This window comes from Neofelis nebulosa, chromosome 6 (genome assembly GCF_028018385.1).
Source record: "Neofelis nebulosa isolate mNeoNeb1 chromosome 6, mNeoNeb1.pri, whole genome shotgun sequence".
NCBI classification, from domain to species: domain Eukaryota; kingdom Metazoa; phylum Chordata; class Mammalia; order Carnivora; family Felidae; genus Neofelis; species Neofelis nebulosa.
Window position 1 is genome coordinate 118,167,967 of NC_080787.1, and position 144,179 is coordinate 118,312,145.

General features: G+C 37.7%; 1 protein-coding gene and 1 pseudogene across 2 annotated transcripts; one reads left to right on the forward strand and one right to left on the reverse strand.

The window, feature by feature from the left end:
• Positions 1–1,415: 1,415 nt before the first annotated feature.
• On the reverse strand, positions 1,416–2,169 carry LOC131513503 (large ribosomal subunit protein uL15-like; annotated as a pseudogene).
• Positions 2,170–30,520: 28,351 nt separating this feature from the next.
• RSPO3 (R-spondin 3) lies at positions 30,521–118,335 on the forward strand. 2 transcript variants are annotated; one of them, XM_058735184.1, is made up of 6 exons: positions 30,521–31,150; positions 63,364–63,555; positions 65,379–65,525; positions 70,879–71,076; positions 116,422–116,591; positions 117,980–118,335. In XM_058735184.1, exons 1-6 carry the CDS (start codon positions 31,054–31,056, stop codon positions 118,013–118,015), a joined length of 840 nt encoding a protein of 279 aa, XP_058591167.1. In that variant the 5' UTR covers positions 30,521–31,053; the 3' UTR covers positions 118,016–118,335. The 2 variants fall into 2 exon arrangements, with proteins under 2 accessions (XP_058591167.1, XP_058591169.1); XM_058735186.1 differs by lacking the exon at positions 117,980–118,335 and having other exon boundaries at positions 30,522–31,150; positions 116,422–117,628.
• The last annotated feature ends 25,844 nt before the right edge of the window (positions 118,336–144,179 follow it).

Here is a 144,179-nt window from a genome sequence, read left to right on the forward strand (position 1 = left end):
AACCTTCAAATTCCTCAAAGAGAAAGCAGGCAAAACCTCTTTGACCTTGGCTGCAGCAGCTTCTTACTCAACACATCTCTGGAGGCAAGGGAAACAAAAGCAAAAATGAACTATTGGCTCCTCATCAAAATAAAAAGCTTCTGCACAGTGAAGGAAACAATCAGCAAAACTAAAAGGCAACCGACAGAACGGGAGAAGATATTTGCAAACGACATATCAGATAAAGGGTTAGTATCCAAAAGCTATAAAGAACTTATGAAACTCAACACCCAAAAAACAAACAATCCAGTGAAGAAACGGGCAAAAGACATGAATAGACACTTCTCCAAAGAAGAAATCCAGATGGCCAACCAACATGAAAAAATGCTCAACATTACTCATCATCAGGGAAATACAAATCAAAACCACAATGAGATACCACCTTACACCTGTCAGAATGGCTAACATTAACAACTCAGGCTACAACAGATGTTGGCGAGGATGCAGAGAAAGAGGATCTCTTTTGTATTGCTGGTGGGAATGCAAGCTGGTGCAGCCACTCTGGAAAACAGCATGGAAGTCCCTCAAAAAATTAAAAATATATAGAACTACCCTACGACCCAGCGATTGCAATACTAGGTATTTATCCATGGGATACAGGTATGCTGTTTTGAAGGGACACATGCACCCCCATGTTTATAGCAGCACTATCAACAATAGCCAAAGTATGGAAAGAGCCCAAATGTCCATCGATGGATGAATGGATAAAAAAGATGTGGTGTATATATATATATGTGTATGTATATATATGTGTGTATATATATCTATATATGTATATGTGTATATGTATATATGTACATATACATATATACATATATACATATACATATATATACATATATGTATGTGTATATGTGTATATGTATATATGTACATATACATGTATACATATACATATACACATATATATATATACATATATGTATATACACACACACACAATGGAGTATTACTCGGCTTCGAAAAAATGAAATCTTGCCGTTTGCAACTACGTGGATAGAACTAGATCGTATTATGCTAAGCAAAATTAGTCAGAAAAAGACAAATATCATATGACTTCACTCATATGAGGACTTTAAGACAGAGAACAGATGAACACAAGGGAAGGGAAGCAAAAATAATATAAAAACAGGGAGGGGGACAAAACATAAGAGACTCTTAAATATGGAGAACGAACAGAGGGTTACTGGAGGGGTTGTGGGAGGGGGGATGGGCTAAATGGGTAAGGGGCAATAAGGAATCTACTCTTGAAATCATTGTTGCACTATATGCTAACTAATTTGGATGTTAATTTAAAAAATAAAATTAATAATAAAGAAAAAAATACTGAGATGGTTTAAAAAAAAAAAAGAAATCCTATGAATTTTCCCCTTTGACTCTGAGTTTCAAAGGATAACCTCAGTTATCCTTGATTTCTACTCCAATTTGCAGTTCATTTTTATTTATGTACTCAAGATGTTCATTTGCTAGGTTCAAATAGTAATAATTTATAATTGTATTATATCAACCTATTGTTTTTCAGTTGTCATATCTACATTTGTCTAGATCAGGATTGTAAGCCTTTTGTTAAAAACTCTGGGAATTATGAACCATATCTACATGGTGCTTTTTATGAGGTCCCTTGGAACTTTTTTAATCCATTTACTTTTTTGAAAAGCACTTGTTAGAATTTAATGAAACTCCCTCCATGTGGCTTCAAGCCAACACACAGGCATCCTTAATCTTCTCCTTGGCTCTTCTACTGACGAATTTGGCCTTCATGATGACAGGCCATTTTGATAGCTTTCCCTTTCCCAAAACTTTATAGTAGCCTGATCGCACCACATCAATGATAAGAGCAGCTCCATTCTTGTTTTTGACAGCATTTACCCTTGTCTGCTCACTGACCAAGGTTCACAGTTCATCAAGGATGTCAGTTGGGCGGAAGTTCTGGTTCTTCCTTAAGTCGTAATGCCTCATGCCAACTTCTCCAAAGTAACCTGGGTGATATTTGCCAACGTTGATCCTGTGGTGATGCATGCCACCAGGATTACCTCAGCCTCTGGGGTGATTCCAGGGCTTGCCAATTTGGCTGTGGCCGTGTTTCACGTGGCCCCAAAGTTTCTGGGTCTTTCCCAGTCTGGATGGCATGTCAGCAGCCCAGACAAAAGAGTTTAATTCATTTTTTTAATGTTATCAGCATTATATCTAGATTGGGGTAGCCACCCTGGAATATAGTTTGAGAAAGATGCAAATGGAGAGATGAAAGGTCATAATATGTAAATATAAAAGAAACAACAAAATGAAGGGATTTAAGTCAAATGTCAGACAAATAGGCAAAAAGGGCAGTAAATTCCAGAGAAATCCAGAAGGAGCAAAAGTGACAGGACAGGTCGTGGCCTGAGGCAGGCATACTAGTATATCCCAAATTTAGATTATTGTGTCTTATCACTTTAATGTCCCAAACAACTCGATCAATACAAATGCACCACCCTATTCACTTGAGGGAAATTTTGCCAAAACTCAGTAAGTTTCAATTTAAACACATTGCACATATGTTTACATTCAGTAGAGAAATTTGAGAATTTTCATCAGGATATACAAAAATTGAGTCTGGAAGTTTGTGGTCTAACAAGTCCTCCTACTCAAAAACAAAGGCATTATCGCCAAAAAGGCTGTTCCGAGCTCAGAGGAAAGGACTAAGGTTTGAGAGACAATGGGAAATAGTGTGCCTATCCCAACTAATCCCTGTTAAGAGTCAAGCTATCTTCCTGGCCACACCAAAATTGGCCAAGACCAGATTTTTGTGCTTACTTATTAACTTGGTGTCACAAAAAAGATGAAATGTTTATTTCAATAATTACATATTAGAATTCACAGTTTTCATTTCTTCAAGACTGCATGATAGGGTCCTGGGTAAGAAGCAGGATTCTCATTTCTATCAATGGAAGTGTTCCCCTAGAATTTACATTTGAAACTAATTTCCTTTTAGTTTATAATTGTTTACTCTCTTCTATTCGTGCAATAAAAGTCATTGATCACCTACTATATTTAAAGCACTTTTCTTACCACAGAGTACCAAATGATGAATAAAACAAAATCCCTGCCCTAAAGGAACTTAAAGTAGGCAGTTATCTTTGGAAACAGACCATCAGAGAAGCACACTCAAATTGCCACTCCAACAAAAATATTTAGGTTGTTAGTTGGTTTAACTTGCTACATTTATTAAGTTATCTGACCTATAAAAATTTTTTTAATGTTTATAAATATTATATCTATATAAAATATATTTACATACACATGTTACTGTACTTTTTGCAAAGTTGAAAGTAAAGCAAAATTACAAGTGGCTAGACTCATTCTTATAATTCATTTTTATTAAATTGTAAGGCACTAGGAATATAAAAACTAGCCTATATTAAAACTAATAGCAATAATAATTTGTGGTTTTGCTGTAACCACTATAATCCTCATCCTCCAGTCATGCACGCAGCACTTTGACTTGGTCACTCTTTTCTGCCTGTGTAAAGGTGCTGCTAAGTGAATTCACCTTGTGAATTCACTGCCATCATGAGGTTTCTATTTCTGAGAAAGTGAATCCAAGGAAAGTATTCCAAGGAAAGTTTCAGATAGCATAGCCAAGGTAAACAGATAATAAAGATGTTGAAGTGTCTTCCTTCAGCCATCAAACAGTGTCAGGCAGTCATCTGACTTATTTATTGTTGGGGTTCATCCTTGTGACAGCCACCTCTATTATTACACACAGGATAATTATTACACGGATATATCAGGCCATTGCCAAACTGCAACTAAGAACTCTGCATAGATCTATATAGGTGATGCTAGGCCACATGAACAAAAATGGAAAGATCACATCCTAGAATGTACCACTATCCTATTATTCTTTGCTTCAGACAGTAAAGCCACCTTTTGTTCATTCATATATGGTCTGAACTTGATATCCAGCATTGCCCTAGATGGAAAGAAACTGAGTAAATGAAATCTAAATACAAACATCTCATTTTTACCATTCATTGCAACTTACCTCCTCTGAACTTCTTTTACAAAAACGAAGACATGCGATCTTCAACCAAATTAAGGTCTCTGTTGCCTTTACCTCTCACTTTTCTCTCCTAGAATATTAACTATGTACCCTCCATCTCCAACATACATTGCTTTAGTTGCTTCTCTACACAACCTACACCCCTATAGCCTCATATTTTTAATGTGTTTTTCCCAGTACATGGTCCTTGGTCGTTTTGTAGCACCTGTCCAGAAAACCTGCAAACTTTTAACAGTGCAACAATCTACCTTCTTCCTTGTTAACCAGGAAACAAGATGAAAATCACTTATTGGGAAAAACTGTGACCCCCCCCCCTACAAATTTCTGGTTTCTGGACTCTTTGGGGCTTGTAATGTTTCATTTGCCCCTGGTCTTTATCCCTGCCTCCTATTCGCTCCTGTTGGACATTCCAAATTTTCACTTCTTTCCTTAGGCTCAGTGCTCCATTACACTTGCTGCAGCCCAAACAGATGATTTCTTCCAGTTACGTAGTTAACTTCCCTACCTTGTTTTTAAGCCTACATTCAAAGTAGGCTTCCTGAAAGTTGAATCTTACCTCTATTTACTTTATCATACTTTATTTTTTTTTTCAACGTTTTTTCTTTATTTATTTATTTTTGGGACAGAGAGAGACAGAGCATGAACGGGGGAGGGGCAGAGAGAGAGGGAGACACAGAATCGGAAACAGGCTCCAGGCTCCGAGCCATCAGCCCAGAGCCTGACGCGGGGCTCGAACTCACGGACCGCGAGATCGTGACCTGGCTGAAGTCGGACGCTTAACCGACTGCGCCACCCAGGCGCCCCATCTATTTACTTTATTACCGTTCTGGAGAAATCAGTGATAATTTCTTTCCTAGACTACTGAACATTCTAACTGATCTCCTTGCCTACAGTCCTGATTTTCCCTATCATCTGCCCCCTTGCAAACAACATTTATTCACTCTAATCCTATTTACATATGCTGGTAATTCCCAAACCCATAGCTCCTATTCTAACGGATCTCCTAAACCACAGATCCATAGTTACAACTACCTTCTGAATATCTTCAAATGCACATTCAGCAGACTCCACATGCTTAACATGTCAAAAATTAAATTTTTAAGTTTCTTGCCCTGCAAGCTACCCACCCGCCACACTAAATTATTGAATCAATAGTGTAATTTACAATCTGTTAGCCACTGTTGGCGCCTTTTTCTTATTCATCAATCTCCCGGACGTGACAAATAACTGATGGGTGAGCATTGTCATTATACCACCAAATCTCTCTTCAATCTTTCTTCTATTTAGTCCTCTTACTAATGTTCAAGTCGTTTTCATTAGGATTAAAATCATGAATGTAGCCTACTAACTATTCTTGTTTCCTCAACCTTATTCCCTATCTGATACCCGAGCATTATTTCTAAAACGTACATATATAATTCAGTATGAAAAGGCTGGAAAGCATCTGATAAATCTCACTATTCACCATCTAAAGGAAATGAAAAGATAACGTTACACTAGAAACTAAGACTGACAGTAAACTAACACCAGGATTTAAGAAGCATTTGGGAAGAATCCTCACTAAATACAAAGTCAGTGGCATTGCCCACCATAATGAAGAAGGAATATACATTTGTAGCTACATGTATCACGTTATGCAGTAGATGCTTAGGTAAGAAACTAATTCATCACAACTCATTGGATCAGAAGTGTACTCTCCAGAAGGAATACCTATACATCCCTAGTTCTAAGTGCAGGTTTTCAAAGCAGGTGGAGGGCTTCTTCCCACTCCACATCCCAACCCACCATTTGGACTTCGTTTTCTACAACTAGTCCAATCCTGCACTAGAAACTAGAAACTGGAAACTGGATAGAGAATAGAGTGTGGGCCAATAGTAATGACACATTTATTTCTAGAAAGTATACTTCTTACAAGTGATTCATGACAAGTATAGGTAGAGACAAGATTTGTGGAAGCAGGGAATATTGAAGATTGTGGTTTTTTTTTTTTTTTAATTTTTTTTTTCAACGTTTTTTATTTATTTTTGGGACAGAGAGAGACATAGCATGAACGGGGGAGGGGCAGAGAGAGAGGGAGACACAGAATCGGAAACAGGCTCCAGGCTCTGAGCCATCAGCCCAGAGCCTGACGCGGGGCTCGAACTCACTGACCGCGAGATCGTGACCTGGCTGAAGTCGGACGCTTAACCGACTGCGCCACCCAGGCGCCCCGAAGATTGTGGTTTTTAATGTGCATATGTGCTCAAAATGTCATAGAAAGCAGTGGAATGAAAAGGTAAATCACATCTTAGATAGCGACACTAGATAAACAGTTGCAAAAAGTAAAAACTAAGAACAAATTCTGGCCATTACAACCATAAGTCTGGGAAGTGGACTTAACCATCACTAAAGTAAACAGGCTCTGGAGACCAAAGGGCAAGGCACATACCCGGTGTGTTGCCAAATACCAAGAGTGAATAAATCAAAAAAGAAAAAGAGAAACAAAAACAAAAAGAAATGATAGCTGACTTCTGGAAAGGTTACACCAAATGTAAGCTCCAATGGAAGAAAGAGAATTTTGATAATTTAGTAATTATTAGATTTAACTTAATATATATATTAAGTTAATATAAGATATAGGTTAGGTAAGAAAGGATTGTTTCCTCAAGCTAAAATGCAGTAACAGATTTAAAATCTACACTGAAAGACACAAGTGATGATATTAACACTGTGAGAAATGAAACAAGTGATACAGTGGGTGTGCTTGAAATATCCCAGAATACTGTGGAAAAAGAAAAAAACTTAAATGATGGATATGTAGGCAAAATTAAAAAAAAAATCTAAGAATGCAACAATAGTTAACACAGAGCATCCTTTAAAGAACTTTACAAGCATTCTACCCACTTAATTATCTCAATACTCCATCCTCATCATATTTATAGATATAGAAACTGCAGGAAAAATTATTAGTCCAAGGTCATGAAGCTAGTAGGGAGAGAATAACAACCAAGGCCATCTGACATCAGAGTCTGCTGTTAGCCACTACGCTATAAACTCTCTCAAATATATATGTATATTTACACACATTTACACATATATATATACACACACACACACATATACAAACATATATATACACATATATATGTATATATATACACACACACATACATACAAATATATATATATACATATGTATATATATATATATATATATATATATATGAGAAAAGAAACAGTCAAGTAACAAAAAAGAAATTTAACTGATAAAAGATTTGATAAGTTACATTATGGATTTGTTATCCATAAATGTAAAAATAGTGTAGACAAAAATTTTACATGATGGCTATAAAGAAAAAGAATAGCTTGGGGTGCCTAGGTGGCTCAGTCGGTTAAGCATCCAATTCTTGATTTCGGCTCAGATCATGATCTCATGGTTCATGAGATCAAGCCCCATGTCAGGCTCTGCTCTGAGTATGGGAAGCCTGCTTGGGATTCTCTCTCTCTTCCTCTCTCCCTCTCTGCCCCTCTCCCATGTGCTCACACGAATTCTCTCTCTCTCTCTCTCTCTCTCTCTCTCTCTCTCTCTCAAAATAAACATTAAAAAGAAAAGAAAAAGAATAGCTGACACAGCTCTTTTTTTTCCTATAATAATTGGCAAAAAGAGTTGAGAGAAAACTTTCTGTCCCAATTGTTTAATATTGAGCCAAGTTATTCATCTCTAAAGGCAAAACTGAAGATGTTCTAATGTTCAGAAGTATCCCTCCCTTGGAAGGGAAAAAACAAAGAGGTTAGAGTGGGAGACAGCCAAAGCATAAGAGACTCTTAAAAACTGAGAACAAACTGAGGGTTGATGGGGGGTGGGAGGGAGGGGAGGGTGGGTGATAGGTATTGAGGAGGGCACCTTTTGGGATGAGCACTGGGTGTTGTATGGAAACCAATTTGACAATAAATTTCATATATTGAAAAAAAAAAGAAGTATCCCTCCCTTGCAAGACTTGTGAAAAAAACAGATATACTCAAGAAATGTTTGCTTACACAGCTAAGTGGGAAAAGCAGGCTATAAAACAATAGGTATTATGTAAACCATTTTTTGAAAAAATGTGCATCTTTGCAAATATATTCATAGAAAATGTCTAAAAAGTTTTATGGCAAGATTTTAACATGTATGAAGGTGTTTTTTTTTTCTAATTTCCACTTTTGTAGTATGCAATTGCTTGTGCCATAACAAAATAATGAAAGTTAAAATAAAAAAAATGTTTTTGGAAACAGAGATTAATAAGGAACTTTATAGGCAATCACATTAAAAATGATGGTTAAGTGTTGAACTCTATGAGGCATAAAGTCAAACAGAAATATTTACTTGATACTAAAACCTAGTGAGAACCCACAAAAAATAATTATTTGCTAATAATAATCTTGTATAAAAGTCAATTTAAAAAAAATCAGTACCTCAGTAGCAAGAAGGGCTCAAAAGAGTCAAAAATTCCCATAGAACTCATCATACATGTGGGCCCTAAAGATAGCATGATGGAAGAATAAGAACAGACTTTCTTAGAAGAACTTTTAGGGACTAGGAAATATGAAAAGCTGTTTGTCCTCCTAATTAAGGAAATATAAATTAAAATAACAACGAAATGTTCTTTCATGTATGGGCATGGCATAAGTAGAGGTTTATTATCCAGTGCTATTGAGTTTGAAAAATCAGTGAAATTGATCACAGTAAAAATATATACAGATGATGAGAGATGTAGGAGTTAAGAGTGGCTGGTAAAATGTATAATGTGCATAACACTCATGTCCAACAATCTTACATATTTCTCTATTCCAGACAAGCATTTCCAAAAAACTTATTGCAGCATTATTTGTAACACCAAAAATTCAGAAACATGTACATGTGAGTTAAAAATGGAATGGGTTAAATCAATATGGTACATCCATGCTACGGAATACTGTTTTAAAAAATGAGAAAGAACACTATACGCTGGCATAGAACAATGTCCAAAAGTCATCATTTTATGAAGAAATCGACTCAGGAAAATACATACAAGATTATTCCATTTATATGAAAAAACTCCACAAAGCAAAAAGATACATATTATTATCTGCCTTAAATATATTAAAGTGTCTATCCAAAATCTGGAAAAATGGAAAAAGAATGGGAATTATTTGTTTTACTCCTATATCTTAAAAATCTCTATGGGATTTATTTTAAAAAATATATCTGTCAAAACCCAGGTTTCCCAAAACACAGTGATTAAGGTAAAGCTTGGATCTTAATGCCTGACTGAGGGGAAGAGTATAGTCAATGGGCTGCAGGAGTGAGAAAAACCAGAAAATGAGGCAGGGAAGTAAGGAAAGCAAAAACAACATGGGGCAGGAAGGAGCTGGCACGGCTTCATGGGAAAGCATAGCTGGGGACATGTCCTGGCAGGCCAAATGGAACATCTGCACTGTGAAACAGTTGGGGGTGGGCTGGGGAGTGGACTAGAGAATCAGCTCACTCTCATCTCCTATTCCTCAGTGGTCAACTTTTTCCTCATAAGTTAACTTCCCTGTGCTTCTGGGTCATGTTACTCGTTGCATCTGAAGAATCTTTGGGAAAGACAGATCTTATGTGCAATACTCAGTGCTCATCTGAATGCAGATCCAGTGGGAAGAGACGGAACTGTCATGTATTTAGTTGAGTTCAGCCTAGTTTAGATGGTGCTGCAGATCTCCCCTCATCAGGTGCAATAATGCCTGACTTCCTGCCAGGGAAACCAGAAGCAGCAAGTGGTATTTGGGAATGAGGTGACTTCACAGGGTGATGGAGATCTCCACTGATCAAGTGTCCAAGACCCCAGGAAGCAGATGGGGCCAAGTGAACGGGGGAAGGCACATGAATGTTTAATTCCACTGTCAGTGTATTAAATTATGTTAATACACTAATTATCGAATTTAAAACAAACAACTGAACAAATAAAGTTAATACATCTTTACATTCTGTAATAAGGGGAATGAAGATGGGGCATGTGGGTGGCTCAGGCAGTTAAGCATCTGGCTCTTGATTTCGGCTCAGGCCATGATTTCACGGTTTGTGAGTCTGAGCCCCACATCAGGCTCTTCGCTAAGAGTGCCAAGCCTGCTTTGGATTCTGTCTCTCCCTCTCTCGGCCCCCCATCCCAGGCTTCCTCTCTCTCTGTCTCTCAAAAAATAAGTAGATGGGAAAAAGGGGGAAATAAAGAAACTAAAGAAGAAAGAAGAAAGAAAAAACGATGATGACACAATATAAACTGAAATACTAACAGTAGGTCAATTCCATGATAAAATTTATGTCTACTCTATTAATATTGGCCATATATATATATACTTTCTCACCACTTATATCTGTATCAATAGCATAAGGAGCCAGCCTGAAGTTGAAGTAGTTCAGAAATCAAGAGAAAAGAATGATACCAACCATGCCATAAGAGTAGACAGCTGGCTGCTTTTTAGTAGTGTCACACTGGTTTTAGTACTCAAACATTCGTCTACATTAAAGGCACACCTCAAATTGTTAAAGGAATTGTCAAAGATCAGAAACTAAGACTCCAAAATCATGGATGATGCTAATTACCTCTATTAGGAAATTCTACTCAAAGTTTTATTGTAAAAACGAAAGAAGTTTTGTTTTCTTTCATATTGGCACTTTGATTTTATATGGAAACATCTCCATTCTACAATAAAGACATAGAAATTAAGCTGGAATATTACTACAAATTGTCTGCAGTCTATGTTTCTGTTAGATACTGCACAGTCCACCCTACTCAGTTCAATGGAACGCCAGAAAAAGCAGTTGAATGGAACATAAATCCCAGGGACAGAACTGAAATCCAGGCTTCCAAAAACCCCTGCCAGAGCTGATCCTTGCAGGACATCTATCCCCTCTTTAACTCTTGTATTTCTCTTTGACTTTTAACATTAGCTTGTTTGACACTTCCAACTCTGTGATCGGTCAATGATCCTACTCTATAACCACTAACATAAGATACAATTTTCAGGTATATTTTTGGATAGGGATAAAGCCTTCTTACCCCAGTCATCACAGCAGTCCAGAGAGGCACAAAGGGATAAGCAGAAGAAAAATTAAGTAACCTGGATACAGCTCTGCCTCTAGCCCTACGCTGAGCTGAGCTGAGCTGTGAGGTGAGAAAGCTACAATGAAGTCGAAAAGATTCAATATCAGTAGAAGGAAGAACATTCTGCCCATAGCCACTGGTAAAGCCATCGATGTTCATAGGATGATATGAAGGACATGACGATGCACAAGGCCTTCCTGCTCAAAAATCTCAATCCCACCCCTTAATATTTTATCATCAGGGAGTTATGCCTTCCTAATTACCAAGGGGAAGCAGATCCCACAGTGAAAGCTAATACCTGAAAGGAACAGAATGGCAGCCACTTGAAAAAGAAATACAGAAAAACTAAATACAGAATGAAAAGTTGGTAATGAAAAAGGCCACTGAGAGTGGAGGTATCTGTAAGGAAAAAAAAAAAAGGACAAATAGTCCACATATGTCACTCATTTCCCTGAATTTTCCATACCCTCGTTAAGCAAAAGGAACAGTGAGAATCAAAGCAAAATAAAGTATGTATTGGACACCTAGTATACAATGCCTTGCTGTAGCTGTGGGCTATAAGGAAAAAACAAAATGTAGAAATGAAAGTAGGAAGATAGCAAAAAGGCATAAAAACAGAAATCAAAGTTACAACAATAAGAAAATGTGAAGCAAAATCCTAAAACACATCTTGTGCTAAATTTAAGAATTTCTAATTCCATGTCCATCTCTATTTGGAGATTTGATCCTATTGAAATATGGAAATAAATTGGTACCTTATGAGAAAAATGCTGACTACTCCTCAACTCTGAGGGCTACACCTACAGGAGATTGTGTGAAAATGTGCAAATCTGAAAAACATTCACTCAAAATCTGCTTCTTTTGAGTAAATATCAAATTAGAGTTGCCACAGACCAGAACTGAAGCTGTTGACTTCTTAGAAATAATTATGTAAAGTACAAAAGAAAAAGAAATATAAAATATTTCCCCCCTTAATTCCTAGAAAGCAAATGCCATAAACCTAATTTCCTCATAAACACAGAAGCTGTGTCACCATTCAAGTATGAAGCCTGAGGAACTGTAATTAGTGACAGCAAAATAGACTCCATATCTTCTTAAATAAGTTTTCACAAAAGGTGTTCTTTTTCAATAGCTTTCTTTTATTCATTCTGTCAGCACATTTTTGTTGAGCATATCCTATAGGCAAGCCATGTTGCTTAAAATGAAGAATGTAAAGTTTAGATCACTGGATCCCTACACTTAAGGAGCTTGAAGCCTTGTTGAAGAGGTAAGATGCATCCAGAAAAAAAACTATAATGCAAAGCAGAAGATGTCAAAAGAAAAATTAAAAATTAAAGCAAATGCCAGGAAAGCTCAGAGGAAGCAGAAATCATAGAGGCAAGACATTTTTCTTGGAGCACATACCAGCTGAGTAGAACCCTGAAGAACATGTACCATTTCTATAATTATGGAGAAAAACTGAAAGAATTGCAAGTGAAAGAAATATTGTAATAAAAGAAGCAAACATGAAAAAGTCCAAGATGTACTGGGGGCGGGGGGGGAGAACATATAGTCTAGTTGTGTATATTTAGTATATATGTTCAGGATATTAAGAACAAAATGCTAGACTTCTATGATTTTTCTAGGAGCTGCTGGCTTATATTCAGATTTTCAAGGCATGCTTTTAGACAAACCATAAATTATCTTCTGTTGAAATGATATCATTACATTTACATATGAAACCTTCTGGCTCAACCTTTTATTTTAGCAGAATTGAAAATTGAACTTCAAAGAGGATAAATGGTATTTGCAAGTTCGTATAGCTAATTAATGGCAGTGTTGAGACTCACAGTGTGGGTTTATTATTCCAGTCCAGGAGGAAGGATTTTCCCTGGGCCATAAATGCTCTCTTGCTCCACATCTACCTCTCACTCTCTCTCCATTCATGCCAAAATATGCATTGGTTCACAGGCTGACTCATGCAGTCTATGACCAAGGAAGAGGGTATTTTCTAGGTAAGATGCTAATTGGTTCTTTTAGGGAGTTAGTCTCTACCATGGCCTTGTTAGTTCCCAGGTTCTAACTAACTTCTAGACTAGACCTTAACTAAGAAGGTCAAAACAATGTTGCCACCAAGAAATTTTCTAAAAAGAACCAATAGCAGTTGAAATGTATTAAACATAACTTTCTTAGATTTGACTCCCTCTAGAGTATGTTGGAGGAAAAGACTTGATCCAGTAAATTCCTTTTCAATACACAGTTTAAAACAAGGAAAGTTCTTGATACAATACTCTCCCTCTCCTGAAAAATCTATAAGTTTTCTTAAAAAAAAAAAAAGCAAAAACAATTCAGTTTTTCTTAATGGATAGAGCTAAAATGTTTCTGTTGAGTAAACTACTGATTTATACCTCTAATTCATTCACCTACTGGTACCAGGACCAGAGATCTCTAAAGTACATCATTAAATACTGGCTCTTTATTTTAAAGTATTAAAATTCCAAATTCATAGTAATGCCTTTAGTATGAGGGAGGTTATGTTTTTTTAATGAGCTAGCATTTAATAAATGCTACCAAATTAAATAAACCTATTGTGAAGCACTTATGTTCTACAATTTCTATGAAAGTTCATTAACCCAATTCAATGAGATTCAGCTTTTCATACATATAATAAACATTATTCATTTGTAAGTGTGAAAATGTCATAAGTTATTTTATGGCAGGATACGCATGTATTCATTCTATATTGCAAAAAAGAAAATCAAATAACTTGTTTAATGCTCCTAGAATCCTAATCTTTGAACACATTTAGGAGATTTCTTTCATGTGTTTTGCATTCTCAGTCTAAGGTAGACTTATTCAACATAAATTTTTTCTCAATTTCACTGAAGCATTAAGTACCATACATCAATAATTAGAGAAGTATTTGTGAAATCCCTCAGAGGAATAATATCCATGCTAGAATAATCAAATTACATCCAATCTTTTTTGTCCTTTCTCATTCTAGTGAGGAACATACATAAAGCATATACAGTATGTGTGCATATTTATAAACATATAGATAGAGGTGATACAGATATGGATTTCCATGTATATTAGTGAGCTCTGTTAAATGAGCTTCTGTTAGCCTATGTTGGTAGACCCTATTACAGTGTTATTTCACTACCTGTCACCCCCAAATTTAGTGTACTTAAAGAAACTTGGATATAACATGGTAGAAAAAACCATAAAACTTTAATTTGAAAATACCTTAACACTCATCCCAATGGATGCAGAAATTCCACTCTGCAGGAAAACACATTCCATTTTAGGCAGCTCTCATAGTCCAAAATTAACCCTTATGTCATTCTCTCTCAGTAATGTTCCTCCCAGTACAGAAAGCTCTCATTAGGCCTTGGGTCCCCAGCTATTAGTTGATTACTAAAGTGCTTTGGCTTGTCTACTAATATTAATAATTAACTTGATTGATTAATATACATTAAAGGGGCAGGGGAAAGTCATGCTGGTGGGAACCTGTAACAGATTGGTTATTTATTTGAACACTATGGGGCATTAAGAGTTCATTTTGGCTTCCTTGAATACCGCAAAGCAGATAATTGCTCACTTTCCTTAGGATTAAGAAAAAAATTACAGTTTTTTCACAAGTTGCAAAATGTAGTGACTAATCCTTATTACGTTGTATTACACAGTTGTATGATGACTCCTCATGTCAAGAGACCATTTCCCATTCCACAGACTAGACTTACTTGACTTTCTGTTTATTTTAGTGACACTCTTGTTTGAAATTCTGGGGGCTTCTTATCCCTTTGAGTCACACACTGCGTCTAGGAGCCTCTGCTCTGGCACTTTTAGCACCTCATTAATTACTGACTGTAGCAAAGTCCTGCTGTTTTGCAACCCCTCTGCCTTTGTCGGGAAATCACAACCCCTTGCTAGAATGAGAAGGCAGGACAATAGTTATCTGCCAAATGTCCAGTTTGCAAGCATATTACAAAGGCTAATTATCTTAGTGTCTAGTAATTTCCCTAGATATTCAAACTTGATAAGATAACTCATTGTTTCTCTGAAGTACCTTTAAGTTTAGCACCAGGGGAAATCCAGGAAGAATTTGCATTCAGCTAACTGATATTCAGAGAAGTTAAATAATTGTTAAAGTTAAAAATGAGAACAGGTGATGAAACAATATACCCTCCCAGTTAACATAGCCATCTTTTAGAGGGAGAGCCCAAGGCACAATACCCACAGGCAGGCGTAACAGCACCCTCAACTTCTTTTGCACATGCTGTCTGAATCTCTCATTGGTTTTCAATATATGCTCTGCTCCACTGTTTTTTTTTTATTTTTTGTGCATCCTAGTTCTGATACCAATCCCTCCTACCCACGCCAACAAATTTTAAGTGCTTCAGAGGTACGAGCCATATCCTCTAATATTTTTACCTGTAACACCTATAAGAATGCTCCACACATTTCAATATATAAATAGTTAAAATGCAGGCTATTTTCCTATTACACAATATAAATAATTCTCAGAATCAATGCAAGATCTTGCATGACAGCTAAGAATCTTATGAAGAAATAACCTGTCAAATCAACCTGATGTTCTATATCAAGATGGCAGATGTGTTGAATATAAGTGTTATCCACACCAGTATTAGAAATGTATTATTTGGGGCTCCTGGGTGGCTCAGTCGGTTAAGCGTCCGACTTCAGCTCAGGTCACGATCTCACACTCCATGAGTTCGAGCCCCGCGTCGGGCTCTGGGCCGATGGCTCGGAGCCTGGAGCCTGTTTCCGATTCTGTGTCTCCCTCTCTCTCTGCCCCTCCCCCGTTCATGCTCTGTCTCTGTCTCAAAAATAAATAAGTGTTAAAAAAAATTTTTTTTAAATGTATTATTTCCCTTTGTGTCACATTTATCAATAAAGAGACTACCCATTCTTGAAATCAATATTCCTCAATCTGGGGTTTAAATATAAGTAAAAGGAATCCAAAGGACAGCTTTTCCCAGTACTGAAGAGTCCCTACCCCTTCTGTTCATAGTAAATCCTAAGACTCAGAGTCAAGTTAACCATTCTGATTTGCTCTCTCTCTTCCCCTGGAAACTATGGTTATCTTGTCTGAAATGTTCCCTTTCAGCACCAGCCCTTTCCCAAACAAAGAGACTTAGAGGTGTTGAGAATCAGTCACTTATCTAGGAGTAGCAATGGCTCTTGATAAAGATAAAGGGATGCCTCACTTGAGTCCTACCTCCACCTCTGCTCCCACCCTATTAGATATTTTGGATTCTCATCCCACATTCTCTCTTTTCCATGCTGACCTCCCCCTCCCTGCTTTGTGAGTCCATCCCCTCCTGTCACTTAGTGAAAGGACAGAGAGGCTCTGAGACAAAAATGGTCTCCCACAAGATTACCAGGTAAAAGGAATGAACACCATAAGATCCCCAGTGTTTCCTGGGCTTCCTTGTTAATAAATGGCTTGTTCAATAAACTGAAAATTCTGATTTCTGACTCAGTAGGTCCCAGACCTACTGTTTTGTAGGAATCTGGAATCTGTTTTGTCAATAAGAGCTGTAGGTGATTCTTATCTTTAGGCATATTTGGGAAAGAGTAAAGCAATGTGCTTCACTCTGTTGGCACACTAGAAACTCTGGGAAGTATTTAAATCATGCAGATACCCCAGTCAGCGGATTTTGATTTAATTGCATTGAAATAGATCCCATTCATCAGTATGTTTAAAAGCTCCCCCAAAGCAGCTTCTCAAGCTTTAATGTGCATACAAATCACCTGGGAAATGGTTAAAATGAGTCAGTAGATTGTTATTCAGCAAGTCTAGGGTGGGGCCTGAGATTCTGCATTCTAACAAGGTGATGTCTGTGGTGCTGGTCTGTGGACCACATGTGAGTACCTAAGACTATTAAGTGATATCTTTGGGACTGGAGCCAGAGCTAGAGGTAGCACTCACTCACTCACTTTCCCTTTCCCTCTCCCTCTCCCACACACATTATTTATATATTTTAGATTCCAGTAGTGAGTAAAATGAATAGCATGGAAGGGAAGATTGAGAGTAACCTGCTGACCTGCCTAGATGGGAGAACTACTAGGTGAACAAAGGTGACAACATGCCATAGGTGCCTCACGTAAAGCCTGAAATGTGAGTTCTCAGAAACTGGCCCTGAATGTGAATCTGAACACGGTGAGGGGGCATATGCACAGAGTGGGTCATTCAGTTGGTCTCAAAAGAGAGAGGAGGAGAATTTGAGCCTAAGTCTTTCCTTTGAACAGGAATAACTGTAACACCTGAACTGCCCTTTCCCTACATCTCCCTGAGATTTGCTTCAAAATCTGGATTAACGCTCAAGTCTTCAAAGACTGGCACCTTGACTGAACTGCTCATCTGTAGGCTAAAGAGCAATCTTTTTCTAGGGATGAGAAAGTATATGTAACATAAAATTTTCATTGTTTCTATATTTCTTTATATCTTCTTCTTGACTAAATTATGACCTCCTGGAGACCTGTGCCCTTTATTTCTTTTGTGGCACTCTCACAACATTTAATAAACTTGAATTTATTGCCCACACCATAGACACTCAGCACTCTCACCAATTGGCAGTGTGGAAGCCGAGTCCAAGTGATTTTTGTATATGGCAGGAAGTTGAAAATAAATGGATACATTTCAACAGTATTAGTTAGTTTAACACATGGAATAAACACATTGCCTTATTTATTTGGGCAGGTTATAATTTTTTTCCTTAAGTATGACTAAAAAATAAAAACAGGGCCACTTTACAACAAATTTATGTTGAAGTTCTCTATCATAAAAACAAATATGGGCTTCATTTCTAAAAGTAAATGCAGAAATATTAGAACTTCCTTCTATTATATTCAGAATTCACCTGACCCTAGACTTTAAAAATGCAAGTATATCAATATCAATAAAGAATTATTAAAAGAACCAAAATTAAAGTGTTTAACTCAAGGATATGAGTAAATTCATTATTATTTTAAACTCTATGAAGAATTCTTCATTGAAAAATGATAATGAGAAATTGAGGATAATGCCCAAAGACGATACTAAAGAATTACTACATAAATGTAAGTGAATGAATTAATAAACTAGTGAATGAATGAGCTGTTCTCAAATTCCATTGATATGAAACAAAAGGATACAAATTTTTAAAGCAGCATGAGTGATGAAACAGCATTCAGAATCCTGGTGTGATCAAAAGTATCCTACTCATGAAAGGGAGTGCATTTTATTCTCAGCACTGACCATAGGGCCTTGGGCAAGCCATTTAAGCTTCTGGGTCTCAGTTTCTTCATATACAAAATAAAATAATATATACTAGATGATCTCTAAGAGTTCTTACAGTTCTCAAATTTTACAAATTTTGCAAGCCAAATTAAGCTAAAACATTCATTAAAAATCAGAAGTTTTACCAGTTTCTAGGCAAAGATTCTAGTTTCCTTTTGAAATTTCAACACAGAAACCAGATGTTGGCATAGCTTGCATTGATGAGAAATGAAATTTGTTCTAAATCTTTAAAAGCCTACATAGAAGATTGGAAACTCCCCCAAGGTCTTTAAGAACAGTATATACACTTTCCTCTCTCCGAGATGCTTTAAATATTCTCCTACCGCAGGTTCAACTGGCAAGCAGGTTTCCCTATTGTACTCCAGCCCCCACTGATTGACAGTCACAACACATAGCCCTGTATGTAAAGGATCCTAAAAGCCCTTAGCACTTGGGGGTTCAGAGTGCCATGATCACATCAATACTGTACACTTCTGAGGAAGGGAGTTGTGGCTCCGGACTGAACATTTGCCAAGAGTGAAAGATTAAATTAACTGTCAAACCCCTCAAGTTCTCCAAAATACATGTATTTCAACTTGGTATTAAAAGTAATCACTCTTTGGGGTGCCTGGGTGGCTCAGTTGGTAAGTGTCCAGCTCTTGGTTTCAACTCAGGTCATGATCTCACAGTTTCCTGGGTTCAAGCCTTACATCAGGCTCTGTGCTCACAGCATGGAGCCCTCTTGGGATTCTCTCTCTCCCTCTCTCTCTTCCCCACCCCCACTCATGCTGTCTCTGTCTCTCTCAAAAATAAATAAAAAAAATTTTTTAAGGTGATCATTCTTTAACAATGGACATAAAATAAAAGAATCCATTCAATTAATCCAACAACAGAAAATATATTTATTCCAGGGGATCCAGATGTTCCATTTTTCAGCCAGTCTTGCCCATTATCTGTAAGGACCTATTGAATCTTATTCTGTAAATGATCCATGACTTCCCTCTTTGTTATCTTAATACAAACTGCCTACTTTAATTCCCTCATTTACTACCCTTCTGCATACTCATTTTGGTTTGCTTATGCTAGGCTCTATGCTGATGGAAGGAATCAGAATCTGACTTAAGGGAAACCTCAGAACCCAATAACTGCAAAGTATATTTCTCATTCATGCAATATGTCCAGCATAGTCAGCAGGGGCTAGGGAGTGAGAGGGCTATTCACCATAGTCCCACAGTGAGTTAATCTGATGAAGGCTTAATTTTGTCAAGTGCTTCCATGGTCATCAATTACAATGTTAAAAAAGAGAATGTGGTAAGCCAACTTTGACTCTTAAAACTTTTATCTTCAAGTGACTTAGTGTCACTTCTGCTCTCATGTATACATTCTCCACTTAACTTTGCTGAACAGCCCCATAGCTACCACAGAAGGCCATGTCGGGGCCAGCAATATAGAGAAACCTCTTTGGGTCATTTTTTTACCCATGCTTGAATGCTGTACAAGATGTCTTTGGCCCCCAAGTAAATTTGCTCTTGAACTATTATTATATTAGGTCCCACCAGCATAGAGAGGAATTTTGTTCCTCTTCTGACCTTTGATTATAAGGTCCTCATGGACATTTTGGTTCCAGAAAGGCTCCACTCCCACTTCCTTCTGATAAGGAAATCTTTTAAGTGCTGATTTCTCACGATGACTTTTAGTGAAACTATATACTTAGACCTCCACACAAACTTATTACAATATTATTGACTATATTCCCTATGCTATACTTTTCATTTCCATAACTTACATATTTTATAACTGAAAGCTTATACCTGTTCAACCCCTTCACCTATTTCGCCCATCCCTCCCCAACCTCTTCTTTGGCGACCACCAGTTTGTTATCTGTATTTAAGAGTCTGTTTGTTTCTTTTTGTTTGTCTATTCACTTTTTTTGTTTCTTAGATTTCACATTTAAGTGAAATCATATGGTATTTGTCTTTCTTTGTGTTACTTATTTCACTTAATATAATACCCTCTAGGTGCATCCATGTAATCACAAATCACACATCCTTTTCTTATGGCTGAGTAATAGTCTATTTTATACACACACACACACACACACACACACACATCTCACATCTTCATCCATTCATGTGTCAATGGACATATTTGTGTTCTTTCTATATCTTGGTTATTGAAGTAATACTGTAATAAACATAGGGGTACATGTATCTTTTCAAATTAGTGTTTTCGTTTCCTTTGGGCAAACTCCCAGTAGTGGAATTATTGGATCATATGGTATTTCCTTTTTGAACTTTTTTTTATTTAAATTTTTTTTAACGTTTATTTATTTTTGAGACAGGGAGAGACAGAGCATGAACAGGGGAGGGTCAGAGAGAGGGAGACACAGAATCTGAAACAGGCTCCACGCTCTGAGCTGTCAGCACAGAGCCCGACACGGGGCCCGAACTCACGGACCGCAAGATCATGACCTGAGCCGAAGCTGGCCGCTTAACCGACTGAGCCACCCAGGCACCCCCTTTTTGAACTTTTTAAGAAAGCTATTTTTCATAGTGGTCGTTGCACTAATTTACATTCCCACCAACAGTGCAGGAAGGTTCCCTTTCTTCATATCCTTGCAAACACTTGTTATTGCTTGTCTTTTGATACTAGCCATTCTGACTGCTTTGAGGTGATAACTCATTATGGTTCTGATTTGCATTTGTACTCTACTTTTAATCTTCAGTGCACGTTTTGGATAATTTTCCTGTGTCATAGAACATGCCTACTCAGATGAGTCGTGTCAGGGAATTTTAATTTTTTTTAGAACAACCCATTTTATAATCTTTAATGCAATCTCTTCCTACACTAAGGAGATTGCAACAGAGTGTCTAAATTAAATTTTTATTAATGCTTTATTGGGCGATCCCTAGAAAACTAGGTTCATCCTTAAAACACACCTCCCCTCTGCTGCTGCTTTTTCTTGCAGTTTTGGTTTCTGCCCTCATTTTTCACCTCCCATAATCACTAACCATCCTTATTAGATGAAAATCTCCTAAATACTCACATTCCATAATGCCCTGCACAGGTTGGACCTTCTCCCTTTGCCAAATGTCAGAGATCTGTTACAAAGAAAACAATCTAATTAATATAATCCACCAGTTCTTCACTTTCTTGAGAGTATTTGTACTTAAAATAAATTTCTAGTTGCGATGATTTCAAGCAGGACATACATAATTTAATCAATAAGAATAGATGAAAATATGCATACACATTCACACACAGAGGAAAGCAAGCTATACATATCAGTATCATTATTTAGGGGAAACGTCCTCAAGTTATTATCTATTAGAAGTTAGTCTGGCCTTGAATTTCTAGCTATTATACTATGCATCTTTAACAAAATCATGAATGACCATATTTTATGTAATTTGTAACGTTACAAAAAAATATTGATTCTTATGACCACAAATAATGAAAATTCACCATAAAGTCATGCAACATCAATTATCATTCTTAAGTTAGAGAATCAATTAACAGCCAAGGAATAAATCCATTAGTTTACTTGCCTCCTCCCCTAAACCCTGGTAAATCTATTTTGTAGGGCAAAATCAGTGTATCTATTTCATTAAATCTTAGAATTATGGAATTTAATAAGATAGTAGTTTCATGTTCTTATGCACTAAAATGACAAGTCTTTCAGTCAATTTTAGTAAACAAAAGAAAGGCCTCCCAGCAAGAAGGCATGTACACAGTGGTTCTTTTTAATGAAGAGACTTGTAGATTGTATTCACAAATTTTTAGTAATGCTATCTTAGCTCTTGAGACCAAAAAGAAAGGAAGGGAAACAGGCTGAAGTTACCTCTATATAAAGAAAGTCCTTATGACTTCTCCCACAATCAGAATGCTCCAGCAATTTTTTCTCGGTGAGTTGCAAACCATAACACCTCTCTATTAATGGACTTAATGCCAAAACATCATTGCAAAAGTAGTCTGTACTAATTTGATATTCTGAGGTCTCAAAACTGGAATTTAAACTCAATCCAAAGAAAGAACTAATCTAGAACCAGAATACTCTTTACAGATAGAGTATATGGTAAGTCTCATTTTGCTTTCTTATTTCAATTTGGTATCAGTTTTCTGACCTCCCAAAGGGTTTGAAAGCTTGACTTTATACAGAGATCAATAACCTTTTCATTACCTTTGTGATGGGTTAAAAACAGCCAGTAATTCTCATATTAAAAGATGGCATCTACTGGGTAAACTTTGGAGTCTGGGCCAGCCCTGTAACCTGCTTTCACCATCAGAATGTAGTGGAAATGACACTAGAGAGCTTCAAAAGGGCTTTTCAGTCTCCCCAAAGAGCCCATGCTCAGAGGGTGAAAAACCACCTGAGGAGAGAGGCCTGCCTTCTCTGTGGTCTCAGATGAGCCCACTCAATGACCTACCAGCTGAATAGCATATGAATGAAGCATATAAGCCTAGGCAGAGAGACCAGCAAGAGAACCAGTCAACCCACAAAACTGTGAGAAGCCATGAATAGTCAACAATTTCAGGCACTAAATTTTAGGGGTGGTTACCGCAATTTGTAACAGGATTCAAGCTCCCTGGGAGGAAAATCCTTTGTTTCCCTTCATTTTCTTACAGAATACTTCTCACTGAGGCAATAGGAAAACAAGGCAAATAGGCTAGCATGCAAATGTCAGAGGCACCAGCCAATGAGAACCTTTTCTATTCCTCTTAATGGCTTATAACTCCCTACATCTGTGGCATACCCCACGGGACAACATAAAATTAAAATGGGTTCCTAGAAAGAAAAGAAGAGAGAGGGCAGAACTAAGCTAACTCTTAATCACTACTACGTGACCTAGGGCTAGGTTTCAGAGTAGAAATCTGCTAATGTGGAGAAGTCTAGACAGCCAAAGGGATAAGGTTCAGCAGGGAAATTCTGTGTAAGGTTGGGGGCATAAAACACTGTTTGGGGAGAACAAGTTGCAAAGGAATTCTAGAAGGTATGGGGAATGGTGGAACATGAGGCTGGGGCAAGAGAATGAGAGCAGCTGGACACCTAGGAAGGCTGATCCTCGTTTCTTTGTCGGTTACTCTAAATACACTCAAACACTTGTAGGAAATAGGAGAAATGAAGAGTCATTTTTCTCACATGAGAGGAATCTACCCACAGTGTATCTACAATAAGCTGGTCAAATCATTAACCTACAAAGACCCCCCCCCCCCCAACACACACAGGTATCAGCCATTAACAACTCTCCCACACGGTCAATATTGAGCCACCTTGAATTGCTGAAGGAGGAGGAGTCCTGATACTACTCCAGACTATGGCTGCCTCCCTAGCAAGCAGGCAGCTGACTGGAACCACTGACCTCCAGAAAACAAGATAGAAGACCTTACACCTCCACCTCTGAAATCAGCACCAGTCTAAAGCAAAGGAAAAAGTCTTTCCTTATCTACAGTAAGACTCACCATCAAGTCCTTTAAATGCTGGTACATTTTAGACACAGAGTTTATCTCTACGCCCCATCCCCACGCATTCTCTTTCCTCTTCCCACAACATATCATGTAGACTTTATCACACAGCATTTATTTCATGAAAGCTTCAATGGTTTATACACCTGCCTCCCTCAATGAGGGTTTTCTACTTGAGGGCAGGGCTATGTGAACTACTGTTCATAGTCTCGTATCTCTAGAAACTAGCATGGTGTAGAATAAGAGTAACCAGCTGACCAAAATTTGTTACCCAAACACATCAGTAGTAACAAATGTAAACCATAAATGATAGCTAATTACATAGATGGGGAAAGGGTTTTATTTTTTAATATAGGTCCTTTATTTTTTTAATGTTTATTTATTGATTTGAGAGAGAGCATGCTTGCATGAGTGGAGGAGGGTCAGGAAGAGAGGGAGAGAGAGAATCCCAAGCGGACTCTGCACTGTCAGCTCAGAACCCCACGCATGATCTCACAAACTGTGAGATCATGGCCTGAGCCAAAATCAAGAGTCGTACACTTAACTGACTGAGCCACCCAGGTGCCCCTAACAGAGGAGCTTTAAAGAGATTTTTCCTAAAGCCTGCTGTTGAGCATACCCATATGTGCTTCTACACTCCATTTTATTTGCTATAAACTATAACATTGCTTTTAACCAGAAGATCAACACGAACTATAAAGTCATCTCTTCAATATTCTTGTCTTAAGGGCCATAAATAAAACTTCTGTTTGTCTAGCCTGGAATCACCCATAGCAGGCAGCCTTAACAAACATTTGTGGGATGAATGGATGACCAATTTACCTTAGCTACCACACTTTACTACCCTTTCCAACAAGGCACCCTTACTTACCTATGAATTGTTCAAGATGAGTTTTAGATCTAGCAGAAATTAATTAATGTTTAAAAAGTGACTTAGTCAAAACAGCCTTAAAATCAATGTCATCTGCTGCTGCTGCTGTGTCCTGCCTTGCTCCTTCTCTTCCTCGTTATCATGTTGTTTCTAATGCCAGGCTACAATTTCGAACATGAACTTTGGTCTGCTCCTTGACATTCTGATTCTAGTTATTCGCTCTGGCTTAGCCCACAACCTTACTCTGATATTGGGTGCCCATGGCCTTCCTTGATAAGCCTTTCTGGCTTGTAACCCTCCAGTCTCCCTTGATCCCCTCCTCTTTATCCAACTCTGTTTTAATCAGAGTGCATTCTCTGGAAAGGCCAGATGACATGAGAAAAAATAAAAATCACTGGCTTTAAACCAGGCAAGCTGGTTTCAAGTCCCAGCTGATACTTATGGTCACTTAAGAACCCAGCAAGAAATTTTGGAAGGTACTTTTACAAGAGGACTATGATAGTGCAGAGTTAAGGGATACAACAGGAGATGTTGAGGAGCCCAGGGACTAGGAACAATGGGAAGCCATTTCCACTCCTAGGCCTCAAGAGGCAGGAAGAGTAGAGGGTGTTATTAAAACCTGGGAGAGATAAAGCCATGGAAAAGGCCTGCTTGACAAAGGCCCTCAGTCACCCTGAGGGATACACTGATTTCCAGAATGATGCCAAAGCAGGGAGGGAGCAGAATCACTCTTTCCTTGCATGCTCCCACTGGTGTCCCCGTTGACTGAACTAAACCAGAAAGCAGAAGAGGAAAGCTCTGATGACTAGTCCACAGAAGTCAACATCCTGGTATCATGGAGGACAGAGAAAATAGATGTCAGGGTAATATAAAATAACCAGAATAGTTCCATGTAAATTTAGGCAAGTGACTTTACCTTGCCGACTTCAGTTATCTCCTCTATGAAACAACTGTTTTGAGGCTGTTTTGAGATAACACATGCAAAAACAAGTATAAAAACATGCTCATTAGGGGTGCCTGGGTGGATGAGTCTACTAAATGTCTGACTTCGGCTCAGGTCATGATCTAATGGTTCATGGGTTCGAGCCCCATGCCGGGCTCTGTGCTGACAGCTCAGAGCCTGAAGCCTGCTTCTGATGCTCTGTCTCCCTTTCTCTCTTCCCCTGCCCTGCTCACGCTCTGTCTCTCTCTCTCTCTCAAAACTAAATAAAAACATTAAAAATTTAAAAATAAATGCTCATGAAAATGATCTTTCCCCTAACCTTGCACTCTCCATTTCATAGTACTTTTATGTCTTTGATAGTAAGCCCTCAACCTAAAGCTGCAACCACAGCCACTTAAACTTCACTGTTGACTTTCTGAGAGTTTCTTGAGGCAAAAGAGACATGGATATAAATCCTCATCCAAAGATTTAGATAGGAAAAAGAAAGGAATAGCATGAAATAAAAGGGAAAGTCCTCATTCAATGAAATCCCTGTTCCTTCCTCATCTATAGATTTTTGAAAACAGGAACTGAGATTGAGTGGTTATCTCCAGGAGGTTCAAAAGTATTTTTCCTTAACCACTCCAAGCATCTGCCCACAATCTGAAGCTTAAAATTTGTTCTTCCTTGTCCCAAAGTCTAGAGACATCTAGAAAGAGTAAACTAGTTCTGGACATATTTTGCTAGGCCAGAGTCATCTAGGATTCTTGTAATGGGTTAAGCGTTTCCAGAAAATCAACAAGTTTACAAGCAGGTTTCTAAATCTGGGCCTATTGAATTAAACACAATTCTGTAAGTGAAAGCTGTGATGTCACATAACTAGAAATAGCATTGACATTTGCAATTACAAGACTGCCTTTCTTTTTTGGATATATTGTCATTATTTTCAGAGCTAAAAGGCACTTTGGAGATCATTTAACTGAATTCTCTCATTCTTCAGATGAAGAAACCTGAAACCTAATGATAAATGCAGAACAAGAACTTCACCTTGATCCCTAGATTGCTAGTCTAGTGCCCTTCTTACTGCAACACATAGCCTTTTTATATTAAAGCTCTACAATCAAAAATTTCTGAGGTATTAAATTCTTTATATTAAATACTACTGGATATTCGCTTTTAAATGAGCCCAGCAATTAGCTTATTTGTGAAAGAAAGAAGTTTTTAAAAATAAGGACACTAGACAGTGCTCACCAGTTTTGTAAGTGTCCTATAACTTCATCTGGGAGGAAGAACATTCCTTCTTGTTGACAGAAAGTAATCCATCATGCGTCTTGACTTTCTCATTTTCTTAATGCTATATAACCATTTAATCATTTTTTTTAAATTGCTATAATAATCCTGTCTTCTTTATTTCTTGCTCTAAGAATAGTAGCTGTCCTTCATCTGCTAATTTCAATGGCTTTTAAATGCTGCCGTCTGCTCTACATTTCAGGGATGACCTCTAGCTGCGTCAGTTACCCCACCAGTAATACCCTGTTTTCACTTATTCAGATGTCTCCAGATCTGAGTAACTGGAGAGCTGAGCATTTTCAGGATCTGCATGTTAGCTCTGTGGTATAATGACTGATGTCAGCCTGAACTTTGCCAAACATCTCTCATCACTACTAGCTATATCCCATTCCAAACAATTGGGCTTACTCTCTTTCTGGAGCACACCCCCTTTCACATATTTGAGTATGGATTCAACAATATGACAATCATTTTCTTTCCTTAAAATGCCACTCCTGCCATGGACAAAAATAACTTGTTACTGTTGTCACTGCCTGCTAGGGGAGGTGGTAAAGGGGAGATGAGAAGTTGTAGTAACTAGTCTGGATGTGTTTAGTCCCCCATCTTTATCCAAAACTATTCTATTCTCCTGGCTGACTCTCTTAACTCCTGGTTATCCAAACTCCTTGGGACTTGAATGTTTTCTGGAGAAAAATTACAAGCAAACGTTGACTTCTGTGCTGAGCCTATGGCTTGTAACTTGCTTTAGGCCTGGGCCCTGGAATACATTGGCAGCCACAGACTTCTATGAGTGTCATTTTATTGATTTATAAAAAAAAAGGGGGGGGGGTACTATGTTGCACAAAATAGGCCATGGCATGCTTTCCATAAGCTGCTAGGACAGTTGAGGGAACGGACGACTCAGCCAGGCAAGTAAACACACGTTTAATAGTATGGTAACATGGATCAAGAAAAAGTTATTCTAAAGCATAGCGTCAAGAGAGAAAGAATACACTCTCCATTTATTTAATGTTTTCCTTATGTTTCCTCAGAACAGTGCTTATTCCTTGACAAGCTTTCCCTGCACACAGCATCTAGTACTTCTTTCCTGGGATAGCCCAAGAACTGCAGCCTGTCTCTGTGCTTGTTTATTTATTTACACTGCCATTTATATTCTCATCCAAACTAACATATGTCTGCAAAATACAGAGTGAAAAGTACATGTCTTTCTTCGTGTTTATTTCCCTGAAGTTGTTCACCAAATTGCTTTTTTTTACATCCCTTTTGCAATCTCATCCCATCCGGCTCAAGTATCCCGGATTAGAAAGGCCGTCTCTGGAGTCCTTTTCAAAGGGAGCCTCCCACAGCCTTTAAATCCCCCACATTTTATGGTGCAGATATTCAGGATCTGAGGTATTAAGTAAGAAGGAAAGCAAAGCTGACTGGGACGGTCACAGAAAAATAGAGTAGCTTCTTGTTTGGATAATCATTATTGGAAGTGTCCTATTATCTGTAACCTTTCTGGTTCAAAGTGATAAACTCAGTCATTTGCAACTGGACATCATGCAACAGATAAAAAAGGGTAGTATGTGTGTGTGTGTGTGTGTGCGCGCGCGCACGCACATGCACACACACACACACACACACACGCGTGCATGCAATGTACAGAAAATACAGTTCCACCAGAGAAAGAAATGTTGCAAATGGCAATTCTTAAAAATAAGTCAAAAATAATCTTGAGGCGGTTGTTGTCTTCCCCATAATATGAAATCTAAAGAAAACTACATCTAACTTCAAAATTCCACTACAGGTATAAAAGTAATTAATATTTAATTAAGGAATTAGCCGGTAAAAGCCAGCCTCTCAGATTCTACTTTTTAGCTTCTTAACAAGAATGTATTTTATGTTCCTTTCCGTTTGCTTCTGGGCCACTTCATCTCCTCAGTCCTCTCCTCTGGGATGTATAACAACTACACCATTGACGACTTCAGAGACATACAATTTGAAGCAATGCAAGCTTGCAAAATGGGATGGGTAGGAGCAATGACCTTTTTATCCCTCTCATTTATAAACACATAAATAGAAGACAATCCAGTCTAGGGATTATAAATGGAGGAAAAAGAGAGAAATACAAATCTTACTTGCTTCCCAGAAAGGCTTTGTCTATATTCCAAACCTAAATTATTTGAGCATAACAGTTAGCAAGGTGTATATGAATCGGGGACTTTTTCAAAGTGACCCCTCAGGGGCTGTGTAAACTGTAAGGTTATAAAGTATTGTCTTTAGGATATTATTAAATACAACTACCTACTAGTTTATATTAAAATCACTTTGAGGGCTTGTGACTTTAAATCCTTCTTCAGTAACTTCTGGAAGCTCATCGACTTGTGCTACTGGAGAAAAAAGGTGGGAAGCTTACCACTGACTAATAACAGCCAGAGTGCATACCGCTCAGAAACGCCGGCCCTCGGTTCTCCCATCCCTGGGTGGACCAGCGAACCTTATTTTCCAGATGCCATGCGGCCCTTACCTGCGCTGGGAACAGAAGGAAGTAGTGGATCCTCCCCTCCTCCCCCAAGACTGGAAAAAGTCTTTCCAAATATCATTCCCTGCCCTCCAGATGAGAAACTACACTGCACAACAGATCCTCTCAAGATTGAGAGACGGAGGGTGAGGCAGAGAGCACGCGCCAAGCGAGGGCAATCAGACTGAGGAGAGAACTGCCTAAGGGGTGGAGGAATCTTCCAAAGCAGCAGCAAAGGCTCAGTTTGGAAGAAAGCCTCAACACAATTGAATGTCCAAAGGGACGGTCCCGAACGCACACACCGCTGGTTCCTACCCACTCCGGGCAGGTAACCCGAGGGCGAAGTGACCGCCAGCGCCCAGTGAGCTCCTCCGGACCAGCCTCCTGGCACCCAAGTGCAGCTGCCTTTATTGAAAGGAAGAAAGAAAGGGAGCAAAGCTACAGAGAGGGTCTTCAAGAAAACTGGAAAGGAGTCCGCAGATAGAAACCCTCCGGCGATCTGCCTAGGTGGCGAGGTTAGAACTGCCTTGGGGCCAGTCGTTGAGCGCCAGTGCTGGGGGCGGAGGCGCGAGGGAGCTGGGGAGCTGTGCCCGGGAGAGCGGGGTGCGCCCAGCCTGGGGCCGCGGAGAGTAGCGGGCTCAGAAGCGGGGGGCGGGGGTCTGGCGCCCGCCGGACCTTCGGCCCCAACACTCCCAGCACGAACGCGCACACCTCTCCCCGCGAGAGCTGCCTTCTGAGAGGGCTCTCCTCACCACGCTGTGCCTCCCCCACTCCCCCCGGCTCGCGTTCTCCGCCTTCTTTGCAGTGTCCAGAGATGCTCCGTCGCAGACCCGGGACCCCTTAGGCGCCTCTTCCCGTCCCTCTGCCAAATCGCAACGCCTGTACTTTTCCAGCTCCCTCTTTCCCTCTTGAAATTGAAAGTTATTGAGGTCGCTCAGGGTTGTTGCTCCAGCAGTTTCCTTCCCCGCCCCCGAGCTCCCCCCGCCCCCCGCAGCCATCCCCCTCTTCCCCCTCCCTCGTCCCGTCCTTCCCTCCCTCCCTCCCTCCACCACTGGAGCGGCTCCTACTCGCGAACAGCAGAAGCAGCTCGGGGTCTCTCCGCCGCCCCTTGGCCATGGCCGCGGTGCCGACGGCGCCCGCTCCCCTAGGATCCCCGGGCCCCCGCCGTTGCCGCCGCAGCCACCGCAACCTCTGAGCCCAGTGGGCCGCCGCCGCCGCCGCCGCCGCCGCCCCCCGCCCGCCCGGATCCCACCCGCCGCCGCCGCTCACCATGCTACCTGCGGCCGTCCCGGCGAGGCCGCTCGCTGCTCGTGGAACCTTCGCTCGCGGTGTTGACAGCCACCGTTGCGGAGCCGCCGGGGTCCAGGGCTCGGACAATTTGAAAGTACAATAGTTGGTGTCCCTGCACCCGACCCGCTTCGTTTGCCATCCCAGCACGCCTATCGGATCTGCGGGGAGAAGTTGTCCGCTGCTTGCGTTCTCCCTCTCTGTACGCCCAACACCTACCTATATTTCTAAAACATTTAATATAATTAACGGAAGAAAAAGGAGAAAAGGAAGGGAAACATTACTGGGTTACTATGCACTTGCGACTGATTTCTTGGTTTTTTATCATTTTGAACTTTATGGAATACATCGGCAGCCAGAACGCCTCCCGGGGAAGGCGGCAGCGAAGAAGTAAGTTCAGTGTTTTTTGTTTTTGTTGTTTTTTACGCGTTTGCTCCCTCCCGCTGCTTTCACCTGTCGGGTCTTCTAGCCTGTCCAGAGTCAGCTCCCAGCTGCAGCGGTCCTCCCGCCCAGCACCCCACGCCTCCGGGAGAAGGCGGTAGTCCAGGCTCCAGTATTGACGGCGTCTCTCACGGCTTCTCGCTACGCGCCCCTGTCTTCCTCCGCATCCTCGCGGGTGCCAAAGCGGGCGGACCGGGCGCTAACGTGGCTCCCGCCCCCTCGTGACTTAAAGTTCGCGGAAAAGTTCTGTCTTTCGTTAGACTAGCTCTAGGTATTTGTGCTTTCCTTCCGTGACTCGGGCGGGGGCCCGAAGCCCCAAGCATCCTAGACGCCCGACCTGCGAGTTGCCCCTGGCCACTGAATAAGCGCCGGGGGAGGCGCGGCCGCGGCGCCCGCTCACCTCACGCAGACGCCTCGGACAGGGAGAACTAGCTCGGGTTGCGAAGAGCTCGCGGGGCCGGCCTGGGAGCCAGCGAGCAAGCGCCTGCGCGGCCGCTATGCGCAACCGCGCACGGAGAGACCAGAAAGGCACGCGGGATGCTCGGGGTTCGCGTGTCTGCGCGCTTGCTGAGCCATTCGCGATTCCACTCCGCCGGCGGGGTGGAGGGTGGGGGGGTGAGTAGGCACTGCGGAACCCGCCGCTGGGAGCCAGAGGTGCAGGGTTTCCAGTTACGATCTTGCCCGTCACGCGTGAGCGCTTTTACCGTCTCAGGCTCTTTCAAGGGTCCCCTGGGGCAGACGGGGCCAGTGAGGGTGGGGTTCCCCCCAAAGACTTAGGCTCGCCTCCTAGCTGCCCCTTATCCTGACTCCTGTTCCTTGGACGGTTATTTTGTGAAGGCGTCTTAAAACAGTGCTCTGGCTTGAATTAAACAGGTATCCCCAGGGCACCCTCAACACGGGCTGGTCTGTCTGAAAGGTGGCGTCTTCCAGAAACTAGGAGACAGGCGCGAGAATGGCACGTCTCCCTGCGCCCGGGTAGCCTGGGTAGCCCGGCGCGCTGGCGTCTGTGCCGCCGTGGGGAGTCTGTTCGCAAATAGCAGGGCCGGGGGCGACCCTGGCTCCAGCGTGGGGGGGCGCTGGTAGGGTCAGGGAGGGAGAAACCTTCCCGGAGCTCGCCGGGGGCAGAGAGCGGCGCTACTGCGGTGGCCCCTCGGACCTCCGCCGCGGGGGAGCCAGTGACGCTTGGCTGCAACGCGTCCGGCGCGCGGACCCTTCTCGGAGCGCCGACCCGCGAAGCGTCTCGCGGCGGGCGCGGGCGCAGCGCAGAGGACACAGCACAGGCTTGTGTGAGATGGAGATTTAGTAATCGCTTCTCTGCGCTGTCTCTGCCCTGCCCCTGGACGTGAGGGTCCCCTGAAAGCTCCCTTTGTGCCACTCGCCTCGGGCAGACAAGGTCTGATTCACCTGAAAATTGCCTTTAAAAAACGTAGCTGGGCCCAAGCGCCAGGGGATCCGGCTCGGTCTCACCCGCCTCTGAGATCGCGTAGCAAGGGGCAGGAGGGCCCAAGCTAAACATGTCAGGGCACCCGATTTATTATTCTTGGCCTCTGAATGGTTTGTGTTCTTCGTAACTCCTCCATCCACCCTTTCAGTCAAGACGTGCGGCCGCCTCACAGAAGGAACGGCCTGGGGCTCGAGCCTTGCCCTTGCGCCCTGGTGGTCCCTGCCTCCTTTCCTCCTCGGGATGGGGCAATCTCGTCTCTGGTCGGTTGGGAGACGGATGCCGGGCCTAAAGGCAGCCTCTTGCTTTACACTGCTCTTACCCACTACTTCCATCACCCCACCAAGGACCCCAGGGGCAGGAGCTGCACAAATTCTGGGGCGGGACAGGGTCCCGAGCGTCAGTGCAGAGGTGCCTCTGATTGCTGTTTAAGGACCCCTGTTAATGAAGGAAGACACAGGGGGAAAAAACTGGCCATCCATTCGTTCCTACCTCTCCCAGCTGACCCTCCCACCTGCCCCCCCCCCCCCAGGACAACTGTGCGGGAAGCTGCCCTGTGATGCAGCCCCAAAGCTGCGGAGAGCAAGGGATGACGCACCTCTAGGCTCATACTAGGCAGAAATCACAGAGTCAAAGGGGGAACTGCTTTCCGACTTGCCTTAACCATCTCAAGGCCAAGTCAGAGGCGCCCTCTGGTTGTGTAGCGGGGATGAGAGAAGGAGTGGGTGGCATTGGGTTGAAATTCCAATTATTCTGTGGGAGTGGTGCTGGGAGAGAGCTCCCATAACAAGGGACGCTCCTTGCTTCTTAGCCCTGGAGTCGGCCTTGGCGGCTGGGTTTGCTGGTGCAACGCTGGGAGAGGGGCGACCCCTTGCGTCCTCTGAGGAGACAGACGAGGCTCCTGGCAGGTGCAGTATGATTTTTTTGGAGAATCTGGAAGGAGTGGAGGGTAAGGAGAGATCTTTGTTAAATGTCCATTGAAACTCAAGGCCAAATTGCGTGTACATGTACTCGTTTCTTTGGAAATTTGGGAAGGAAATGTGTAAAACTTTTTTCTTCAATTACGGTCTAGGGGAAAAACTTTTACGAAAGATAAGGTAGTAGTCAAAGGTATTTTAGGAAAAATATAAAAAAGTGGTCCTTACTATTTTTCCTAAGAGACAGCTAATGTGAACATTTAAGAGTATCCTTTTTGGCCTGTAGTTAAATAGCTTCACTTTTCTACACTTTTAAAATCTTAACTAAGGATACAAGAGATAGAAAATTAAGGTGTAAGAACTGTTTTTTCAAAGTTTTTTAAGTGATCTCTTGAATGTTTTAGTAGAAAAGTTTCTTGCCAAAAAAAAAAAAAAAGACATTTGTTTGCAGTGTTAAGTATTGTGAAGTGTAAGGGACCATGGTTAATCCTCAGATGTAGCAGATGAAGTCACGTTAGTATTCTCCTGTTTTCCTGACACAACTGCTGTACCATTTGTCTGTACTTTGTGAAAACTAGTGATCTTTAAACATGAATTGTGTACTTTAAAAATATATGTGGAGTTATGGGTGCAACAGATACACAATAACCTTTTTTTTAAATCTATTTGGATTCATATACAGCTTCTAGAGATGACTAACTTTAATTTATTTAAGATAAGAATGAAATGCAACTCTTACTTAAAACTCCCCAACCAGCAATGTTTTCAAAGGCAAGGCTTGGCTTTAAGTACAGTGCTAAATCAAGAACCCAAATCCAGTTCTTAACTCATTTCCAGCTCAGCCTTTGCAACTTAGTACAGTCAGCTTCTGAGTTTCAGATTATATGCTAATAAAATTAAAGGTCATATTTACCATAATGATAATAACCACAATACCTTACTGGCACATTGAACTTTCACTTGAATTATTCATTCAGACCCCTAAGTAGTAATGTGAAGTGCGGGCATTAATATTCCCATTTTACAGAGAAAGAATCTGAAAAACAGACTAAGTAATTTATACAAAGCCATACAACTAGTAGGTAGAATTTGTCTCCTGCTAGTTACACTACCTGCTGATCCATGTCAGAGAGAAAATGTCAGTTATGTTAAGTAATACATCTGATGGTCTCCAGACCATCATTTATCCACTTTGAGGAATAAGCTGTTCTGGTTGACTGAAGATTTTTGGACTGATACTTACATTAGCAACCAACGTCAAAAAATTAATTATTTAGTAATAACAGTAATAACGTATACTAGTAGTGAAGCTTGCTAAATATAATAACATTATTTGGTTATTTAGAAGACATTGTAGGATCATATTATTCCAGAAGATTATTGTTAGAAACATCATTTGCCTTTGTAGTATACATCTATTAATTGGATTTTAATTGTCTGGATTCTAGGTACACACAAGTTGTGAAAAGCCATTGCGTGCATAATAATTACAAAGCTTCCATTGCACAATCTGCGAAACTTCCAAAAATATTTCATAAATATATCTGAAATAAAGGAGTAAGAATACAGGACAAATAATTTTAATGGTAAAAAAATAAAAGCCATCTTATTAGAATACTCTGGTCATTGTTCATGACATTGTTTTGGATGTGGAGCCATTCTTTGGGATTCTGATACACTCTTGGTAATTACACTGCTAATTCTAGTAAATAACAACTTATAGGATAGAAAAAATATTTCATTCTACTTTGCATTTGTAGTATTAATTTTGAATGGAAACATGTTTTGGATATTGGCTACAATGCGTTTTCCTATCTGTCTACCTTTGTTACCAGTCTACTTTGTTTTTGAGAGAAACATTGTTTAATAGATGGGAGACATGAGTAAAATTTGCTGGAGAAAATATATTCTGCAACCTATCATGTGATATCTATGAATCAAAGCAACAAATTTAAACTCGTAGGCAGTAATGGCAGTATCTAAAGACACTCAAAAGACATTTATTTTTGTAAATTCTGATATAGTCACTATTATACTATCAGAGTTATTTCTTAAAATATCTTTTTGTTAACTATTTTAATTCCTTGTTTATTACTTTAATAGAAGGATTTTACTTAGAACATTAAGAATGATTATTTTTTAAATAATGTGTTTTTAATCCCGAGCTATTCCATGAAAAGTAATTAAGAATGTAAGAATGAGTGTGAAATTGACTTAATATAATTTCATTGTTCCTCTAAGCATGAAATATGAACAGTATTCCAACTTATAAGTAGAAAAATTTTGCTAAATCATTTCTCCACTAAATATTTTACACATAATTTAATATTCTACAAATTAGGTCCCCAGAAAGCAATGAATGGAAATTAAAACATGTACTTACATTTGATTTTCAAGTTATTATGGGGAAACCATACATGCCACGATACTGCAAAACAAATTTATTAGTCATTTGATCATTTTAGACTATTTCAATCTGGACAGAGATCTCTAGATTGCTACTAAATATCTAAAAATATTTTCCCATTAATATTTTAATGCAGTCATTCTTTTAAATTCTATGTATATACTGTGTACAGTTGTCAGAACCTTAAATGGAATTAAAGACCAAATGGTCCCTTTGAAATTATAAGAATGAAGTGTCAAAAAAATAAAACTATTCTACATATAGTTATTTCTTAAATCATCTTTTCCTGCTTTATCTCCATCTAAATGTTTCATTTTGGATGTTGTCCTAACCTTTCTTCCTATTTTCCCACTGTCCACTCATCCCACCTCCCAAAAATCCTTTTCCAAGTAGTGAATTCTTGAAATGCCATCAGAGTGGGTATTATATTTCATGAAATGTAAGATTCAACTTTGGTTACCATTAGGAAAACATCATTCAGTTCTGAGAGCATGGTAAGGATCATGCAAGACAGTGTGTTGAAATTACATGTTTTACTTGGTTAGAGCTATTTCTTCTCTGAACAGTGCATTTTACATTGGCATGCTTTTGAGAATGATCATTTGAAAAGTGTTGCATCATAAATTATATAGACTTTTTTAGCTTGCTTTTTGATTTTGAGGGAAAATGTGGATTGCTTTCTTAATTGTGGATTTTTTTCTTCAGGTTTAAAATGATTGGATTATCTTAAATTTACCATCTGTTGGACAACCTAGTAAGTTTGAAATGCTTTGCAAAACATGAAGTGTGAAATGTACATCTGTAAAATTTACTGCCCATTTTTTCTATTTATTTAATCCCACCCATCAGATATTTCCATTCAGGAATATACTAGCATTCTGCTTAAAGTACTGACCCAGCAATACCAAAAAGAATGGAATGTTCCATTCTCAAGGATTGTGGGGGTGCTGAGAATGTTTAATGTCCAAGTGCCATTGAGTACCATGAAATCCCATTTTCTGCTCCAAAGACTTTGCAACAATATGAAACTTTTGAGCAAAATACCTACATTTTCACATTTGAAAAGTTTAAATAATTTCAAAAATTCATTTTAAAAATACAGTTACAGGTGCCTCTTATCTGATAAGAGCATTTCCACTTTCTTTGTTATCTTGGCAAAGGACCTAGTTGCCATCGGCTGTCACTAAAATTCTTCTGGAAGTTTTATAGAGAAAATTCAGTGGTACTACAGAGTATGATTGCCCAGTTAAATATGTATTTAATAGCTTTTAGCTGTCGTTAAGCCTTATGCAAAAATCTAGTCCAGTCTTCGAAACACTACCTGATTGGCATTCCATCTGACATTTAAGAATTTGATGAATAGCAAGCATCATAAATTCATGGTAGAGACTGGGACCTAAGATGCAAATGAGGGAGGGGCGCCTGGGTGGCTCAGTCAGTTGAGCCTCTGGCTTCGGCTCAGGTCATGATCTCGCAGTTTGTGAGTTCGAGCCCTGTGTGGAACCTGCTTCAGAGTCTGTGTCTCCCTCACTCTCTGCCCCTACCCCATTCATGCTTTGCCTCCTTCTCTGTCAGGAATAAAAAAACGTTAAAAAAAAAATTTTTTTTAAGATGCCAATGTGGGAGAATCCCCAGGGTGTGGTGGAGAAAAGTAGACTGGGAAGTAGAACTGGGTTCTAGATCCAGCATAGCTACTAATATTTGGACGACCCAGGCAAGTCCCTTCACCACACTAGGTTGTAAGTCCTCATCTGTGAAATAGGGTGGTTGATTGAAAATTTGTAAGTGATTCCTACAGTCTCTTCAACTTACCATCTTTTGGCTTGAGAACGTAAATCAGGCTAGGGAGTTAAACAGTTCTTCTAAACTTAGTTGTCCTTTTCAACTAAGTTTAGTGGATGAAGATTGAGAATGCAAACAACTATAAGTATTCATTTATTATAAGGAAATGCATATAAAGATTCATTTGTAAGTACCTTATCAAAGTACAGACTGAATTAATTATGATATTTCTCATTCTTCACAATTTCTAGTGCCCCAAAACTGTAGCCATAGCACCAGTCAGCATACTCAGTCTTCAGCAGGCCTATCTTGTCCTTGAGTCTTGGGGTGCCTGGGGAGCTGGTTTGGAATGCACTAGAGAGATCCTGCAGAGCTCCCCTACCATGGCAGGCTTTCAGAAGTGGCCTGTGCTGGAATGGAAGAAGCAATTACAGTGGCCCAGGTTTAAGATAATAAGGCCCTGTGTTATGATAGTGACTGATTGAGCAAGGGTGTGTATACAGCACATATTTTCTATTGATTGAATGTATAGGTCTTGGCAACTAATTGGATATGAAGGGAAAAGACATGGACACATTTGGCAGTAAACTTTGTAGTATAAGGACTCAGAATCGGATGAATGGAAAAGTCATGGAGATAAACAAAAAGATGGGAAAGTGAGAGAAGCAGACTGAGTAGGAAACTTATTTTTCTTTTGAGCTATCTTTTGTTTGAGGGCCAGTAGAGCATCCAGTAGCTCAGAATCAAAGTTTCAGAGTGTCAGGGCTGAAGATAAGTATTTTGCAGTCACATAAAGGAGATAGTTGAATGCATGAAATAAAATCTAGTGGTGCCGTATTTATTATTAAAAGGGTTTGCATAGCTGACACTGAGACTCACTCTTATTGGTAGTATCAAAATAAGATTAAGGTACTTTCTGTATTTTAAAGAATCTAATATATCATTCTTAGCTGCAGCTTCTCATTTTTATAAGAGAATGGTCACTGAGCTGCATTTTTAAAAATTATTTTAGAAAGAGAACACAAGTTAGGGAGAGGGGCGGAGGGAGAGAATCTTAAGCAGGCTCCATATTCAGCGTGAAGCTAGACTTGGGACTAGATCCCACAACCCTGGGATCATGACCTGAGCTGAAATCAAGAGTCAGATGCTCCACCGACTGAGCCACCCTGGTGCCCGTGAACTGCAATTTTAAGTTGCCAAATCATGCAACTGGACATCATACTTGGAAATCTTATCACCTGTGGAACTGTCTTACCTAGCCACAGATCACAGGAGACTTAAGAAACTTTATGATAATGAAAGATATGTTCCCATAAGGTGTAAAAAATGCTTTTTAAAAAATCATTCCATTGGGATCTCCTCATAACAGCATCTCCTCATAACAGTGGCCTTCTCATTTCAAGCAGATTTCTCTCCAAAGTGTGCTCTCTTATAATCAGTGGTTCTGAGGATGGGGCGGAACTTAAAGGAGCCGAGTCCCTCTGGACAGTGTGTGGATTCCCTCTGCAACATCTCTTCTGTGTAGTTACTCAGCCCTAGTAACAGCTAGGACCCCACCCTCTTTCTCCTCCTATTCAATTTTGACCTTCTATATCAGAAACAGGTAGTGTTTTCCAGTGTGTCTATTCTTCTAGTTCTCTTCTGAGCACTTGGCTTGGGCATAGGATTCAATTAAGTTATGTTAAAACATCTTTCTAAAATGAATACACAATAATGCAATGCACTATATTCACTCCTAAAAACTGTCCTCAGAAAACTAGCTGGTAAGCATATTTATAATTATACCCCAATACAAAGCACATTCCTGAAAGCAAGTGGTAAAGCAGCCCCCATTTTATAACCACATAATACAAACCACCACCACACAATATAAAATAACAGAATTTGTGAGATGCTTATTTTAGAACACTGTTTTTTTAACATATGCTTGATAAGTTGGTAAGAAAAAGAGCAGCTATTTTCTCATTGTTATGTTCTTTTCTAATTCAAAAGGACGTCACAGGTATGAACACAGTCATCTTGATAAAGGCTTTCACAGAAGGAAAGGCGTATTGGTCACATTTTACTGATACGAAAGAGACAAAAATGTCACACCAAAGTGAGTGTAAATGCCTTGTGGCAAACTAGTTTCGTAGTCCTCAGACCACTGTTATATTCATATATTTGTTATTTTACTATACATTTATACTTATTAACATGAGTGTTGAGATACTGATTATTATCTACATAGCTGCCATGTTTTGAGGCACCTGAGTGGTTCAGTTGGTTAAGCTTTCGGCTCTTGACATTGGCTCAGGTCATGATCTCATGGTTTATGGGTTGGAGCCCTGCGTCGGGATCTGTGCTGACAGTGTGGAGCCTGCTTAAGATTGTCATTCTCTCCCTCTCTTTTTGCCCCTCCACAGCTCACTCTCTCTGTCTCTCTCTCTCTCTCTCTCTCAAAATAAATAAACTTAAAAAAAAAATAGCTGCCATGTTTTAATCACCTGTGAGTGCCAGATCCTGTACTTGATGTTTTTGCAAATGTTATCTCATTTAGTGTTCACACTTACCCTGTAAGGAAGGTACCAATAGTCTCATGTTAGTTGCCTAACAGCACTCAACAAAAATGTGGTGGACCTGGGATTTCAGCCCAGGTTTGGCTCCAAAGCCCATGTCCTTCCCTGATTTCTTCACATCTCCTCGACTCCTGGGATTATTACTTGGGCGGTAATAGGTGTATTTTCTCAAACCTCAGCTCACCTTTTCTTTCCCTTACTCTCTCTTTGCTCATTTTTTTTTCTTCCTCCTTTAATAAACCACAGCTGCTTCCCCAACATTTACTATAGAGGTCATTTCTGGTGTTTTAGTACTTTCTTCCACTTCTCTTTCTTTATTTCTACCCCTTTGCTCCCTTTCCTTAAATTTGCCCTACTGATGGTTTTTAAAAATAAAAAGTTGTTGATTTTTTCATTAGAAGCAATAGAGTAGCGCATCTTATATGAAATACTTTGAAATTATTCTTCTCATGTACCGTGTGCATATCCAGGAGAAGATTAACTTAGGCATGAGGATGTGGGAAAGTCTATAATTTTGCAGTTAAATATCAAAAACCTTTTATGTAATTTACACCCACAATAGATATTTCACTGGCTAGTTTTTGTTTTCCAGAAAAGTTATCTTTACGGTGTTTCATAAAATCTGCTATTTATATTACTTTTACCATGAGTATTAACAGTAACCTCCACTCCAAATTCTTGCTTTATGGGCCTTGGTACAGTGGTTTTCAACCCTGATTTCAAATTAGAATCACCTGGGGAATCTTTAAAACAAAACAAAACAAAAAACTAATGCCAGACTCCACCCTGGGCCAAATGAAGCAATCTCTGGGGATGGGCCTGGACATCTGTATTTTCAAAAGTAGCCCTGGTGATTCTAATTTGCACCCAAGACTGAGAACTACTGTTGAAACCTTAATTCAAGAGTAACTATTACAGGGGCACCTGGGTGGCTTAGGTTGGTTAAGCTTCCCGACTCCTGATCGTGGCTCAGCTCATGATCTCATGGTTCGTGGGTTCGAGCCCTGAGTCGGTCTCTGTGCTGACCCTGCAGAGTCTGCTTGGGATATATTCTCTCTCTCTCTCTCTCTCTCTCTCTCTCTCTCTCTCTCTCTCTCTCTCTCTCTCCCTTCCCCACTCTCAGGCTCTCTCTCTCAAAAATAAATAAGTAAACATTTAAAAACAAGAATAACTATTACAGCCAAGCAGCTGTTAAAAACAATGCCAGTTTCATGGGGGTCAGACAGAAAAATGCACTTGTGTGAGGTGTGGCAAGAGATGAGATATATGTCCTCTGAGCAGGTAGTAGTTTAAAATATAAAGTAGTCTGATAGCCCCATATTGTTTATCAATAGAGTATTGTTAATTAAACCTGTGGCACTGACCAGAACACACCAGACTATCTGACAGAGAATTGTTTCAGCTGAAGAGTCTAAGAAAAGAGAGCAAAGTGCACACAGTAGGACACGATAGTGTGTTTAACACTGACTTCGCAGGGCAAGAACATTGCTGCTGGGCGACGTGCACCCAGAGGAGAGCCTGCTTGCTGCTGAACTCCTCCGTGGGTGAGTGAGGCAGTAAATGGATAGACGATGGGGTATCAGCCATACCAAAATTTTTTTTTCAAAGCTTCTTAATAATAAACAACTGTTTTCATGTCTTACCAAGTGATTGGTAATGTGCCCTCGAGCCCTTTTTGTTTTTAGAACACACGTAATGGTTAGAAAACTGCCTAAAAGAAATAAACATTCCTTTCTTTTATAGTTTCAACAATTGCTGACTAACTTTAGATTGACTACTGTTGGTGAGTAAAATTACTATAAATAGCGTACTTTAACTCCATGTTAATGGGTTAAGTTTTGTGGTAGGTTGTTTACTTATGAACTTACTGCTTTTTACTTCTGTACTAATGTGCTCTTCTGTGGGTGGTTATCTTCATTACATCTCATCTATTATTCTTTTCCAGTCAATGAAGGATTTTCAAACCTTGTCATAAACCAGGGAAATCTCCATGTAAAAGTGAAGTGGAAGTCTGGGCTTCCTGTCAGACTTAATTCGGCTTGTTAAGGGGGCTCCTTGGGAGAATTTGGGTTCTAGTGAGTCACCAGGCCAAATCCCAATAACCACAATTGCCAAAAGTAATTAGACTGAGGAAAGCCAGACTTCTTGGGAGGAGGGTCATCACAGCACACTTGAGCCATTGCTCCGTGGTCAGACCTAGTTACTTGTCCCTAAGGATTGGGAGCAATCATGAGTTACAGAGAGCAGGAAATCCACCAGAAAACAGTGCTTTTCCACCACTTTTTTTTTTCTTCAATAGATTATTCACCCTAAGCATGCAAGAGATGAAACTGTGCCCGTGGCATACACGGTATAAACTGCAGTTCATGTCACCATCAACTTGACAACCACTTTGTCTGCCTGCAGGGGTGCATTTGCACACACAAGGAGCTCCTGCTGCTCTGCAAGTACTCTCCTTCCCATCCTCGGTAGATGAGAAGAACCTAAAAAGCTTACTCTGAGGCTTTGTAGAAGAGGTGTCTGGTTAGGATGGGAAGGGAAGAGATCCTTGTAAACATCCTGAGTTCAATTTAGATATAATATTACTGAAGTAACATTTGGAAATAAGAAAATCATAGTACATTTCCAGGACAGGGGTTCTAAAACCTCCAGAGCTAGGAAAGGGCCAAGAGTGCACTTACGATTTCTTGTACTGAAAAGAATACCACTTAGAAACATGATGCCATAGTAGCTAAGGAGAAGTTATCAATAAGTTGTGCTCTAATTTTAAACTTGTAATATGTTAGAAGTTAGAAGATTGCTAAACATTTCTGTAGGAAAATATTCACGTAACACAAAGATATCTGTGCTTAATAACCTAAGTGAAAGTTCACCTTTGAAATTATTGGCAATTGCCTCAAACATCCAAAAAGGATACTCTGTCACTCTATGTGATGGATCTTTAATTGTACAAAGACACAGAGTTCCCACTGTTCACTGTCCTTAAATGGGGGGAAGTTTCACATTCTTTTATGATTCAAGAATAATTTCAGATTATTTCAATACTTGTGTGACTTTGGATCACTAGCTCTTTTTGTTTAAACATGTGGCTGGGAGATATTGCTTACTTTAAATCCGTAGAAAGGCAGGCAGTCAGATTCTTTTTCTGGCCAGCATTCTCTGGCAAGTGGCAATGCCCAGGTAACATTTGGCAAGTAAACCTTGGCCTCATGCACTGTGCACCTTGAAGAGATGCAATGACCTCTAGACAATATGATATTACCAATTTGGTAGCACTGTATATTTGATTTTCTTTGGTCTTGAATTTGACTATGAGATAATCTAAGAATAGAAAATTTTAATTTTTGGAAATTTAGCAGCAGAACTGTGACCTCTATTTACTTGTGTCACTACCTTTGGATGGCATGTCATTTCTGCCATGAAATACAAAAGATAGAGACAAATGCTGCTTGTCCACAAGCTATATGAGCACATACTGAGCTGCTGAGTATTTGTTTCTTACAAAATTCAGTCTTGTCTTTCTAATTTATGACCAATTTGTTGACCTAAGTCCAAAAGGGCCTTCATTACTATTTGGTAACAAGAAACCCCACAGGTGGCATCTTTAGCCACCCTGACCTCTATTCACCCACTCACTTCATGCCATCCTCAGAATAACTCTTGAGGTATCTCTTAGCCTCTTCCATAAAGAGGAGGCAGTCTCTCTTTCCTATAGCACATTTCTGAGACATCCACCCAGCTTTCCAGTTCTATCCAGGGCTTGATGTAGACCCAAGCTTTTAACATAGATCAGTGGGATTTCCTAGGAAGCCAGTTAGACTTACAGGATCTTGTCGATGCATACTTGGCCCTGGTATCAATAATCAATAGCATGTGCCATTCTACCCACTACTGAGGTTCCAGGGCCCAGCCCTGATTCATATCTGTTTTCAGACTTGTGAGCATTATGAGCCCATACGTCAAGGTTTAATTTCTGACAAATCAAAGGACAGTTCCAGGAAAAGAAATTCCCAACCATTTCAGGCTACCACTGCCATTTTCAGCATCCATGTGCACATCTCACTGAAATTCCGGAAATTCATTAAAAACTGCCTCTGAACTTAATATATTATCCATACTATAAATGGAGAATGTACAATCCCAGAAACCTTTATGTAATAATTTTTAACCAAATTACTAAATTAATAGGCTGAGGGGCAAAAGTACTATTGTTCTTCAGGTAAGAACACATTTTAAATGAAAATTGGCAGGATTTTCCAACGTAGGATATTTTCTCTACCCTACCCTAGCCCCAAATCACTTCCTCAAACACTCTTAAAATTCTAAACCACTACGAAGATGAGTTGAACAGTCTTAATTTTAGAATCTTCCAAAGAAAAAACAAACATACAGACAGCCGAGTTAATTTATAAAACACTGCTGCATTTATCTTGGCAGATTTCAGTTCTCTCCTGTCTAACTCTTGCATGCTAACTCACACTCAGCAATTCATGGAACCAACAAGTCATTTCTATGTATTAAGCACATTGGGAACCATTGCACAGAATAAGTCTGGTGCTTCTTCTCACTTCTTGTACAAGTTTCTCTTCTCCTATACAATTCATTTACTGGGTCTCTGAAACCTAAATAATCCCTTTACTTTAAACCTGAAGCAAATGGAGAGTCATTTTTACAAGAGCAATAAATGAAAGTGGCTGTTGAGATACTTTACTTGAATTGGTCTGCACACTGAAGTACCTTTTTGTTAATACAAACCCTTCATATTCTAGCAAGCAGCTCCCTGAAATTCTAGGGCTGCTTAAAATTATACGACCAGAGACCAGGAATCTCCCCTCCCCCACCAGTTCCCTGCTCCTGGGAGTATGCCAGCAATTTTGCAGGATTCATTCTGACAACTGTTCTGGTGTAAATATTTAGAGAAATCCTTTCCATTAGAGATTAAACAAAGTGTAAGTAACTGCTCCTAAATGATAGATCTTATTAATGTTTGGAACAGCAGGCCTTATGCTATCTGATGCACAGATTCCAATACACTGGAAAAGACTAAGGGAAAAAGAATCAAGACAGGAATTACATGTAACTGTATGTAATGTGAACTGAAAAATATTGTCTTAAGTTGCTGTTGTAGAGACATGGTTTAATTTGCACAGAATGTAGGAGAAATGAGTTAATTTAAATTGAAAAGAATAAAAGTTTGCTACTGGTGTTTTAATGGTTTATAAAAGATGGGGGGGGCGGTAATTACAGATCTCTTTATCAGCAGGTTCAAATGCAGTTCTTAGCTATTTCTCCCTTTCCCTCCAAAACAAAGTAATAATAGATCTGAGATCCTATCTGATATAACCTCTGGTTTATATATTGTTAAAGATTATTAAAAGGGATAACAGCTGGGCTCTAGTGCTTATACAAATACCACTTGTTAAAATAGGGTGGTACCCTACCTCGGGGTAGAAGCACACTCATGTTCCACTTCTGTGCCTTCCTGTTTGCATGGCATTTGGAAGTATTTATTATGTGCTAAGGGATAACACAGCTAAGTAATTTAAAGCATCAGAGCCTTCACTGACTGAATTTAAAACTAATTCTACACTATTGATGATTACTATCATACTTGACTAGAAAAGGTATACATCCTGTAGACTAGTTATTGTTTCTCCTTGCCTTTGATGATTTAAGGCCTCCACTATAATCTAAAAACCTTTAATTTTAATTCATTTCCTTCACTGGTATCACTATCTAAGATTTCTCATTAATATACTCAGTTTGCCTTCTTTATAGGAGTAGGATTTTTTTAAATGCTTATTTAATGTTTATTTATTTTGAGGGAAAGAGAGACAGAGTGTGAGAGAGGGAGGGGCAGAGGGAGAGGAAGACACAGAATCTGAAGCAGGCTCCAGGCTCTGACCTGTCAGCACAGAGCCCAACACGGGGCTCAAACTCACGAATGGAACTGTGAGATCATGACCTGAGCCAAAGTTGGACGCTTAACCGGCTGAGTCACCCAGGAGCCCTGGATTTTTTCCCCCCTGTGGAAAAGCACTATGATGCTATGTAAATAAAAAGATGTAAAATAAAAAGATGCTATGTAAATAATGTTAAAATATCTGCAGTGGGGTTTTACTTTTCCTTGTTTTGCTTCAATCATGTCATAACAATCATTCACTGCTGAGTCTTTAGTTGAATGCCACTTGAATCCTACATTCATCCAAATTTAGCAGAGAAATTAATAAAAAGATACATACTTTTTAATTTTTTTAAATGTTTATTTATTTTTGAAAGAGAGACAGCACGAGTCAGGGAGGGGCAGAGAGAGAGGGAGATACAGAATCTGAAGCAGGCTCCAGGATCTGAACTGTCAGCACAGAGCCCTATGTGGGGCTCGAACTCACAAGCCATGAGATCATGACCTGAGCCGAAGTCAGACGCTCAACCAACTGAGCCACCCAGGCACCCCAATAAAAAGATATTTAAGGGAGAAGAAATGGAAACTTCATAACCTTCATTGCAGAAAAATAACATCTTTCTAATTGCCGTTTTTAGACCTAGATATTCTTGAGTTTGGACTATAGTTCAAGAAATCCCAGATCAGGGGGCAGGTAGATTGTTTTCTAATAATATTCTGCTGTATAATTTAGAGAAAACATTTATTTAGTCTACGATTCCATTGCACACACTATAAAATGAGACTCATAATCTTTCACTTATCTGAAAGCAGGAGATGTAATGTGAACTGCAAAATATTTCCTCCAACAGGAAAATCAAAGAACTCTGCCTTTTCCTTCTTGTAGCATGCTGTTCCCTTAGGTAGATAGTTGTCTGTCACAATTTCAGTATGGACTTAGGGCTTCAATTCAAAGGCATGAGTTTCTCCTCATACTTTCATGGAGTTTTTTAGACCATAAGTTTTTAAAGCTAACCAGTGAAAAAGAAATTCTATTGGGGAAAAAAATAAGAGGAAAAATTGAGATTAAACTTAGTCCTCATTGAAACAGCATAAATTCATTCATTCAACAGCAATTTATTAAACATTTAGGATGTTCTGACATTACAAAAGTGAGCAAAGCACACATACAACCTGCCTTTGTGGCATGTCACAGTGGTTAAGGAAAGAAAATATAAAACTCGAATTAAACATTATTCAGCTGAAGATAAATCAGAGCTGTTAGACACTCTTTCCAAGCTGTATAGCATTTCTTCTTAAGGCTTGTTTAAACAGAATTGGAAATTAATGAGATCATTCATAAATGAGCCAACGCACATTCAGATTTTTCTCTGAGAAATAAGGGTACCAGATAGCATGTGAAGAGTGAGGACGAAGCAGGAAGGTGGAAGGAAGATCAACTGAAAACACTGGAATTTATTGGGCCTCCCAGTATTATCTTGTCTGAAAATTTATGACCAATGAATAAGAGCCATCGTTTAGCATGACATTTGTGACAATCATAGGAAGTATGCTATGCGTACTGTAAACGCAGTTGGCATTGTTAGGTAAAGCTTGTAATGGAGTGGCATAGTTTAGCTGAGCAAATTTCCATTTTCGGCACATTGACTAATTTCTATAGTTGAACTTTCCCACTAGTTCCCTAACTGGAATTACTCTTACCAAACAAATATTAAAATATTGTATGTTTAAAAATAGTGCATTTTTGTCCATCTCACAGAGGCATTTTTCAAACCTTTTATGGTAACCCCTTGACCACTACATGGAACGTATAATCTGATCTGCTTAAAGCACCAGTTTGGTAAACTCATATCAACATGTTATTTGGATTTCTTATGTAAGTCTGCAGATGACCTTTCCTAACATCAATTGATAGCTTTAAAGATGTTAGTTGCCAGAATTCAGAGCCTTGAAAATAGCATGATCCAATTCTTTTCTGTGTGTTATTGCTAACTTGTGAAAGCTTTTGAGTAAAGAAAGGTAAATATCCAGGTGTTTTTATATGTATTATCTCTTATAAACCTCACAACAATCTCACGATATAGTTTATTTTATAAGTGAAGAAACTGAGGCTCAAAACCATTAAGGAACTGACCAAAGTGACAGCCAACACTGGTACAAGTAAGAGTATACCCAGATCTTCTGACTTAAAGCACAGCTTTCCCGTTACACTCTGCTTTTCATCAAGAAGAGAAAGCCAGAGAAGTGTTAAATGGAGAGTTCTCTCTACAGCTGAGATGGTACCACAAATGGCTACTCAGACAAGAAATGAACTTGAGAGAGAGTAAATTGCGTGGTCAGCAGTGGTTGCTTGAGGAGAGCAATGAGAAGGCTTTAAGTTGTTTTTAAAGCAGGGGCCTGATAAGATCAGAACTATTGTTCTTAAAAGATCACTCCAGGGGCGCCTGGGTGGCTCAGTGGGTTAAGCATCCAACTTTGGTTCAGGTCATGATCTCACAGTTCATGAGTTCAAGCCCCGCGTGGGGGCTCTGTGCTGACAGCTCAGAGCTGGGAGCCTGCTTCAGACTCTGTGTCTCCCTCTCTCTCTGCCCTTCCCCTGCTCGCACACTGTCTCTGTCTCCGTCTCTCTCTCAAATGTAAATACAAATTTTTTAAATATATATATATATATATATATATATATATATATATCACTCTAATTGCTAAATGGTAGCAGTAGTGGTGGTGGGAAATGGAAACATATGAGCTGTCTTGGTTAAGGATATAGAATCCATAGGGAAGAGTGTGTAGAGATGGGGTTCCTAGACTCCTGGCTTTAGCAACTGGATTGGTGCCATTTCAATAGAAAATACTAGAGAAGGAGCACATGTGGATTTGATATACAGCATGTTTCCATAGGTAGGAAGATTTCGGGAAGCAGTATATGCAGCATAATCCCCTCATATTACTTAAGAAGAAAAAGAGAGTCCAGAGAAGTAAGTCAGCTGGCTGAAGTCACTTTGTAGTGGACCAGGGAGTAGAAACAACTCCTGTGGCTTGCTGTTCTGTAACACAAAATGACACACAGAGTTCCAAGGCTGGCCTTCCAAAGAAGTGTTCTGTGGATCTTCTGGCAATCTGATTCTTATTTGTATAATTAATGGTAATTTCAAAGAGAATTATCTGCTCGCTGGATCAACACTTATTTCACAATCTCTTTATTTCTGTACTCCATGAGATCCAAATCTAAAAAGTTACTATAACCTGTTGCCTTAGTCTAACATGACTCATGATGGGGCACAATTTAAAACAACAAACAAATTACACATACTATCATCAAATATAGCTGTCAATTTTCTCATCAAATGTATTCTTATTCTCTTCTTGGGAATGGTTAGATTCAAATCTGGCCCTGAGTTGGTAGAGTATCATTTATGCCCACTATTAACTATAACATATCAATATAATTTTGTACAGCTTATAAACATTGTCTTATTTGACTTTTTCAATACCCTTGTGAAATGGGCAGAGCAGGGTTTTACCATTCTCATTCTACAGATGAAACTCAAAAGATGTTAAGTGATTTGTATAGTATCACAAAGCTAGTAAATTTGAGCAGAACTCAATCTCAAATTTCCAATAGGGGCATATTTGTTTTGTTTTACAACAAGTCCACAGCCTTTCCTGCATGGCCACGATCCCCATTTATCTTCTGTGAAGTTCCTCCTATTAGTATGATGTCTTTGGATTTCACAATAATGGCATATAAATTGGGGAAAATCTTTTTCACAAATTAGATTATTCTTAATGGCTGACAAGGTGAATTGGTGGATCATTAAGGTTCTTTCCCTTTAAGTACTCATGTGTGAGCCCATCCAGGGGGAAAGAGATGCTGTGGGGAAAGACTGCTAAATAAGCTATTTTAAAGACTGACCAACAATGCTTTCAAATCTAAAAATAAAACTCTAAGCCCATGGCTCACCTAATAGCCTTTATAAACTAAAAGAAACTAAAAGTAGAGACTCTTTGTAATATACAGTTGTCCCTCCTTATCTGCAGGGGACACATCAAGACTCCCCGGTGGATGCTTGAAACCAGGAATAGTACTAAACCCTATATATACTGGTTTTTTCCTACACATACAGACTTATGATAAAGTTTAATTTCTGAATTAGGCACAGCAAGAAATTAACAATAACAACTAATAATAGAACAATATTAGAACAATTAGAACATCATACTGTAATAAAAGTTATGTAAATGTGCTCTCTCTCTCTCTCTCTCTCTCTCTCTCAAAATGTCTTATTGTACTCTACTCCCCTTCTTCTTGTGATGCTGTGAGATGACCAAATGCCTACGTGATGAGATGAAGTGAGGCGAATGACATAAGCATCAGGCTACTACTGACCTTCTGACTCTGTGTCAGAAGAAGGATCATCTGCTCCCAAAACATGGTTTCCACAGACAACTGAAACAGTGGACAGCAAAACCGTGGATAAGGGGGGGCTACTGTAATACTCTGTGAAATGGTTTTTTAAAAAAGACCGTTTCCATTTTGTTATTCACTGTCTATAATTAGTATTTTTGTTAGATATAGAGTAATGAATTTGGATTCTGAAATTAGCTCCCTCTAAAAGTTGATTAGCGTGCCTTCTCATGATAGTGTACAATCCAACATGCCTGGTGGAGATAGGATGCAAAGTGAGCCAGGTTGTATCTCTTTTTTGTAAAAAAAAGATTTTGGCTCTGTAGTCTCAATGTAGAGTGATTATTTCTAATGGACCACAGGAAAATGTGTCTTATCCAGTGAGGAAGGTGGAAAATCAGAGGAATTTTGGTGTCTTTGCTCCTACTCTGGGCAGTGTTCATGACTAACTTTCTAGTCTCCACAGTGACTACTCACCAGCACTGAATATCAGGGAATGATCTCAAACTCTGGAAAATGTGATCGGATATTGATGCCATAAGAAACTAAGGTTAACTCCAGCATTTTAGCTGTCTGGCTTTGGAAAACTCTTGGCTTTCATACCTAAATTCATGCATGCTCAGGTGTGATGGCTGAAATGCTGTATTAGAAGAATCTCCTCAACTTTGTTTTCTGAACTCCTAGAACACATGAATTTTTTTTCTTCTTTTTTAATATTTTCATTTATTTTTGAGACAGAGAGAGACAGAGCATGAGCAGGGGAGGGGCAGAGAGAGAAGGAGACATAGAATCCGAAGCAGGCTCCAGGCTCTGAGCTGTCAGCACAGAGCCTGACGCGGGGCTCGAACTCACGGACTGTGAGATCATGACCTGAGCCGAAATCGGACAATCAACCGACTGAGCCACCCAGGCGCCCCAACACATGAATTTTTCGTCAGATTCCATAACTTTTCAAATCCATGACGGTTCTTTGTTTATCTTCACGTAAACTCCTTAGCCTCTTATTCATCTCCTCATGTTTGGTCTTAATTTTTTCTCCCTTTAGTTCTCTCCATAAATTTTACATTTTAGTGAAATCAAAAAACCTCTGAAGAGTGCCACTAAGGCTAGGGGATCCTTCCTTGTGAAGTCACCAAAATTTCCTAAGTCTCAGTTCTTGATTTGGGGGAGGGGATTATTTTTTATAAAATGAAGGGGTTTATTTGTTCTTTATGGTTTATTATGAGCCCATTTATATGCCTAGTCCTGGGCTATGAGTTTGGGATACAAAGCAACAATAAGACAAGTCCAATCCCCTAGGACCTCAATATAATCATTTGTACTTTTCTCCTTCCTTCAGTCACTTGTCCTTCTAGTTTGATATTTCTTTTTCCTTTTATCACCATTAATTACATCATTTTGTTCCTGATCTCCCCAGTTAGAAACCCCCAAATCAATATTATTCTTTCGCTTACCCATTTATAGATTTTTTTTCATTTACCCATGTAAAATTGATTGTTAAATCCTGTCAACCTTGCCCATTCTTCTTTGGAAATAATTTTAAAATCCTGCCCTCTTTTTTCCATTTTCCCATTAATGCTATTCTAATTTAGCTAATAGCAGTGCCAGGTAAGAATATAATATCTTAATAACTCAACTTTTAGTGTCTCCTCCTCAGAAATTATTCTCTTTGTCATCAGAGTATTTGCTTAAAACAAATTAAATCATGTCACTGATTTGTCTATAAACGGTTCCCTCAAGTTATATATAAGATTAAATTGAAACCCCTAGCCAGTTTCCTCATGTTTCTCAAAATCCAGCCTGGATGTCAGGTTTCCCAAGTAGGTGGTTCCAGATGGTTAGTTGTCTCCTTTCTGCCAACGACTTGTACATAATATTTACCACCCTGGCTGTACTTTGTTTATGGTCTCTCACTGTACTTCAGACTCCTAGGTCTTATCCACCTTTCCATCCAAAACACCAATCTTTGTTTGACAAACAATCTTAAGGAAAAAGGAGAAAATGTGTTGGGTGTGTTCTGTGGTACCAGAACTTCCTGAAAGACAGGCAGGTTAATGGGGAGAGGCTTTAAGATGTTCAATGTGTAGAGATGCTGTAAAATAAATATATTGGCTGCCCCCAAATATCATAAGATTTGTTTTACTAGACGTAATTAAATGGACTGTTCTGGGGAAGCTGTTTGAACTAAATCCCTCTAAACTTTCAAAGGTTTCTGATTCTGTCAGCTAGAAGCTAATTAATTATGTGGACCACAGTGTTCTCATCTGAAAGTTAAGAGGGAAGGAAGAACTGTAAAATCCTCTTAAATTCCCCAGTTATATTCACCATTCTCCCAAATCTTCTTTATGTGTTCATACATAACACTCTTGCTCATAACATTCTCTTCCCCCCTTCCCATTTGTCTAAGGTCTTCTTTTCCTTCAAGTCTCATAACTATTCCGAACTGCAGGCTGGCACCTTCAGATACCTCAACCATCAGTAATTGTTCTTGCCTTGTAATTTCTGTTGCACTAAGTTTCTGGTATGTATATGTATGGGCCTTAAAATATGAAAAGACTGTTATACTAACTATATCTTAGGCTTCTTGAGTTAGAGACCATGTTTTGTCTTCAGTCCTAGAAGAGTAATCACTGAATAAGTACTTATTTGTGAAAACAGCAGTGATGTGATACTAGAAGTATCTGTATCACCGGTGTTGCATTCACCTGGGGTGCTGCATATAGATGCAACTACCCGGGCTCACCTTTTCATTCCTGAATCAGAATCTTTTGGAATGAAGTCTATGCATTCACATTATTAAAAAGTACCTCAGCTCAATTTTACACACGGTACAGTCTTAGAACTTAACTGGCATAGACCTTCAGGATCTCTACACCATTCTGATATCATTTCTGTGGTATACCTTACCTCTTTCCGCCTGTTTAAGCAGGCCCTTGTTTTCAGTGGGTTGCTAGAGTCCCAGAGAACTTGTTGCCCAGAATGTTGTGTGAGACTACCATATCTGATACTCATTAAAAGCCGTGTCTGTGGTCCTTAAAAAGTAGCCCCTTCCTGTGACTGTTAATGAGTTCCAGGCTCCCTGAGTTTCCCCAAATCACCTGTGTTAGAAAGAAGCATCAGCATTCTGCCCTCTCTCCAATTTTCTTACTTGAAGGGTTTTGAGAGAGTCAGTATTGAGTAAAGCTTCACAGCTGTCTTGAGTAAGAGCGGAACTAGTACAAGGTTATAGTTAGTACTTCTTGGGTAAAACGAAATGCTTTCTACATACTGACTTGTAATGAGTGCCTATAAGAGTGCTAGGTGCTTACATGGGATCTCACTTAATTCAAATAGAAATTCCCCTGTTACAGATGAGAAATCCTAGGTTCAAAAAGCTTACTCAACTTTTGTCTAAATAACCAGGCTGTGAACTCCTTGACACAGATTATTGGTTTTATTCAACTTTGGATGCTCACTAACTAGAAGCATGTAGATGTTGGACAGTTTAATTGTCAAAATGAGTAGCTGGATGAAGAGATCAATTTTGGTTATTCAGCTAGTAAATGTCAGAACTGTGTATGAACCCAAAGCCAGTTCTCTACCTCCCAGTCCCTGTGCTGCTCTGGAAAGTGTGCAGGCCCATATCTGAATGAGGTAGTGATGCAGTGAACCATGCACAAAATGTATCATATGCACAAAGGTGGATATCTAGCACCTTCTGTTCTGCCAGCAATTTTGTGAATCTACGAGAAAAAACCGCTTATTTTTTCTGCTCAGGATTTTAGATGTGACCCATAAAGCTGGATTTGTTTAATGATATGCCCTCTATTTGCACATCTTCTTGTGCCTGTTAAAATACCACAAGTCTTTCGCCTGCTGTTTGCTTACACTAAGACTTCAGCCATCAGATATGCTGCTCTAGCATGCTATGTGGCAAGAAGATCCAAGTTTATTCAGAATATAACAAAGTAGAGTTTGTTTTTAGCACAAACTGAAGTTTGTTTCTTTCAAGAATGCAAACTTAGTAGTTATGGAATCACACCCATGCCGATTCATTACCATTAAACTATCACATTTTCTGTTTATGTTGATTTCTAATTAATTCTCTACGTTAAAAAAAAAAAAAAAAAAGGAATGGAACTCTCAGCCAGACCAGAGTACATAATGATTCCCACTGTTGGATGAACACTGTTGGATCTGTCTCATGAAAAAATGCTGTTATTACCACCCACTAACTCATCAACAGGTCCTGGCTCTCTACAGAATCTGGGTCTCCCTTACCCCTATCCACTCCCTCTTGTCCTCTATTCACCTCCACTTGGGAACATGGCCACTTGGAAAAGGGGAAGCTTTCCCTTCCTTAGCAACAGCTGGAGATGCTGATTCAGTACCTTACATTTTACACCCGTAGCAGGGTGCATTAACCTTAAGATAGATTTTCTACTTGTGGTCAAGAAAAAAACACTATTTTTGGTTCTACAAATACTTTCTGTTGCAGTGTCAACAGCAGAATCAACTATAGTTATCTGGTAGGTCACAGGAAAACTAATATGGCTTTCACTACTTTTGAAGAATGAACTTGGGAATTAACCCACAGATTATTAATTTATTTAACAGAAAAAAGAACAGAATATAGAGATTCTAAAAGAAATATTATATTAGAAGTGAAAATTATAATGCTGTTGCTCTAAATTACCTAAACTTTGTCAATATGCATCACTAATGGCAAGAATTCAGAAAAATGCAGAAAAGAGTATATGCAAGATTACAAAATATTTTATTTTTTATTCTGTTTATTTGTTCTTATGATATATTATGAATTCCATAATTTCCTGTGTATTTTTACCACCACCTCTATAATAAAAAAGAATGACTCCACTCCAATAAAAAAGAATGAAAATGTAAAACCCCAAAGCAAACTCAAATTATTGCTAGAGAAAGATAGGAGAAACAAAGAAGAAATGAAATGTTTCCAAGAGCAAAGAACATGTAAATTGATGTACATTCTCTTCAAAGATAAGAATCAGAGTGTAAATCTCTATCTTGTAGCTAGTTAGAACATTCTCCTCTAATATAAAAATTGGTAAGACAACATGTTTCCAAGGAACACAAGTTGCTGGTTCCATTTTATGATCCATAAAATTAACAAAAATTAAAGTAAATAACTATGTCAGGCAAAATGTGTTCTTTCCTTTCCTTCTGATATTCACTTAGCAACGCAGAGTCTAAATACACTTGGTATATAATCCCAGGTATTTACATTGGCCCACACGGTTCTTTAGGATCTGGCTCTACCCTCCTTCTTTAACCTCATCGCATACCACTGCTGCAACCTCATTGGTTCCCCTTGTGCTGTTCCTTATGCCTGGTTCTTTCTCATGGACTTAACATCTTTGCACGTGCTGGTGATCCACCTGGGATATCTTCCCTCCCTCAGGTTTTCATAGTTTACTTCTTCTCATTCTCTAGGTCCCAGCTCAACAGTGACGTTTTAAAACGTGCCTTTCCTGACCGCTATATGTAAAGTAGTTCCCCAGAGTTATTCCCTGTTTTGTTCACCTGTTTATTTCACTCACACCATCCATCACAATCTTTAAGCATCTAATTGTGTACTTGCTTACTAACTGATTAACATCATAAAATCAGGAACTAGATGTCTTCACTCCTACATTTCCTATATCATGTGTACTGTTAGGCACATAGTAAGTTGTAAGAAATCTGTGTTGAAAACCTTAATCACGGTCTTCACAATGTACAGATAATGCAGCCCCTTTCATCTGCCTTTAGTTTCTAGTCCTAATTCTGTAGACTGTGGATGGACAAAGCCCAGCCATTGGCCACCAAGTTGGCATCTAGCTACCAAATATTCATCATAGCTTAGATTTCAGGAATTCTATATCTGCCATCATTTGCTAGCCATTTTCTTAATATTTTGAGCTGGCTTCATTTTAGTGGAAAGTCTAGCTAATTGCTGTTTAATGTTAGGTCTGTGTTATTACTGTGGTTTTATTTTAAAGTATTTATAGAATATAAATATTAGACTCCCTTCAGGAAATTATTATTCAGTAAGAGAAAGAGAAAGATTTTCCAAGTTCTCAAAGAAATAGTTTCCATTAAAAACAGTATTTTTCCCCACATAATAATGGTGGAGCCCTAACTGGGCTTTATTCAGCAGCTGGTGAATACATTCCTCTCTGAGACTTTAGGAATTTTGTGAACCCATTGGTGTGGGTACAAACTTTCAGAGTGTTCAAGGTTGATTCACTGGGACAAAAGATGTGACAGACTCTATTATCCTAACTACTTCAGGTCAATTAATGTCTGTGCTATTGACTTTAGTTAAAAACTATATAGAGTGTGTGCACATCATGCGTCTAATTACATATACAATATATACACATATGTACACACCATCTGATGGTACACAGTATTTCAGAAATATCAAAATCTATTGTGTTTGTGTATATAAACATATGGCTTTCTCAACAAATTACTAGTCAGAAATAATATTGGAGGACTATGACAGACCTATATTGATCCAGTTATCATCACTTGAGAATGTAAAGGAGTATTGTGTACCAGTAAGTAATTATATCCATTCAAACAGCTTTTCATATTGTGCTGTCTATACCTAACAAATGATTATGGAGATTTAGCCGTTGTCTGTTCTGCCTTGGCTTCTTTAACTTATGAATAAATAAGAAACATTGACTCTCAATATTTTCTGGGGTTGATTCAATAGAATTTAAAGGAGACTGCCAAGTAATTCAAATTTTTAACACTAGATTTTTCTTAAAGTGAATAATTCCAAACATTCAGAGGACTCATGAAACATCTCTTTCAATGACCATAATGCTATATTAAACTTAAAAATGATTCCATAATAATCAAGACAGATATAATATGATAGATGTGATAGATATCTAGAAATGATATGATAGAAATGTGCTATCCTTACATAAGCAAAAAATAAGTCTACATTTTCTTTAGGTGAATAGATAACTGAAATAAATACACCCAGAAAAACTTTTATTATTTTATTTTGAATGATTTATTTCATAATTAAGCATCCTCAAAGTGTATATGATTTGAAATTTTATTCCTTTACCAGATGTTTATAGGCACATCCCACTTAAAATCAGTTATCATAAATACTTTCTATTAAGTGTTTACCTCTTTGACATCTTTATTATTTTTAAAAACACAAATAAATAGCTTATCTTTTATATTTACTGCCTTCGTCTCTTCAGTAATAAAAAACTCTTCACTGATAACCCATTTAATAAGCAGCTGCCCTGTGTAGAAGCTAGGAATTACCAATAAAATTATGAAGACATTATCAAGACTGACCAGATACCTACCTTCAAGAAGCTTCAAGTCAATGTGAACATCCTTGCAAAAGAAGAGGACATGGAAGAAAGGACAAAAGTGAAAATAGCTTTGCTTATAGAATTCCACTGGCCTCTTCTCCTTACCCTGTCTCCGAAGGCCACCATATAGAGAAAAGCAGGCAGTGAATGTTGTGAGAACAAGAATGCTTTAGGAACAATTTGGGGTTTTTTTTAATCATTATTATTAGGGGCGCCTGGGTGGCGCAGTCGGTTAAGCGTCCGACCTCAGCCAGGTCACGATCTCGCGGTCCGTGAGTTCGAGCCCCGCGTCAGGCTCTGGGCTGATGGCTCAGAGCCTGGAGCCTGTTTCCGATTCTGTGTCTCCCTCTCTCTCTGCCCCTCCCCCGTTCATGCTCTGTCTCTCTCTGTCCCAAAAATAAAGAAAAAACGTTGAAAAAAAATTTTTTAATAAAAAAATAAAAAAAATATTACTCTTAAAAAATTAACTTTTATCACATTTGTTAATTTATTATTTTTTATTCTCTGAATTATAAAATCTCAATACATTACTTTCATGTACTTAGCACTTTAAACTTCAATCAAACCTTTTATAAACTTAAATTCTGTACTTCTGGAAATTCTCTAGCCACAAATAAATGACCATCAGAGGTAACTGGCAGCAGGCAACATTGAATTTCTTCCACACAGAAATTTATAATAGATGTGACTACATTTGCAGTTGGGGTTTAAAAGGGGATTAAAGTAAAGCAAATCCTTGAAGTTTGTACTTAAATTGTTACAGAAACATAACTTAAATTTCAATGCTGCAACTGGTTTAGTATATCGTAAAAAATGAAAATAACTAGCCAAAGATTGTGTATTTACCAAATGCTCTACCATTTAAAACTCTATGTTCTGGATTTTTTATCAAAAAAGTTGATTTAACTCTCAGGACAATAGCCTTTATGAGCCATTGCATCAGTTATGCATCGTAAGATTACCAAATAGAGAAATAGTAGGAAAGCTTAACAGCTAGGAAAATTGAAGTCACTTATTCAAGGGATATTAACAGGTCAGACACTGAACACTGAAAATTGGTTTAAATTACACACTAATATATACTATTTTCATCCTTAACCTTTGTATACAAGTTAAGAAAAGATGCTTCCCTCTTTCCCAATTTTAGGGAAAGATACATCAATTTTACCATGTATTTGACACATTTGTAAAAAAAAAAAAAAAGTCCCAATTTAACTTCCTCATGATTTCTGACTGTTTTTCCACTCAGGTTTACCCTTGTTACATAGCTAGAGTATACTTATATATGTAAACAGATTGTTACCAGACATCAAAGATCTAGGTTCTAACCTTTGATATCAACTGCTATTTGTCTTGTAGTTTCAGAATTTCTTTGAGTCCTAGTTTGGGGTTTCAAGATAAATAATTGTGATGGCTTCTATCCTTACTAATAAGGAGTTAATTTAGTTTTCTATGAGATGCATGCTTTGAAAGCAAAAATGGTGTAGAAATGAACTGAAAATATGTCTTTTTTTTCTTACCAAATATCCCTTATTTTGGACTATGTTTCCTTCTTCTGGCATTCTTCAACTCCTCCCTCTTTCAGATGTCTTCTCTAATTAGGTAGTTACAGCCAGAGACTCACCCTTACATCTCTAGCAACCAGTACAATATTAAGTTCCATCTCTTAAGGATCACTTTCTGGATATTTCATAAAATCTTGAAAATCAATGATCCTAAGCCATGTTTATATTTTTATACTTTTTTTTTATTCTGTGTACTTGCCCCCACACTCCAACTGCAGGCTTTTACTCCCCCAGAAGTCCCTCTTCTCTTCTATTCACTCACGGGCTGGAACTCAAAACACACCTTCTCAAATCCTCTTTCCCGTTCGGTCCACATTCTGTTAGTCACCGCATTTGACTGACTCCACCTCCTAAATATCCTTGGAATAGTCATACCTTCCTCACCACATTACCCTGCCTTTGCTATATTTTAAGCTATCACCAGTCTTTTACCTTGATCACTATATTAGTCTTCTAGTTTCTGTGTTTTCCATGCTGCCAGGGAGATCACCTTTCCAATACAAAAGTGATCACGTCACCCACCAGGTTGAAATCCCTTATATCTACAGAATAATGTCCTTGGCACAAACCACAAAGGGTTCCATAATCTAGATCTACCCAGTGCTTGCAATCTTTTTGATACTCCTCATATCTCCATTAACCACTCTTTATGCATCAGATGCATTGAACTCATGCCAGTCTCCTTCCTGATGTGGATAATTGGGGTGTTCCCTCCTCTGGCCTCATGATGGTCACTTACATACTTATAACTTCAACTTATTTTCTAAGATTAAGTTTAAACCTTAGATATTTTATGAAACCTCCTCGCCATTAATACCTCCATTGTTTGTATAAACTAATAGTTCTAAAACATTTTTTAAAAAGAGGTGATTCGGAAATACAAAATGAAGTTTTTATCAGAATGGAAGAGGAAGAAGGATGAAAAGCAGAATTCTGTTTTCTGTCTTAGAATCATAAGATTTTAAGGCTGAAAGAATTGTTACAGTCAATCCAGACCAAAGTTTTCTGTGGTTTTCATGTAAAAAGTAAAACCTCCCCTTAAGATGAAGTTTGGGGAATTTGTATCTAGTTGTGTAATACAGGCTGTAAAAATTGAGTGACCCTTACATAGTATTCAAGAAAACAATCACTACTCTACTCAACTGTAAAACAAAAATCTAGAATCCTAGAATCTGAGCTTCAGAGTCTTACTTATTCTCACTTCCCACAGCATAACACTGAACCCTTTCTGAAGAAATAAAGTTGGCTTCTTTACTTTTCAAAAATCTATTTTGCCAAAAAATTTTGTCTAAAAAGACACAATATGAAAAAGAAGCAAGAAGAAGGAATGTAGTGCTACGCTATGAGTTGATTGTGCTAGATTTCATCAGTAAAAGTTTTAAAGAAAGAATGGAGCGAGGTACTTTGTCACATCTCAAAATTTTGATGGGAACTGTTACCAGGTCATTGGGCCTGTATGGAGCTCTTTCCTGGAGAAGTTTCCAAACATCCAAAGCCCATTTTTTAAAAAAATTGGTGTTTATTTATTTTTGAGAGAGAGAGTGCGAGCACGAGTGGGGGAGGGTCAGAGAGAGAGAGAGAGAGACAGAGGATCTGAAGTGAGCTCCAAGATGACAGAGAGCCAGAATTGGGCTCGAACTCACAAACCACAAGATCATGACCTGAGCTGAAGTCGGACACCTAACCGACTGAGCCACCCAGCATCCCCAAAACCCATTTTTAAGTGAAATTTATTTTAAGGTACATCAGTTTTTGAGGCTTCACATATGTAAATCATATTTATTCTCATAACTGATTTAAAGTTGTATCATAATTGACAAAAGTTTCAAGGTGCTTGAAATTATAATTTTGTTCCCTTTGGGCAGCTGCATTTCAGAGATAGAGATAGATTGTTGTGGGCCAGTTAAACCTAATTTCATTCAAACTCAGAGTCACTTAGTGCCCTGGGCTTGAAGTGACTTTCCTTCAAACTGAGGTCCACTTCTCCACAGACAGTTCTTATGAGAAGATTTCACAGGTTTTCAACTACACATCTTGCTTCTTAAAATGGACCAAACTAGAGTCTGAGCACAGGAAGCCCTTTTCATCCCTTTCCTTTTTAGGGTCTTTCCCTACAGAAAACACATTTTCTGTAAGTCTCCAATGATGAGTTACCGCAATGAAAAAGTACCCTCTTACTTGGAGAACAGTTTTCACTTACAAGTTCCCCAAGTCCTGTAATGCCTAAACCTCCTGTGCCACTTTATATATTCTTCCCACCCCACAGAGGAGCATGTACAGGAAAAGCAGACTTCCCTTCCCCCACCCCCCCACATTTCCTCAGTTTATTTACAAAACGTCTTGGAATGAGAATGAGCTGCTTGTGGTTCCTGTGGCTGATTCAGGGATGCTTTCCTCTAGGCAGAGGACACTGGTCAACCAAATGACCTCTCTGTAGCTAATTCTTGCACCCCTGTGGTAAGGCTGATTGGGCTTGTAGGTACCCTTTCTAACTAAGCCTGGTGGGATTTGTTTTTGCAGTAAAGGACTTAGCAAGAACCAAACATCACTCTGAAGACAGACCTGATAATGGCAAGGCCCATCACACCCCAACACGCACACACACCACTACCAACAAGAGAAATCAGAAATACACTGGGGTGCCTTTGCACTCCTGTGCATCAACCTTTGTTTCTTATAAAGGTCAGAATTTTTGCCTTCTGGATTCCTAGAGGAACAATAAAGCTACTTATAGTGTATTTGAACACAGAATTCATTAGGAGAAGAAATCATCCCAAACACCAGCTCCATGAAAGATGTACTTTAGTCAGCAATTTTACACCAGCTCACACATAGATGTTGATGACCAGTTGATAGTAATAAGAAGATTTAAAGTTGTGAAGATCTCAAGTAAACATGACTCTTCCACATGTTTGTTTATGTTTGTTCAGATTTGCTAATGAATAGCCAGCTCACCACACATGTTGTTGATTCTTGGAAACCTTAGAATTCTTAGGGGTATGTGTAGCAGTAGTCTTTAGTGTCATGCCCTCACCAAATACATACTTGAGTAGAAGAAGTAGAATTATTATATATATTATATATATATATAACATTATAAATATTATATTATAAACTATAAATATTATTATAAATAGCCACATGGTCTTGTAGAAATACTGGTAAGATAAGTATCACATTGTCATCATGGTATCAGTTTGAACTGATAAACATTAAACTTATGTGAAAGGAAATATTGTAAGAAAGCATAGGGGTGGGGGAGTCCCAAGAAGCTACATAGTTTCAGAATCAATTTGCAATGGATCAAAGAGTAATATTGTGTTCTCTAATAGACCATACATGAAAAAAGATATCCTAGAACAAAGTGTCCTTACTCAAGTTAAGCCTTTTCTATGTTGTCATCTTTGCTTGAAGAAATTAGATACGTGCTCATTGCATAAATGATGAGCAAAGCTAATATACATTGATTTTAGGGAATAAGCTCAAAATTACCCAATCTCCAATCTGCCAGGGTGCTAGTTCAATGAGAATATTTCACTACATATAAATACATATATGATCCATAAATAGTTTGAGGCAGTATATTCTTAGTTTCCAAATGCCAAAACTTAATCACTTAAAGTTTTTAATAACTTTTAAATTAAAAACAATATATGTATATATTTAAGGGAAATACTAGATCACAGAAAAGAGAGGGGAAAAAATCCCAACTTATTCACCCATTACCACCAATTGAAAGCTAGTGAAACAAATGTATCTCTGCCTAGAGAATGTCATTGAACTTCTATATTTATGATTTAACATTTGTTTTTGTCTTTGTACATTTGTCCCTTCAGTGCATCCTAACGTCAGTCAAGGCTGCCAAGGAGGCTGTGCGACGTGTTCAGATTACAATGGATGCTTGTCATGTAAGCCCAGACTATTTTTTGTTCTGGAAAGAATTGGCATGAAGCAGATTGGAGTGTGTCTCTCTTCATGTCCAAGTGGATATTATGGAACTCGATATCCAGATATAAATAAATGTACAAGTAAGTGCTACACAGAATTATGTTTTTATCTCACCCTTAGGGACTTTCCAGATTTGAAATGGCCTCTAGCATATTTGTGATATTCGGTGTTAAGTTAATAATAATATTTACCTGATAATAAGGCTAAATCATACGTGGACTTAGCCCTCAGAGCAGGAAGATTTTCACCTCTTGTAAAAAGCACTCAAGTTTTGTAGGGTTTTTTTTCCCATCATAAAAGCAAACACTGAGAACATGGTTATTACTCACATAACCTACAGAAAACTACCATAAGCATTAATGCCATCTGAGTTCCCATTACTGTCACAACATCCCATTATTATCACAACATTTAATGATTTAAAGAATAAATTCAGCTATTTTTGCTTCAAGAAAAATTCCAGTATAACATAAATGTTGGAAATAAATGTTGAAAACGCTCTCATATCACCTCTCATCTGGACCCCAAAAGTCTACTCTTCACAGCGTAGACTGAGTAACCTTTCAAAATGTAGATTTAGGAAATACCATTCCTCTGTCAGGCACCACATATAGCTGCCTACCTCTCAAACTCATTTCCTATGACTGCAGCTCATCCACTGTGCACTGGCCTCACTGGCCTTCTTGCAAGATCTTCCCACCTCAAAGCCTTTGCAGTTACTGTACTACATTCACTATTCTGGCAGCGTGGAAAGCTCTTAGCCCACATCTTTGCTTGGCTGGTTCTTTTCTTTCATTCAATATTCTCACATATCACCTTCGCAGAGAGGTATTTCATGACCAGCTAACTCACAATAATCAAACTTTTCCTCTTTTCATTTTCCATATCTTTCCCCTACCTTTTGTTGTTGTCGTTCTTTTTTCCAGACCACCTCTTACTCTGGAACCAGACTGCCTGGTTTCAAAAATCACTCTGATCTGGGCTGGTTTCAAAACTTTTTGAGTCTCAATTTCTATAATTCCCTGTAAAATGGGAATTATAATCAGGGCTACCTCACTGGGTTATTGTAAAGTTGAAGTGACTTAATATTGTAAAATACTTGCAGCAATATCTGACTTACTAATCACCTTATAAGGGTCAGCTATTGTCATTGTTTATTGTGTCTTCCCTCCTAAAATGTAAGCTTTGTGAACTCCTTATCTCTCTTTGGTGCACTGATGTCAATCACTATCTAGAATAGTGCTCGGCACATAGTAGTCAATCATATACTTCTTGAATGAATGAATGAATGAATGGACCTCTAAAATAGCACTAAAGCAATATCTAGTATATTTCATTAAAGTTCTGACGAAACACTTTTTACTGTTATTTTATATAAATGGATACTCGGTCTTATAAACATTCTTGGCAGTAGACATATTGCCAAAAATTTTTTCGTAGGACTCTCAGTACAGTAATTTTGAAATCAATGATTGATGTTCATCAACTAAATGACTGTGGAGGAATCCATACTTTAATTTAGAAAAATAATTTTGAATCCTAATTGTTTTTTGTTTTGTTTTGTTTTTAAATTTTTTTTCAACGTTTTTTATTTATTTTTGGGACAGAGAGAGACAGAGCATGAACGGGGGAGGGGCAGAGAGAGAGGGAGACACAGAACCGGAAACAGGCTCCAGGCTCCGAGCCATCAGCCCAGAGCCCGACGCGGGGCTCGAACTCACGGACCGCGAGATCGTGACCTGGCTGAAGTCGGACGCTTAACTGACTGCGCCACCCAGGCGCCTCTCCTAATTGTTTTGACACAAAAGTCACATGTGCCTGTGTTGTAAGCATAGAGACCTGGACCAGCAATAAGTAAGTGAAGATAATGAAAGCATATTTCTTTTCTTTTTTTCTCTTTCAGAATGCAAAGCTGACTGTGATACTTGTTTCAACAAAAATTTCTGCACAAAGTGTAAAAATGGATTTTACTTACACCTTGGAAAGTGCCTTGACAATTGCCCAGAAGGGTTGGAAGCCAACAACCATACCATGGAGTGCGTCAGTATTGGTGAGGAGGATTTCTAAGATTTACAGGGGAAGATAAACACCTCCGATGATAATGTCAGTCTCCATGGAAGTGCTGCTCAGAGTTCTGTTTCACAAGAACCTGAAGGGGTATCTCCAAGAGGCTTTCTTCATCCTTCCTTACAAAGATACCATCTTAACAGTGCTCCCACAGCCTTAGCCAGCATGTACCACAGTACAGTTTACCACCCCGCGGGTGCTCCATTATTTCTTAGGGAGTGTTAATAACTGTTTTGGATAGTCTGATCATTAAAAATTTATTTCATATCATTATTTAATGAACTTTATTTAGAGTAATTTACCATATACACACTTTGTGCAAGTATATATCATATATGTTATACACACACATACATATATATAAAGATAAAGAAATATATGAATATATATATACGTATATATATATATACGTATATATATATGTATATATATATATATATGTATATATTTGGTCTTAAACTAAATTTTCACTTTAGGACATGAGTTTCACCTAACACTTAGGTCCAATGTCAACCAGTGAGCAAAGTTGTTTGTTTTTTTTTTAATGTTTATTCACTTTTTGAGAGAGAGAGAGAGAGAGAGCAGAGGAGGGGCAGAGAGAGAGGGAGACACAGAATCTAAAGCAGGCTCCAGGCTCTGAGCTGTCAGCACACAGCCCGAAGCTGGGCTCGAACCCATGGACCATGAGCTCATGACCTGAGCTGAAGTCAGACGCTGAACTGACTGAGCCACCCAGGCATCCCAGCAAAGTTGTTTTTTAAAGGCAGGAAACATTCTCTGGATATAGCCCTTTGGTACTCAGTAGATGAGCCAAACACCTACAGAAATAGAACTGATATAGTTAAAAATCTCATTTTTTTCTCTCACCCTGCTTTACTGAAATGTCCTGCTTGCACAGGTATTCAGAAACAAGGAGAGGATTTTGGACTTACTCAAACTGACAGAAGGACATAGTCATAGGGTCTGATTAAATGCAGGCTGAAGTTCTTGAAGGGGAGGTCCCTCAGACCAGTTGTTTGTCTAAATAACAGATCACTGTCAGGCTTTATTTCTCCCTTTTAAATGTTGTGCAGCTACTACAACGACGAGTTGGATGAACAGTTGGGGAGCAGATGCTCAACCAAATGGGAAAACAGCATACTAAATCTCAAAATCCCCTGGGCAAGAGCTACAAGAACCTTTGATGCTGCACTGATATTGGCATATGCACACAAATGTCCTTCTGATTCAGTACAAGATAGTCTCCAGGATTCCCCTGGGGTCCCCACAGATAGATCCCCCGTTAGAATCGAAAGTGCTGGAGCAATAACTCGAAAGTGGTTTCTTAACTATTTCAAGTCCAGAAATAATTGAAACAGAAAACACTCATTTTTCAACAAAGTTTCTAAGAGAATGAAACAAATAGATGATATTTTAATGTAATTTCAAAAGCATCTGGAAAACAACATTTCATGGCTCATTTTGGTTGAGTCTTCTTTTTTTTCCTTCTAGTCAATAAAGACACAGAAAAACTAGTTAGAAATAGGGTAAAACGTACATGAGAAAGCACTTCAAGTTCATCTCTGTTAAGTCCTGAGGGCTGATGACTAAAGGTAATAAGTTCCAAACTGTGGAAAAAATAGGAAACAATTCTGCGGAGTATTCAAGGACAGAAATTAAGGATGAGTTGCAGAAAGTTTGTGCCATTTCTCTACCCAGAAAAAGGGGCGCATGTTGTTTAAAGTGTAGTATTCAGTCCTTGAAAGGCTATTTATCTTCAATGTTTTAATGCTTTTCTATCATAGAGAGCATTTAGCACTTGGCACTGTTAGATTAGCTAGTAAAGCTTACTGGTAATTCATACTACTATTTAGACGAAAAATATTCTTAAAACAATGAAATTTAAGAAATTTGTATATTTTAGAATAGGGATTAGAAATCTAAAAGCCATTTAGCGAATCTGGCTCATTGAACAGTTAGGTATAAATCACCTAGGACACAGCGCAAATCCGCAACTTTTGTTGAGAGCCAGCTCTTGTTGCTTGCTGTAAGGGATGTCTCCCAGCATGTGCTCTCTAGCCAACAAGTAGTAGGTGGGCTGTGACTGAGGCTTGCCCCACGATTTCATGAAAAATGATGACCTGTTTGATTATCACAAAAGAACATTAAAGCCTATTCCTTTAGCAAATATGAAACTAGGACCCGGAGAGCTGAAATAATGACTCCAAGGACACAGTGTGAGTTATTGTCAGTGCTATTATTAGTACCTTGACTCTAGCTCTCTGTTGTTCACCAAAGATTTTGAAGAATGTGTCCCTCCCTCTCTTTCCTGAAATCTACATTATGTGACTTGTTTCTTATCCAGATTATTACTAAGAGGAAAGGTCATAACACAGAAAATACCACTCTGATAGAGAGCTAGGGTGAAAGACTTCTGCCTCAAAATATCCACTCCTCATGGTTTTCTGTCATATTAGGCATAAATGTCCACTGAACCCAATTTTATAGGAGAATATATTTCTTCTGCTTTATGCTGTAGATATTTGCTTCCTTTCTGCACTGTCATTGTGCCATCCTCATCGCTGCTCTGGGAGAGTTGGCCTCATTCAAGTAGTCACAGAGGGAGATATCCAGCTTTAAACTGTGAGTAGCAAGGAACATGCCCTTGCTATGTTCTCAGTGTAGCCATGCAGTTAGTCAACAAGAATGAGAGCAAATGAGTAATGCTGTCTTAAGGCCCTTACTGGTAGAACGTCCAGTTCAGCTTTTCTTCCAATTCAAGAATTCCTTTTATAGCTTTGTAGACTGATGATCTATCACAGCATGACCATTTCTGGGGACAGGAAGCCAATTACTTTTTTGAGACCCTTGTTTCATTAGTGGATAGTTAAAGATTTCCAGGGGCACCCAGGTGGCTCAGTTGGTTAAGCACCCTACTCATAATTTCACCTCCAGTCGTGATCTCACAGTTCGTGGGTTTGAGCCCCTCATTGGGCTCTGTGCTGACAGTGGAGCCTGCTTGGGATTTGCTTTCTCCCCCCACTCTCTGCCCCTTCCCACTTGCCCTGTTTCTCTCTCTCTCTCTCTCTCTCTCTCTCTCTCTCTCTCTCAAAATAAATAAATAAATAAACTTTAAAAAACTGTGTTAAGATTTCCAGTGTTAAATTGTCCTTAATACAGAAAACAGAATAGAAAAAGGGTGTAATTTTGTTTTTTTCTTAATTACCTCTTAACCAAATAATGCCCCAATTCTATGTTGTTCAGACCTGAATATAGCTTAAAGCATCCTTTTTGTTGTCTTTACATGTTTTTCAAAGTTTCCAATTTTCCAGAAATATTTTTTACACAGTACCATTATAGGTTCATTTTATAGTATTTCTCTAGGAAAAGTTCTCCTCTTCTCAAGGATTTTTAACTATCCCTTCTTATTAGAGCTTTTTACTATCTGAACTCATCAATTTTAAATATTTCCTCTTTTTCTTCCTCAATGGAATTCTCTAATATTGTCATTAGAATTTAATTTTTAGAACCATTTATATCATATGACTAAGGACTCATAATTGTAATTTTAAAAATCTTATTTTCTGAAGTCTAAATATCCATTTTCCTAGACTACTTTTACAATTGTGAAGAAGCCCCAAAGTTCTTAGTCATTTTCACATCATGTTTTTTTTTTGTTTTTTCTTTTTGTTTTTGTTTTTTTTCGCCCTCTTAAATGAATACTGGACAAAGTGACAGCTCACAAACTTTGATTTTCATTTTTCCATTTCCTTTCTCAGAGGTGTTTTTATTTGTTTTGTGTTAAAGATCCACTGTTTTTGTGTCATTAATATCAGGATGGGAGATACGTCCTAACTGGCAAAAGATTATGATATCAGTAAGTGACTTCATTGTTCTGGTCTTTAATTCAAATCATGTTATAACTGAACATGAAACTAGTAGAGGAGTGGTTCAGTAAAGTTCATTTTTTTACGTTCATAGAAACTTAAATTAACTTATCTAGTCATTTTCATTTAACTCTGTGTTAACATTCAGATACCTGATGGTAACTACAAAACATGGCAAAAATGTATGGCAAATGGATTTAAATTTCTAAAACATTTAGGTTATATTTTTTGAGGCTGCATAAAAGGTAGCATTCCACTCTAAAATAAGGATTTTTTTCATCAGAAGGAAGCAAGAAAGGTTAATGGAAAGTTGTGGAAAGAGAATCTTGTATCATCGAAAGAATTATTGCTGCAAGCTATTTCAGTTATTGTAAATTAGGAAGTTGTATGAACATAAATGATAGCATCTTGCAGATATTTATTTTCATTAGAAGTTCAGAAATCTGCTATAAGATCTTGGAAAGCCATGATTGAAAAGAAGGTATTAATATACAGAAAAAGGGGAAAATCTACAAAAGAAGCTTTATAGAAATTACATCTGTTCAGCCTAGGAATCACTCCTTCAAGTTAATTCCAGAAGCAGCTTATCAACTGAAGTTGATCCAGAATCCACTTACATACAAGCTGCTATGCCTGAAGAACACCCATTAATGAATGATAATATTTACGGGCACCTGGGGGGGGCTCAGTCGGTTAAGTGTATGACTTTGGCTCAGGTCATGATTCAAGTTCATAAGTTTGAGCCCCACATCGGGCCTTGTGTTGACAGCTCAGAGCCTAGAGCCCTTTTTGGATTCTTTATCTCCCTCCCTCTCTCTCTCTCTCTTTGCCCCTCCCCTGCTCTCTCTATCTCTCCTTCAAAAATAAACATTTTTTAAAAATTAAAAAAAAAACTAAATAATAATATTTAAGTACTCAACTGCAAATGAAGCAGAAAAGGAAGTGAATTGTAGACAACGACCCGGATGCATTTTTTGCTTAACCATCTTCTAGCACAGAAGTTCTCAAAGTGTGTTCTTGGTACCTGCAAATCAGCATCACATTTATTGTTAGAAATGCACATTCTCACGAGGGGTGGGGTCTACTTCATTCAGCAAGCCCTCCAGGTGCTTCTGTTGCACACTAAAGAAGTACACTAAAGATAGCACATAATAATGACTAGTCTATCAAGTTATGGTCAGGATCAATCAAAAATTAGAGCAGTGCTCTAGAAATTGTAAAGCATCGGTCAACTGTGAGCAATTAGATTAGTGCCTGGGTTAACAAATCTAGAGTGAAAAGTAAACCTAATGCAAAAATGAGTTTACCTGGCACTGTGAGCACTACAAATGTGAAAACATTTTATTCCTGTCTTTCTCTTTATTTTCATTTTCTTTAAGTTACCTTGCGCAAGTTTGCTCTACAGGAGCAAACTTCTCCTCAGTTTCTGCTCAGAATTTGAGCAAGTTTGTTTCTGCTGTTCTATTTCAGTGCACTGTGAGGCCAGTGAATGGAGTCCTTGGAGTCCATGCATGAAGAAAGGAAAAACATGTGGCTTCAAAAGAGGGACTGAAACACGGGTCCGAGAAATAACACAGCATCCATCAGCAAAGGGTAACCTGTGTCCCCCCACCAGTGAGACAAGAAAGTGTACAGTGCAAAGAAAGAAGTGTCAGAAGGGAGAACGAGGTACTATCATACTAACAAAATGTACTTATTTGAAGCCTCATAATTTTATGCAAATTTCACTTTATTTCTTAGGAAACAGTGTTATTGGTCATGTCTAAAACTCCAAAATGTGTACCAACCAAAGCATATGCTCTCTGTAAATTACAGAATATAGATATGCAATTTTTTTAAAAAATGGGAGTCTGGTATCAAAATTATAGAAGTATGTTAATTAAATCTTGATGAAGGAGGCTGCATTAGATATTTAGGCCTTTTTGTTTTGGGTCATTATCTTTCCTATCATCCACCTTCCTTGTGCCTAGAACACGTTTGAGAAGCCTCATAAACACAAGTTCTAACACCATTTGGTACAAGACCATAGTGAAGAGACTCCAGCCATCAACTTACTCCTTTTTTCATTGCCTACCGTCAAAGTAGTACAATCCGGTCGTAAACTTTTCTAGCTAAATGTATTTTAAAGGTTACCTAGTATTTTTTAAACATTTATATTTTTTTAATGTTTATTTATTTATTTTGAGAGAGAGATTGAGAGCAAGCAGGGGAGGGGCAGAGAGAGAGGGAGAGACAGAATCCCAAGCAGGCTCCACACCATCAGCATGGAATCCGACATGGGGCTCAAACTCATGAACCATGAGATTATGACCTGAGCTGAAATCAAGAGTCGGACACTTAACCGACTGGGCCACCCAGGCACCCCTAAACATTTAAATGAATATATGTTTTTAATATTGACTTTACATTTGAACTAAATGACCAAGGCCACATTTTATAAATATAATATAAGCATTAATGAAGTTCGATCCCCAGATTTTTTTTCATGTTATACTGACTTTGTAAACTAAGTTACAGAACTTATTAGATCAATCGTAAATAACTCTGTGTCAGATATTCTGAAGTCTTATGACTGCCAAGGAGAAATATACCGTTTAATATAATGTTTTAGGGTAATTAACTTCCACTTAGAAGATCTGCAGTTTATCTTTAAAATAGAATTTTTTTGCCTTTCTCACTAATGTCCTCGACTCCACTGCTTACAAAGATATTATGTAGCTTTATATATTATTGGTAGTTCTGTTGAGCCAATAAATGATCCTCAGTGAATTGTAGCTTGAAAGGACTTTGGCTGCCTCTGTAGTTGGATTTCCTGTGCTTATTTCATTCATTCATTCATTCATTCATTCCTTCATTCATTCATTCAACATGGTTTCAATGAATTATTACTCTGTGGCCAGACACACCACTAAGTCCTGGGAATTCACAACTGAATGGGGTAGTATACCTATCCTGAAGGTATATGCAGGGTCCAATGGAGGGTTGAGATGTTTAAATAGATAATAGCAATATCATATACAAAAGGGAGATTATAGATATGTGAACAAAATTCAGTGGGAACAGAGAGGAGGTTGTTGTGCAAACTTGAACATTGCTCATTTAAGAAAGATCTTGGGTCACTGGTACTTTGCAAAATGTCTTTCACTATATCAAAAGAGTTGGCCATTATCACGATGTATCCAGCCTGATGTTGCTATTAGTAATCAAGTAATTAATGTGATAAAATTTTTGAAGACATGGATGATTTTAAAGGGAACTTCAAGCTTTTGTAAATGTGTAAGATATTTTGATTAAAATTAGGTTTAAGGAATGAAAGTTGGCTAGGTCTTTCTGGCATTTGTTACCAATTAATTTAAAACATCTTAAATTTTAAAAGTTGGATTTGGAAATCAAATATTTCATCACTCTACTTGTTGGTAAACTCCCATAGCTGTACACTTACTTATGTTTGTTAAATTTTCTTGGAATTTAATGACTTACAGGTGGTCCTTGCTCACATTATACTTTCACAAAGATTCTACATTACTAATCAGTATTCAGTATACTTGACTTTTAAAATAGAAGTAAAGAAAACCTTATCCAATAGAAAAATTAAATTATGATATAATTCTTTTATTTGAGAATGTGGTCTAATATATTTTCCTGGCACTTGATTTAAATATTAACATTGAAAATGTCAGTTTTTAAAACTAGCCACACGTAAGACAAATAAAACACAAGAAGTTTAAAATAACCTATGGCATAAGCTTGGCTTAAGTTTCTTCTGGTCCTGGGGTGCCTGAGTGGCTCAGTCAGTGAAGTGTCCAATTCCTGATTTTAGCTCGGGTCATGATCCCATGGTTGGTGAGATCAAGCCCCATGTTGACTCTGTGCTCACAGTGCAGAGCCTGCTTGGGATTCTCTCTCTGACCCTCTCCCTCACGCACACCCACTATCTCTCTCAACATAAATAAATAAACATTTTTTTTTAAGTTTTCTGGTCCTTTTTCCTCCTTTATGAGCAGGATAAGTTACATTTACAAATAGAACTTTATACAACTAGAAAAATTTAGGAGCTTTATTCTTTTTCAGATTTGATAATGCATAGACTACCAAGTGGGAAATATGGATCACATTTATAATTAACTTTCAAATTTAGTTCTACTTTTATTTAATCTCTATTGATCTTTATATATGTCTCAAAAATGTTTTCCCTAGTGGCTCATAAATTTAAGATAGGAAGGATACCACTTCTCCCTTCATTTCTTACTTCCCTAACTTAATAGTTTTCTTAGCTTCTCTTAATGATAACTTAACAAACATTCTATTTGAACATGAAGAAATCAAATAGCAAAGTAATTATGAATCTGGACATGCCACTATATCAAATATCATATCAAAATAATAATGTTACCCAGAGTCTTCTCATTTAAATTCTGAGATATATATTATAAATACTTATGAAGCTATAAGATATTACAATAAAGTGAAAAAGATTTGACTTCTCCTACCATTGGCTTATAGACTCATAAATAAGATCTTTTATTATGGTCATGGCTTCAGCATTTCTAGATGAGTAAACTAAACGATAAGGCTTTTAAAATAAAATTTATCCTAAATGGGGAAGGGGCACTAAGGACTCTACTCCTGAAATCATTTTTGTACCATATGCTAACTAATTTGGATGTAAATTTAAAAAAAATATATATATATAAAAAAAACTAAACTAAAATAAAATAAAATAAAATTTAGCCTGAAAATCTTGAATTTAAACTTAAACTCCCTGTCTAAGAGATTCACAATAGACAGAGGTAGATAACTCATATTTGGAAAAGGTATGGAGCATGTGTTCAGGATTTTTTTCTGCTGTGTTGTAATTGCCAAAGGCAAGGTCTCTGGAGAAGAATGATAAGATCCAGAAATGACTTTTCAAAATGTACACAAAGAAGAAGCTGAATTGAAGGAAGTAGTTTTTAGTAACAGTGAATTCTTCAAGTTGTGAGATGTATTTTAATATATGTTGAAAAAATTGGTTGCAAAATCTTACACACATGCACTCCTTTTACTAACATTCTTCTCATACTTAGTCCTAAGAAATGAATCTAAGGATATAAATGTAATTTTTGTAGCCCCCTAAATTTTTATCTGATGTTTGCCTCTTCTAAGATTATTTCCCTTACCTGACATATTGCCTTTTAATCAGTCTTAACTTCTCCCTCAATTCCGAACTTTAATAAGAAGTTATTACCATTGCAATATTGTCTAGCTTGAGCCTATCTCAATGAAATTATATATCTGAAATGTCAGCTATATAAAATATATTTTAAGAGAGTATAAAGGCTAATGTATAGACTAGTTTCACATGAGCATTAAAACCATGTATTGAAATGGAAGTAAACAAGGAGGAAATGCATGTTCAACAGTTGTCAACTTACATTTATGAATTTTTGATATACTGTTCATCATCATCTTAGATAAGGGGAAGTGAAACAGGACAGGAAATATGTATGTGCCTGTATTTGATGCCAAAGGGTGATACTGTGTGTGTAGGGGCATTGAGAGGTCAGAGGAAGGAGGATCACTAAACATGTTTCTCATTCATTTTTTACATTTCTTTAACTAAAGAGAATTTCCTATAGATATTGGGCTTTAACGAAATTCACAAGAATGAAAGAAATTTAATTGTATGAAGAAGATACTAATTACTTATATGTAGCACATAATCTTGGGATAGAAAGGAGAAAGAAGAACAGAGTCATGGAAGAAATGGGGGAGGGTGTACTTTCTTGATTCAAGAAGAAATAGCATCCTTCCTAGCAGAAAGAGAAAAGAAACTATTAAAATGAAAATATAGGCATGCCTCAGAGATCATGTGGGTTTGGTTCCAGACCTCCATAATAAAGCAAATATTACAATAAAATGGGTCAAATTAATTTTTTTGTTTCCCAGTACCTATAAAAGTTATGTTCACACTATGCTATAGACTAGTAAGTGTGCAATAGCATTATATCTGAAAAAATAATGTACATACCTTAATTTTAAAATTCTTAATTGCTAAAAAGTGCTAACAATCATCTTGAGTGAGTTGTAATCCTTTTGCTAGTGGTGGGTCTTTCTTCAATGTTGATGACGGCTGACTGACTAGGGTGGTGGTTGCTGAGGATGGAGTGGATGTGGCAATTTCTTAAAATAAGACAACAATGAAATTTGCCACATCAATTGATTCTTCCTTTCACAAATGATCTCTCTGTAGCTTGATAGCATTTTACCACAGTAGAATTCATTCAAAATTGGAGTCAGTTCTCTCAAACCCTGTTGCTGTTTTATCAACTAAGTTTATGTAATAATCTAAATCCTCTGCTGTCCTTTCAACCATGTTCACAACATCTTCACTGGAAGTAGATTCCACCCGAGAAACCACTTCCTTTGCTTATCCATTAGAAGCAATTCCTCATCCAATCAGGTTTTATCATGAGACTACAACAATTCAGTCACATTTTCAGGCTTCACTTCTCATCTCTAACTATGAAAACCCTATGCCATCGTCTTCCAATAGAAGGCTGGTTAGTCTGCATTGAAAATCTGCCATTTAGTGTAGCCATTTTCATTAACGATCGTAGCTAGATCTTCTGGAGAACTTGCTGCAGCTTCTACATCAGCACTTGCTGCTTCACCTTGCACTTTCCTGTTATGGAGACGGCTTCTTTCCTTAAACCTCATGAACTAACTAACCTGTGTTAGCTTCAAACTTTTCTTCTACAGCTTCTTCATATCTCTCAGCCTTCATAGAATTGGAGAGAATTAGGGCCTTGCTCTGGATTGGGTTTTGGCTTAAGGGAATGTTATGGCTAGTTTGATCTCCTATCCAGACTAATAAGATTTTCTCTATACCAGCAATAAGGCTATGTTGCTTTCTTATTATTCATATGTCCAGTGGAGCAGTACATTTAATTTCCTTAAGGAACTTTTCCTTTTCATTCAAAACTTGGCTGACTAGCGCAAGAAGCCTAGCTTTCAGTGTATCTCAGCTTTTAAAATGTCTTCCTCACTAAGCTTAACCATATCTGGCTTTTGGTTTCACATGAGAGATGTGGGACTCTTCCTATCACCTGAACAGTTAGAGGCTATCATAGGTTATTAATTGGCCTAATTTCAGTACTGTTGCATCTCAGGGTATAAGGAGACCCAAGAAGAGAGAGAGATGGAGGAAGAACCAGTCAGTGGAACAGTCAGAACACACACATTTATCAGTTAGGTTCTCTGTCTTGTGAGGGTGCAGTTTGTGGTACCCCAAAACAATTACAATAGTAACATCAAAGATCACTGAGCACAGATCACCATAAGAAACACAAAAATAATTTAAAAGTTTGATATATTGCAGGGGTAAATATGATACAGAGACACAAAGTAGCAAATGCTGTCGGTGCCAATAGACTAGCTGAGTGAAGGATTGCAACTAAACTTCAATTTGTAAAAAAACAAAACCAAAAACAAATAAACAAACAAACAAAATGCCATATCAGTGAAGCGCAATACAGCAATGTGCAATAAAATGAGGTGTCCAGAGTCATTCCCAGGGATTAAATAAGTGTAGGGAATTATCGCATTATTTGAATATATTATATGTCACCTTATGTGCCTTCTCCAAATTAAGAGCAAAGTTGTAAAAGTCATCTTGGTTTCACATAAAGGAAAAATGTTACATGCTAATCCATAATTGTAATTAACCATTTCTTCAAATACCAGTATTATAAATATGCATTATGTTTTATCATGAGCATGGTATTTAAAATGACAGCAAAGTCAATTTTTAAAAATCAAGCAAATAAAAAATGAATCTGCTTTGTTCCTAGGCTTGCTTCTCTGTCTTTTAGGTTACTTCTTAAAGTGTTTATAACAACTATTCCAGTATAGTTGAGTTTTCTGCAGGAAGAATTTGTATTAAATATGCATTCAAATTCAAAACAAGACATTTAGCAAAGATTCCCAGAACGATTCATCAGAACTCAACTAGATGCATTCATTAGCTCAAATTTGTAGTGTGCCAGTTGGCTAGAGTATTTAGATGATGTCCTCTCCCCACCTTCACCTCATGGAGGACAACCAGCTGGCCTACACACTCATCCTGTGTTAGCACTGAAGGATGGGAGTTTTCTGCTCTTTCTCTACACCTAATTAATAGACTAGCCCTTTGAGAGAGGTCAGAAAATATTCAGGAAAATACGGAGCAGAAATGATAACAGCATTAGAGATGGTGATTCTCAACCACACATGATTTTGTTCCCCAGGACACATTTCTGATTATCACAACTTGGAGGGAAACTCTACAAGCATCTAGCAGGTAGAGGCCAGGGATGTTGTTCTACTACAATAGAGAGGACAGCTGCACGCAGCAAAAATTATCTGCTAATCATACAAGGATGAGAAACCTTGATATAAACCTAACAATCTCTGTTTGTTATCCCTTCTCGGGGCCTATCCAGTCCCTACTGATACATATTGTTTGTTCAAATTCTGTGGCAGACCAGCTACCATCAATGAAAAACCTCATATGGTGTGACTCTTTGGTGAGAAGGACAAGATAGTGGGACAGAGGGGGAAATTTCATTTCCCAATATAAAGGCAACAATCAATTTTATTAAAAATTAGTATTGTTTGATTTAAAATATTCCAGCACAAAAATATCCAGGTATATTTAAAACTTGCAAGAAAGGTAGTCGATTGAAGTAAATAACACCCTTCACTCTCAGAGAAGTGGTTCTTGGTATAAATGTATGTACCTCCTCTCAAAAGCTAAGCCAATTTTTTCATTTAATGTCCTCACTGGAGAAGCCTGACAGTTGTTTAATCACCACTTACCTTTGTCTTCACCAAAACTAATCATACAGCTATACCCATCTCTTGTCTTTTAACACTCTTCTCCCTATTAGGTGGAGTCATGTGAAATTGTCACTTTGTAGGTCATAAATGGCCAAATATTAGCAGTTTCAGATGGTTCAACCTAACACTTCAAAATTTTATCCTCTGAATTTTGTAAGTACTAAAACCAGACCTAGAGTGTGGTTGTTATAGATCGAAAGATTACAGTTTATATATACCTCAACCCAATTTAAATATTAGGTTTTTAAAAATAGTACAGGTGTACTACCTTTTTTTGAAGGATATAGGCACTACTCATCTCTAAAGATCCCATAAATTCACAGTTCATCTTCAGATGCTTTTCAGTCATGGTCACTCACGGCCTCTTTCCTTATTTTAATCTGATTATTATTTTTTCTCCTTAGCTATATTACTCAACTTTTATTCCTTTTCTTAATCACCAGTGTCCCATTGAATCCTTGAAGCATCAAATTAGCTTGCAAACTCAATGGATAATGTCATAATTTATTACCCACACAGATAAAAGAAAGTTAAAGCTGCTGTGACAGGCCACAACCTTTTTCACTGTTTCTCCTGGTATTGATATTACAATGGCAGGATCTTTGCAATCATTCTCTGCTGCCCAGTTTTGTGGGTCGAAAACCATGCCACAATCCTTTCTATGTATAGTTTACTCCCTTCTATAAAACAGAGCAAAAGGATCACAGGCAACACCTAGAAAGGTGTTGAAAAAAATGAAATGACAGTTACTAGGTTTCTTGCCTCTAACACATTTTTTTTTAATTTTTTATTTATTTTTGAGACCGAGACAGAGAGGGAGAGGGGCAGAGAGAGAGGGAGGCACAGAATCTAAAGCAGGCGCCAGGCTCTGAGCTGTCACCACAGAGCCTGACACCCAAACTCATGAACTGCAAGATCATGACCTGAGCTGAAGTCAGCCACTTAACCAACTGAGCCACCCAGGCACCCCAACCTCTAACATATTTTCTAATCCTATTGTATGCTCTTAAACTTCTCAGTGTTAAAGGAAAAGCTCTGTAGGAAATGAGAAGCTTTTTATTTCATGCGTTGCAATCCTAGGCACTATACCATTTTTATCATTCAACCAGAAGTTATAATGTCTTTATAATGAAAGCCAAGTTTCATTCAATTTTTCTGGCTATCCAGGATATTTGTAACATTATCCACGGTGGTCAGAGTCAGGTGAACATACTTATGGTAGGACATACTCAAGTGTTAGCATGATCTGTGCACTCCCTTCCTTGCTATGGTATAGAATCATTTTTAGGCTTCTCTGCTTTGTTGGTATATACCTTAGCATCCCTATTCTAAAAAAGTCTTTATGATAAATTATCCTTGTAAATGCCTGTATTTTCTGATACGTCTTTTTTGTGATGTTTATAAATAACTAATGCTTTTCAACCCATTAGTGTGTGTCACGTGGCACACGCTAGTCAGAATAGAGTAGTAGTTGTACTATACAAAAGCATTCTTCAGTCCCTAAGCAAGCAAATGATCTTGCCTGTGCATGAGGGTTTCAGTTACTTTTGCTGCCTAACAAATAACCCCAAAATGTAGAGGCTTAAAACAACAACCATTTATTTAACAATAAATGTGAGTGGGCAATTCAGGCCTAGATTCACTATGCACTTCTGGCTGGGCTCCCTCACATGGTTGGCTGGCTAGAGGACTCAGGAAATTGTGCTTGGTTTCTATCATCAATAAGATGGAGAAGGGGATCTATAGGGTTCCACGAGGGAGAGTATGAGGAGTTCCTTTTGAGGCTCGGCTCGGAACTAGCGTGATTTCACTTTCGCCATATGCTGTCGGCCTATCAAGCTAGTCATAAGGTCAGTCCTGATTTAAGAGTTGAAGAAATAGATTTCACCTGTTGGTGAGAGAAGCTGCAAAATTACTTTTCAAGGTGGCTTGCGTATACAAGATTGGGTGGAGAGCTGTAACCATTTTTGCCATCTGCCACGAGGTCTTTCTCTTGGTTGCAGTTAGATGAGTGTGATTGCCCATTCATTCAACTTTTTTTTTTATACTTTCTAAGGTACTGTTTCTTCTTTTGTAAAAACACACTCAATAGTTAATACAGGAGATGTTGTATAGGAGACTATTTCCATTGTTCTTTCCAATTTGTATGTAATGAGAGGAATAGGAAGAATAAATAAAAATCCAGGCCAAGATACCCTCATATTCAACAAATATTTATTAAAAAACACTGGCTATGTGTCAGGCTGAGGATATAGTACTGAACAAGAAAGGCAAAAGTCCCTGCCATCATGGATATCTTATTCTAGATGTTGGCATCATGATTTATGCCATTCCACAAGGTAGTGATTGCCTTGATCACCTCACTCCTAGCATAGAACTGTGTTAAGTTTTCGTCTTTGCAGTTTCCTCCATCAGCAGCTGTAGTCTTCACTGGAGTTTGCTAACACAGTCACAGACATTTCGTTTATGCTGGCAAAAATGAAATATCTTTGACTACTTTTGTTTTGGTCTCAAGGAGAATATATGTATTTCTTCTGTGACCACCATGTTGATGTGCTAATCTGTGTTTGTAAGACAGCTAAGCAGGGTTAAAGATACAGCTTGTGGCTATGGAACAGAGCTGAGTTAACGGGCCCTTTGGAGAAATGACCCCAAGACCTTGGCTTCATTTGCAGCCTGTTCTAGCCAACTGAGATCCCTGCCAATTAGGAGGGTTCCCTAGAGAGAGACTCGGAGAGCATCAGCATAAATTTAAATTCTGGACCCCCAAGTACAGTTTCCAAAAGAGCTTTCTTGTCCTTTGCTAATTACAAAGTAAACATTTCTCCAGCAAAAAGACACTTCCCCCTTTCATGCTTCTGTCCTCCTTCCCACCTCCCTAACACAGTCACTCCTTGAAACTGCTGGTGTTGCTGAAACCTCTTTGGCAGAGAAGACACCCCACATTTGAAGGCACAAAAGAATTATTCTTTCCATAGATCATTATCTTGTCCTCTTTTTATCTACTCCAGCAACTTCGTCATGGAAGCATTACAGGCTAACTTTGTAGATTGTTGTAGCCTGGGAAGAAAGGAGTCAGGCCTCCCAAGAGGTGTGACCAGGCAAATACAACCAGATTACAATTAAATTCTGTGACATCATTGAAACAGAAACATTCTCAAACTTGTTTACATTAAAACTATATCATTTTTAGCATCATGAATGGAAATGCACCCCTCAAACAGTGTAATCTTTATACATTGCTGTCAAACCAGACCCCAAATAGAATGAGGTATAATTTTTAATGATGGACAAATCCAAGCATAAAGTGTCTGGCACCAGTGGGCTATTATTATTAACATGTACAAAATGAGTGTGAATTGTAAAGTCACCAAAACGTCTTAATCCACTATGTTTCTGCTCCCTTCTATATCTATTGATTGCTCTTTCCTTCTTTTCTTTCTTTCTTTCTTTCTTTCTTTCTTTCTTTCTTTCTTTCTTTCTTTTTCTTTCTTTTTTAAATTTTTGTTTGTTTTTGAGAGAGAGAGAGAGAGAATGAAAGCAGGGGAGGGGCAGAGAGAGAGGGAGACACAAAATCTGAAACAGGCTCCAGTCTCTGAACTGTCAGCACAGAGCTCAATGCAGGGCCCAAACCCAACGAACCATGAGATCATGACCTGAGCCAAAGTTTTAGTTAAAAATGTAAAAAATCCAACATTTTAGTTAAAAATGACAGATTTCAAATTAACTTAAGCAATAAGAAAGCTACTGGCTTAGGCACAGTTTGCTCTAAGGGCTCAAACAATATCATTTGCTCTTTCTCATCATTTCAATTCATCCTGCTTCTGTTTCTCTTTGTTAATTGGCATTGCTCTCTTCTGCTGCAGAACCTCTCTCTATTCAAGAGAAAAGCTGACTCTGGGCAGCCCTAATTCTATATCCATGTTGTTCTCAATCCAAAAGGATAGTGCGCTCTCCCTTCTAGTATTTATTCATCCATTCTCATTAAAGGACTCAAAGTGACCCTGCTTGGGTCACATGTCTATCCCTTTGAACCAATCACTGGCAGGGGAACTAGAGTCTTATGATTGGTCTGCCAATTGGTTGCATGCCCACCCTTGAAGCCAAGGGACATGTGGACTATCCTGAGTGGTAGTTCTACATAGATATAAGGATGCTTGGCTGACAAAATGTTACAAATTACCTCCTTCAAAAAAAGAAATTCAAAATGTTAAAATTGAGAGGTTTGTACACTTCTGTAGGGTAGTCCTTGTCCAATATTATTCATGAAGAAAAAAAATTTAAGTGAGGAAGAGTAACCTAAGTTCTACTCTCTCTGTTTTAGACTAGAGAGGCATGTCCAGCATAATACTAATAATAATTTAACTTAACTAATTTGTTTTCTGCTTTCTCTGGTTTGCTGGAAACATTTTTATGTGAGTAAAGTGGCCCTGAAATGAATAGAAAAAGAATCCACAACTCCTACAAGTGGTTTCTGGGATTGATTTGTGCAAGCTAAAGTGAAGACGTTTCCAATTCTAGCTGCTGAGTGTTCTGTGTGAAATGTACCAGTGTGGGTAATGACCTTTTGCTTGATTATGCACCAGGTCACTGGAACTTTAAAATTAACTCAAACCTAATTACTGAACTCTTGTGTTTATACTGTGTATACAACACCCGGTCATAACTCTAGCCTCTGTGAGCCGAGACGGCCATAATTGAGAAATATGCCTTATAAGGGGTTGTTTTGTTTATTTGTTGTTTCTACTGAAAAAGCCTGCTTTTCTTATTTGTGCAAAGGATCAGATTTAAGAAAGAGTTTCTGAACAGAGTCCAGTTACATTTAATATCTTCATGCAAGACATGTACATTTCTAGATAAGATATTCTTTTTATTTTTGCATTACATAAAATTTAATGTCTAGAAGTATAATGCTACTTATTTCTCACTGATATTTAGAATAATACCACATTTTAGGGAATATAAACATAACTAATCACACACTTGGGAAATATGAATAATTGCTAATTTCAAAAATTAGACATACAGTATATGCATACTTAAGATCAACAGTTAATATCTAATTAATTGCAATCTTATTATCCTAATTGACAGAAATAATAACCTAGTTTTCCATAATGTAATTAGCATAATGCCATTTTGATAGCTAATTATTTATGGAATATGTACATATGATAGTGAAGTACCCCTCAGAATAATAAATACATACTATAAACATCTGATGTGATGTATATCATATCCAACCAACACCAAAATCATAAAGGGATTTGGTTTCTTTCAAATTTGGTTTATTTAAATAGCTAAAACACAGTTTACTAAAGTATTTCATGGGCAAACCTCTGGTGGATTTACATTTGTTCAATTAGTCATTTTGCTTTGAATTGTGTAGGAAAAGGGAGTTTTTCTATTTAATTTCTCTGCCTCAGCCCTTTGGCTTCTGACCATGTTTGATGCCCTTAATGCCTCCGCTCCTGCCTTATCATCCTTTCCTCCCATCCCCTGCAGCCTTCCTCAATTTTCCAAGAATTGTCTCCTTGTGGAATCATTCTTTTCATGTTCACAGTCTTCAAAATATGTTGAATATTTGCAATGTCAGCTTGGTGAAGTCAAAAAGTACTAAAATAGCTAGAAAGGCAAAACCATCTCAGTTCCACTCTGGATTTGCTGTTTATTTTAAGGGTTTTTGTTTAGTTTTCACAAAAGCATTTGATTTTTAATATCAATAACGGTATACATTCTACATTATGTATAAGATACAATAATGGCATATATACCAATGTACCATAATGGTGTAATGGATAGTAAAATTTGTACCCTTTTACTTTTATTACCATAATTAAAATCTCTATAATGTCAGTGAACTTGTGCACTCACTTTCCATCAAAGGTAGAAGGGGTGAGATATATCATAGGATTTAAAAAACAGGCTGAGGGGCGCCTGGGTGGCTCAGTTGGTTAAGCATCTGATGTCACCTTAGGTCATGATCTCACGGTTCATGGGTTCAAGCCCCACATTGGGCTTCACCCCACCAGTGTGGAGCCTGCTTGGGATTCTCCGTCTTCCTCTCTCTCAGCCAACTCTCTCTCTCAAAAACAAATAAACTTTAAAAAAATTAATATATAAACAAAATAAAACACAGGTTCTGAAACCAGAGTACCTATTTTCAAATTTCAGTTGTGTTTTTAACTAACTCTATAACTTTAATTATTTAGCCTTCGTATACCCCATTTTCCTCATCTGAAATATTGGGATGATAACAGTAACTATATCTCAGATTTATAGCGAGGAGCTAATGAGTGTGTATAAAACTCTGAGACTTGAGGGGCGCCTGGGTGGCGCAGTCGGTTAAGCGTCCGACTTCAGCCAGGTCACGATCTCGCGGTCCGTGAGTTCGAGCCCCGCGTCAGGCTCTGGGCTGATGGCTCAGAGCCTGGAGCCTGTTTCCGATTCTGTGTCTCCCTCTCTCTCTGCCCCTCCCCCGTTCATGCTCTGTCTCTGTCTGTCCCAAAAATAAATAAAAAACGTTGAAAAAAAAATTAAAAAAAAAAAAAAAAAACTCTGAGACTTGTATCTGGCACATGATAAGCACTTCATAATTGTGAGCTCTCATATAAAATGGAGTCCCAAACATTGGATGGATAAATCAGATGTGCACATTTTAAATATAAATTTAAATTTTACTCCCCAGATTATTTTTTCAAAAAGGTTTTAACAGTTCACATTTGCAGTATATCAGGCATGCTTATTTTTATTATCCTTGCCAGAACTGGATGATGTTAGTCCTTTAAACTCTTGCCAATCTGATGGATTAACAATGATATCCTATTGTTTATTATAGGCATTTTTCTGACTAAGAATAAGGCTAATCACATGGTTATTAGTTATTTGCATTTCTACAGAACACCTATTTACATGTTTTGCCCATGTTTCTGTTGAGTGATTTCTGAATCATTTGTGGGAACTCTTTGTATAATAGGGATATCAACCTTTTGTCACGTATATAGCAAATATTTCTCTTACTCTGTTATTTATTTGACTATAGTGTGTTTTCTTATCTTTTAAATAATGACAACTTTTCCTTCTAGGTTGCTGATTTTTTTAAAAATTTGTTAGATACTGTAATCTTAAATGTGTGAGTGTTTATTCAATAAACATTTGTTGGGCAGCATTTGTGTATTAGACAGTACTGGATACACTACTAGTGTAATATATTCGTGTATACATACATATAAGCTATCTTGCCCCATGTCCCTCATAAACTCACTTTTGCCTCTGGTGGTGTAATTAAAAAGATGTGTGTGTTAGGACTAATCTTACTCCTCTTGTATAATAGTAGTACCATGCGAAACATCAGAATAAGAAAGTCAAAAGACACCTTAGAGATAAATGGTTCATCGTTTTTTGGCAATAAATGACACCAAGACCTAAAGAGATTAAGTAACTTTGCCCAAGTGGCATTGTCACAAAGCTGGTAATGACAGAAGGGGAATGAGAATCCCAGTACATTGCACTTTTCACTATATCATTCTGCTTTACCGACACAATATTTTCTGTTGTATTATTACTTCCACTAACAACTGTGTTGATGTTAGTAATTCAATTTGTGGAACTATACAGATATTTAATAGTGTGCACTAACTTCACGTGCTTTCTCCTTTTTTGAATCACTTCTTATCAGCTCTATTTTTAAACAGCAAAATCATCCATCTACTTGAACTATCCTTAGTTCCTACAATGGAAAGAGAGTCTCCCCTCAATTAGTTAGGTCTTTCTCAGTAAGTTTTTTCTCATTGCCTGAAGTGAATTAGGGCCAGATATTCTGTAAAGTACATTTGAGTGTTAAGCTGAATCCTCCCTGGAAATGTAGTCTGGGAAGGGTCACTAAAAGGAACCAAATAAAAAAGTAATGAAGAGGCATATAATAGATATCTCATAGGGAGAAGAGTGGCCTTTTTGATGCGTGTTTTACCAAGTCTTGTTTTGCTCCTGGTAATAGATTGCTGGGCTATTTATAGATGCTTGCAAGGTGAGAAGATTGGATTAGAAAAGTAGTTTTCAGATGGGTTGTAGTAACAGAACCCTCTGCTTTATTGAAATCTTATGCACATCCCCATATATAAAATAGATAAAAAATACAATTGCTTGTTGTTAGTGAGATCTGGAGAAATTGGAACCTTTGTGCACAGTTAGTAAAAAATGTAAAATGGAAGAGCCACTATGGAAAACAGCATGCTGGTTCTGCAGAAAATTAAGAATAGACTTACCATATGATCCACCAATTCCACATCTAGATATATATCCAAAATAATTGAAAATAGGGTCTCAAAGATATATTGGTACACCCATGTTTATAGCAACATTGTTAACAATAGCCAAAAGATAGAAGCAACCCAAGTGTCCATCAACAGATCAATGGATAAACAAAATGTAGTGTATACATATACAATAGAATGTTATTCCGCCTTAAAAGGAAGAAAATACTCCAGGGAATGAAAGGGTGGTTCAACATCTGCAAATTAAATAATGCAATGTACAGCATTAGCAAGATGAAGGATAAAAATCATATGATCATCTCAATAGATGCAGAAAAAGCATTTGATAAAATTCAAAATCCATTTATGATAAAACTCTCAACAAAGTGAGCATAGAGGGAACATACGTCGACATAATTAAGGCCATATGTGACAAACCCACAGTTAACATCAAACTCAACAGAAAAGATGGAAGCTTTTCCTCTAAGATCAGAAGCAAGACAAGGATGCCCACTCTCCCCACTTTTATTTGTCATAGAACTGGAAGTCCTTGCCAGAGCAGATAGGCAATAAAAAGAAATTTAAAAACATCTAAATTGGAAAGGAAGATGTAAAACTGTCAGTATTTGTGGATGACATGATTTTATATGTAGAAAACCTTAATGACTGCACCAAAAAACCTGTTAGAACTAATATGTGAATTCAGTAAAGTAGCAGAGTACAAAATCAGTATACAAAATTTAGTTGCATCTCTATATGCCAACAATGAGCTATCAGAAAAAGAAATTTAAAAATAACCCCATTATAATTGCATCACAAAGAACAAAATACCTAGGAATAGATTTAACCAAGGAACTGAAAGACCTGTCCACTGAAAACTATAAGTTATTGATGAAAGAAATTGAAGAAGACAAAGGAATGGAAAGATATTTCATTCTCATAGATTGGAAGAATTAATGTTATTAAAATGTCCATATTATGAAAAGCAATCTATACATTCAGTGAAGTCCTTATCAAAATTCCAATGAGATTTTTCACAGAAATAGAACAAACTATCCTAAAATTTGTATGGAACCACAAAATACACTGGCTAGCCAAAACAATCTTGAGAAAGAACAAATATGGAGGCATCATGCTCCCTGATTACAAACTATATTACAAAAGTAATCAAGAATATGGTATTGGTATAAAAACAGATGCACAGATCAATGAAACAGAATAGAGAATCCAGCAATAAACCCACACACAAAAATGGTCAATTAATTTATAAGTAAGGAGGCAAGAATATACAGTGAAGAAAAGATGGTCTCATCAATTAAATGGTGTTGGGAAAACTGAACAGCTACATACAAAAGAATGACACCATACACAAAAATTAACTCAAAATGGATTAAAGACTTGAATGTAACACCTGAAACTCTTAGAAGAAAACATAGTTGGTAAGATACTTGACATAAGTCATGCCAAGAAAATTTTGTATCTGACTCCAAGAGCAAAGACAACAAAAGCAAAAATAAACAAGTGTGATTACATCAAACTAAAAAGCTTCTGCATAGTAAAGGAAACTGTCAACCTAAAAGACAATCATTGGGGCACCTGGGTGGCTCAGTCAATTAAGCATCCAACTTTGGCTCAGGTCATGATCTTGCAGTCTGTGGGGTTCAAGCCCCATGTAGGGCTCTGTGTTGACAGCTCAGAGCCTGGAGCCTGCTTTGGACTCTGTGTCTCCCCTTCTGTTTGCACCTCCCCTGCTCACACTCTGTCTCTCTCTCTCTCTCTCAAAAATAAATAAACATTAATTTTTTTAAATAAGTATAAATAAAAGACAATCATCTACTGAAAGGGAGAAAATACTTTCAAATCCTATATGTGATAGGTAGTTAATATCCAAAATGTATAAGGAACTCATACAACTCAATATATAAAGAACTCATACAACCCCAATTCAGGGCATCTGAATAGACATTTTTCCAAAGCAGATATATATATGGCCAAGAGGACATGAAAAGATGCTCAGCATCGCTGATCATCAGGGAAATGCAAATCAAAACCACAATGAGATGTTATAGTGACACCTATTAGAATGGCCAATACCAAAATAACAAGAAATAATGTATTGACAAGGATATGAATAAAAGGGGATCCTCATCCACTGTTGGTGGGAGTGTAAATTGATATAGCCACTATGGAAAATCGCATGGATGTTCCTCAAAAACTTAAAAATAGGACTACCATATGATCCAGCAGTTCGACTTCTGGGTATTTATCTGAAGGAAATGAAAACACTAACTTGAAAAGATATATACAGCCCCATGTTTATTGCAGCATTATTTACCACACACACACACACACACACACACACACACACACACACACACACACTGGAATACTACTCAGCCATAAAAAAGAATGAAATCATGACATTTGCAGCAACATCGATGATGGATGAAACTTGAGGGTATTATGCTAAGTGAAATAGGTCAGACAGAGAAAGGCAAATACCATATGATTTCATTTATATGTGGATTCTAAAAAGCAGCTAACCGGGGCGCCTGGGTGGCGCAGTCGGTTAAGCGTCCGACTTCAGCCAGGTCACGATCTCGCGGTCCGTGAGTTCGAGCCCCGCGTCAGGCTCTGGGCTGATGGCTCGGAGCCTGGAGCCTGTTTCCGATTCTGTGTCTCCCTCTCTCTCTGCCCCTCCCCCGTTCATGCTCTGTCTCTCTCTGTCCCAAAAATAAATAAAAAATGTTGAAAAAAAAAAAATTTAAATAAAAAAAAAAAATAAAAAGCAGCTAACCAAACCAAACAAAAATCATAGATACAGAGAACAGAATGGTAGTTGCCAGAGGGAGTGGTTAGAGGAGTAGGCAAAACAAGTGAAAGGGGTTAAAAAGTACAAAATCTCAGTTTTAGAATAAATAAGTCATGGGGATATAATGTACAGCATGATAGCTACAATAATATTATAGAACATACTTGAGAGTAAATCCAATAAATCAACTTTGTATGGTGACAGATGGTAACTAGGCTTGTTGTGGTGATCATTTCACAATATATACAAATAACAAATCGTTATGTCGAACACCTGAAACCAATATAATGTTATATGGCAATTATACCTCAATTAAAAAATTTTTAAAGGAAATAAATTGTCCCATTCTACAACATGGATGAAACTTGAGGACACAATGCTGAGTGAAATACGCCAGTCACACAAAGACAAATACTGTTTGATTCCACTTATATGAGGTACCTAAAGAAGTCAAATTCATAGAGACAGGAAGTAGAATGGTGGTTGCCAGGGAGTGGGGGTAGCAGAGAATGGGGAATTGCTATTTAATGGGTACCGAATTTCAGTTTTGCAAGACAAAAAGATTTCTGGAAATGGGTGGTGCTGATGGTTGCACAACAGTGTACTCAGTGCCACTGACCTGTGTACTTAAACATGATTAAGATGGTAAATCTTGCCATCTGCATTTTACTGCAATATAAAATAATTTAAAAATACAGAAGTGCTTGTGCTGAAGTAGTGCTAACTAACCAATTTACCATGTGCTAGAATACTCTTTAAACGATCATTAAATAAGATGGTTTATGAAATCTCTTTTATGTTTTTCAGTTAGATTCAGGTAAAACATGAACTTGACATTGTATGGACACTTTACTAGAGTAAAGTATTTTTTTCTTAGGAAAATTACTTGAATCTTGGAAGGGAAGAATATATCAGTGTGCCCCCCAGTGTGCATCATGCAGAGGTTATGTCAGACATCTTAATGTATATTATACTGTAGCTGTAGGATGTTGTAGGGTGACAAGAAATAAGTAGCTGTGAACGCTAGCTCTTTCAGGAAATACTAACATGATGGGCTTTGTATTTGTTGTTTCTTGGTTTTTCCTCAAATCTGTATTCACTTTTACTAATTTATGGAAGTGTAGCTTCCATATTAACATCTGAAGCAGCAGAACTATGGGAAAAAAGACATTCCTAACACATACACTTGTACACATAACCTTTAACTTGTAATAAATGCAATGCATTGAATCATTTTGAATATCTTTTCTTATTTTGGTCCCACCCAATCCCCTGACACAATGCTTTTTCAGACTTTCTGTCATTTATCTCTCCTTTTTTGATTGCTAAATGCATAATCCAAAATACTACGTTGCAAACCAGCCTAAACTTGGCTGCAGCTTAGGGGCTTAGGAACACTTTTTATATAAACTCTAAGAGGTCAAATTTAGAAAAATCTCAGCTGCTTTACTTGGATCCCATGAGCCACTGACCATTTATAATTAATATTAATAAATGGCAGATGACAGATGTTTATTGCTTAACTAAAAATGTGTGTGTGCAATACTAAACTTTTTAAAAATTAGTTAAAGACACAAAGGACTTGAATATATATATTGAATATAATGAATATATATATTTATATACACATAAATATATATATATTTGGAATAATGAATATATATTGAATATAATGAATATATATATTTATATACACATAAATATATATATTTGGAATAATGAATATATATATTGAATATAATGAATATATATATATTTGGAATTTTATATATAATATATTTTAAATATATATATCTTTGGAATATATATACATATATGTGTATATATATATATATATATATATATATATATATATTTGGAATAATGAAAAGAATAAAACTACCAACATATAATCCAGAATCCTCTAACTGTAAACACCCAAAGTTCCATAGGAAATACAAAAGTATTTTTGATTCATCATATTAAGCATTGGACTGCCATGAAACTCTATTCCTTTGAGTTAAAATGCCTATTTCACAAGCAGTTCTCTGGAAAAGAGGTTTATGAATCATTAATATGTTCTTAACTATCAATCTCACAATCAAAACCCAAATTGTTTAACATGTACAGCTCTTGAAATTAGAAATTTGAAAAAAGTAATATCAAAATTCTGAGGTGGTATAAATCTTTATGTTCCATGGAGCCTCACTAAATAATATAACAACTGGAAGGGACTTTATTCACCTCTGGATACTAAAGAGTAGAACACAGTAATTCAGCTATTACTTATATTATTCTGGGAACCTGATAAGATGATTAAAATAGAAATGAGACTTCTAGTTTGAAGAAGAAGTAAAAATGGCTTTCCAGAGGAATTATGATGGACCCAAAATCATGTAACAAAAAGCCAAAAAACAGGAAAATAATGTGCTTAAGTTGTAGTCCTTATTCGATTCCAATAACCATATCCATTGACATAGATTCTTTCCAATTGGGCTGTGATTTAGTAATATGATTTGCCTAAATCCTGGCAGTTTTGCGTAATTAACTCATGCAGTCCTTCAAAAATTCCAGGCATCTCTGCATTTTTGTTATCAATTCCGCTTTTAAAATGAGGAAATTAAGACACTGAATGTAAGTAGTAGACTTAAAGTCACACATAGTAATTGGCAGACACAGAACTCAAACCCAGACCTGACTCCCAAGTCTAGTGAGATTTCAAGCAACTGAGGTGGAAACTGTTGGTAACTACCTTACGAGTGTTAGCTAGTCAGTAAGTGAAACAAGATTAGGACATGGCTCTTTTGTCTATTAATCCAGTCTCATTCCACGCTATCTCTTTCCAACACTCCTCCCTCATGTTCAAGATAATCATTTATTTCTTTTTGTCTGACCTTTTCTAATTATACCCACCACACATGTGGTTGGAATTATCCATTATTTCTTATCATTGTCATTTTGTTGCTGATAAAATTGCGAATGTTCTGTTTCTACCACCAAATTTCCTAAGTCTTTCTGTTTTACAAACATTCTGTTGTTCAAAGAACAAGCTTGAACTTAATGAGCAAATTGGCCAATGATTCTCCTTTTACTTCAAATCACACTGATGTTTTAAAGCCAAATGGTTTTCACAAATTGTCAACATCATATTCAAATGCAGTAAATGATTATGTTAGCAGCATCATGCTGTCTAAACAAAAACACTGTCAGTCAATAGAGCCGGTGACATTCAGGCTCTAAGAGCATTGTGCAATTTTTCACAGGGTTATGTTTCAATATGAACACTAATAAAAATCCTTGTTTGGCTTTTTTAAATGTTATAAAAATCAATACCCCATTCAAATATACTAAAATAGCATTGAAAACATAAAATGAAATTCACTAAAAAACGTATTTCAAACGTTCAGATTTTTGATTCAATTTATAAAGTATGTATGGTCTCCCAAGTGTTGTGTGAATCAGTGAATATGCCAGACATGGAGCAAACTTCCCACCCCAGGAGGCTTCCAAGCCTTAAGCAAGATGTAAGTGGATAGAGTTCCAAGAGAGAACATGATGTGCATGTTTGAATAAAATAGATGCAGCATGACTTTTGGTTTGTTCTTTGAGAACTCACGACTATATGGAAAAATCACATGCTGCTCTCAATTGCAGTAGACATCTGCTGAAAGCACATGAGATTGAGACTAGAGCAATGGTGCAAGATTTCTTCTAGAATATAGTAACTTATAGTAAGAACAAAATTCTTATTCTTACATTATAAATGTACAGCATGCTCACCCGTGTAGGCAAACAGAGGGCAGTAAGCTATTTGTTAAAAAAAAAAAAAAAAAAAAAGGAGCACTTATTTCCTCCAGTAAATATTGTTAGATATCCATTTACAGCCTTTAGTTTGGACAAAGAACAGCCCATTTCTAATGGTGTGTGTGTTTATGATACCTTGCTCTTGGCAAAGGCTTAAAAATTTAAGGAGGCTTTTAAATATTTTTTAGACATGAAATTGAACTCACAAAATAAGCTTAATGGCAAGTTAGTCAGAAACACATGGATATGTTTCTTTAAATTATGTACAGATTTTCAGAATTAAGATGTGGTAAAACCTACTAGTGGTCTATTAAGCCATCTAAGTCACTAGAAACATAATTAGAGATTTTCAAATTCAAGGATGTCCTAATGGAAATAAGAATAAATTGGTGGTTGGCATTTTGGCATTGCTCACGTATTTTTACAAACACTTCATTTAGCCTCATGTTGGAATAGTGAATATGCTCCCATCAGGAAAAGACCAAGAGGTGTGAAGACAGCAAGGGAAATGTGGAATATTAAGAAATCAGGGTAATAGATACATATGAAACTGCTTCTATGCTGGACTTTTTGTTGTTGTTGCTGTTGTCTTTATAGGAAGATGTTCTGTGGGTTTTCAGGTTGACCCCACTGCTGCCATATTCCCTAGAACCATTAGTATGGAACTAGTCTTCATTTTCCTCAAAGTTTAATATGTGTGTTCTACCCAGTATTTTATTTTATCTTATTTTATTTTAATGTTTATTTTTGAGAGAGAGAGAGAGTCAGAATGTGAGCAGGGGAGGGGCAAAGAGAGAGGGAGACAGAATCTGAAGCAGGCTCCAGGCTCTGAGCTGTCAGCACAGAGCCTGATGCAGGGCTCGAACTCACAGACTGTGAGATCATGACCTGAGCTGAAGTCAGATGTTCAACCGACTGAGCCACCCAGGCACCCCTACCAGGTATTTTAAAATAATATGTATGGAGTCAGAGAACTGGAAACATAGTCACCAACCTTATTTTAACAAAGCCTGTTTTATGATGTATTTGTATTTATTCTTAGCTATATGACAGGTTTCCATTTGAAGTACTCAGTAAAATTATCTTAGACCAGTTTTCAAAGAAGTCCAACAAAAATAGTGTTTAGATTTATGGAGAAGCTTTCTGTCTTTAGGCAGGTTTATTTTACTCTTTAAACTAGCCATGCCATCAGATGAATAAGGAACCCTTAGACTTCATTCATTTACACCCCTGACTTTAAGCACAGATGCATGAAAACTTATTCAATCTTAAAACTTTTTAGTGAGTAGATTTTACAGCACATTTCAACATGAAAAGAAGTGATTTCCCCAGCTTATTGAAAGCAATCAATGCTCACCTCACCCTCTTTACATTCTATAATTTCTTCATCCTTTAGTATATACATTTTCCAAGAGTTATTTATGATTTGTGATTATTTGATTCATGGTTGTGCTCCTATATTGTGTTAATCTTCAACTGTGCCCACTTGTTTTGTTGTATTTGTCTAACTTATAAAATAGAGGCCCTTATTGAAGGACCTTTATCAACGTCCCAAAGCACATTATTTAGTTTTTTCAGGGCAAGGGAAGATATGTATCTTGCTGAATATTGAAAACTCCAAAAATCCAAAGCAGTAAGAGCTTTGCTCATGTGAATTAAAGAGTAAGTTTGAAAGACATTCAGCTGTGTTACTTTCTTAAATTGCATATGGTTAATCTATTGCTGCCAAATGGAATTTGGTTAGATGGCTGCTTCAGTTATCAAATAATACTACCTAATAACATTGATTATTTTTGTGAGTATAAAGTGCTGGAAAATCTTATACTTTCTGATAATTTAAATACCTCTAAAAACAACCATTTGTTTCAATACTGAATTGCTTAACAAACCCCTTTTGTCCCTGACAATATTGCAAAGGTTAATTTTAGCACACATCACAGTCTATTCTAAATCGTAGACTCCAAACTCATGAACTAAAGCTGATTTTTTTTATTACTTAGCATGATTTCTGCATCTCCATATTAGTCTCAGTCTGAAACTACTAAGAATAGATTTAGCACCAAATCTGGATAATCTTAAAGACTGTATTCTTTAAGACTGGCTCACCAAATTGTCTAATACTGGTGAGTGAAGACATATTATATTGGATGAGGGTATTGTTAACCATATTCTCTCCAAAATTCATCTTAAAATGTTTCCTTGTAAGTATTGCGTATTTATCATCAAAAATCATCACTATTATTTTAAAACACTTATAAATTACCCATCTGAAGATGATATGCTCTTGGGTTCTTTGTAATGTTAAACAGATACAGACATAAAGACAAAAGCAAATTCCAGAGTATTTTTACAGCTATGAAACCATCATAAAAAAAGGTTTGTGACCCCAATGTTACCTTAACATTGTCTTGAGCATTTCATATTTAATTATAGTAGATTACTCACCAATATAATAAATATAGATTTATGAGATTCTTTAATGTTCCTAAAACAAATGAAAACCACCCAAGAGGAGCCTTACCAACCCTGAGGTTGTCCAGATTGCATTGGCTCAGATTAAGTGGAAGATCATTCATCTCCAAGGGTCATGCAATTAATCTGAGAGTGGGCATTAAAGCAATGACTAAGCAGAAAAGGAAGCTGAAGTACAAGCCTGTAACAAAAAGGGCTGGAGCTCCAGCATTAAGAAGCCTATTTCCTTTTTTGTGAATAGACCTAAAATACTTCTTACTATCAACTTCTTTGGATCCTAAAATCCCACTTGTTTAGGTCAGCTAAATTTTCATGACCATTACTGGTACAATACAGCAGGTGAAAAAAAAAAGACTTTCAAAAGAGCACGTTGCATTTTAATGTCTAGGAAGAAACAAAGGAACTTTACCTCAGGAGTCAGCAGAAAGGATTTTAGGATAAATTTATGAGAATCTAGGGTTTGGACATTGAGAAAGCTCAAGACACAATTTAAAGAAGAAATATTCTACTCCAGGGTTTATATATTTAATTTCAAATAAAAGTAAAAATTCATCTTAAATTAGCTCAGGTGACACCTGTTGTAAAATATGAATTCCTTGTAGCTAAATTACTATACTCTTGATAATCCCTATGATTCCTTGTGGCAGCAAATTTTTATTTTCTATAAACACTGTTTGCCCACCCCCGCCCCCCACCAATCCACTAATATTCTCAAACCTTACATTAGAAGCCAAGACTTCTTTTGAACTTGGTCCTTCCTTAATGGCAGCAACTTTCTCCAACTGGGGAGAATCCTGACCCAAAATTGGCCTGCCTTTGGGGTTTTACTGTGATGTGCCATGGCTGATGTCTCATGAAAAGTGACTGCTAAGTCTGTTGCTCACATCAGTGTTCCCACTGGATATTTTGCTCATTTCTTGGGAATTTTAAAGAATAACAAATAACCAACAAATCATCAAAAACTATAACATGTTACCCAATTCTTGGGACTAAGCCAATGACACTAAAATCTTCTTAAATATCACAAATGCAAATTCTCAGCCTTCCAGCTACCAAATTGTACTAAATGTGCACCAATGACAATTCCATATCTCAGCTGTACAGAAGGGGCGCATTCATCTGGTAGCTGTCAACCACGATGTTCTGCCGCCTCCGTAAACCCAGCTGGCCATACAGCAGGCAGGAGCTGCAGGCTTGTCCCAAGACCGCAGGGAGGAGTGCCCTGTCACAAAGAGGATATAGATACAGATGTAATCCAGAATTGATCTGAGGTTGACACCCAATGTTCCATGACAGTAGTAGGTGCTTGTCACAATAACTTAATTCTGTATTCCATTAGAATTATTGATTAGGTGTGAATATAATACATAACAAACTATAGGAATGAATAATGAGAACTGGATCAAAAACTAAAATGATAAAATAAAAACTGCAAAGTTCTAAAATTGTACATTGAAAATATTTGCATCTACCTTCTCTCTTTTTGTAATTTGAATGCAAGCGATGAAAAACAAATGGAGAAAGGATTCACAGGAAGCCAAACCTTTACAAACGTGTTTTTTCCTCAAAAGCCAATTATTTAATGGCCATCCAGGGAAGGGGGTCAGAGCCAAACAAACTGTGGTCTTTTGTGTTTTGTTATTGGGGTTTTGTTGTTGTTTGTGTGTTTGAACAATAAAAGAGGATAATAAATTTTATTACCCTAGTATCAGTCTCACAATCTGTGGGATACAGGGGTGCCTGGGTGGCTCAGTCGGTTAAGCGTCTGACTTCGGCTCAGGTCATGATCTCGCTGTTTGTGAGTTCAAGCCCCGCTTCATGCTCTGTGCTAATATATGAGAGTCTGGAGCCTGCTTCAGATTCTGTGTCTCTCTCTCTCTCTGCCCCTCCCCTGCTCACTCTCTGTGTCTTTCTCACTCATATGTGGAACTTGAGAAACTTAACAGAAGACCATGGGGGAAGGGAAGGGGAGAAAGTAGTTTCAAACAAAAAAAGGGAGGCAAACCCATAAGAGACTCTTAAATACAGAGAACAAACTGAGGTTGATGGGGGGGAGGAGGGGAAAATGGGTGCTGAACACTGAGGAGGGCACTTGTTGGGATGAGTACTGGGTGTTGTATGTAAGCAATGAATCACGGAGATCTACCCTCGAAACCAAGAGCACACTGTAGATACTGTATGTTAACTAACTTGACAATAAAACATATTTAAAAAAAAAAGAAAAGAAAAAACAATAAGCCAGTGGGAGGGTGAAGACTTCGGTTTAAAACAAAATTATAATCTGTGGGATACAGTCCTTCTTTGGCTCATTTCTGAACTAGCAATGAAGTGTGACATGAAGCTGGTACTCGGTTAATATTAGTAAGTATTTAATTAGCTGCTCTTCTAGGACTGCCCACCCTACAAGAGAACCTTTATAGTTACCTTAGAGCCAAATATCAAAATGTTAACTAATATAAAATGTTAACAAAAACTAATATAAAATATTAACAAATATAAAATGTTAACTAATTCTATTTCACTGTATAGATGTTTAAGCAATAGGTTATATGTTATAGTTGACAAGTGGAGACATTTTGTAGAATTTGGGCCGAACAACAACTATAAATGTTACAGACAACTCCTTGAGAATCTCTGAGGTATACACACCGGCTTCTTAATTACTAAACTCATAACACAATGTTATGTCTTAAAGCCGTTTTAATTCGAACCCTATTCAAATTAAATTATTTTTGCACATAATCAAAAAATAAAAGATAAGTAATATGATTATATTGAGAGCAACGTAGTTTGGGGTATCCCTTCAAAGAGTTCCCTGAAATGATTGGAAGAATAATAAATGAAAACATTCATGCTATACATATGTTAAGTTATAAGTCAAAATAAATAGTAGAATATCAGTTGCCTATGAATTTTCAAGGAAAAACAGGCTGGGCTAAGAGTCAACATCCACATAACATGACATTTATTGCCTTCTATTACATATTATATGTAATATAATATTATATTACATTACATGTATAATTTTAGGCACTTCTAAAGGATGTTTATATTTTGTGAACTTTTTAAATGAAATCAATAAAATATGTGGATAAACAAAATACATATTGTTCTAGATTTCAACTAGATTTTTTCATATTATAGTTCAAAAGTATGAAAATATTGCTGAGAAAGGAGCATCTGTGTCTTTTCACATATAACTTTTCTTGATTATTTTCTAGGAAGGCAGACTAAACATGCAGTTCTGACATAGTGCAGCATCCCATTTTGATTTCTGGTAATCTCAGAAGCCTTCACCGGCTAAAAAAAAAGTCTCTGAAAAGGGCAAAACTTTCTGACCTCAGGAGGTTCTAATAGGAAGAACTGAAGCAATGAACACCAAGAGTGCAGAAAACATTGGAATAAATTCCCCAAAGTTCTGTAACCACATTGATGTGGGCGCACGGAGGAAGGCATAATTTCATTCTTAAAGAATCTCCCTGTTTTCACATTCTTTCATTTCTGTTAAAGCTGATCTTGCAGATGATATAGTCCAGATGAATTTCTGCTTAATAGGAACTCTTGTTCACATATTGACACTGAAAATGTATTCACCGTATATGTAAAAAAATAAAATGGTGAGGACCCATCTTGTTTCCCAATTTGGCTTAGAATTTATCAGATAATTTTTAGGAAAAGTACATTTTTGATTCACACAGTGTTGGATAAAGAAAAGAGGTATGAACTTTTAAAAAACTAGTATGCGTTTCTTTTTGACACTTGGCTGTCTTTGATTAATTTATCATTTTGTATCTGTTATCAATAAATTCAACTTCTCTAATTCCTGGATCGAAGTCTCCAGAAAGGAACTTAAAGTGCTTATGTTTTAATAGTCGGTGTAGACGTTAGTCTTGTATCTTCACTGCTCCCAGCTGGGGTAATTTATAGGACAATTTTATTTATTGGATCACATCATCCCCAGAAAGAGAAGATTTCTTTACTGAAAATAGCATAAAGAAACTGACAAAGCATATAATTGTGACAAACGAAAAGTAAGTCTGATAAAATACCTTGCCCTTCTAGAAAATTTGTGTTTCTGCATTGAATTGTCATTGAACTGTTTAGTTTAAACCTTGTGGTGTCACCATTCATCTCACTTTGCATGATTCTAGCTCTGAACATACTGCCTACTCCTCCTTTCATTTGCTTTTATGTATTAAGTTACTACTATACACCAGGACCCGTGCTAGATGCTAGAAGTGAAAATGATAAGCAAGATATACAAATACGTATGAGACTCATTTGAGAGTTCATAATTTAATGGGAGAGTCGATTGTAAACAAATGGCAAAATAGATGGATGGGTATGATGCTCTAGAAACAAAGCGGGTAAATTGTTACTGGCTCTTATAGAACAATTAGAATTTTTCCAGCTCAAGAAGCTTTCCTTTGAGGAGCAGCATCTAAGGCATAAAAACAAGAGCATACAATGACCCACCAATCATGAGATACATAGTGTGGCTAGCGGAGAAGCACACTAGGGAAAGAAATAATGCTCTATAAAGTTTGGGAGTACAGGCACTAGAGAGATTTAAAAACAAGACACTAACAGGAACAAGAGACCAGCACCCTGTGCTTTTTTATAAGAAAATAACGTGTCAACAAGGTGGAAAACATCTAGAAGCAAAAAAAAAAAAAAAAAAAAGCAATATCCCTAGTTTTGCAAAAATACATTCCAGAGATATTAAGAAGCTTGAACTAAATGCGAATGAAGAGAGAATAACACATTTGAGGGATATTTGAGAGGTAAATTTTTCACAATTTTACTAAAGCAATGGACTTGAGTGGGTTATGGACTTCCACCAAAAGTCTTAAGAGAATGAAGTTCCCCTGAGGTTTTATCCTACTCGGATTAAGGCTGTTTTATTTTCAAAGGTGACTTGATTCACTCAACTATTTTACATTTTTGCAGAAATCATTGTTACCATCATCATCATTATTTAAAGGGTTATAATTTCATAATTCTTTCCATTTTCTAAGTACCTATATATATATCATTCGTTCCTCACACCTGCCCCAAAAAGTGGGAATAACAGGAACAATCCATTTTAATTTATAAATGAGGCAGCTGAAGCACAGAAAGTACTTCATTTAAGGTCACATAGCTAAGTAATATAGCCAAGTCTAAAATGCACACTTTCTGGTAACCATTTCAGAGTTTTTTTTTTTTTTAATTTATTTTTTTTATAATTTGAGAGAGAGAGAGCACAAGCAGAGGAAAGGGCCAGAGGGAGAGAGAGAGAGAGAGAGAGAGAGAGAGAGAGAGAGAGAGAGAGAGAGAGAGAGAACATCTCAGCAGACTCCTCACTCGGCCCAGAGCCCATTGCAGCTCCACCTCACAACCCTGGGATCATGACCTGAGCTGAAATTAAGAGTCAGTCGCTCAACCCACTGAGCCACCAGGCGCCCCTGATTTTTGATATTTAATTTCATGCCACACATATTTTTAAGCACATGGTTTTTGTATTTTTTTTTAATATGGCCTTGAGAATTTCTGTAACATTAGGAATGGACAATGGCTAAATGGTTTGACAGAGAATCAGACTCAGATCTAAGACCTAAAGTCAAGGTCACAGAAGCTATACTTTACTGCTTCCCTGATTCCCTGATTCCCTGCTGGAGAATTGTTAGGGAAGACTTCATGAAGAAAGCAGCCTTTGAAATGTATATTGAAAGATGTATAAAAAAATCACAAGGAGTGATTTTCAAAACACTTAACGAGTCCAGTAAAATATGTTCATATATTAATCCATGTAGGCATCAAAAATGTCAAATATACCTACATAATGAATACAACTGTTTACAATGTGTTGTAAGCAATAGTGAAAATCATCTATGATCTGAGTGATCTCTGAAATACTTGACGATTTTTAAATTTTTTTAATGTTCATTTATTTTTGAGACACAGAGAGAGAGCATGAGCAGGGTCGGGGGTGGGGGTGGGGGGCAGAGAGAGAGGGAGGCACAGAATCCGAAGCAGGCTCTAGGCTCTAAGATGGCAGCACAGAGCACGACACGGGGCTTGAACCCACAAGCCATGAGATCACGACCTGAGCCAGAGTCAGACACTTAACTGCTGAGCCACCCAGGTGCCCCTGTAATATGTGACGATTTTTAGAAATCACAGATACCATTGTCTGTTTAGACAGATTCACACACCCATACCCAGATGTGTTCATACTCAAGAAAGGCTGTCCAGTAAACATTCTGTGTAACTCCTCAAGGTTGCTGCAACTAAAAAGTACCAACATAGTTTGCAGGGCTCCCAAATGCATTTGATTAAGGGTGACCCAGGTGTAATGGAGAAGATTTTCCCTCTCATCTACCACCTCCCTAACCCCCAGCACAGCAGAAAGACAAATCTGCCGTAAGTATTTTTACTCCTAGGTATTTTTAATCACCTCCTACTACCACCCCTTTGCCTAAAAATGCCCTGAAGATAAGGGAAAGGCTTATAGACAATCACTGACCACATGTTCCCTTTTCTACCTCAACATGGTCTTCTGGTACAGAGGAAGATTGTTCACTTCGCTCAGAAAATAAAAACCAAAACCACGGGTTATCAAAAAGCATTTATCCCTTTAAAACCTTTTTCTATTTCAGTTGGCCTTTTTATTTCAAAGATCACCTTATTTGATTCTTAAATATTCAAATGAATGTTCGTTTTCAGGGAGATTGAGTAAAACAGAGTTCATTCCTTCAGGAATTGTCACAGTTCCTTTAATTTTTAGCTCATTTGTTTAAGTCTTTCCTAGGACTTTCTCTCCCCATTAATTGCATTACACATACCATTTGCTGCCCTTGCTACACCCTCTTAAATTGGAAGTTTCATCATACTACCCAACGGCCCTTTATTTGGGCGGAATTCCTCTACAAGCAAAATTTAATAGATCACAACAAAAGCCATGGTCATTCAAAATCAAGAGGAAAATCAGACTTCTGAGACTGTGTAGTACCACTTCAAAAGCTCCAAGACTGGGCCAAGACATGCCAGGATCATATTTCATTACTTTAAAAGAAGACTATATTCCCGGGGCGCCTGGGTGGCGCAGTCGGTTAAGCGTCCGACTTCAGCCAGGTCACGATCTCGCGGTCTGTGAGTTCGAGCCCCGCGTCAGGCTCTGGGCTGATGGCTCGGAGCCTGGAGCCTGTTTCCCATTCTGTGTCTCCCTCTCTCTCTGCCCCTCCCCCGTTCATGCTATGTCTCTCTCTGTCCCAAAAATAAAAAAAATATAAAACGTTGAAAAAAAAAATTAAAAACAAAAAAAAAAAGAAGACTATATTCCCAACTCCACCAAATAAAGCATCATTCATGCCTGCTACAGAAGATAATTTAAGGAAGAAAAGGTTATTTTGCCATCTTTCAACTTTTCACAATCATCCAAGTCCCTTCCTCTCTTCCTCCATTTCCCCTTTCCCACCCTCTCCCTCACTACTGCTCATTCTCCACTCTCAGAAACTTTTTGTGAGGCCACTGATTCCCAGTTTGGGCCTGGGTCCACATTCCCCACCTCAGTGAAACTTCAGAGCTTCAAATCCCTGAAACTGTTCTAGAATTTAAATTCCTTCTCAATATAGAAGACAGTAGGATACCTCTCCGTTGCAACCTGGACTTCTAACTTCTCTTCTTGAAGCAGCCTTAGGGATACATTAGTTATTTGTCATTGGTTTGGCCCCAAAGATGATCTTCTAGAGCATAATAAGTCAAATTATTTCCCTGCAACCATGATGTAGCTTTCTGGAGCGGGATGTTGTCACTTGAAGCCCATATTGGAACACATGTGGCTTACTGGCTGAGGACTCCATAATAATAAATACCACTCGGGGTGCCTGGGTGGATCAGTCAGTTAAGTGTCCGACTTCAGCTCAGGTCATGATCTCACAGTTTGTGAGTTCGAGCCCTGCATCGGGCTCTGTGCTGACAGATCAGCCTGGAGCCTGCTTTGGATTCTGTGTCTCCCTCTCTCTCTGCCCCTCCTCCACTGGCACTGTGTGTGTATCTCTCTCAAAAATAAATAAACATTAAAAAAATAAATAATAAGAATAAATAGCACTCATTAAGACAAGTTGTTTGAAATACTGGGTAATCATGGCATGCTTGCATATGTAAGAATAACATCAAAGCATCTCTCTCTGTATCTGTCCTTCCCCCAAATAAAATGATAGGCATGAAATCAAGAAAAGAGAGTATTATTTATCTTTCATTTAAGTTTTTCAACAAATATTTATTGAGTATCTACTACATACAGGCTCTTGACAAAAAAAAAAAAAAAAAAAAAAAAAAAAAAAGCAAACCTACCCCACTCTGGAGCAATGGTACCAGTGCTTTACCTGTGTACCTGATATGCGGCCCTCATACACCTCAAGGTTCTCTGTGTACAAACTTGTGCAAATGAATCAGAAAACTACTGCTAGAAGCCCCAGTATTATCTACCCACCAACAAAATAACCTGTTCTGAGAATTGTGTTTCTTTTGAAATATTTTTATAGGGAATCAAAATTAAAGTTGAGTTTCTACAAAGAAAAGTTCATCATTTTTGCGATTATTACTACGTTCTTCCTAATATTACAAAAAGTAGAAGTATCATTCAGTATCACCTTGACTTATTACAAAAGCACCTAGAAATATAGATAAAAATTCAGCAGATAGTATATTGTTATACCCTTAGGTACCCAATCAAAACAATGGAAGGAAATGAACCAGTTGGCAGCAAAGAAATAGGACATAGGGATAATATCAATGTTGGGAGAGAAAGTCCACATATAGAAGATGGAGTTTCCAAAGAATGAAAGTAATTCTTTAATTGCTTCTGCATTAATCAAATGCTTATTAGAGGACCATATTCTTTTTTCTCACAACATGTTGAGTTTGTGAAGAAAAAAGAGGCTGCAAATGTTAATTTGGCATATGGAAAATATGTTTGGTAAGAAAAAGTTAAAAGTCATATAGCCTAGCAGAGTCTGTTAATTTTAAAGTTTCAAGCAGCTGGGGCGCCTGGGTAGCTCAGTCGATTAGGTGTCCGAAGTGCTGACAGCTCAGAGCCTGGAGCTTGCTTCAGATTCTGTTGTCTCTCTCTCTCTCTCTCTCTGCCCCTCCCTGGCTTGCACTCTGTCTCTCCCTCTCTCTTAAAAATATACATTTAAATAAATAAATAAATAAAGGTTCAAGCATCTGAAGAACCCTTATAATAAGATGAATCTCCTTTTAGACATGTTAAAAATTAAATACGAAAAGAAGCTTTCTGTCTCTGAATTGATATTTTAGGGGCACTTGGGTGACTCCGTTGGTTAAAAGTGTCTGGCTTTGGCTCAGGTCATGATCTCTTGGATTGTGAGTTTGAGCCCCACAGCCAGCTCTGTGCTGACAGCTCAGAGCCTGGATTCTGCTTTGGATTCTCTGTCTCCATTGCTTTCTGCCCTTCCCCTGCTTGCTCTCTCTCTCTCTCTCTCTCAATCTCTCTCAAAAATGAATAAACATTTCAAAAAATTGAATTGATATTTTAAATCCACCTAAAAAATAGAACTTTTCCATTTATGGTGGAAAGGAACCGACAAATAAATATGTACATATATAGTTATATTTATACACAAACATAGACACACATTTGCTGTATGTGTGCCCACCTCCCCAGCTCTCCTCTCCCACCCTAACACCCATCAATGCAGTGATAAAAGGAGTACAGTGAAAGCTGTAAAATGAGATGTCATAAAATCTTACTAATCTTGTTTAATTATAGGGTCCATATTTCTAGGTTAGTGAACATTCAATTGCTAAAATATTTTAGAGAAATTAAATCAGTTGCATTCCACTCAAGTATATGTAACCACTATTGATGAAGTAATTACAAGGAGCTATCTTGCTGGTTATAGAAATTCATGTGGAAACTATTTCCAATTAAGAACAGATATTTGCACAAACAGAGTAGGATAAAAAGTACTTAAGACAGTTTGCATTATCTGCCATAAGTGAAATATGCCGCTTATGATCTTATTTGCCTCATGAATGAAATTTATTTCTTATAAATTTTAATATAATACAGGCTAAGTGAGATTTTTCTGTTTTCCATACTAGTTAAGAAATCCATAGTTTGAGGGGTACCTGGGTGGCTCAGTTGGTTACGTATCTGACTCTTGACCTCAGTTCAGGTCTTGATCTCTGGATCATGGGTTCAAGCCCCATGTTGGGCTCCATATGTGGAGCCTACTTTTAAAAAATCAATAGTTTGAGATAGCATCTGTAATTAAACTTTTTTTTCTAATACTGAAGCAAGGTGAAAACATTTGAGAATGAGATGCATTAAAAAAGTGAGCTTTACATAGGTAATCAATAAATAGCTGAAAATATTAAATTATAGCTATAGAGGTGTATCATATCCGTACTAAAAACATCATTGAGTAACACGTGCTAAATAGGAGATTTGGTAGTTGTTTTTCCCTCTGTGATGTAATTCCAGATCAGAGTTTCATTTTTTCCCCAATAGAACAACAAAAAAGAAAAGAAAGAATGGGCTGTGGTACAATGAGAATTAGACATCAGAATCAACTAGTGCATAAAATGATGAAAGAGATTAGAATAGTCTCAATGTTTCTTATATAATCAATCACTGCAAATGTGTCAGCAAGTATGAGGCATCCCCTTCTGTCAATACAACCAAGTAGACAATCTGGGTTAGGCAGGAAGTACAGCATAGGCAAACATGGCTATCAACACTTCTTTCACTGTCTCAGAAGAACAAAATTCGGAGACAAGTTCTTGGAACAAATGGAAATTTATCCAAATGAAAATCAAATGATAAATGCCAAGAGAATATTCTTTCCTTGGAATTCTTTCAGTTCTTCAGCTTAACCAGCTGGAATGAATTTTCAAGTAGCATTTTGTTCAGCCTTTTGAAATGAAGGACTTTTCTGTTAATTGGAAAGCTATATTTCATCAAAGATGAAGACAGTGCTCTTGGCTTAGTGATTCTCTTTTAAAAAAATAATAATAAGAGAGAGAGAGAGAGAGAGAGAGAGAGAGAGGCATTTGGTAGATATTTACCCTCAACAAATTCCAGAACATGTATTTCAAGTGTGAAAGACTGAGCTGTGAGCCTATATACATACCTAACTAAAGAAAACTGGGGAAAATTCAAATACCAGTGTTATTCTAAGCTCTGCATGAAAACTCGGTATTATACTGTGCTCCCTCCTGAGAGGAATATGTAAGGACAGAAAAAAAAATCAAACGTTATTAACTCTCAGAATCAAATATTGATACAACTGACGTTTTTGGTTTTCTAAGGTAAATGAATTGCATAAGGCAACAAATTTAAGGATTCTTTATTCTGTTACTTTAACATGTGTTTTGAGGACAGGAATAGCATGATTGTCAACTCAGAAAGATTTAGAGCAAGAAAATAAAATTAACCAGGAAAAAAATATTTAAGACTCAGATTTTCAACACAACCTACACTTTAGACAGTACTTGCAACTTAATTGTTGATTAATGATATGTTAAATACACATTTAAAATTTAAATTGACACAAAATTAAGCAAACTGATTTATCACAAAGCATGTGAAAAGTTCTTCAAAGGAGTTAATTATACTGTAATACTAAAGAAATAATGTTTCCAGCCTTCTTAAGGGAATCCCTCGATAAGCAGTCTGAATGACAATTATGTATTCTGTTTTATAATAATTTTATAAGAAAGCCTATTTATGATGCTATTTATATACTTTAAGTCTGGCAATATGCGTATTATAGGAATGATCAAAGAGGTTATTTTACTGTTTTTTAAAAATATTTGAATTGCTGCAATAGATTTTTTAAAGAATGATGTGAAAGAAATATTTGACATAAAAATTCCTTAGACTCAGACATATTTTGTACCTTGACATATAAGCTGATGGTCCATAGCAGCAGGCAGCATAAGCCTCAGATGGGCAATGAGGAGAGAATTGTAAAAAAAATAAACTCATCAACTTTTTTGAAATAGTCATTAATATTTGAGAAGACTGGTCTAAACTGAAAATTTCAGAAAGGACATTTAGCAGTGCAACTAGGCAGGCTTCAGTCATTTTTTAAATAGTGGAGCCAGCCATACCATTATCTAAATTTCTAAAGAAAGCAATATACACATTAATCCCCCTATTATAAGTTTATAAACAGTATATAAAACCACCAAAATATTATATGCAGAGTGATTTTTTTTCCTTAAGAGACCAGTTAATATTCATTCCACAAACTGGCCATGAATTTTACAGTAAAAGTAGTGAACTAAATTTGACTGAATTTAATAGGTGAAATTTACCAGCACACCCTTTGGCAATAAGTGAAAATCAGAATAAGTTTACATGCTTATCCAATAGATACAATTTCATAAGATCCAAGATCTAGTTCAAAACATATTATACAAACATGCTTAGATCAAGAAATTTTCAACATATGAATTAATGTGCGTGATTTAGTTTCCAAGAGTTTTACAATCTAACCGAATGTGGTGGGTAGAATCTCAAAGAGATTTTGCATTGAAAGAAAACAACAAACAAACAAAAAAGAACATTGCAAACACTAATTACAAATGAATTTTAATCAAAAGGTAGTTGATTCAAGAGAAATAAGCTTATATAAAAGAATACTAAACTTAAAGTAGTTATGTAAGTGAAATAGTTATAGAAATTGTAATGCCCTACTATGTTTTTTTTAATATTATAAAATTAAAATATAAGATACCTTTTACTTTCATGATGAGTAGGTTGTAAATATTGCAAATAGTAAAAAAAAAATCTTTGGGTGCTTTCTCCTTTGCACTTTTAACTATTCTTTTAACACTGATGATTTACAACCGGAAGACATTTTAGTATGCATAGTATGCAATATCCAGTATCTTTAACAGTTTGTTTTGGACTCTAGCTAATGTCCCTCTTGAGTGCAAAGAGTCCAGGCTAAGATTCTGGTCAGCAGAAGGAATGAGATGGAATGGAGTTACCTTGGGTGAAAGGGCCGTGGAAATTTCTGTCAGCACATAGAGCTAAAATTCAAAATTTCAGATCCTGAATCTTCAGTGAGTGATGAAATTACTTAAACAACAGAGGGAAAAACTGTCAAGGCAAACTGAAAATAATCAATTCCTAAGGAAAGTATTCGATTTCACAAAAGAAAGTTTATTGTACTAAAGCAGATCATGAAAATAAAGGTTCTAAAAAATTGTGATTTTAGATATTTATGATGTTTGCTATAAATAAAATGATTTATATTAGGACTGCATTCATGCCTTACTGGGATTTTTAAACTTAAATCATTAGAGTTTCTCTTTCTCCCTTTTGATATTGAGTGTAACAAAATATAAAAATCTCTGATAATTTTATTAGGATTTCAGAAATGTAGCAGTGGTAGTTTAGAGGTAAAATAATGTTTCTAAATAAGATATAAATGGCATAATATGTAAATAATTTCTAAAACCCACAGTACTACATCCTACATTTTTGTGACTGGGAAGGTGATGGAAATACTGAAAAATAAGTAAACTGTAGCAGTAAGAAAGAAGGAAGAGAGGCAAGAATGTGGTGACTGGATGGTGCTGACATAAAACATCTCTTTCAAAATGCTGTTAGGATCTGATGAGCAACTTGCTGCTCAGAATTCAAATTACAAGAGGTTAAGAAAGTATACTCTAAACCATAATTTCTATCAAACTCTCTGTTGTGTTTAGTCCACACCCTTTCCTTTTTTTTTTTTACTCAGTAGCTTAAATATGAACTAAAACAAGGATGCCATGCCACAGTGTGCTCTGTTAAGATGTGATGGGGGGCAGAAGAGCACTGTGGTTAAGAGCCTCATTGTCCTCAGTGTTAGATGGAGGTTATAGTAGAGTTTTTAGACCCAACACTCTCACTTAGAAGTGTGCCTGGTATGTGTAAGTGTCCATTAAACTTTAATTATCATTACTCTTACTATTTTTAGAAATAGACAGCCCTGTCATTTTCACCATGGTTACTGCAACAGGCTAGTAATTGGGAGTTACTGAGCAAAGAGGGCAGAAATACAAATAACCTAGCCTAAGAAAAGGTGAGGGAGTGAGGAAGGTCCCTCTGAAGGGGTGACATGTGGGCAGAGAATTAAACACAAAGTCTGAGTTAGAGCAAGGGATGTAAAAAGTGCATTCTAGTAAATGTATCAAATACATGGGGTCAGTAAACATGGTGGGTTCTGGTGAGTAAAGTGCAGGAGTGAGTAGGAACAGAAGTATGAGGCCATTAAGAAACTTAGGTTTATCCCTTTCACCTCCTAAAATTTATACTCAGTGTGTTACAGTCAGAGCAATCTTGTTTCTGAATTCCCAAAAAGAATGCAACACAAATAGATTGCATCTCGTATATTAGCCCTTTTCGAATGGTGGGAAAATGCTATTTCAGTCTTAATATGTTTTAATGATCAGAGCTATCTTTGCAAAAATGGTTCAAGGTAATTTCCCAAATTAACAGCATTTGGTAGAGTCTGTAATGCTATGCTAAATTATTTTTCTGTGAATAATTAATCAGAAGCATCTTGGAAGTTAAGTAGAAATGCAATGAAATTAATTCAGATATTAAACTAGAGAGTAAATAATTCAGGTAGCTTTAAACTTCAGTTTGGATAATTTAAGTGCCTATTTTCAAAAAGCTATCCATGCCTTTATATTTTCACTATATTTGTTATAAACTCATAGGTTAAAATAATAGCAAGGAAATGAGTATTCCAATTTATTTTTTAAAAAACAAAAGATAAAAGGTTTGAATGTATTTCTCAAGTTAAATCTACTTGGTAATAGTACAGCTGAGAAGGTCTGACTTTCAACCTGTTCTTTACCACTGGGTCAGGCTGTCCTGTGTTGGTATAGCTCACAATTCAAAAGCCTTTAAATATGTATCTACCTACTAGATCATAATTGCCGAAGAAGTAATACTATAGCAATTTCCCCTCCTCTTCAAAATTCCCCCAGTGATATATTAACTAAACAGAAAAATATTTGGAATTTCCATCCTCTATGCATAAAAGTAAGGTCAATTCTAGATTTATAAATCATCAGGTTAACCCCATTTTCACATCATTTGTGCTTTTTTAAGGTATAAAACCATGCATTTCCAATTGAACTTCATTCCACACCCAATAATGAGAAAAGACCTAGAAATAATAAACTTTATATTTTAATGGGATATTTACTTAATTGGTTTTAGTTATAATAATTGATATTTAATCCTCAGTCTAGGGTGTGGGATACATTTTTAGCTTTTTGAGAAAATTTTTAACAGCTTCCCTTGGAACTGAAGCTCCATAAAGCTCAATGGCTCCCCTTAGTGATGTCTTGCAAGAAATTCACCAAGAAGCCACCTTCATAAAGACCTCTGCACAGACATTTCTAAACATTCAGAAAATTGTGAATTAATATTCACAATTTGACTAATTCTCAACAAATAACTCCCATCTGTGATTCTGGGGAGACCAACTTTTTTATTTATAATCCTATTACATTTTAAAAGGTAATTGAGCATTTTCCAGTTTTCATTTTTCACTTGAAACTTAAATATGTAATACAAAATTTAGGAAAAATAATTCAGGCCCATTTCCTTTTCATTCTTTTTTACATGTTTATTCTTTTTAGCTCATATTTCTATTTGAACAAGTTTTTAAAAGACAGTCTGCAACTAATTTTCATTTTGTATCTAGGTGTCTATTCCAGATACACCTAACCAGAAAACTTGCCTTAAAAATTAGTAGCTATAGTATGTGAAAAAAACATACTTTATATATAAGAAATTAAATGAGAAACAATGAGATGTGAAATAAATTCTAAGAGTATACATTTAGGGAAATTGGATCTCCTCTTGGTCTACAGCTATGGTTCTTTTTTTTTTTTTCAAATTTTTAAAATTTGTTTTTATTTATTTTTGAGAGTGAGAGAGACAGACCATGAGCAGGGGAGGGGCAGAGAGACAGGGAGACACAAAATATGAAGTAAGCTCCGGGCTCTGAGCTGTCAGCACAGAGCTGGACACAGGGCTCAAACTCACGAACTGCGAGATCATGACCTGGGCCGAAGTCGGACATTTAACCAACTGAGCCACCCAGGCGCCCCTACAGCTATAGTTCTTAATTATAGCTGCACATCAGAATAAACTAGGAGTGAACTTATTATTCACTATAGGTTCCTGGGCCCATCATAAGAGCTACTGAATCATAAACTCCAGGGGTGGGGCCTAGGAATATGTATTTTTCAAAGTCACCTATACTTGGAAACCTGGTCTGCAGAAGGCCCTAGGAGGTGCTTAGATAAATGACTATATTATTTCTGTATTAATAAGAAATAATTTCACTATCACAAAAACATCAATCATGTATTCAATTACATGGTAGTGGTTTGCAATGAAATATTAAATAACACGTGGCTAGAATGGTCTGCACAGAGATTTTAGGTACTCTTAAAAGTTAAGGCTCAAAAATAAATACCTTTCACTACCTATACTCCCTCTATGGATTCTAATTACTTTCAAAAGTGTCCCTGTGGGGCGCCTGGGTGGCCAGTCGGTTAAGCGTCCGACTTCAGCCAGGTCACGATCTCGCGGTCCGTGAGTTCGAGCCCCGCGTCAGGCTCTGGGCTGATGGCTCGGAGCCTGGAGCCTGCTTCCGATTCTGTGTCTCCCTCTCTCTCTGCCCCTCCCCCGTTCATGCTCTGTCTCTCTCTGTCCCAAAAATAAATTAAAAAAAAAAAAAAAAAGTTGGAAAAAAAAAAAAAGTGTCCCTGAAATAAAAAAAATAATGTCACATGTCAGAGTATCCTATTGGCCTTTTGTAAACTAGTCACAGAAATATCCAAACTCTGCCTTGCTCTCAGATTCTGATTCTTGCCCTTTTCCAGTTTTCAGTATCACTGATCCTCAGGACTAACTCCCAACATGGCAGTTGAGTCCAGTATATCGTTCCAGCTTCTCTGAGTAATGTCCTATATATAGACTCTGATCAAACCAAGGAAGTCTACTTTTTTCAGCTCCCCAGATTCATCATGTCCTTGCATGCCTTCATTGACAATATTGTTCACTGCCTGACATGCCCTTTTTCCCTCCGTGGCCTGGCAAATGCTCATTCATTCTTTAAGGCTCAGCTGAAACATCACCCTGTCTGGGGAGTTTTCTTTCGATCTCCGTTGGCAGAGTTCAGTGCTTTCCTTGCTGTGCTCCCAGTAGGATCTTGTTCATGCTTCTCTCTATTTTAGCATTAGCTTGTAACTATAATTATTATGCCTGTCTCCATATCTCATTAGTGTCCCCAGGTTTTAGTGCACATTTTGGCATGGAGTAGAGGCTTAATTCATGTTTGTGTAATGAGTTAATAACATTAGCTTTTATTTCACCCATGATTAATGTGTGCCCAGCACTATGCTAAGTGCATTGTAAGTATCTCATGTAATCTTTACAACATTCAGTAGGTAGTAATGATTATCCGTATGTTAAATATCAGAGAGCTAATCCTGAGAGATACCAACAAATTGTCAAAAGCCACACAACTCGTTGGTGACAGACCTAGAATTTGAACACTGTTTAAAAACACCATTGTTAAACAAATGTTTGCACCATAGTGCTTCTCTGCAAAGGCTCAGAATGTGCTCGATTGCTAATAGCAATTTCTCTTGGACAGTGTCTATCTAACACTGCCCTCATACCTGGAACATCGAGGGATGATGAACATTCTTTTAATCATGAGAGCCCTCTACAACCCAATTCCATTGCCTGTGTGCATGTGTATACATGCCTAAGCAGTGAATGACAAAACACAAACATATATGTAAGATTGTGATAACTGGAATGCCTAGTTTGCAAAATTATCCAAAAAGAAAAAAAGTATAAAAACAACTATTGATCCCATCAATAAAAAGTCAGCAGAATAGAAAAGAAGTCCCCTTTAATGAAAACCTTACAAAATTTCCCCAATTGCACGTGATTTTTAATGGACTACAGCCACTCTTCTGCATTTCTATTTTATTTCTTGGACAAGAAGAAAATATATTATTTATGCAAAAGGGTAGTTAGTGTTTCCAACCACTAACACATGGCGCGTAAAAAATAATAATCCCATTCTTCTATTGTGCAATCACCCTTTGTTGGGCAACAACAATGTACAATGTGCTAGTTTCCTGTTGCTTTACTAGAGCCTCCCCTTACACTCACCGCCCAGACGAAATAGTTATTCCTTGGATAATAAAACTATAATACTGAGTTTCAAGCTACTTCCAAAAATGTGTCTGCCTGTCTTAAGAAATAATCATATCAGTTTGCTAATAAGCAGAAATACACTGTAAGTTGAGTATGTTGTCACATGTGGCTAAAAAACATACAAATCAATCTGTAACCAAGAAAGAAACAATATATTTCTTATGTATCCAGAACATTATGGTTAAGATCACAGCTGTAAGATGTTGGACCATCATCAAGAGAACAATGTCAAACACTGAACTTTTGGATAATTTCCATAAAAATTTTTTTGGGGTCAGTAGTTTTTATGGAATTCTGGAATGATTTTCACTGACCATTTTTTTAGAGTTGAACTTGAACACCTCCAAAATGCTCCTCAAATGGAAATATTATGTAATCTAACCTTTGCAGCCATGTCCTTCTGAAAACCAAGCACATATCATGAAAACCAGCATTTCTTTCTTTCAGTTTGTACAGTTTCATGAAAATTACATTAGGCTACATATTTAGGAAGGTAAATTTACTCTTCAGTTTCCTCTGTTTTGTTACCAAGTTCCTGTCAGCACTTCAAAGGTGTTAATAATTAAAGCCAGAATGAGAAAAAAACAAAACAAAACCTGGATTCCTTCCACCAAAATTTTATCAATCCAGCAATATTCTTTTAAGTGAAAAGAACAATGGAATTGGTGAATCAGTGTAGAACTAGCTCAGCTCTAGCCATAATATTCAGCTCTTAACATTTTTTGTTCATATCCAAAACAATTTGACTGCCTTACAGTGGTCTGAATTCTCATTTTTGTTAACTGACTTTAAAGTTTAGAATTTGGAGGTGCACTATGTCGAGCCCAATGAAGCAAGTTTTCATAAAGCAGTTGGAAGGTTTTACAAATATAATCTCAGACAAAGCTAGTTGTGGCCTAAAATCATTAATCCAAGGAGACTGTGTTGGCTAAGGATATATATGCAGTATTAATAATATTGCTCCCTAGGATTCTGTAACCAGAGCTCAAGGAAAAGAAAGCCAAACCACTGAATTCAATATCTGCAGCCTATTTCAGGACATGAAAATATTTTGGTTCTCTCATGCAAATAAAGTCTCCAAAATACTTTTATCCAAAATGATCCTTTGTAGACAGATACTAATTGCAAATGTTACACGTCTCAGTCTGTGGGGATATACATTATCAGGATTTGTCCCACATCAAGGAGTTAGTAGGTTCTTAATTTTCATTTCTTATGATTTTGATTTAATTCAGTACTTTCTCATTGGGATATATGTAGCAATGGATGTTACTAACCCCATTCCCCGGAAATTATTTTGCACTTTAGAATATATATGTATGTATGTGTGTGTATCCATATATATAGTGTTTACATGATTATAAAATATTTAGTTAATTTGCTGTCCAGAAATAAATAAAAACACTCTATCCAATTTGGTGCAAGTCTCATGCACTTTGCTCAGATTACTCTCTTCCCCTAAAACTCTCAGCAAGTTTCCAATACCAACAGAATGAAACAGTTTTCCACCCTGGCTCCAGTCTACCTTGCAGTATGTCTTCCCACATCAAAACCTTAATATCATGTTGGTTCCACTTTTTAAAATGCTCCATACTGTGAATATGAACTAAATCTATAGTTCAGACCCAGTTCAAGATCAGAGACCTCCACTGAATCCAGTGTATATCCAATAAATATTTGCTCATTTGATTGATAGAGACACAGTGTTCCTGCCCTTGTAGCTTATACCATAGGGTTATTGACAAGTTATAGTTGCCACCACCCCTGCATGTAATTGCAAAGGAAATTAATTTCAACATATAAACATTTGTGTTGAATTAAGGTACAGTTATCCTGGTTATTTGCGTATTTGTTATGCAAACCAGTTTTCTTTTAGTAGATGGCATGCAGTTATATCAGCAGACTGCAAATATGTAACTACTACTTGGAAAAATTTAAATACAAAATAGTGCCTTAAATGGGAGCCAGATAGCAAAATACACATTAAAATTTTCTTATATGGCAGGAATGTATTCAAAATTTTATATGAAATATTCAAAACTATAATGTATATTACCAACTGTAGAACCCTCTAAGACTGTTCAGAATTATCATATATCCATTGCTTCCTTATATTTTGTACTTCATGTTTACATTTCTTAAAATATAATACAGACTTAATCGAAAGTAGTTGAGTAATTTAAATAGTAATTTGGGGTCGCCTGGCAGGCTCAGTCAGTTGAGCGTCTGACTTTGGCTCAAGTCATGATCTCGAGGTTTGTGAGTGCAGGGCCTGTGTCAGGCTCTGTGCTGACAGCTCAGAGCCTGGAGCTTGCATCGGATTCTGTGTCTCCCTCTCCCTCTGTCCCTCCTCCCCTCACACTCCATCTCTCTCTCTCTCTCTCTCTCTCTCTCTCTCTCTCTCTCTCTCAAAAATAAATAATAAAAGCAAAAAAAAAATTAAATAGTAGATATTTAGTATCTATGAGTACGATATGCAACAGAGAAGTTTAACTCATTTTTTAAAACTTAGAATAACCAAAGAGAGTATAGTTGAGTATATTTTTTAAAGGTGTATTCTTTCATTTTAGGAAAAAAAGAAAGGGAGAGGAAAAGAAAAAAACTTAATAAAGAAGAAAGTAAGGATGCAATACCTGATAACAAAGGTCTGGAACCCAGCAGAGAAACTCCAGAACAACGAGAAAACAAAGACAAACAGCAGCAGAAGAAGCGAAAGGTCCAAGACAAACAACAGAAATCGGTATCAGTCAGCACTGTACATTAGAGGGTCCCATGAGATTGTTGTAAACTCATGATGCTGCTATCTCAACCAGATGCCCAGGACAGGTGCTGTAGCCATTAGGACCACAAATGGACAACGTGTCAGTTACTGCTCAATCTAAACAACATTCCAAATAGTTGCTATAGTCTTCATACAAGCATAGTTAACAACAAAGAGCCAAAAGTTCAAAGAAGGGATGTTTTCAAATGGTTATCTTACATGCTTCTGTGCATTCCTGAGAGACAAAAAATCTTGTACATAACTATCAATAGGCTATAAGATGTAACAGCGTAATGATGACATCTGGAGAAGCACCATCTTTTCCCTATAAAAGTAATTGTTCAAGCTATTGCTTTAAGAAGCGAAAGATAGTTCTGCAAATTCAAAGATGCAGTATCCCTTCAAAGTAATATAAGAGATCAGGGAAGAGAAACAGCCTTGTTTTGTCCAGGAGATCTAGAGAGTGCTCAGATACTAGGGCCTGGCATTTGGAATCATAGAATTTCTCAGCACAGAAACAACCGTGTTAAGATTGGTTCTATTGCCCTCACCCTATCCTTCTGCAAGAAACATGAGAGTGTACACCAGAGTTAAGAATACCATATGGGATTGGAGAAAGGCAAAATGTGGAAGAAACCATAGCATTGGAGATGATTTCTGTGCTTTACAAGACTGTGAAGTGTTGTGATTACTGGGAACAGGTCTCCAATCTATGTCAGCACTGTGTGGTTCAGCCTCTGCTACCCCTCGGGTTATATAAGTCTGTAAACATGTACCTATAACTTCCACAAACAAAATCATACCTATTAGAAGAAAATTCTGATTTCATAGAAAACAAAAGCTAGAGCAAGGAGAATAGAACATGTTTGCAAAGTCATGTGTTTTCTGAGGGAAAAACAATGTTATTACCTGCTTAATGGTCCACCTGGAACTAAAAGGGATACTACTTTCTAACAAGGTGTATCTAGTAGGGGGGAAAGCCACCACAATAAATATATTTGTTGATAGTTTTTAAAGTTTTGTTCATTTTGTTTTATTGTTTGTTTTTATCGGAAAGCTGTTACTCTTACAAACTCGTGAATTAGGAAAGACGATTCTGTATCCTATGTAATTTGAACATACTACATTTCTCAATGTTTGTTTTTTGAATCCGCCTTTATGTAAGTACATAGAGATTTACTTATAGGATATTAGGAAATATTTATTCAACTTCTCTCTTACTCAACAAAATTCTACTATAGATGCATAGGCCTCCCAAAATTATTTCACTGCTCCCCATTCATTGTTTAGAAATTAGCATCTTTCCTTGTATGTCAGTTCCTCCTGCATCTTGAACATTTGGCCTTTTCTTCTCCATATTTTCTCAGTCTGTGGATCTCTTTTGGGGATTGAAGTCACCCTAGCTGAAGGCCTCACCAGTGTTTCACAGAGGACACAGCCAGCCCAGGGCAAGAAGAGGCATCTCTGGGCAAGCAGTACAGGAGCTCATGGCCCACCTTAACCTTCTGTTGTAATGGAAGGATGCATGGTTGCTCTGCCCACTACACGGCCTAGCCCTCTAAAGATCATGCTTCCTGAAGAATTGGCAATGAATCTGGCTTCTGGCTCCCTATCTCTGGTCACCCCTTTTCCACCAACTGTACTGTTCATGTGGACTGCTTGCCTTAATTCGTTTTTCATTTCTTTTTTTGTCTTCCAAGATATAAAATTTTTGAATGATGCATTTCTGTTTCTTATTCTGGTGTTTTCTTTTCTAGTCTGCATGAGATAAGTGTTTCAACCAACTAGATCGATTCCCAATGAACAAAATCAATTTTATGTTCAACTACAACTTATATCACCAAGGAGAAATAAAAATGTTCCCACAAAACCATATTAAATGGTATATTCCCATGTTCTAGAACTTTTGGATGGTTTCAGACACCATCTTTGTCCTGTGCTATCTGGTCAAGCTTAAGTTAAGGACAAATTATTTGTGTCTCTTTCTATGCTTATCACATCTCCATTCTTTCAAAAAGCAATTACTGGGAAGGTCTACGCCTGCAAATGAGGTGCTGGAAAATGCTAAATTAACAAGGATGTAAAAATTGTGGCAACGACTCTCAAGTCTTCCCAAGGGTTTTGACTCAAGACTTTTACCCCAGGATCCTCCAGAAAACAGCAGATAATCTAAATTCCTGATGCAGCACTTAAATAAAAATAGAATTATCACAAAGGAAAAAGAAATGAAAATTAGCATTAATATGCACATCTTGGGTGAAATATAATGAAGACAAAGATACCATTAATTTTAAATGTACCTGTAATAGGTCTTGAGGCACACAGAATCATTGTGATCTTCAAACTGACAGCCTACTTACCTTTGAGCAAGAAGTCATGATCAACTTCTGGCAAATTTCCCACACTAGTCACAGAACTCATTAGCTTCTGTCCTGATTCTGTCTCTGGGATCTGTTTAACTATTGATGGTAATGGATAGCTGGTAAATTCTTGGTTCAAAGAAAATGGAGAGAAAGTGCACAGCAACATAAATCCGTCTATATCAGATCCACACTCTTGGTCTCCAAATTCTGCTTCATAACTGAAGGGTGGTCTCTTTTCTATCATCAAAAGTTAGGTTCTGGTCCCAGGTGTTAACCATTGGCAAATCACCGAAGTGCTCTGGGTTTCTATTTCTTAAGTGCAACCTGAAAGAAGTCAGCTGGAGGTGATCACTGGCAGGGGAGCATGTGACCTCTCTGTTAGTTCAGGGTGATGCCCCTAATGAGTACTCCTCAGTGGTAGTGTTCTTTGGTTCCTCAACTCTGCTTTTTCCCAAAAGTGCACATGTATAGACTCTTAAAGGATACAGATTGAACTATGATGTTATTGACTTAAAAGTTATTCACATTCCTGGTTATTAAAATATTGAAATGAATAGCACTGAAAAAGAAAAAAAGGAATATGTAAATACAGCTAATGCCAGGAGGTTTCAAGATTTCTCCACAAAGGGAGATCTCAAAAAAAGTAGGACATTCTCCATAGCTAAAGTTAGGTGGGTCTGCGTTAACATCCCAGTTCTTTTACTTAACCGGTCATAACCTGTATGACCTTGAGCCAGTTGTATGGTTTCTCAGAGCCTCCATTCTTCATCTGAAAACTGGAAATGGCAACACGTACCTTGCGAAGTCGTTGGGGAATTAAAAGGTTCATCACTCAGTATAAAATAACTATTCTGTATGTAAATAAATATCACTAAAAAAGTAATGAATGACTAATTTGGGGGCGCCTGGGTGGCTCAGTCGGTTAAGCCTCCGACTTCAACTCAGGTCATGATCTCATGGTCCATGGGCTCGAACCCTGCATCGGGTTCTGTGCTGACAGCTCAGAGCCTGGAGCCTGCTTCAGATTCAGTCTCCCTGTCTTTTTGCCCCTCCCCCGCTCACACTCTGTCTCCCTCCTTCAAAAAAAAAAAAAAAAAAAAAAAAAATATATATATATATATATATATATATATATTTAAAATGGTCATCACTCAATATAACTATTCTGAATATAAATAAACATCACTAAAAAAGTAATGACTAATTTTGGAGCCCCTGGGTGGCTCAGTCGGCTGAGCATCCGACTAGATTTTGGCTCAGGTCATGATCTCATGATCAGGGGATCAAGCTCCGCAGTGGGCTCTGTGCTGAGTGTGAAGCCTGCTTGGGATTCTCTCTCTCCCTCTCTTTCCTGCCCTTCCCCCCCCCCCTCAAAATAAATAAATAAACTTTTTTTTAAATGTTTACACATTTACTTTTAAAAAAATAATGACTACTTTCACAAGTCACACACATAAATCAATTTTATTTCTTGACTAATGATAAGTGATAATATCCATATAAGCGTACACATGTAATAATTTCAAGTTATATATGTGAGAACCACGAAATTACATCAATAATAATAACTAAAAACACAAGTTTTGTCTTGAATCTTCTTAAAACTGAGAAATTACTCACTTTCAAGTATGCATATGTATTTTATCAGTTAGCATAAATAAAGACACCCCATCTTTCCCATGGATATATTTTAATAGCAGAGGAACTGACTAGACTTTTTCAAAACAGTGGCACTATTTCTATACAAATTAGGAGGGAAAAGTCCTCTTTCTTTTTTTTTTTAAACAATTTTTTTTTAATGTTTATTTTTGACAGAGCGACAGAGCATGAGTGGGGGAGGGGCAGAGAGAGAAGGAGACACAGAATCCAAAGCAGGCTCCAGGCTCTGAGCTGTCACCACAGAGCCCGATGCAGGGCTCGAACTCACAAACCGTGAGATCATGACCTGGGCTGCAGTCGGACGCTCAACCGACTGAGCCATACAGGCGCCCCGAAAAGTCCTCTTTCTAAGGGTGATTTGTTGCTTCTTATAATAGAGTTCATAAAATTGTAGCTTCTTTTGTGCAGCCTTTTACCCTTTGACTAAATTATATTCTGTAATTATCCCCAAAGCAGTCTGAGTGAGCTATTGATCTCCTTTTTTCACTCATATGTGAATTTAAGAAACAAAACAGATGAACATAGGGGAAGGGAAGGAAAAATAAAATAAGATAAAAACAGAGAGGGAGGCAAACCATAAGAGACTCTTAGATACAGAAAACAAACTGAGAATTGATGGAGGGAGGTGGGTAGGGCATGGCTAAATAGGTGATGGGAATTAAGGAGGGGACTTGTTGTGATAAGCACTGGGTATTATATGTAAGTGATGAATCACTAAATTCTACTCTTGAAACCAATATTACACAATACGTTAACTACCTTGAATTAAAAAAAAAAATCTTAGAAGAAAAAAAATGAGGAAATTGGGGCACAGGGAAGTGTCCACAGTCACGCAAGTAGCAACCAATAAGCCTGGAGATCAGTCTTCGCTCTAGCTGATTCCAAAGCCCATGTTCCTTCCCCTACATTATGTCCCTTTAAAATCATATTTATTATTCCTTCCAAGAATGTCCATGGCACACGTTGTGGAAGTATTTTCCTGTGATCTGAATCAGTACCTCATGAACAAGAATCTAAGAAGTCAAATCACAAAGGCCTTAACCAAGGATGACTCAACTCTGAATGTGTGTATAAATGTGTGTGTGTGCCTATATCCATGTCTGTCTGTCTTTGCGTGAGCTCCAGAGGGCCTGTGGGCTACCTGGTGGGGAAGTGAATGGGAGCAGGCAAGTATGTTCAGAGGGTAAGGAAAAATGAGAATTATGTGCCATCAGAAAAGACCATAGTTTGAACAGAAAAGGAACAGCACGTCAGCAGGTATGGCTCCTTGGGAAAGTCATGGATTACTGCAGCCCTTTATGACTGTGAACTGATGCTCTGTTTAGTTCTTTCTCTGTTTAGTTCTGTAAGCAGGGTATTTGCCAACATGACCCTCTTTTCATTGAGTTTCTGGTTAGAATTAAAATGATACAGGAAGAAACATCAACAAGTCTTTTTGCTATTGGACCTGCCCTAACAACTTCCTTTAGATAATGCCTCATTTTCTCCCAGCTACTTCAGACAATAATTATCAATATTTTAATTGCCACACCCCTTTTCTTGCCCATCTTGTCTCTCAAGCATTTCAGAGGCCCACATATTCATCATATAAACAGGTTAAAAAAAGAATGGAGAGGGAAGGGAAGAGAAAGGAAGGAGGGAAGGAAGAAAGAAGAAAGAAGACAAAAAATAGTAACCATTTTTATTTATAGTCATTAAAATATAGTTTTAAGAGAACCTCAACTAGTAAAAATATTCCATTCACTGGAAAATTGGAAACATGGTAATTTCAGAAGACAGAATTGCATGACCATAAAATAATCTGATATACCAACAGCTTGAAAAATAATCTTATGCTTCTGTATCTACAGTTGTATGCAATGAAAAATATTGTTGAAAATTATTTTCAGACCATACAAGATACTGAATCATCTACTGAAGATTAAATTTTATTTTTAAAAATAGAAAATTGGCAAATATGCATTAGAAAAAATTTCAAGCTAAGTGGAATAAATAATAAATTTAATTACCAAAGATTTCTGGTTAGTTGAGGTTTAACTGATATACTAGCTTTTATACTATTAATATCAGTTACTATTTTAGTTCCCCCTATCAAATTTCCATCGCAAATGGATTTTAAGTAAGAGATAGATTCTTCAACCAATTTAATAGCTCATTAAAAATTTTATAGGAGCATCTACCTCTATAATAAAATAATACAACACATTTATAAATGTTTTGAAATTATAAACACAATAAATATATAAGCTAATATTGTTTTTAGCCTGTCACTCGCTGCAGCAACAGATTGATTGCCTTTCCTCATTCTTCACACTGTTGACCTCACTGGACACTTTATTCATAGAGGAAATTACCCATATCTTTCCCAAGAAGGAGTTAATAAAAGTACTAATACTTGAGGTGACCACATATTTAAGAATGCAGCATGCAGCCTTTCCTTCTGGCATATTTTTCTTTAACTGTTATCATTGGAACTTTGTCAAAAATGGGGCAGGAGACATCACCACCACTTCACTTCGCAAATTTTGTGGTGCTCAGACATAATAACATAAGCTACTATGAAATTTTTAATCTATACCAGGAATATTTTTGAGTCAGTTGATGGTACTGTGCATGTTCTCTCTCCCCAGATCATGCATACTCTTGGTTGTTCCCAACCTCTCAAGAGGTAGGAAATTCTATACCAGCTCAGTCAAGCATTTGGCCATGACTGTCTCAGTATCTGAAAGGGAAAGGCAAGGCAAGGCAAAGCAAGGCAAGAAAGCAAAAGAAAAGAAAATACAAAGCTTCTGATTCTGAAAAGAAGGAGGGGGTGCTTACTTTCATCCTTATCTATAGATACTCTGTGATAACCATGCACTGCCTCTCGCCTAAAATGCTATGCCAAAAACAAAACAAAACAAAACAAAAACAAAAACAAAAACAAAAAACAAAAAACAAAAAAACATACTTCTAGCCTTGGAACTGGGCTCTCCCTGGTGGCAATGTCAATCATCCTAGCCTCTGGCCTCTTTCCCCACTTTGCTCCTGTACTTTGCTTGTTTATGTTTTTTGGTTGACTAGTTTAAGAAGAAGAAAAAATATTACCCAATGATTTAAAAATTAATGTAGGCATATGTTGGAAAAGAAATAGTTTAGCAAGTTCCTCTACTCTTAATATAAAACTATGGAAAGAATATTATTTACACTTCTTAAAGCAGTAGTTTAATAAAAACAAAAGGAGGGGCGCCTGGGTGGCTCAGTTGGTTGAGCATCCGACTTCAGCTCAGGTCATGATCTCACAGTTCGTGAGTTCGAGCCCTGCATCGGGCTCTGTGCTGACAGCTCAGAGCCTGGAGCCTGCTTCAGAGTCTGTGTCTCCCTCTCTCTCTGCCCCTCCCTTGCTCATGCTCTCTCTCTGTCTCAAAAATAAATAAAACATTAAAAAAAATTTTAAAAACAAAAAACAAAACAAAAGGAAACTAGGAAAATAAAAATAAAAACACTTGGTATTTAACATACAAGGAAATTTCTTCATGCGGTAACTATTTAGAAGCAGGTCCTATTTATCACTAAGTTTGCTCCTACTGATCTTTTTCCCATAGTTAAAAAAATAGTGGGGCACCTGGGTGGCTAAGTGTGTTGAGCACCCAACTTTTGATTTCAGCTCAGGTGATGATCTCAATGTCTGTGAGATCAAGCCTCTCATAGGGCTCTGCGCTGACAGCATGAAGCCTGCTTGGGATTCTCTCTCTCCCTCTCTCTCTGCCCCTCCTCTGCTCACACTCTCTCTCTCTCAAAATAAATAAATAAACTTTTTTGAAAAATGGGTATGATTCACTTCAGGAATACACCAAATGCTATAGGAAAATAGATTTTAGTGTTATCCAAACCATCAGTGAGAATAATTTATGATTCAAAAAAAAAAAAAAAAAAAAAAAAAAACAGAAGCAGATTCCTTAGGAAAGGGAGTCATTTTCATGCAAATTAATTCTAGTTTTCTTGATTGACATCCTAGCCCCTTTTTAAATGTTGGAGTTTTTAGAATGGAAGGGGAAAATGATTTATTGGAATAAACCAATATTTCTACTTGTCAACTGTGGAATATTTAAAGCATAGCTTAATATACAAATGTGTTAGGGCCTAGGGAATAGAATTTGTGTACCTGTATGATCCAATCAAATTTGAGATGGGATTATTTATACAAAAGAAGAGACCATTAGAACTTGCTGTTCTAGGTCTCCAGATTTCTAAATTTATCATGAAAAATCATCCTTCCCACAATCATCAGAAAAGATTGTTTGGTCATCGACATTCCTGCAATCCTAAGCAATCTGAAATTCCAGGCTAGTATCAGTTTTCTTGTCTCTATTCTTTCCACTCTCCAAAACAACCAGTCAATTAGATAATAAATAAAGACTAAATTGGCAAAGAAGAATTAAAAATTAATAAACTTAAAGAACAATTACTATAGGAGAGCATCATTTGTTTCAGGTTTAATATTTTGGGAATGAAATCACTTTGGGAAATGAATATAAAAACAATTAATAGAGGTACTCCCTTCCTGTCTTAGTCTGTTTAGGCTTCTACAACAAAGTATTAGAGACTGGTTAGTTTATAGATAACACTTTTGGAGGCTACAAGTCCAAGATCAAGGTGCTGGCAGATCTGGAATCTAGTGAGGACCCACTTTCTGGTTCATACATGGCACCTTCTCTCTGTGTCTTTGCATGGTACAAGAGGCTAGGGATCACTTTGGAGCCTCTTTCATAAGGGCACTGATCCCATTCATGAGGGCTCTGCCATCATGACCTAAGCACCTCCCAAAGGCCCCACCCACCTCCTAATACTATCTCATTGGGAATTAGGATTTCAACATACAAATTTTGAGGGGACACATTTAGACATAGCCCCATCCATTAATGAGGTGCCATTTAAATAAATGAAGAATGAAGCTATACATCCTTATTGTATAGCTAATTAGCAACAGTGCTTTGAGGGGCCAAAAGAGCTACCCAATTACACTTAGTGTTTTCCTATGTATGGGCTACATAAATATTTTTCTAAAATTTTCTATCAAGTCTCTGGGTAGAGGTTAAAGGCTTTGTGTTATTTTAATAATTGCTTTACCAACCCTTGTGTTCATAATAATTATTAATGTTTTCCAGTCTGTACAAATAATAAAACATATTATTGCTTCAGTAGCTACATAACTTTATTGGTTTTGATAACCAAAAAAAAATCAGAAAATGTGAAAATACAGTCTAACTTTGCAGAGATAAAGTGATTTAATTATCTTTTTGAGGGAAAATGTCTTTCTCTATGAAGGCAATCATGACTGAACCACTGAACTAGCCAGTAAAACTACACAAGACTCAATCATTAAGTTAAAAGTGAATTGAGAAGAATGCTTCAGAAAACCAATTAATTCTCAAACGACTTCTTAAAATGTGGGAAGAAAAATAATACTAAAGTAGGAGAAAATAATTAAGAGTGGAATCGCCTATGTATTTGAATTTGCAAAATGAAGCTTCAATCTTACTGCAAAGTGCTGCACTTACTTTCTGAAGATGCCACACCAGCCCTAATCCCAAACTGTCCTCAGTGCCTCCACAACCTTCATTGGATGCCACATTCCTGGCTTCTGTTTTGCAATGCCCCCAGCCCCCACCACAAACTCAGTGCTGGATTTCCCAATAGGAAGACTAAGCATGCTCTGAGGGACTCCGCAAAACAGAGGTAAGAAAAACAATTTTTGAGAAAAAAAAATGCTGTTTTATGTTACAAAACAATTTTTGAAAAGCAAATGCTATTCCACATGACCAAAGTGGTACGGAAGTAGTCACAATGGGAAAAATGAGAACTTTGTTGAACTTTCTCACACTGGTGTTACAGTTTAATATTGTTTTATTTTGCAACACATAGAGGAAGAGGATAACAGAATCTTTCAGCAGGAGGCCTTCACAACCTTGATGGAGCTTTACTTCACAAACACAACCACTTCGTCCCCCCCCCCCCTGCACTCCCCCGCCCAACAGCCAGTACTAAGCCTGGTTCAAGATACACCAGAGATTGTATCAAAACACAACTAACTGCTCTGTAACCTGGGTGCCTTGGGACAATCTCCAGTTTCACCTTTGACAGGAGCCAGATCTGTAAGCCAATGTATGGAGGCACAGTCACCCAATTCTACCTTGTGTTTCTTTCATTCTCTGTGCAGGGTAATTGCTGCAGGAATGCAACTCTTCCTTACAAGTAAATCATGTAAAACCTTACACGATTAAAAGAAAAAGCAAGAAAGAAAATGAAAAGGAAAAAAAGAGTCCTCATAATGAAGGGAAATGAAAGGAGTAACAGAGAACACACTAGAGAAACCCAGACATGCACACTGTTTCTAGTGCTCTGTAGCGTAACTCACACCCAGAGTAAACGGTCTTCACTTGGAGAAGCTGTCTCTCTATAAATAAACAGACCAATGTATCTTTAAAATGAAAAGGGCTTGGACTGTCATAATAGACATTGCAAAATAAATACAAAATAACATCTGGACCCAAAGCGTAGGATATAGTGGAGTGACACAGAGTGTTAACTTTTCTTAGTTCTGTTAATAAAGTATAGATTTCATTTTTTTATATTTAGGAAATGCTTCCCATGATTAACCAAACACAAACCAAAGACATCCTGAATTTAATTTAAAATCCCAAAGAATGTAATACTGTCTGTACACAATGTCTTTTCACAAGTTGGGCTAATCTTAGCGATACTTTAATTCTTTTGTTTTCTACTGTTAGATGCTAGGATAAGAAGTGTTCAATTACTAAGCCAATACATTTAAATATGAAAATAGTTGATTATTAGCTCTAATTATTATTGGCACTGGTAAACAAGAAAGCTATCATCTTTTTGCCTTCGGAAACCAAAACCTCCAATGTAATATACTAGGAAAATGAAACACTTCTATTATAAGAGAATATTACAGTAATTATTACATTTAAGTGTTATTCATTGCAACGACAAGCAAAAAGACCATGTTTTATGTGCTTCTCATAAACATCCAGCTTGGTATAGTGATCCCATTCACTTGTTTAGAGAGACCCTACAGCAACTGGTCAGGCTCTCTTCCTGTGCAAAATAATTACATGGAATGCTTGAGTTTCTGCTAATACACTTAAGGATTGTTAGATAGGTACTTGCCCAGGACTCACTTTGCTTATTTTCTGTAATGTTCTGATAGTATTTTTGTAGGTGACACCATAAGCATTGTATGTCCAATGCCAAAGAAACAGAAGCATTAGAAACTTATGTAACTTATGAGTAAATTGTAATACCTCCTAAAAAATGTTTATGCCTAATTTATGTAAATAATAATAATCAGCTAAATTATTCCAAACTCATATACTGTTATTTCTTGTTCCCAGTTCATAAATCATGATTTTTTTTTTTTAATTTCAGAGACAGCAAGAGAGAGAGAGAGCATGCAAGCAGGAGAGAGGGGCGGAGGGATAGACAATTCCAAGCAGACTCCACCCCCAGCAAGGAGCCAGACACAGAGCTCAACCCCATGACCTTGGGATCATGACCTATATGGAAATCAAGAGTTGGATGTTCAACTGACTGAGCCACCCAGGAGCCCCAAAAATCGTGATTTTTTTTAATGCAATAAATCTGTTAATAACTAGTGGGATAATAATTCTCATTTAGTCAAATAAGTATGTAAAAATATGTAATCTTGTATAAGTGGTTTTAAAAAGTGTACTTATTTCTCTGGACACCTCTTGGCTCAGTTGGTTAAGCAGCCCACTCTTCTTTCTTTTTTTTTTTTTTTTTTAATTTTTTTTTTTTAACATTTATTTATTTTTGAGACAGAGAGAGACAGAGCATGAATGGGGGAGGGTCAGAGAGAGGGAGACACAGAATCCGAAACAGGCTCCAGGCTCTGAGCTGTCAGCACAGAGCCCGACGCAGGGCTCGAACTCACAGACCATGAGATCATGACCTGAGCCAAAGTCCGCCGCTTCACCGGCTGAGCCACCCAGGCGTCCCTTAAGCAACCCACTCTTGATTTTGGCTCAGGTCACCATCTCATGGTAGGTGAGCTCCAGCCCCTCCTTGGGCTCTGAGCTGTCCTGGGCCTGCAGAGTCGCTTGGGATTCTGTCTCCCTCTCTATCTCTCTGCCCTTCCCTGCTCACATTCTCTCTCTCTCCCTCAAAAATAAATAAACGTTTAAAAAATGTTATTTCTCTTTCCATAAGCAGTAGTGTTTAGCAAAGGAAAACTGATGAGACATGGTCTGAGATACCCTAGCATCTACTAACTGTCTGCTCCCCAAGATACACGTTTATTGTATTTCTTACATATGACCTACAATACACCAGCAAAATGTGGGACTCGGTTTTCCTTTTAAAATTATCTTTTGAAAACAACAGTCATATTATTACATATATTTTTCTTTTTTTCTTATTTTTCTGATTAACCCAAACACCAGTTGTTAAAAGATGTTCTAAATTCTAGTCTGTCTTTTATCAGATACAGTTCTGCAAAAGTTGGAGGCAGGTCAGATTTACCCAGGCCACAAGTTGTAACAAGTTGAATAAATGGAGTCACTGGAGAACTCTAGGAAATAGGTCTGGGGTTGCCTTATTTAGTGAATAGTAGTGGAAAGAGCCCGCTTTGGAGATAGGAAGACTTGCATTTAAATCCTCCCACCACAGGTGGGCGGTGAGGCCAGTCAGGGCTGGCTCTCTGCTGGGGCCCCTGCGCGTACGTCTGGTGGGTCCCATGGCCAGCTGGCAGCCCCGGGGCCTCTGGGCCGAGGAAGCGGCCCTCGGTGGCGTCTGGGTGGCGTCTGGGGCCGCAGAAAGAGCTCCTTTGCCAGCGCTTGAGAGCAAGACTGCAGAACGTCTGGGGCTACGCGGAGCTGCTGGGGGTGAGTAGGATCCCTGGGGCTTGGCGCCTGAAGCCCCTTCCTCGCTGTCCCCCCAGGGGGCCGCCCTGCTGCGGGATACCTCCCTGGCTCGTCACAGTGACCCCACAAGAAGGAATGTCTTTCTGTAAAATGAGGAAACTAGACTGGTCCACCACTCCGGTGGTCCCGATGATAATGTGATGACGGGAAGCGTGTGGCTCGCTTGGTGCGCTGTATACACAGTGAGCTCTGCAACTCCCCCGCCCCCGCCCCCAACTCTCCGCAACCCACCAGGTGCTCCTACTTTCCAGCCAAGACTGTTGAGGCTAAAAATTGTGGCTGGAGAGGCTAGCCCAGGGCTACACGCAGCTCAGAAGCCAGGATATGAACCCTGAACTGACCCATGTCCCTGGCCCGGCTTTCTGGGCTTGCGCGCCTGTTGGGATCTAGTAGGGGTCCTTCCCATCTTCAAAACTGGGAAGAACAACCCAGTTCTAGAGTCTTCCAGAGAGAGGTGGGGGCATTTGATGTTCCTTCCCACCTCACTGTACTCTCCCTCGAGAAGAAGTCCGCCCCTGTCCCATGGTTCCAATATGCATCCAGCAGCCAGGGGTAGAGTGGGAGGGGCCTTTAAAAAGAAAAACTTTATTTCAGAAAATCGAAACATATAGAAGTAAAGACAAAAGTACCACCAGACCCTCAAAAAAAAAAAAAATACAATACAATACAGTAAAATAAAATAAAATAAAAATAAATGCTTCCACCATAGACTAACCTTATTAAGTTCTTTGAGTCTTGGTATCCTCTTATATAAAATGAACTTATGATTACAGACTACAAACCTGAACTAATTTCTCAAGTATGAGTAGTTCTTTGCCAGTGAAACAAGATAGGAGAGGATTCATGGCACCACAGGCCATGAGTCTGGCATGAAAGAGCATACACTGTTTGGGGAACTCTAAGTAGCATGTGTGTTCTCTGACAAGAAACTAGGGAGGTGCATGAGTAGAGCACAGATGACAAACAGCCTTCTGTGTCATGCACAAGACTTTGGACTTTATCTTGAAAACAGTGATGAGTCTGGTAAGGAGTTTAAGAAGAGCAGTGGGATGATTCTTTTTGCCTCACAAGATGCCTTTGGCGGCAATGACTGGATGGAATTTTTTAACGAGTTAAGAAAAGAAGATTCCGATGAGCAGCAGTTTTAAGTGTATGGGTATAAAATTGTATTATTTAACTTCCAAATAGCTAGAGCATGAATTAACTCAGAAAGAGGTGAAGGAGAGGAGGGGTTAGATACCAGGGATCATTTGGAAGTAGTAGCCACAAAACCGGTAGGAGGAAGCAGGTGAGTGAAGCGCTTGTTTTTCTTGGTGGACCTGAGGGGGCAAGGTCACTCACTACCCAGGGAATCTGCCACAGGCAAGAGTAGAATTGCTTGTTTGCTTTGTTCTTTTTAAGATGTGTGAAACATTCACTGGAGATGGACTCAAGGGAATCTGAAATATAAGTCTGTTCTTGATTAAAATGTATGAAATGTGGAGATATTGATTGAAGAATAATAATCATCTAATAAATAAATCTGAGGGCATGGGTGAGTGGACCTGAGGAGAATACAGTTAAAGAGAAGAGACTGAACAACTAGCAATATTTAACCAGAGAGCAGAGGCCAAGGAGGTGGTGGAGGAAACTGAGACAGCCAGACTGAGAGGTAAATAACAAACAGAGAAAATGGTAACACACAGACACTGGGGTTGAGAATCAAAAGAAGGTATGAGTATACCGAACGCCATAACAAAATCAATTGATCTGAAGACCCCTGTGTTCCTGGAATCTGGAACATCTTTCCAGGTACTCATCTGGTCATCTGCTCATCTTTCAGAAGTTGTTTCCAAAAAGCTGTGAGGATTCAGACCTCAGTGTATTGAGAACAGAATGGGAAGTAGGAAATGGCAGATGTGAAATGTGGGCCATGCAACAGAGGAACCATTTTGGTGGTGCAGTAAGAGGAGCTCTCAGAGCAGGACCTGGAGCCAAGGTGTGATTTACTTGGGTCCACTTTATGAAGACAGAAATTAGACTGGAGCATGTTAAGCCATTACAGCAGAAGAGAAAAAAGAATTTCTTTTTTTTTTTTTTAATTTTTTTTTCAACGTTTTTTTTTTTATTTATTTTTGGGACAGAGAGAGACAGAGCATGAACGGGGGAGGGGCAGAGAGAGAGGGAGACACAGAATCGGAAACAGGCTCCAGGCTCCGAGCCATCAGCCCAGAGCCTGACGCGGGGCTCGAACTCACGGACCGCGAGATCGTGACCTGGCTGAAGTCGGACGCTTAACCAACTGCGCCACCCAGGCGCCCCGAAAAAAGAATTTCCTAGCTTGACAGACAAGGAGTAGAATTATGCAAACCTGTAATAAACTAAAAGTGCAACTAAAAATATTGTATTAAGTACGGTGGACAATTACCAACTTAAACAGAATTGCCATTCTAATCTGTTTCTCCCAGTTTTCTCTCAAATGCCCATATCATTTCATAATTCTCAAAGATGATTTTTTTTAACTTCTCCTTTATTTCACTGTCTCCTTTTTTATAAAAACACATTTGGCAATGTTAATTCACCTTAAATGGTCTTTCTATCTGAAACCAACCTATATATTTACTGCCCTCCTTCATACCTAGGTCAAGTTTCTCAACTTTTAGGCAACATTGCCTACTCAACTTTTGTCCAAAATTTACATGAATTTCTACTTTTTTATGTGACTTTATAAATGAATTACAGATACAATAAAAAATGGATGTAATAGTCCTTTTAAAAATGTGAAATACAAAGTACAGTAATAAAATATATAAAATACATATTTAATATAAAGTATAGAAACATAAAGTGTAACAATATTACTCATATCATTTTAAGGATTCCTTATTGCCTTCTCAGTCATGTCGTAAGCCGGTGTTTGAATCATGAATAACATGAAATCAGTAACAAGAAGAAAAACTGTTTATGGCAATTTATGACTATCTACTAGAAAAAAAATTAAGAAAAATTAAGATCTATGAAGCATTATTTTATATTAAGCATACATTTTTTTCCATACTTGCTTTTCTTTATTTCAAATACATGCAGTGGCAGCCCACTGGTTACAGTCCTGTTTAATGAAATCTGTTCTATTTTGTTATAGTTTATAACCCCATCTTTCACGTATTGGCACACTTTCAGCTATGCTATTAAAAATTAGATGTTTTATTAATGTGTTTAGTTGCTGATAGGAAGCATCTTGTGCTCAGTGTATTCAGCAAAAATAGAGCTAAATTGTCTCCATTAACTTATTTGATGTCTAAAATCAAAAACCTAATATAATGCTTATAGTATAGATCCAATGATAAATATAGAATTTTAGTCTTCCGCTCAATTGAAACGTAGGTAACCGGTAAAAATCTCCTATCTTCAAAGTTCCCCTGAGTAAATAAAGAAAAGAGAAACACTTGTTTTCAAGTCAGATCCCAAATCATAAAATCAAGTATCAAGGATCAGAAAAGCAAGCAATTTTCTCATATCTCTTGTACATTAAAAAAAATTATCACCTTTATCACCTTCTCAAAAATGCTCATTTTTCTTAAATTCCCTTATTTTTAAAACATATTTTCTTTTGCCTAAATCACAGGGCCTATCCTGGGGAACAAAGGTAGATTCTGAAGACTACACTAAAGCTGTATGTTTATACCTGACAAAATTCTAAAACTAGTATTAAGCTATCGATGTGGTAGCAAGGCCAGACTTTACTGTCAAAAGGGACCGTACAGGCCACCTGGAATCTCCACACGTCTCAGACATCAGGAGCTGCCTCAAAATTTGCACCTTCCTGTCATGTCCATTTTTTTGTTTGGTTGGTTGCTTTGGGAGGGTTTTTTTTTGTCTTTTTTTGGTAAGAGTTTTTAAAGTAATAAATTAGGGAAATATCATAGACCATATCTTGAATTTAACAAGGGATTTGACAGAGTTTCTCTGGATATTTTTGTGAGTAAGATTTACAGAAGCAGCTACAATTAGATGGCTGAGCCACTCGGTGTAAGGAACAGTGATAAAATTATCTATGTCAGCCTGCAGATTCTATAATGGCACACCAAAGTCTTTGCCCTTCATCCTTTACTGTTAGTTCATCTCAGTAGCTTAGATGGAGCTAAAGAAAGCATGCTTATCTAAATTTGAAAAAAATAAGACAGTGCTGAGAGAAATAACTGATAGGTTGGATAAGATTAAAATTGTAAAACTAGAATGTAGATGGGGACCAAAACGATACAATCAATAAGAAAAGAAAGCCTCGATCCACATGAAAGTACTAGGAACTACACAGGAACAAGAGAGTTAATGGCTATTGGCATAAGGAAGAAAAAAAAAATCAACTCTTCAAGGTTTTACTTGATCACAAGCTTAATGGGAGCGATGCATCTGATATGGTGCCTAAAGGATCTAGTGAAGGAGCAGTGCTGTGGACAACTTGCCATCCCTCAGGGCTGCTGCCATTTTCACCTTAGGGTCAAGTCGTGGGAACTAGCTCATCTGAGTGTCTGCACATTTCTTCAGAGGCCCATAATAAAATCCCGTTAACAATTTGGAATCTTGAATACAATCTTGAATACAATTTGTTTGTATTCTCATGCCACTACCTGCTCAAGTTCAACCCTGAGCTTTTTTAGGAAATGTGAGGCCACGGAATCCCAGCACATGAGGATTAAACACCAGCTACCCTCTCCAGCCCGCCCCTGTCTTGAGAGAATCATTCAAACGGACATGGAGGGCTCAGTTTACAAAGAGTTTGGTCATATGTTGGATTCTAGGTATGGGGTTAGGAGAGATGAAAGTGAGGAGTGGAGGAAATTCAATTCAGACATGAAGCAACACAGATGAAAGAGGGAAAGGATCAAATGTCGGTGGGTGACCAAGGATGAGAGGGATGTTCATGGAGGAAGAGGAAGCAGAGAATGAAACTTCCTTCTGCTGTTTTTAAAGCTTAACTTCTCCTTGAAACTCAGGACATCAAGCATAATCATGCTTTACACTTACACTCAACTGCCATTTTCTGACTCCCTACTCGCTGGCTGCACATTTATCAAAGCCTTGAGCAGACCAATCACCAGCTCACCTTTTCACCCCTGTTTCTACTGCATCTTGGATGACTGTCTGTTCTGTGTAGCTAGTATGTTCAATGCCTCAACCTCATTGTCTATATACCTCTATTCGGACACCCTGGACCATACCACATTCAGAATTCTTCCAGTTTTGGATTTATAATTTCTGGATTGCCACTCTCCACAATCTCCCAAATTTTCTGCTTCCTCAATGTGCTGGTCCACAGATAATATTCTTCAGTCTCGTTAAGGACTTGTTCCTTTAATTTATCTTAATTTTTCATCCTCCTTCTGATTTCATTCAGCTATTCAGCTCAGCTTCATTTTTCTCATCATAGTTAATGTGAGGATTAAGAAATAAATTATGTAAAACACACAGCATTGCTCCTTGCTAAGAGTAGGCATTAAATGATCATTATCAATGCTGGTCCACAAACGCTCATGATTTATTACTTAATAAACTCCCTTGCCATTACTGTCAATGTCCTTGCTCTTAACCCTTCTTCTGCATCTAATTAGTAAAACTCTGGCCTTGGATCAACCAGTCACTCCTCTTCCAGTTTCATATCTGGCTGCCAAGCTACTGAAAACAAATGTCACAACCATGAGGACTGATGCCACTACAAATCCATGGTCTGCCCCACCAGTTGAGCTATTAACATTACACAGTAAAGCTTCTGGTCTGCTTCTCTTATTCCCCACAATAACATCTTCAAACATTCACTCTGATTTTCTCCATCACACTCAGAAAAATGAATTCTACTTTAGTAAGAAAATAGTGACCACCATGCAAGAACATTCCCTACCTACTGTCTCTCCCTATAATACAAATGTAAATACCGTTAGAGCTAGACTTACCCCCTTCTCTTTCTGTGTTAGCTAAGTGGGTGTCCTGCATTTTGAATGTCAATCCTTCCATCTGTTCTTTGAAGGACATCTTTCCATTTCTTTGGAACCTTATTAAATCAGTATATTTCCTTTCTTCTGATTCTCTAATGTCTCTTTTTCTTTCAGTATGTCCCATCTTGTCTCTGTATTTCCTAGTGATCCCTTTATTTTTCCTTTTCTTCTTAGAGCCAAGTTGCTCCAAAGACCAATATGTTCTTACCTCCATTTCCCCATTTCCTAAGACTGTTTCCACCACTGTTTCTGTGCTACTTTATCTCCATTAAATCCAGTCTTACAAACATCTTTCTAATTGCTAAAAGCAGCAGACATGGCTCAGCTCTTACCTTTCACTACCTCTCTACTATTCATATTATTTATCATCTTCTTGAAATCATTTCCTTGCATGATTGTTATGACATCAACTACTCTTGATTTTCCTCCTTTATCTCCCATATAGAAAATCTCATTCATTTACAGGATTTTAACTACCATTGATTGTTAATACCTCCACATCTAAATCTCCAACCCTGGTCCAGTCCAGATCCATGTAGCCAATGGATAGTTCAAGAAAAACAAACAAAGCTTCTTGATTTGGATGCCATATAACATTTCAAACCTATTACATCCCAAATTGAACTCCCCATCTTCCTCCTACCTTGAAATTTGCTTATCTTCTTTTTTCCTATCTTGGGAAACTACCACATCCCAAACATTTTGTCAAGTCATAGATTGCATCCAACCTTCACATTTATCTAGTTATTGAATTGTCAATTTTTCCCATAATATTCCTTAAATCCATAATTTTGTTATTATTATCCTATGATGACGGTTATACACTGGCATTCTCCGTGTAGTTTTCTACAAGACATTCCTCATTGTGTCTGCCCAAAGTTACTGGAGTCATACTCATCAACCACACTGCTGCCAGGTGTCCTCCCGATTGAAATATTCCCCCAAAGCTCTCCATTGCTTTTAAAAACTTACTAACAACTTCCACTTATTAAAAACTCACTATTTAAGTAAATACTTATGGGCTTCTTTGCTCAGAAGCCCCTGGACAGTCTCATAATGTGAGGGACTTCCCCTCTCATGCAGCCCTGTGCAAGCAATGCCCAATAAAGCTTTCTGTGTGTTACTGCTCTTCATGGGCTTATTTTTTCTTGATGAACCCCAAGTCCCTTGAACCCTAGCAATAACCATGCTATACTCATTTGAGGATGAAATCCAAACTTTATAGCAGACCCTGTTAGAGAATTCATCGTCTGGTCTCTGTTTCTCCAGCCTCATTTCTTGCAAACACTCTTCTTTGTACCTGCAACATTCCAACAGTAACCTATTAATTGCATTTCCTTAAATGGCCATATTCTGTCTCATCTTTGTGCTGTGATAACTTCTTTGTTGGGATAATAAAATAATGCCCAAATATCAGTAGAAGAATTTAACTTAACCAAGGTTAATAAAAGGTCTGATAACTGTGTCTGCTGTATTCCTCAGAGGAGGCTCAAGTCAATAATTTATTTTTTGAACAGTAATCAGTGCATTCTTCCTCTGTGCCTGGCATTCTTCTGGGTACTCGGAGTACATCAGTGAATAAAATAAACATATGCCAAAAAAAAAAAAAAATCCCTGCACTGTGAAGCTTCATTCTGGAGGGAGATAGAGTGGCAGTTGGCAAATTTAAATATAGTGGATTTTAGATTTTATAGTGGATTAAAGAAGATTTGGGGGAGGTGACATTTGAGTTTTAAGATTTTACTCTGAGATAAATGGGGAGCCACTGGAAGTTTTGAGCAAAGAAGTAGCATAATCTGACTAATATTTCAACAGAATCACCCTGGCTTCTAGGCTAAGAATAGATATTAGAGGGAAAGGAACAAAGGAAGCAGCTGAGAAAAGATGGTGTCTTAGAATAGGGTGGTGGCAGCCATGCTGGTATAGAAGGTCAGATCCTGGAATTATTTTGAAAACAGAGCTCCTAGATTTGCTCATACATTACAAGTGGGGTGTGGAGGAAATGAAGGAGTTAAGCATGACTCCAGTATTTTTTGATGAGAGCAACTAGAAGGATTGAATGGCTATTGACTGATGGGGAATACCATGGGTAAGGCCTTAGCATTTATTCTCTCTCCAAGCATAACTTTTCTCCTCAATGAACTACAGGCATTATTGTATTATCAACACTTTCAAAAACCATCTTGATCCCTGGAGAAAAAAATGATTTGAACCAAACAATCTCATCTCAAATTGTACAATAAAATAATGACAAGTTGGATGGATCAGTGTGTTCTCGATACTCTGATAGTCCATATGGTCTAAAGCATAGTACAAATCAAATTGCATCCATAATAAATGAGTCACAAACAGGAACTGTTTAAGGCTTGCAAAAATACAGTATAAATACAAGTGGATTTTAAGATTTATTGTGAAAAAAAGCTGTTTTTCTTTACTTTGTTTTATAACCCTTCTCTCTTCTATTACCTTCTAATTTGTCATTCTTTTCTCCTTTCAAAAATTGTATTTTGTCCTGGTTTCTCATTGGTCCACTAAATTTTGAAGGCATTGGTTTTATCCTGAAGTCAAAATGTGATTTCTGGAACATATGTGGATTAAAGTTCATCCAAATCCATCATGTTTTATTTTAATCAGTTTCCTATTAGCAAAGCAAAAAGTGCCAAACCTACTACAAAGTATAATTGGTAACAGAAGGGTGCTGGTGACTCTCATTCAGAGTTGGTGGAATGGGTACTTGACTCATGACTTGCCCAGGGAAAATATTCACACTGCTTCAAAAATTGAAAAATCCTAGGATGAGAAAATGAAATGTTTATGTCAGCCTGAAAAAAAAAAAAAAAAAAAAAACAATGGTTATTGTAAAGCCAGAATACTTAGGACCTCTATATTATATCTAAAAACTGACGTTAGGCAAGTCATTTAACCTGAGTCATAGTTTCCTGAGGTGCAAGGCATCTTTCCGTAGTTTTTGTCTTTCTTTTCTTCTTGCTTCTCTTCGTCTTTTTCCTTTCATATCTTTCTTTCATTCCCTCTCCCCATCTCACCTTCACTCTCTCTTTTTCTTCCTTCCTCCTTTCCTCTCTGCCTTCCTTTTCTGCTTCCTTTCTGCCTATTACATCTCATGCCATACGGGATTGAGAGAAATTTCAATAAAAAACATATCCAATGAAATAATGGGAAAATGAGAATAGGAATAGAAAGCCAAGAGTACAAATAAATACAAATCTGTCACCATAAATAGCACCGAAAGAGCTGTAATAGTTGATCTGTAAGCAATTAAATGTTGAAAAGATTTAGCTTAGGTTACTCTACCTTGATTGGAATGAAGATATTCAATCACTACTGTCAGCTGGCTAGGAGCAATCACACCCCCTTGTGGAGGGGTTTGAAGTTCTCAGTTCCCAGTCAGCTCTAGCATTTGCACACACGAGATAGGTTATTCCTGCTATTAGGGCCTTTCTAAAATTCTCCCTATTCTATGCACTTCCTAGGTAGATAAACACTGGCAGTGTGTTTAACCTCTCTGAAATAAGTTTCATTATCTCTAGACACTGAAATAAACATAAATCTGTATATTGCTATAAAAACAAAATATATATGAAAGTCTTTGTATTCATTTTCTATTGCTGTATGGCAATATTGCCACAACCTTAGAGGCTTAAAACAACACAAATTTATTATCTCAAGTTCTCCATGGGCCAGGAGTCCAAATGTTATCATTTGGAGCACAGAGTTCTCTTCCAAGCCTATTCAGATTGTCAGAAGTCTGCTCCCTGCAAGTATAAGACTGAGGTACCCATTTATTTTTATTTTCTTCCCATTGGTTGGTGACCAGAGGCCACCTGCAGTTCTTTGCCATATGGTTCCCATAGTCAGGCCACAACGCAGATGTTTGCTTTCTTCCAGGCCAGGTGAAGTGAATCTGTTGATGTTTTATTTGTTTGTTTGTTTTTTGTTTGTATGTTTTTAATGAACTCTTTTAAGAATTCATTCAGGAGCTCCTGGGTGGCTCAGTTGGTTAAGCATCTGACTCTCCATTTCAGCTCAGGCCATGATCTCGCTGTTCATGGGATTGAGCCAGTGTTGGGCTCTGCTTGGGATTCTGTCTCTTCTCTGTCCATCCCCCACTCACGCTCTCTCTTTCTCAAAATAAGTAAATAAACTCAAAAAGAAAAGAGTTTATTCAGTTAGGTCAAGCTCACTAAGAATAATTTCCATTTTGATATTTATCAGTCAACTGGTTAGTGACCTAAATCATAAGAGTGAAATCCCATCATACTCACACTACACCCACTCATTGGGTGCAGGTTATACTAGGTCATGGGTCACTGGGTGTCTCTTAGAATTCTGTCTGTTGAATGTAGCATACCATGACACCCACTCTCTGCAAATAGGACATTTAAAACAAGATTTTATCAAAAGTGCTGCCTGGTTTAATCTTTTTGACACACCAGAATCTTGACTCTATTGAATAATCGGTTCAGTCTAGGTACCATTTCAGCAACGTGTTACCTCCAGAATTTCTCAAATTCAAACATTTTTGTGTCCTTCATCTATCTCTATGATACACTTAAATATTTGTTAACTATCTGCTGTATGCTGCATACAGTGCTGGGCAGTGGTGACAATAAAATAGGCGTGGCTTTAGGCTTCACAGAGCTTATCACTAGTACTGGCATAATAAAACAAATAAACACCCCACCCCCCAAAATAAGAGGGATACAATCTTTTCTAAATATGGTTAGAGCTTTCAGTCAATGAAAGGCGTTTAGCAGAGTAGTGACATTATTCAGATAGTAATTTTAGAAGATGGCACTGAACATTATTAAGAAAGTAATGTTTGTTGAGAATGACTGGACCCATTTATGAAATTGAGTATTTGGTACTCTTTACCACACACAAACATATAACTATGTTGGCTTTAGCAAGAACTCAAGCATCTTTCATCAGCCTACCTTAAATTCTACTTACAATGAAGAAGAACAACTCTAGTTTAATTTTGTTCGAGGCTTGAAGCACTGTATTGGGCCACAGTTGTAGCAGGTGCCATTAAGATATATCTGTGGCAGTCTAGTCACTAAGACCCCTCTTTTTAGGGATGCTTCTTGCCAGTAGATGTGATCTCAACTGGAATTTTATCCAACTGGAATGACTCATCACTTAGAATTAGTTTGGCTGTATATAAAAATAATAATAATAATAATGACTCAAACAAGATTGTTTATTTCTATGTCATGTTTAAAAAAAAATCCTGAAGATATGTGTTCTGTGGCTGGTCCTGGGCTCCATGATGCCATAAACTCAGGTTCCATGGACCTCACCTCATTCCTTCTACCTCATGCTCCAAGGGAACTGGTCAAGTTCCAGCTGGACTCCATAACAGCCAGCTGAAAAGAAGAAGACCTGAAAAAGAAAGGAGGCAAAGAGCGTTAGCCAGCTGCCCATTAAGAAAAGTTTCCAGAATCTGTAAAAACAAAAACAAACAAACAAACAAACAAACAAAAACCTTCTGCTTACTTCTCATTCACCTCAATTGCATGCCATATCTAGCTGCAAGGAAAATTAGAAAATTAAGACTTTTTTCCAGGCAGCTTATTTCCAACTAAAATCCAGAGTTTCCATTACAAGGAAAAAAAGGAAAATGGAAACTGGAGTAGGCAACCAGCAGTCTCTGCCATGTGGTATAAGGCAGGAAATGAATTTGAGTGGAGTAGGCAAAGTCCACAACTCTAGGCCAGTTTTGTTCTAGGCCACTCAGGCTAACCCAGTCTAGACAAAAGGAGACCTTTATGTGGCTGGCCTCATCAACTAGAGTTCCCAGTATAGAATTTAAAGCTGGAGTCCCAGTTAGAAGTAGTATAGCAGTTTTTTATGATAAAAAAAAAAAAATAGAACAAATGAAAGTTTTGATACAATAGTCTGGACCCTATCAGATATATGTGACAGAAGCCCACATTGATCTAGCTTAAGCAAAAGGGGATGAAAAGATATTCATCTAATGCTCAGAACTTAGAAAAATACCGAACAACCAAGACTTTGGGAAGACAGGTGTTGAACTAGCCTCAAGGATAAACCAGACACTGAAAGTGTCTTCTATTTATAGTAATATTCTCAAGACACTCACCTCTATTTTGAGGGGGTGGAGAGGTCAGCTTTATCTTCTTGGATTTCTCATTATGGTAAACATGTGACATGCCTGCCAGCTGCTCAAACATGCCTAACAGTTCCTGACCAGAGAAGAGATAGAAGGAGTTTCGATTCCTGGAAAGGGACTCTGATTGGCCCAGTTTGAGGAATATTTCCATCCTTGGACCAATCACTGTCAGTCCCCAAGTGAGCCAAGTGTATGAAAACAGGAAGGCAGAGGAGCTGTGCATGAGGAAGGAGGAAAGCGACTGAGCAAATAAACTCAACAGTGGTCTGCTAGACTTGGAGCTGATATAGGAGAGCTTTGGAAGTGCCGAACATCAGTTCTAGTAGCAGAATCAGAGACAAAAAGAGAATAGGTGTTTCTGTATACATTTCAGAATTTTAGTATTTCTTCAGGAATAATTTGAGAGTAAGATCCATTTAAGAAATTTTCATTTCTCTGTGGAAACAAAGGATGTTCTTGATTAAGAGAAGAGATGCAATTTGTTTAGTTTTATGGAAAGAAAACAATTTTCAGACACATTATATTTCTGGCCCCATATAACTGAGCTGGGCTTTTATCTGATGGATGTTGCATAACCCTGGCTAGTTCTTCCACCCAGCTGCATAAGAAGAGCAAGGGAGCTCCCTTGAGTTCCTCTCCCAGCCAACCCAAAAAACACAGGAAGGGAATCCAACCAGTTCTGCACTATGCCTTGGGCCGAAGACACTTTCTTGGTTTTCTCTGCGTTCTTGCACTGTTTGTTGCTAGATGGTGTGCTTCCCTTGACTCAAAGAGTGCTGACATCCAGACTTCAGATTTAAAATTTGAAGTAGAAGCAAAGAAAGCAAGTAGGTCTTCCACTGGAGTTTGATCCTAGGCTACTTAGGCCCAGTTAGCCAAGTCAAAAGAACCAGCATATGGTTGAGGCTAGTCTAGCCACTGGAGCTCTCCAAGGGAGAGCCAAACCCCGCATAGCAATAAAGTGCTCTTTGGTTTTGTTTTCTCTGCATGGTATTTGTTTTTGTTTTATTTGTGGGTATAGGTACCTGTTAAGAATACAATTAAGGTGCTTGTGATTCTGTGTCCTAGCTAGCCATATCTCTTTCCATAAAAATCTTTTGCAGTTCACATATACATATATACACGCACTCACTTTCCTATACTTTATCACAGCTGACTACATGCATATATATGTGGGATACTGATATCCTAGTATAGTGGAGTTCTAAAATTGACTTTTAATTCCTTTTTTCCTAAGGAGCTTATGAGACCCCTTTAGCCATGTAAATGAGGAAAAATAGTATCTGTATTGCCTCAATCTAAAATCTTCTTATATTCTCTTCTATGACTGTGATAGATTTTAGCAGGCCACCTGCGTTGGGATTTATGTCTTACTTAAAAGCCCTCATTACTATTTTCAGAGTAGTCTTTTTCTTTTATATCTACATGTTCGAATTTCACTATCAGTTGATTTCTATAGAGAATTGACTTCTCTGATTTGTTCCACAAAATAGTTTCAGCCTGCTTTACTTCTTAACCTTGAAATGATCTCTCCCCTGCCCCATCTCTTTCTTGGATGGATGGTGGATGGATAGGAAAGAAGAGAGGGAGGGGAGGAGGGAAAAGAAAAAGAGGAAGGAAGAAAGAAGAGAGGGAAAGAGAAAGGAGAGAAAGGGAGGAAAGAGAAAGGAGGGAAGGGGAGGGGACGGGAGGAGAGGGGAAGAGAGAAGAGAAGAGGAAAGTTAGTTTTCAGAGAGCATTGGTATTCCACAAACATTGGCAACAAATGTTATCTCCAGTGTTATCTCTAGTTGATAACAACTTTCGTATTGGCTAAAACATGAATATCATGCATGATATGGATTGAGAAAGTATCTATTTAACAGTTTCACCCATAATGCCATAGAGTTTAAAAACATAGTTAAAATTCAGTTTCCTCCTCTTTTGATAGAGGATAACCACAAAGGCAATAGGTACACAGGTGTCGCAGAGAGGGGGCAAAAAGAGGCTCAGAAAAGAGAGACTGAGGCTGCCAAATACTAACTTCTCTACCTCAGTGCTTGACCTTTTCTGTGGCTTAAGAATGAGCCGAGGAGAAGCTTTGAAAAGCCTAGGGAATGGGTTTAATTGCCCATGAGGCACTTTTGAAATCAGGGAATCAGTAAGGGAGGGCCTGAGATCTTATGTACCTCCCATTCCCCCAGCTTTGGCCAATTACTTACTCACACAAAAATATGAATGCCTAACCCTTTCTCCTCCAGTCAGGACAAATGCTGAGGTGAATTTTACTTTTCAGAATACTTAACATTCTCTGAAAAGCAGGCTAAAGCGCCTCCCTGGCTTCTTTTGCTTCCCTGTCCTGCTAACCCCACTTCCTTCCTGGGATCTTCCTTGAGCACTTCCTTTACAAATCATGTGTCTGGGGGTTGGTATGCTTGTAAGAAACCTGGACTAAGAAAATATGCTGTCTTGAATAGAAGAAAAAATTATAAACTTGG

Bases quoted from the DNA above. Each gene is read 5' to 3' on its own strand.
- RSPO3 (XM_058735184.1), top strand. From the start codon at position 31,054: ATGCACTTGCGACTGATTTCTTGGTTTTTTATCATTTTGAACTTTATG. The intron at 65,526-70,878 runs GTGAGGAGGATT...GTTCTATTTCAG, and splicing joins CATGGAGTGCGTCAGTATTG to TGCACTGTGAGGCCAGTGAA. The intron at 116,592-117,979 runs GTATCAGTCAGC...ATATTTTCTCAG, and splicing joins AAGACAAACAACAGAAATCG to TCTGTGGATCTCTTTTGGGG.